We start from the raw sequence: 133,295 nt of genomic DNA on the forward strand, positions 1-133,295 counted from the left end.
CTCCAATTGAAATGAGTTCTGAGTTTCAAATCAGTCTGGAGAGTATGTCATGCAGAGGGGGCAGCAGTTCAGTTCAGTCCTGACATGAGGAACAAGCAGATGAACAATGTCACTAGAGCACAAGGCATAAAGGCTTTGTTCTTTGAGGAGAGTAGATAAATATAAGCCAAGAAGAGCCTTGTAAATAAAAGTTAGCCAGTGAGTGTACCTGTGAGCACTCAGAGAAGGCCAGCCAGATTTGGCGGGAGTGACAGTGACTTCCCCTTGCTAGAAAGTGGCACAGTCCCAGCACTGCTGCCTAAGAGCGATCTCTTGAGGTGGAGGATTTTTCCCCACCCGAGTCCCCAGAAGAAGGCTGTTAAGTGGTAGTGGACCGTGGTGGTCCTCAGCACTACCTGTTTGGGCCGTTGGCTCCAGCACCGGCATTACAAAAGCCAGAGCTAGAGCCAAGGCAGTGCAGGTGCAGGAGAGGATAGGAGTGGTTTCTGAATGATAAAGTTGGTTAGAGGGGGTAACATTCTACCTTTTATATAAAGTTTTTGCGTCACATAAACTACGCCTTTTCAGAAAAGATTTTTCAAAGCAGATGTCCATTTGAACCAATTAAAAATCATAACATGCAGATTTGTATCAGTTTGGTGTAAATTTCAGAAATAACGCCAGCACTGATGTGTTTTATCATAGTTCAGTAAGATACTTCACTGTACAGCTGAAAAAAAATGTTTAAGTGGTCATTACTTCTTAGTTATACCTTGAATGCAAAATGTATTCAATTACGTTTTGTTCACATAGTATCTGCTGAGCAAGGAGTAGGTTGTAGTGCTGTTTTTCCAGACTTCAGGGTCACCATTTCCAGGTGGGCAATAATTCAGATACAAAAGCATACTAAAAGTATTCAACTGTGACAAGCAGTTTGTTATTCCATGTGAAAATGTTATATGGCCAACCAATCATGTTGAGGCAGAACTTCTTAAACATTGGATAACATTTTAGACAAGTAGAGATCATAAGGATCAGATGATTTCAATAGTGATACCCTATATAGTGATACAAATTTTTGCAAAGTGAAACAGCGGAAAACAACACTTGCACTTAAGACACATTATAATCAAATGAATTTTAAAATGAACCAAATCATTCATAGAAGAAAAGACACCATTTTTAAGAAAAAACTTCCAGGTTTTATTGACTATTGTGGCTGTATACCATTGTAATTGCCTGACATGTGATGTAAAAGAGAAAGAGAAAGACAGAAGAGTGAAAGAGAGAGACTGAGCAAATAGGAACAGCCAATCACACAGGAAAGTCAGACTTTTCTTATCTGTGATTCTTTGGTTTGCCCAAGCAAAACCTACCAATGACAATGAGAAACATGACAAATTAAACAATTATGTAAAGGAAGGTAAATTTCAGTTTAACACACTAAGGCAACATGTAAGTGGCATCTAAAAACAATTTACAACACAATGAGAGGAAACTGTAGATGCCAAATCTGAAACTAATTGTATTTGAAAACCAGTAAACAACAGATCAGTTAACAACAGAGTTTAATGAGTTAGAATTCAGTGGAAAAACAGCAGAAAGTAGAGCAGAGTATGAGTTATTGGCGTCAGTTAGCTGTTGTCTTTTTGGTGACTTGAGTGTAGATATTGTAATGGGAGGCTCCCAGCATCATGCAGATCAGCAGAGTGGCAGACAGGGGCATCTGATTGATCAGCCAGCTTTCAGCAAAGAAACATGTTGCAATTTTACTGGCTGGGCTTGTCCTAAAACCCACCTGGACGAGGTTCAGTGATTGACATCTAGTGTTTGTTTTTTTCAAACAGGCGTAAATGAATCAGTAGGAAGGAGGGATGAGTTTTTTCTCTTATCTCCATCCTCAACTCCTCCCTTCCTTTCCTCTGTACTCCATCACATAGTGCCCATCACTATGGCCACCCCTGCCCACCAGTGTGGGGGTGGGGGTTAGCCAAAGTTATGAATGGCCAACCTAAACATGTCATTGGTGCACACCCATGCATCGTTAATGTTCTTCAGGATGAAACTCTGATGGAAACCAATTATGGGGTCATCATCCGCCTGCAAACACAAAAAAACGCAACGGATCAGGAAAAGAGTGTCTTGATTTTATTTCTTCTGTTAAACAGTTGGGTTAAGTATATTAAATGTAGCCAAAGCTGGCCGAACCAGTTAAATGTTCCTGTGCAAAAACAAAGATGACTGAATAATGTTAGTTATCTTGGCTTTGTGACATGACCCCTGACAGCTTTCCATAGTACATAAACAATGTAACTGGAGAAATCTTTAGATAAAATTAGGCATTTACATGTGAACTCAGATTTTTCTGTAGGCTGTTTCTATCCAATTCAGGAAGTGAAAAAATAAAGTAAAAACCTGGAAATTGAGACCAGGGCTTACAATTTCAGCATGTGGGAAAAAAAGTGCTTTCATGTGCACTCAAAATTTCTTGGGGATGAGCTGAGTGCAAGACTGCAAACAGCCTGTTTTTAATTCTGAATTATCCTTAAAAAAATCCTACCAAACACCAAGTAATTTTTCATTTTACAGTCAGTGAGTCATGTAACAATGCAACTCTAAAGCAACTCTAAATATTCATTTTAAAAAACAGACTTTATACAATCTCCATGCATTTAATGAAATGGAACCACTCTTCTGATACCATGCAAAGGTAAAGTTACAAGTAGCACAGTCAGATATAGAAACATTAAAAGGATACATGTTCTGTGCCTCTTGTGTCTCTGAGGTGTCAGAAGGATTACATAAAATGGTATTTTTTTGTGCGTCAGCCCTGAGAAGTTTCATCATCCAGAACACTTTTTTTTATCATATAACCATGCACCAAATATATTAAAACAGTACTAAAAGAGTAATAAGATTAAGATAAAGCACCAAAAATTATTTAAGCCAAATGGCCCTTAAGGAATAACATCTTTATGCATTTGTTTCCACAAATAAATGCACTATTACTTACTTTAAGCTGTCCTACAACCATACTCAAGATGCAGCTGTCTGGAGTCGGCTGGTGGTCCTGCGCTGTTATGCTATGCGCTATTTTTGAGAAGGGGAGACTCTGGTACATAAACACATTGAGGGGAAAAACACAACATTAATATAAAGCAGATTTCTTATAGATTGAAAGAAATAAAAATTTAAAACACATATGCCATTTATAATTTATAAATAAAAATGACATCACCATTACATCTCATGTATTTTCATTTAAAACTGCATATGTTGTCTATCACAAGGTTGAACAAAACTGACACAAAAGCATTAGTCCAGAAAGGTCTGTTATCACCGTCTGAACAGTTCAGAACTAGTTTCTTACTAATTCAGTGACAGGAGAGGGTGGATGGAGGAAAGCCCTTTTTATGTTGCGAGTCTGTAGCAGATGCTCAATAAAGCTCCTCTGTCACATTGCCCTTGTACTCTTACTTTAATGCTGTTGTGTCATTGTGTGGTTTTACATTGTGCTATGGCATTGCCGGGGCATAGGAGTTTCACACAGTTTGAAGTTAATGTTACGCAGTTTGAAGTTAATGTTACTTTTAAGAATGTTCCTTCGTAACCATTCTCAAAGTCAATCAAATCTAAATTTTAATTCAACTGATGAGTAAAGTCTAAAGGTAAAAAGATGTTTTCTTACAATCTGACAAGTAGACTAGTTGGGATTTAAATTTTATAAAGTGACAGGAAAATTCATTGCAGGAACATCCATACTACTAACTAGTACTGCCATTGTGATTCTCATACGAGCAACCAGCCAGCTGTTACTTCAGTATATAGCAATAACCAACTACAGAAACTCACAACAAGTTTTTCAACAATCGCTTTTTTCCCTTGGAACTGCTGTCCTTCCCATGTAAGGCATGATGCATCAATCTGTGGAGCACAAGGGACAGAGATAAGCGAAACCAATATGACATTAGCTTTTCTCACTTCTAGCATTTCCTGATTGAGAGTTGTACAACAAGAATAAAAGCCAGAAGTATAGTCTTGGAAAAAGAATATGCAAAGGGATGGCTATTATGTCATTAATTCATGACAAAAGCTTGTATGTTACAGTTTCAGTTGAAAAACAACAATAATCCTAAATCTTCCCCACTAAAAAGTCGCTTCTTAACAAATGGTGTCACCAGAATGTTCAGCTTAATGATGTATTTGCAATGGCAGATCTTAGAAATTCAGTATCATGTAGGGCAGTGGTTCTCATCATTTTTCAGCGATGTAACTCCTGTGAAAAGTTTTTTCAGCCAAGTACCCCTTAAACAGCGCAATACTTTTCTGGTTGAAAAGGAAGACATTACACAGTGCTGCGACAGCCGTCTTATTTATCAAACTCTGTAACTGATAAACACTTTCAAATTTCAAATATTTTATTTCAAACATTTTTTAATGTTAAACACGCAAGACTAAATTCATGGCAAATCTTCTCATCACTAAATGTGGGTATTCAAACTAATGTAGTGAAAAAAAAGTGACTGGACAGGAACAGAACCATTTAAAACCAGGCGCAATACATTGCTCAGCTGCATTGGTCTCTCAAACTATTTTCTGTCTCATAGAACTAAATTAGAAGAACTTAAAACCTGCAAAAATTAACTTAATTTTAAAAAGACAGCTTAGTGCCTCTTCTTGGGTTCATAATAAAGATCTCTTCTCAAACTGAAATCATGAACTTAGTTGCAAACATTTCTTCACAAAAAAATAAATCATTATCCTATTCATGAACGGAGTGATTGTGAATACAGTGATTGACAGGCATGTGCCAGTGTGGGCAAACCATCCTGCCATGGGGGAGACTCAGGGGGTTTTAGGGCAATTAAATTTAATAGCTTACAAAATATAAAATCTAGTTTATCCACTTAAGGTCCTTGCACACCAGAGGCAACTGAAATATTTATTTTTCAAACCTGTAGCAGGTCAATACAAGCTTCCACACCAGCACAAAATTACGGCAGATATTTGTTCAAACCGTGGTTGATTTTTTTCCAAGTTTCGCTCCGATAAGCACACTTGTGGTCAATCAAAACACTCGCTGCTGTCAAGTTTTAAGGCAGACAGAGGAGCAAAAACATCCTCCCAAACACCAACATGATCTTGCTTTTCATATCTGTCTGTAGTCAGTGCTTGTGTTTTTTCCTTACGTGGTAAGAGTGGGGAATGGGTAGCCCAACGTGTCCATGTGAACATAAATGCGCTACTGCTGGAGCAGTTCACAAACTAATGGAACTTTAGTCCAATTAAATTTCTAATAACACAGTCTCAACTGACCTCAGCAATGGCTAATAAATGCTCCAGACCAGTCAGCTCACTGAAATGACTCCTATGACCAGTCTGTCACACAAACAGGTGAGCCAATTGGTGCGCTGTGGGTGGAAGTTAACTCCTCTACAGCAAACCTTAGCAATGCCCTCATTATTATTATTGATAATATTTAACATAAAATGAATGAAAAGTCGGTCCATTCTCTTAGCAAACTTGGCCGGCACAGTGAAACAAAATGGCACTGACCTCCTGGCTGTGTGTCAAAGTGCCGTGACGCATGGACTGGAGGAGAGAGGGAGAAACCTCCTTTTGTCTTCCGCTCCCATATTGTCAATGTTTATCAGAGGACAGGAGAAAATACACCGCAGACATTCGCCGCGCAAATGTTTTGTTGCAATGTGCATAATATAGTCTCAAACTCATGTTGTTCCTGATGTGCATAGAAAGGTGCTATTTTTCAAATAGTCTACATACAGTGGCTTGCAAAAACACAGGTACATCTCAAAAAATTAGAGTATCGTGTAAAAGTTCAATATTTTTGGTCACTCTTTTCTGAAAGTGAAACCCATATATTATATAGACTTGTTACACAAAGAGTGAAGAACTTCAAGCCTTTATTTCTTGAAATGTTGATGATTATGGCTTACAGATATGAAAACCCAAAATTCAGTCTCAAGAAATTAGAATATTACATAAGACCAATTAAAAAAGGGATCATTTAAATAGAAATGTCAGGCTTCTGAAAAGTATGTTCATTTCTATGCCTTCAATACTTGGTTGGGCCTCCTTTTGCATGAATTACTGCATCAATGCAGCATTGCATGGAGGCAATCAGCCTGTGGCACTGCTCAGGTGTAATGGAAGCCCAGGTTGCTTTGATAGCGGCCTTCAGGTCATCTGCATTGTTGGGTCTGCTGTCTCTCACCTTCCTCTTAACAATACCCCATAGATTCTCTATGGGTTTCAGGTCAGCCCAGTTTGCTGGCCAATCAAGCACAGTAACACCATGGTCATTGAGCCAGCTTTTGGTACCTTTGGCAGTGTGGGCAGGTGCCAAGTCCTGCTGGAAAATGAAATCAGCATCTCCATGGTGCTTGTCAGCAGAAGGAAAAGTGCTCTAAAATGTCCTGGTAGATGGCTGCGTTGACTGTGGACTTCAGAAAACACCAACACCAACACCAGCAGATGCCATGGCAGCCCAAATCATCACTGACTGTGGAAACTTCAAACTGGACTCCAAGCAACGTGGATTCTGTGCCTCTCCACTCTTCCTCCAGACTTGGGGACCTTGATTCCAAATGACATGCAAAATGTACTTTCATCTGAAAAAAGGACTTTAGACCACTGAGCTACAGTCCAGTTGTTTTTCTCCACAGCCCAGGTAAGACGCTTCTGACCTTGTCTCTGGTTCAGGAGTGGCTTGACACAAGGAATACCACATTTGTAGCCCGTGTCTATTGGTCTGTGCCCCAGTCCAGCCTCAGTCCACTCCTTGTCAAGCTCCCCCAAATTCTTGAATGGATTTTGCTTGACAATCATCTCAAGGCTGTGGTTCTCCTGTATGCTGGTGCACCTTTTCCTACCACACTTTTTCCCTCCACTCAACTTTCCATGAATATGCTTGGATACAGCACTCTGTGAACAACCAGCTTCTTTATCAATGACCTTTTGTGGCTTACCCTCTTTGTGGAGGGTGTCAGTGACTGTCTTCTGGACATCTGTCAAGTCTGCAGTCTTCCCCATGATTGTGTAGCCTACTGACCCAGACTGAGAGACCATTTAAAGGCTCAGGAAACCTTTGCAGGGGTTTGGAGCTCATTAGCTGATTAGGGAGTGACACCATGACTTTCCAATATTGAACTTTTTCACAATATTCTAATTTTTTGAAACACAGAATTTTGGGTTTTCATATCTGTAAGCCATAATCATCAACATTTCCAGAAATAAAGGCTTGAAATACTTCACTCTATGTGTAACAAGTCTATATAATATATGGGTTTCACTTTCAGAAAAGAGTGACCAAAAATATTGAACTTTTACATGATATTCTAATTTTTTGAGATGTACCTGTATTCAAACCCCTTGAACTTTTCCACATTTCTTCACATTACAACCACAAACGTAAATATATTTTATTGGGATTTCATGTGATAGATAAACCTAAAGTGTCATATAATTGTGAAGTAAAAGGAAAATTATACATGGCTTTCAGCATTTTTAACAAATAAAAATCTGAAAACTGTGGTGTGCAAAAGCATTCAGTCCCCTGGAGTAAATACTTTGTAGAGCCACCTTGCTGCAGTTACAGCAGCAAATCTTTTGGGGTAGGTCTCAACCAACTTTGCACATCTAGAGACTCATTCCTCTTTGCAAAATAGCTCGAGCTCAGTCAGATTTGATGGAGGGCATCTGTGAACAGCAATTTTAAAGTCTCACCACAGATTCTCAATGGGTTTTAGGTCTGCATTATGACTGGGCCATTCTAACATATGAAAGTGCTTCAATCTAAACCATTCCATTGTAGCTCTGGCTGTATGTTTAGGGTCGTTGTCCTGCTGAAAGGTGAACTTCCATCCTAGTCTCAAGTCTTTTGCTGATACTAACAGGTTTTCCTCTAACATTGCCCTGTATTTGGCTCCATCTATCTTGCCATCAACTCTGACCAGCTTCCCTATCCCAACTGAAGAAAAGCATCCCTGCAGCATGATGCTGCCACCCCCATGTTTCACAGTGGGGATGGTGTGTTCAGGGTGATGTGCAGTGTTAGTTTCTGCCACTCATTGCGCCTTGCATTTAGGCCAAAATGTTCAATTTTGGTCTCATCCGACCAAAGCACCCTTTTCCACCTTTGGTGTGTCCCCCACAAGGGGGTTTGCAAACTGCAAATAAGACTCCTTATGGCTGTTTTTCAACAATGACTTTCTTCCTGCTACTCTTCCATAAAGGCCAGATTTGTGAAATGCACAAACAATAGTTGTCCTGTGGACAGGTTCTCCCACCTGAGTTACCATGGGCCGCTTTGTTGCTTCTCTAATCATTGCTGTCCTTGCCCCGCCTGTAAGTTTAGGTGGACGGACATTTCTCCGTAGGTTGGTAGTTTTGCCATGCTCTTTTTTGTTTTGTATGATGGATTGAACAGTGCTCTGTGAGATGTTCAAAGCTTGGGATATTTTTTTTTTTTCAGACCTAACTCTGCTTTAAACTTCTCCACAACTTTATCCCTGACCTGTCTGGTGTGTTCCTTGGTCTTCATGGTGCTGTTTGTTCACTGATGTTCTCTAACATATGTCTGAGGCCTCCACAGAACAGCTGTATTTATACTGAGATTAGATTACACACAGGTGGACTCTATTTACTAATTAGTTGACTTCTGAAGGCAATTGGTTGCACTGGATTTTATTCATGGGTATCAGACTCCAGGGGGCTGAGTACTTTTGCACACCACATTTTTCAGATTTTCATTTGTAAAAAATGCTGAAAGCCATGTATAATTTTCCTTCCACTTCACAATTATGTGGCACTGTGTGTTCGTCTATCACACAAAATCCCAATAAAATATATTACGTTTGTAGTTGTAATCTGAAGAAATTTGGAAAAATTCAAGGGGTTTGAATACTTTTGCAAGCCACTGTTTATTATAAAATCTCATGTACCCCCTGGAGTGCCTTCATGTACACCCATCTGAGAACTACTGATGCAGGGAACCAACACAGATTGCTAAATAAACACTGCCTGCAGTACTGCCGATGCTGCGCCAACCCGCCTGTCAATCTCATGCTCCCTTTTACCCTGACTCGTGAACACAACACCAATGCATAGAGATGGCCATGCAATAATACTAGAAAAACTGTTGTACAGAACAACACATACAAAAAAACACTCTCTAAAAACAAACTGAAAACTTGAAGTTTTTCTCCCAATGATTGATGACGCTGTATGTCAGGGGAAAGCCCTGACATACCATATGAAAGGAATGAAATTAGTATCACCAGATAATAGCTCAAAAAAATCAATTATCAGTATTAAGGATACATGAATATTTCTTTCAATATTTACAGCTGATACACTGACTTTATTTATCAACAGATACATATCACAGAATGAATAGGCCTCCCTTGGCTGGAGTTTGTTTTTTTTCCCATCTTCATTCCTAAAATTCTTAAGTGTGATCAAAGGGCTGAAGTTTTAGGTCTGAACTATTTTTAGTTTAATTTCTAAACTTGCAAATAGTGTGTTTTTTGTGTGTTTTGTGTTGTATTATTTCAAGTACTTCAGTTTCACTGCAAAATATAAGCCCCATAAAAAAGGGCTGCACTTATATGTTATGCTCTACACAACCAAGTGTCTGTCAGCAGGTTGTTACAGGAGTCTTAGTGTCTTTTATAAAGGCATGTGGAGTAAACACGGGTAAACCCGCTAACAATAGGCAAGTGACTCCTTTCCCATTGCAAGTAGACCCGGGTCTGATCGCCAGCAGACAAGTTGCATGGCTGTTTTTTTTTCCTCTGGTGTGTCAAGCTGATGTCATCACGTTGCTTTTCTAGCTCAGTCTTTCTATAACAAAGACATCTGCTGAGAATAATTAATGTTCTACTGACATATTCAGCTCCTACAGCCTTGAATTTCTCATGGATTATCCAGTAAAGCGCAGCACTTCCTACTTAGAGCGCAGCCAAATAAAGTGAAGGAGAACCTGTTCTAAATAATATTTCAATTTCAAATTTCACATCTATCTGCTTCTTGGAAATATTAGGCAAACATCGATCTTTTTAATGATTAAAACAGAAACTTCAGCCTGCCAAACTCCAGTCTCCTCCATCAGCTGTCATCCAGCTTAACAGCTGATGGAGTAGACGGCAGAGTTTTCACAATGAGATTTAAGGGGGAAAACTAAAAAAAGAATATATAGTCATTTCCAAGGAGCAGACATATGATAAGGGGAAATAGAAACAACCTCTCAGAAAAATCTCTCATTCTCCAGCTGCTTTTTTAAGCAGGAAGCGCTACACTTCCTGTGATAATCCATGAGAAATCCAAGGCTGTAGAAGCCTGACTTGTTAAAGAAAAAATTAAAGCTTTAGCAGATATCTTCATTATGACAAGAGTGAGCCAGAAAAGCATTTTTGTGTTTATATGTTCCGTTAAACTGCGCTGCAGTGTTGGAAACCTCTGCCTTTACTCCTCTCTCGTCCAGCAGCAGCGCGCATCAGGCTTTAATGTGCAGCTGACGGGTGAAGGTTCTGTGTAATAACAAACAAAAAAGAGGATCGATGTGATCATTTCCAAGAGGCAAATAATGCAATAAATAAATAAATGAAAGGTTAATAGATTATGTCGTTTGAAAAGGATCTATCTTTCCAGCTGCACACAGACAGGACGCACAGCGCTTTATGAGCTAATCCATGAGATTTTAACAGGCTGAATGAGCTAAATCTGTCCTTGGGGGAAAAAAAATATTCTCAGCGGATATGTTCATTATGACATGGGCATTTTTGTGTTTATATGCGCTGTTAAACTGCGCTGCCATGCTGTGAAACTTCTGCCTTTAAACTCCTGCCTCCTCAGGCTTAAACGCACAGCTGACAGAATAAAGTTTCTGTGCAACAACAACAACAACAACAACAACATCCCGTGTTCACCCAGGTGTGACGTTCCCATTGGAGCCGATCGGAGGCGAACCGATAAAAACCCGTGTCCATTGCAGGGTCAGTCGATCCGGGTCTGAATGCCGATTAGAGCCTTTCCCACTGCCGACAGGAGCCGATTGTTAGGGGGTTTAAACGGGTTTTTCAGCCAGTGGGAAAGGGGTATTACAAATACATTTTACATTAAATGTAAATGTATTCCAAAGAAATTAATGCTTTTAATTAAAAAACCTATATTTGAAAGCAACTACATTATCTTTTCTGGTGTAGAGTAAAATTCAATGCCTGCTTCAATAACAGACGGTCACAATTAAAGACACAGCTCAGTTCTAGTACAGCAGAGGCTTGAGGTCCATTACAAGAGAAAAAATTCTGTATACCTCAGTATCGGCTAAACTGAGTTTGGAAATCTTGTCATATTGGATATCAGCAAAACTTCAATGCTATGCATCTCCAATTGACACTTCTCTGATATGAGGAGGAAGTGGGGCGATTTAGTCAGTGAGCATGACCACATAACTCTTCTCAGAATTGAATAAGCAGGTGACAGGGATTCAAGCTACCAGTTTTCTCTGACAAATCCTACATTCAGTTACTTTTAGTGTTCCACCACTGTGGCTGGCAGTTTAAGCAAATATCAAAACCTGCATTGGTGGATGCCGAATTTCCAACCCTGGCTTACGAATATGCATGCATACAACAATCAGTTTCATCCCACTGTTGTCCAGGTGTTGTCTCACTCAACAGTGGACATTTTTTTGTCCTAGGCACATTTTGCATTGTCCCTGAAACATCAGGATGTCTTTAGTGCTTTAGAGAAATATATGAAGAACAATCTGAAACGGTCTAAATGGTGAGTGCTGCACAGCAAACCATCATTATGTTAATACCAACCAATGTTTTTTGTTGTGTTTGTTAGCTTGCTTGCCTGTAACTTGGACAGGTCGGGAACAAATGATGAAATTTTGGTTTGGTAGAGGCAACGATCATGACTGAGCCTTCTTTCTGGAGCAAGCCATAGGTATTTTAACAAAGTAACTCAATGCACTGTAACTTAAAAAATCTAGTACAAACAGGCTTTTCTTGCTTGATATAATTTATTGAATATCCATAGAGGGATCAGTAGGATTAGTAGCAGTAGTAGCAGTTATTTTAGAAAATCATTCCTTAGCATTCCACTTATCAAACAGTTCTTTATCATTAGACATTTTGTGCGTAAGCACACTTGGAAGTAGTTGTTCGTTACAGTCAAAGATACTGAGAATAAATGTGAAAAGTCATCCCTATTTTACACATTAATATCTTTTTCACTTACATATATTGATCCAAGTTGTGTTCTGTCGGTGTCAAACATATGATAGTAGTGCGACACAAAGCTGGATCCTATGTGTTCCCACACCGGCTGGTCCACCATCCTGACTCACCCTGCAAGAAACCAAGGGAGAAAAAGAAAAAGATCAACGTAAGAAAGTAATACACTTGTGAAAATTGAAATTACACAGAAAAACAAAGACAAATTCCAGCAAAAGTCAGACTTGTTGAATGCTCCTTATTCATTACAATAAAGCCAATGGGGTTGGTCTGCCAAAAAAGGATAAAAATGGAGTGATTACACTATAGCCTCAAGTCCAGAAACCTCAACCCAAGTGAACATAAGACAATTAGTGTTTGTATGAAGTTAGAAAAATCTACTTGTATTATTTTGCCCAAAGGTGGACTTTTGAAATGAATGCAACACCTGTACCAACTGTGTTTCAATTGAACACGATTTTTTAATTTCTCCAAGTCTGACTAACACACCAAGATAATACAGTGGGAGATCAATTTAGCCTTGCTTGTATACTAGGGTTGCATTATTCACTGTAAAAATAAAAATTATACAACCTCAGTCCATACATGTAAGAAATCTAATTTCCTTGTCAGTGTTTTCCCTACCAATTTATTAGGGGGGCAGGACGCCCCCCTTGAAGGTCCGAGTTGATTTTATTTAACTGTATTTCTATATAGCACCAGATCACAACAGAGGTCATTTAAGGATGCCTTTCCTATAGAGCAGTGGTAGGCAACTGGCAGCCCATGGGCCAAAATTGGCCCGCCGCCAATAATACCTGGCCCACCAGATGGCATTGATTAAAAAACTGATTTGAAATATATATATTTGCTATCACAAAAACAACAATTCCACACAGATTTCATAACATTAATTCAAAAGTCGAGACAAAATATGATAAAATAAAATAAAGCAGCATCTGCTTGACTTCAGATACACACTGGCTTGAGGTAGGAATTTAATTGGCACATGTGTGCCCTGAGAAAAAGGAGAAAAAAAAGAAAATTCACTCTCTGTGTGCCACTGTAACAGACAAAGTGCAAAATCTGTTTCACTGAATTAAAACAAGTAACAAACTTGGCTGAAAGATCAGATAAATACATAACAGCCTGTAGAAAATTCATTGGTTCTAAATAAATAACTTCATTAAATTATCTTTTTGTACAAGATATAATAGTATAGATGAAGAAAAAAGTATTTCTTAGTAGGAAAGACAGGTTTTGCCTGATGATTTTGGCCCACCATTGAGTTGGTCAGAAAAAAATTTGGCCGAGGCCAAACTTAGTTGCCGACCCCTGCTATAGAGCAAGCAGGTCTCCACCTTGTCCCTTTATTTAACAAACTAAATAACCTCATGTTATGTTAAGAGTTCCCCATGTAAATGGTTTATCCACTAAGTATGCACCATATGAACCGACATCTCGCCTCTTTTATGTCCCAGATAGTCAAACAAACGCTGAATTTTGGCGTGAGATTGCAGCAACTGTGCACAATTTATTTAATTCTTGCAACAGGTCTGACATTTGTAATTCAGGAAATCCTGCAATCCCCGTATATTATGCTGCAAACTGACAAACTGGTGGGAAACATGGTTAAAATTATTGACAGTTGGGCTCATGTCCGCACCAACTCCCTCCTGATCTTCTGACCACAGCAGGCAGAAATACACAAGGCCCTTCACTGGTGTGACGGGTCAGGTGTGTCTTGAATATCAGAGGGGATCAGTTCCTATACAGACTATGACTGAGTGGCCCATCCACGGGTCACCTGACAATCTTTTGATCATTTTAAAATTCCTTCATCCGGACTCAATAAATTGGTGGACGATCCCTTCTGTCTTTTTATTCCTCGCATGCATGTTTCTCATTGCCCCTGATGCTATTGCCGGTATTCATGATCGTTATTTACACTCTCAAATAAACCTCTATATATACATATACATATATATATACACATATATATATATACATATACATATATATACATATATACATATATATACATACATATATACATATACATATATATACATACATATACATATATATACATACATATATACATATACATACATATACATATATATACATATACATATACATATATACATATACATATATACATATATATACATACATATACACATATATATACATATACATATATACATATATATACATACATATACATATATATATACATACACAGATATACATATATATACATACATATACATATATACACATATACATATATACATATATATACATACATATACATATATATATACATATATATATACATATATATGTACATACATATATATACATATATATATATATATATATATACACTAGTATATAGATAGTATATAGTATACAGTGTATATACATATATATGTATACAGTGCTTAACAAATTTATTAGACCACCTGTCATATTTGTCTCAAAGACCATCCAGCATCATGAAGTGTTTTAATGTGGATGCTTTCATTTTCAGTGAGCTCTCCACATTTTACAAATTTGAACAGGAATGAGGAATTTCAAACTGAATTTACCAAAATTTGAGCCAGCTCACTGGGCTTCTCTGAGAAGTCAGAAATTAATCAAGCATAACATTCAACCACTGAAACTCATTTTTCTGTTCAGGAATGCAAGTAAATAACTATAATTTGACGTATTCATCAAGAAATAGTAATGTGCTTTACTATTTTTTCAGTTTTTTTGTAAATCAGTAAATTTGAAAATTCATGGATAACAATAATAATTATATTTTAGAATTAAAATTATCATTTTGGTTAAAGAGCTTCTACATATTGGTGTATTAACCATTGCAGAAATATAAAAAATGATTTTGGTAATTACCAATGCTGTTAATTTAGGGCAGCTGTGGCATAAACCTTACTTTAGGTGGTGGTCTAATAAATTTGTTAAGCACTGTACATATATAACATTTCCCTACACAACAAAAACAGGTAACTAATGAGTGTGTTTCTCAATGATTTATTTATTTTCACCCTTCGAAAGCTTAGGGCTCTTAAACATAAAGAAGGCATGGTCCCACTCACAATGTCATGACGGTAGATACTGTTGTGCAGCGCAGAGTAAGACGTGTTTCGTCTCTTTATTAAATGCCAACATCAGATTGACTAAATTCCCGTGATCGACCAAATTCTTGACAACCATCAATCATCGATTAATTGTTCCTATCCCTAGTAGGAGTATTGACAAATGATCACACAGGCATAGAGACAACAGGAGGAGATGGAGACATGCAATGTGTGTGGATAATAGTGATGAGAGAGAAAATAAGTAGATAAATTCAGTGGGGGACACACAAGTTTCATTAATATTGGAGCACATTTACCAGAAGACATAATCTTACCTATTATAAATATGCTATATGTTACAATAAACTGTTTCTTAAATAATCATTTGGCTATTTATTTTTTAAATCTTTCAGATGTCAGACTCATTTGCATGTTGGGAGGCCTTTTCGGCAGCATGGGTAAACTTCACACTTAATATTGGTCTGTGATACAATCCCAAAGTACTCCTGATGTGGCAGGTAGGCAAAAAAGTTTAGAAAGAAAGAAAGAGACAGATAATGAGTAGGGGATTATTTCAGTTTTCTGTCTTCTATATAGACGGCATAAACAGTCCATCACCATATTTTTAGTAATCAAACACTGGGTCAGCAGAGGCACATGTAAACAAGCACTAGTTTATGTAGCAGAAATAAAACTGCAGGTTTTATAGGAAAGAAAAAAAACCTCCAAAAATAGAGTTTGGCATAGTGGCCGACAAGCACTGATGATAGATTTTCATTTTATTATGTACTGTTTCTGTTTTTGAAATGGTGTACCATTAGTTTTAGTTGAACAGTCTTACTATTTATCACTTGGAAAAAAATAATCATGGTTAGTTAATCCTTAACACTCCACAACACCGTGTGTTTATGTCCTTAGGCTCAAAATGGGGCCTGTACCTCATTTTTGGTGCATCCTGCATAGAATGAAAACAACGTGACACCTTGCGCACCATGATTAGCCCATGGCTTAGGCTATACAACATTAGTTTTACCAGAAGGACACAGCAGTAAACTTTGTATACACCAACGCATCATGGGACATTAGCACCCCCGCCACCTGCCAAATGTGGGTAATTTTTAGCAGCATATTCATTACCTTAAAAAACATTAAATTGAGAATCTCTCCTTCGGAAGTATCTATACAATAGAAAGGGTTGTTTTAAGCAATTCCAAAGTAAATGCAGTAAATTATAAAATAAGTTCATTCCCTTTTATATCCCATTAAAAAGCAACAGTGCAGCTTATGTTCATGGCTTGGAATTTACATGTTTCAGCACACCATAATTCTCAGGGAGAAGCTAAGATCTCTTAACAGTCACAATTCCCTTTGCAGTTGAATAATTTCTGTCACTTAGGACAGAAGTGGCTGGTATGGAGAGGCATGCTTTTGCTAGAGGAGAAAGCAGTGTTTTCTTTCCACCACTAGAGTGGACAGCTCCACTTCACAACACTGCTACATCATTGATTAACTTTTGCTGAGGAGTTACATTAATCACACCTTCAGTGACACAACGCACTTGTCTGAAAGGTTCTATTTAAGTGGTTTCTTGATACACAACAAATTGGGCAGTAATCAGGCCTGCAAAGGCCAGTAAAGTTGAACTCAGCTTTCCTAGAACTGTGGTTAATCACAGTTAACTCATGATTTAACAAGGGGGCAATTACTTTTTCACATAGGGCCAGATAGGTTTAGATTTTTTCCCTTAACAAATCAACTCATCAGTTAGAAAGCGCATTTTGCATTTACTTGGGTTGCCTATGTAAGATATTAAATTTGGTTTGATGATCCAAAACATTTAATTTTTATAAATCTGCATAAAAAAACAGGAATCAGAAAGGGGGCAAATACTTTTTCACAGCACTGTATTGTCATAGCATTTTAGGCAAAAAAAAGAGATATAAACAAATAATGGAGTGACTGAGGCAGAGAGACAAATTTCTTAACAGCACAGTCTAGATTTGGTGAGGAAGCTAAATGGTTTTGAATAAAGTTGATGCCTTTTACGGACAAACTTCAAAATAAATGTTATCAATAGAAACAAAAATATAGAACGCTTATGTTAAGAAAAGGGTAATTTTGTAAGGTAAGTTTAGCTTAGGTAAAGAGGTCAAATTTTGTTAATGGACATTACTTGACTACAAATGAATGATAATACTCTGAGACTACTAGAATTCAAAACTTCGTTTTTTCGTCAGCTTGTCGCCAGAAAGCCTGCTTATGCTGAACTTGCTGTGTGTTGAGGGAAGAGAGGTAAAGAGAGAAATACATCTTGTCCCCTCTAAATCTTGGCATTTAGTGTCTGTACGTTCTCATACTTTGCATTTAAGATTTTTTTTTAAACAACAGAGTAGTTTTCTGATTGTTATTCTTGCACAAAACACTGTATCAAAATACACAAAATATTGCTTTTTAGTTTAAAAGCTATTGCAAGTATCTTAATCAGTTCTCTTACAAATTCCCATCTGGTAAAATTAACAAAATATGAAATCTTTTCAGGTAGATGAAACCTCAGTGAGCAGAACTTTCAACTGAGCATATGATGTGTTCAACTGAATCTAAAATAACCACAACATCTTTATTTTAACTGATTTATTTACCTATTTATTTATCTATCTATCTATATGGGGGGGGGGTGTCAATGACAGCCAACATATGCAACTCTTGCCATAATATTAAAAAGCAATCAAGGGTGCTTTTTGGTTCACCATCATTTCTAGATTAAAAAAACGAACAGTGAAGAAATTTTAAACCCAGAAAGAAGCTGAGCTAAAGTTAGTAGCAGTAACCCCTCCTCTCGTGTTGTGTTTACTCAGAGCCTCACACTCACTGATAATCAATCTTGCCTGTCTTTTTTTCAGTAGTTCTAATAGCTTGAGGGGAAAAAAATTGAAAAAAGTTACACAAGATGGACATTTTTAGTGCACTGAATAGCATAGAGGCAAAAAAGTGTTACAGAGTTTAATGAATGAATACATATTCTATCTTGCCTCCAAAACTGGACCAGTGTGCGTCTTCTCAAATCTTACTTTGTAAAAATACTGATCAATATTGTAAGCTATAGTGTGACTGATTTTAGGTATGCTTAAATATAGCCATGATTATAAACTTCTTACTAAACGTCATGAAAGCCGACCAAGATTTAAACTATGGCAAAACAACCCAAGGTCGGACTTACCATCGAGTGGACATTACTGCCATGCTGGGAAAAAAAAACTGTAAGGTTATACAGTTAGAACGGCTTAGACGTGCTATGTTCATCACGCCGTCTCACCACTTGATGACACTGACAGCACAAGTCATGTGGTTCTACATAACGATACACTGTTGTTACTGGTAACCCGAAAGCCCTGAAACAGGCCTACGCTTCGACGGTTAAGTAGAAATGACAACACACCACTATAAACACCGCTGAGACACTTTTATGTTGATTAGACTCTCGGGCATATAATACGAGGTCGGTCGTAGAAAAAGTCAGTTATATACTAACATTTAGGATGATAAATGAAAGGCTCATGTGTAGCTAGTTATCGTAAGCTAGCTAGCAGACACTAGCGTTTGAGCTGTCTTGTTTGCTAACATTGATAGCCTGTGATTGTAATACATTTCGTATACCTCCGAGCTAGCTAATGTTAGGCGTCAGATAAATTATATTTTCATGTGTTACCCAACTGGCAGGCGACGCTTGCCTTTGCGCCGGTAGCTAAAAATATCCCATCTACTCCAAACGTGAAGCTTCCGGGGCCCGCGCACATAGTTCTAGAGCCCTGGAGCAGCTACCCTGTACAGGCGCGCCCAATGTTAGCCTTCAACTGGAGAGGGGTAGGCAGTTACAGTGTTTATGTCCATATATTAGTTTCCAGTGCCGTATTAAATCAGTACTTACAGTTTTACAACACGTGTTCATTGACTATTGTCAACGAGACTTCCCTAAAAATTAGTAATATGGTCTTACCTCTTACCAACGCCGAGGTCGGCTGTACGATCGCAGTGTGTCTGCTATTTTTCGAAGGCACGCACTCAACGCAGTACGCGACCCGATGGATTGTGGGGATTGTAGTCGTTATGAGCAAAACTCTATTTTTGTTATGCTTAACATTATTTAAAGTCACACAAATTGTCAAATCGAGCTGTTATGGCGTTTGCTACAGTTTTCTTGGGTAGAGAATATAGGAAGTCAAAATTCAATTCTAACATCAGTTTCTGAAGAACCTTTTGGCCCATGTTATTTTATGATAATAGCCTGCCGGTATAAGGAAATAGATTTACTTTTATCCCTCAGGATTTGCTAAATCTTTATTTAGGCTCAAGTAGGCAAGAATGAGCTATGGGCCCTTTTTGCTATACCAGAGAAAGCTCTTCAACAGTGTGGGAGTTTTCTTAACAAGCTAAAGATGATGCCAAAAATGCAAATTCAAGATGTGCCTACAGTTTGTCATACCACTTACCAACAAGATCTACCACTTAGAACAGATAAGCAGATGCAAGCGACAGGGCATGTTTTATATCATTATAAAGTAATCAACATGCAGGTTTGATGAGTGAGATAAAGGAAGGATCATGTTCTATCATGCAAATTGCAAGTCAAGAAGACAGTGTAAATCATGGGTGCACAGTATTATTGGAAGGATATCAGTATCAGCAGATTTTAACTGATAAAGGTAATTATAGGAATTGAAAGATTGAACATTTCTATCAGAAGTTACGGATGTGCATTTCAACAAAAAATACTATTCAAAAGTTACAAGCTAGTCCAAAGAGATGGACTGGGATGTAAGCGTGACTCAAACATTTAACAGAAATTGCCTGTAATAGGTTAACAGGTATACCATTAACCTTGCAAAGCAGATGGATACGCATGTTTCCTTGTTTCTCACTGGCGAATCCATCTTGCAAAGCTCTCGTCTGAACCGCTTGGGCCCGGTTAGAAAGTGACAGGACCAATCAGCAATGAGGGGCAGTACTTTCAGGCACAGCAAAGTCCTGACGTAAACAAGCAGCAAGAGGCCGGTGCAATTATAGCGGGCGAGCTTAGCTTGGATGCTGCTAAAGCGCCAGTTTTATCAGAACTTGACAACAATTCTTCATCAAAAGAAGAACAAAGAACAGCAGTGTGTTGTTTTCTTTTCAAAAACGACAAAAGCCGAGTACTTATATGTCTATAGTTTCCATGTTTCGCGTTATTCCTCTGTAGCTGCACACATGCAGCTCGATAGCTGCTACATCACGTGTTATTTTGCTCTTATTGGCTCATAGAGATGTGACAGACAGAACGTTCATCCAATCACACTGTGTTTTTTTCCATCCATCTGGCATGTCAGGTTAGTATGCCATTGCTTGGTGTTAATTCAAATTTATTAAATTATGTTTTATTCAACAACACAACGTTTAATAGATCAGTAAAATAGATCTCTTTCTGAGTTAAGAAAAGTAAAATGATTTTCTGAGTTCAGTTGTGTTATTGGACCAAACTGTTTTCTTTTTTTGTTTAATGGCAGTTAGCAAACAGCTTGCAGTAATACCACAGTCACTATCTAGGAGGAGGAGTACTGCATTAAAACCATGCAAATATAATAATGGAAAAATATACTTTAAAATAAGGATAAAAGACGCATGAAAGCTTCAACTTCTGAAGAAAAAAAAAGATGAGTAACAAACACATTTACCATCCCCCACTTCACCTTATAAGACAAATAATAAATCTATTGAGTCTAAATACTGATTTATGCTTCTGCGTCGCATCCACAGCATAGCTGCGCGTTGCCCTCTGCGTCGACGCGCACCGCCAAAAAATTCTAACTATGCGTTGCGGTGACGCAGACCGCAAGGGCTGTGATTGGTCCAGTCAAAACGTCATCCAGGTCCCTCAGTGGGCGAACCAGTGGGGTAAATTCACCCGTTCTCAACCTCGACTGGTTTAGTGGTTGTACAGACCACCTCCGCAAACGTCTTCCCTGTCGCCTGAGCTTCAAAATTTGCAACAAAAGAATTTATTCGCCAATATTGATTAGCTCCTACTCTAAACACACCCACTCCACCTCAGTCGCCATGACCAGAAGATAAACAAGGATTCGGATGTGAAACTACACACACACACACACACACACACACACACACACACAGCCACACCCCCTAGCGGCATGGCGGTGAATTGCAGAGCGATTCGTTCCCTCTACGCAGAACTTCGAATGGTCAGCGACGCAGAAGCATAAATCAGGCTTCAGGCTGCACCTTGTACATATCAGTATCAGCAAAGATGGATTAGGAAATATGGGATATGCAAATGTTGCCAAAAACCAAATTTTCACACAATTATGTGGTTTATCTCTTACTTTGCGAGTGAGAATATGGATCAATGAGTGAAAATGCATTTGAAAGTTAGTCAACTATAGGGAGCATCTGTGTAATGAAATTTGACTGTACATCCATTGTCAGGTACACCCCTAGTAACCATTTTTTTGAAATCAAATAATGCCAGGGGTGAAAAGTAACTAATTAAATTTACTCAAACTACTGTAATTAGCTGTTTTTCTATGTACTTGAACTTTTTTGAGTATGTTTGGAAATAAGTAGCCTAACTTTACTTCTGCTTAAGTAAGTGTTAACCAGTCTAACTGTACTTTTACTTGAGAACAATACTTGCCTACCTTTTTCCACCTCTATTGACTTTATACTAGCAAACAGCAAAGGAAGATCCCACATCACATTTCAAAACAGCTGTTGTACACAGCAAAAACTGGAGTGAACTCTGAGTGAAGTTATCAACTGAGTTAGGGTTAGAGTTGGCCTTCTGCTTTGTTCTTGCCAAAAGAGACCCACCTAGACACAGATTTTCAAGAGTTACCACAGCTCTGTCATGTCTGTAAAATATTCAGTACTTCAAACATATAGTTTAACTATATGTAGTGTGGTCAAACACAAGCAATTTTAAATCATTAAATTTAACACTACAGGGGTTAAATTAACAGTCCATTTTGCTGTGGAATTTACTTTACTACAGAGGGGTGACTCTGCCTGAACAACCTGGTTGGAGATCTTTTCTCCTGTTGTCTTTACCAATAAATACAAATCATGTTTCACAGTACAACTCCCCAGTAGTTACTCAGTACTTCAAGTAAAATTTAAGTTGAATGTTTTTTACTTTTACTTTAGTAGTTTTAAAGACCAGTACTTTTACTTTAGTACATTTTACCAAAGTAACTATACTTTAATTTGAGAGCAACAGTTGTGTTCTTTTTCCACCACAAAATAATACCCCTAGTAGCCCCTTGCATTACTGAGCACTCCCAATCTTGTTCATAGCAACTTGAGATGGGAAGTCTAAATCATCTTTACACTTTGTCTTGCCAGTTTGTATGTAAGACAAATGTTTTACGTCATACATAGTTTTAAATTTTATGATTCAAAAGCAAAATTCAATCGGATCTTTATTCTTCCATCATCATTCTTCTCTTGCACACAGCTTCAGGCACAATATGATTATATAAATGCACAAAACATAGCAGTTATTTCAATAGGGTTAAATGTGTAATTGCAGCAATTAATTATTCTTAAGGAATTATTTTGGCTTACTTGCCATAAGAATTTCACATTTTACAATTCTTTAGGCTAGCAAGCCCACCTACCTTCTTACTGACCAATCAAAATAATTAATCATGTAGTATTTGATAAGTTTTTCAGAACTGTCCAGAAAATTAAGAGTGAACAAAACACCAGATTCGGAACGCTTTTGTTAATATCTGTAAAAACAATACAATTCAATTATTCAGTATTTATTCAACAAGAGAACTGTTCACAATACCTCTTATATGCAATTAAATGATTTCTCAGAAGGAAAGTTAAAGTCTAACAGTGGCTCCAGGTGCAAGTTAAGGATCAGCTCACATGAACTGCATAACACCAAAACCAGCCTGAAAAGACACAGATAGACTGCTGGTTTGCAGAGGGGTGTCAAGTCTCTTAGAGAAGATGTCATTGCTGTCTGGTTTGCTCTCAGTTGAGGCCATCAGCCTGTCTATTTTCTTGGTTGTACTCCGTGGGTTTCCCTTCCTCAGTTCCAACCTATATACACAAAAAAGGCAAAAAAAAAAAAAAGAAAGAAAGAAAGAAACAAAAAAAACAGACATCCAAAGGATTCATATAACTCAGGATAGCGGATATTGTAGGTTATACAGATTTCAATATTTCATAAAAATGGCTGGCCTTTAATAAATGTATAGTTCAATGTGATTAGTGATAAATTTACCTAAATTTACCATAAACACATGAAACATCTTCTGTCTGGTGATCCTATGCCAGTTTATAGAGTGACAGTTCAGTGATGCGTCAAAAAGAAGGGCTGTTGTGGTTTTTGAGGTTTGCCTTGTAAATTTAAAATATACTTCATCTACCCTTGAGTCAGCACTGACACTTTTGGAAATTTTGAGATATTGCATTCACAAGCAAGGTATGAACATGAAGCCCCATGACCTTTACCTATGACCTATGACCTCCAAATCTAAACAGTTCATCACTGAGTCAGAGTGGACATTAATGGAGAGTCTGGAGAAGATTTCTCAAAGCAGTCTTGAGATATCACATTCAAAAGTGACGAATGAATATGATGCCCAAATGACATTGACCTTCTCAAGTCAGGATGTCCATTTGTTCCAAGTTTAAAGAAAATAACTCATATTACTCTTGAGACATCATTCCACAAAAATAGTCTGAACAAACATACACACATATGGACACACATACAGACTAAAATACAACCCTTAAACATAAGGACAGCAACCAGCATGTAAATATCTCAAATTACAACATATTTTAAATTGTTTAAAGTATTCAAAAACCTACTTCTAATGGTGGTATGGCCCAAGACAAAATCTCAACTCATCATTCAGTTTGGTATATAAACAGAACAATATTGCATTGCGTAATTGTAGTTGCTGGAAAACTTTTTTGTTTTTTACCATAGGACAAAAATATACCAGTAACCATTCCAGGTCTAGTAAAGGCTTCTAAAACTGTTCCCAGGCTGCAGCATCATACTGAACAGGCTAACCTAAAAGTGGTGTTGACCCTCTCATACATACTCTTGTTAAGACAACAAATAAGTGTGGTTCAATAAATTTTCCCTCAAATGTGTTGCTCTACCCTCCCTACCTACAAAGCACCTGTCTATATCTTTTAAGGATTATTTTTTGGATTATTTTATCTTTGCTTGAAAATTAATCAGCCACACAAATGAACTGCCAAATGCTTTCACATAATCACATTAGTCAAAATATTTGGAGGCACCACTTCATAACCTCTTATCACAACTTTTAGCTCATGATTATTTTGAGCACTCTGAAGTACCTGCACACGGATGGGGTCTTGTACTCCATTCTTTATTTTGCCTCTTGTGTGGAGCTCTAGCAGAGTGTCATACTCACTCTTCAGTTGATCAAAGTCGCCCTGGAGCGTCTTCAGCTGGACAATCACAAAAGACACAAGAAAGTGTTGAAAGCTGGTAAGGTTTGGAATCGGTAAATCTAAGTACCTAAACATGCTTGTTGGTTCTACGCAATATGTGTCTTTATATGCTACCTGCAGGAGGGTCTGTGTGTGTGTTTGAGTCAGGGTGTCCCACTTGCATCTTGGCACCATATCCCAATGATCCATCTTCATTTTGACCAGCTCCTCCTGGGCTTTGGTCAGGTCTTTCCGACACATCTTCAGTGTGAGCTGAAGCTCCAAAGTGTCTTTATTCTCTTCTTCAAAATAACAATCCAAAACATGCACATCTTAGCATTCTTGTAATACAAAAGAACAGCTACACCTCATACATTTAAAATTCATCATAAAGGATAGGCCATGGCTTGTGTTTTGAGATACAGGACCATTTATTTTCTTGTCGAAATTTAGATGACAGGATTTATCCCTTTCATGTTTGTACAGTAAATATGAAGCAGGATCAGTCCTTGGACCAGGTCAATGACTTAAGCCCACAAAAACAACAGTAAAATTTCCCAGTGCATTATTTTGTCAGAATTTCAGATTTTAGACGGATTAAATAAAGTATTTAAGAATGTGAATTAGAGAGCCTAGCAGGTGCTGGTTGATGTTTTGTTTTACCCAATCAAGCTGTTATATCTTAGACGAGAAGGCATTAAGTTAAAAAACCTTGACTCAATAATAAAACTGTGTAATTTTCAGCATTTTACTACTGACTGTTTGAATAATCCTCTAGTGGTTTAGTACCTGTATTAATTTCTGCAGGATCCTCCTTCTTTACAGAGTCTCCTGTTAGATCATTGAGCTGCCACATCAGCAGCTTACGAGCATCACGCTCCTCTCTGTACTGCAGATATTGGTTGGAGACTTCAGCCTGCAGTTGGTCCACCTTGAGAGGAATAAAAGAGGGGGTTATGTGAGAAAACATTGCATAATTCTAATCCAGTCCGTGCTATCACAACAGAGGCTCAAACTAAATTCTAAGAATAATTAGGGAGTATCAAATGTTTTTTATTTCTTATAAACATTAAAATTTATACACAGGTAGATATTTCAAACATTTTTGAACACTTTGAAATACCACTCTCTGCATAGCTTTTTCTTTAGCCCTCATAGCCTCAAGATCCTTTTGCAGTTGCTGATTCTCCCGTTTTAAGGCTCCAATCACTGCTTGCTCTTCTTCCAAGCGATCTTGAATCTTCCTATCACATTCTTCTGTTACCAGCCTCAGGCGGGACTGCAGTGGTTCCAGTTTTTGGATTTGATCCTGCTGACACTCTAAACAGATTAATGCATTCAAATTATCAACTTTAAAAGAATAAATCCAAAACTGAAGGTTTTGATTATTAATTTGCTGCAGGTGTCTTTTACTAGCACTACAGTTTTTACTTTTGACAGAGTACTTGTTTCTAAAGGTAACATTTTTTAAGCACAAAAGTTTCTGATTTTGACTACAGTAAATTCTCAGAAAACTCTAAACTTTTAGATTAAACATCAAGCTTATTTTTGCCAATTTTAAGCATCATCCTTTAAATTCTACGCTTTCATAAAAAATGTATTAAAATGTGGACTTAAAGAAACATGGAATTGTAAGGATTGGTCTGAGTATTTGTTTTACTGTCCGGCAAGGAACTTCACTTATAATAGAGGATGCATCCTAGTTCTAACTAATTTTATGATCAAACTCATGGCATGTCAACATTTAAAAAATAAGAAAAAAAAAAAACCAAATGAGATGGGCATTTTTATATTAATTTAATAATGTTGCTTACGGTAAATTAGAAGCGTAGATTAGAGCTTTTGAATAAAGCTAATTTTCAGCCTCAGAAATGAGAATTATGGCTTCAGTCCCACAGAACTTTTGAATAAATAATTATTCTCTTTAACATGCATGCATGCATGCATGCATTCTAACTTACTAAATCATAGCACCCTGAAGAATTCTGTTCTATTTTCCGAAAGGGAAACTTTTCTTTACCATATCTTAAAAAATCTCTTTTGGCAACGAACTGATGAGGGGTTAGCTTTGTCACCTCCCAGCAAAGATTCGCAAACCCACAGCCAGACAGGGGTCTTTATGTGGAGTTTACATGTTGTTGCATGAATGGGCCCTCTACAGGTACTCTGGTTTACACCATGACCCAAAGACATGCTAGTTAGGTAAGCTGCTTGCTCTACATAGTCTCCAAGTGTGTTGTCTATATGTCATCCCGAACATTTTATCAGCAATGTTATTAGTCTGTGATCTGTTCAGGCATCAGATTCTTTTTCACTTCAAGTATTAAACAAATCTATTAATATTTCACAATGTCTTTTATCCCATGTTGAAGGCTGATCTATGACTTTTGTTCAGGTAGTGCAGCAATAGAAGGAAGGTGTTTTATGCAATAAACAAAATTAGATAAATGTTTTGGTCTAATTATCATATTATAGTATCAGTATTTGTATTTCCTTCCATTTTGAGGCATTAACAGTGAGATCAGCCCCTACCGCCTATACTGCAGCCAACCACAGGGAAGCGATTTAGAAATAGCACCATATTTCTGGGGGTTGCCATGTTGTCAATCAGTGGGACTGACACCACTTTTCTGTGTCCTGATTGGTAAAAAAAAAAACATGCAGGGAACAGGTCTTTTCTTTTAAAGCTCAGGTATAGAAAATTGCACTCTCCGAAAGCATAAAGGGGAAAGTAGACAAAAAACCTGAGGACTTAATCATGACGAGTTTGTTGAGTTATGTTTATTATGCCGACAGGTTGATTTCAGTAAAAATGGGTCAAGCGAGAGTCATTCCTGATGAAAATTGTTCAATATTGATCATTTTTGGGGTTGATTTCATAGCTAGGGATATTAAGACAAAAGATGCCCTAAAACCATATGTTTTCTGTATTTGATAGTCTTTTGGGGGCTAGCTGGGAAGCTTTAGGGGGCTTGATATGGCCCAGCTGCAGTTGATGATCACTGATCTATTGTTTATCTACTGGGGTGAATAAAAAAGGGAAGATGAGCGCTTTCTTTTTGGGTAAATTTTACCCATGTGGTAAAAATGGGTACAAATGAACTTTGAAAAAAAATAGTTTCATGCAAACATTTTGTATAACATCAATTGCAACAAAACAAACTTTTAGGGAATTTCAGTGACTGAGAAAACTCATAAATACAAAGTTAAGAAAAAAAAATAAGACAGAAAAATAATCAGGCAGACTTATTACAGGAGTCACTAACCTAAAGTGTTTTCATATTCCTTTTTGATTGCAGACAAAAGGGATTGGTAGGTTTTGAACTCTTTAATCAAATGTCCAAAGATGTTGCGGTAGACCTGCAGGAAAGCAAAGGATATGTGAGTATGGTCTCTTTGACAAGAAATCTGGAAATGGTGTGTCTATAAAACAATAACAGCACCTGTAATTTTAGTTCTTGAAATTTTGGCTGGTGAAAGCTGATAGTTTGTAGTTCATTGTTCAAATAACTTTCCAACTGAATTAGGAGTAGTGGCTTTCTCTCTGAGCTAACATAAATGTAACTAGTATCCATCCAGGACAACTAAAGGGATGATCAAAAAAATAGACACACAAACATAAATACACAACTTTGGCTTTGCTGTGACAATATAAAAGGCAGAGAAAAGTGATTGTACATTTGATATGTAGGCTGTTAGTGTCAGCCAGGTTTCATGAATCTTATTTACGTCACCTTTTTTGCTGCAAGCTGTACAGACTGAGCCTCAGCATTTTCCACATCTTTCTCTTCCTCTGATGATTGGACACAGTAAGTTTGTGTACTAAAGCCAGCAGTAAGACCAAAAATTTAAAACATGCTAAATTAGTAAGCACATAGGCTAATAAAGTTATTGGGATTATTATTATCAAAATTATAATCTTTGCCATTTTAACAATTATAATACAATGCTATATAAAAAAGTTAGTTAGAATGATTAAAACTTATAGAGGCTTACACCATCAGGCCAACAGAGATCTTTACAGAATTTTAGCTGAATGATATGCCAGTGATCACTTACCTCTTTTTCTGTGGATGTGTTTGGGGTGGAAATTTAATTTCGCTGTCTAGAGACATTTCTGAGTGTTAAATAGCGTGCCAACTGTTACCATGACAACCTCTTTATTATTGTCTTGTGCGAAACAGTTTTTGCTGTTTAGCTCAAGATTGCCTTCAGCTCTGAGGCAACACTGATCACAGCATTGTAATTGGGTTTCCCTGGTAACGAGGGTGGAGCATGCGGAAAGACCAACTTAGTAGGCCGCGACGTGCCTGTCTTTATTTCAAATTGTAGCTATAAGATGGAACTTTTATACAAGACAACATGAAGATAGTTTTTTAAAGAGGATTTAGTGTGTAAACCATTAACCCTGACCACTTTCAGTATCAAACATGAAAGTGAATAAATAAGTAAACCAGTAGGCCTAGATAAGCTACTTCAGACGCAAACCTGTCTTTTTAACTGTGGACATAAGAGTAAGCCATAGGCACTACAGGGATAAGACATTAAGTTGTGCTTTAGAGGCAGTTTTTCAAAAGTAGTAACCTCCTGTAAGAAAAGTGTTTTTGTCGTTTTGGAAAAATGCTTTCAGTGTTTGCAATTATTTGGATCTAGTTTGTACTTTATAAAGGATCTTTGCTTCTTTCCCTATATCACTTTAACAAAATATACTAGATATACTGCATTTTCTAGCTCCCATTTCAATGGAAACGCTTAAACATGATAACCAAGGGAGGGTTGTGTAGGCATTTCTAGACATGGTATCAAAAACTCAAGCACGCACGTGAACTACAGTACCCAAAAGGCACTGCTCTAGCCTACAGTGCATTCTGCTGCTTATCCGGGGATGTCACACCACTGCTATTTTCTCCCCTCAGTCCCTCTCACTCTCAGCCTACAGCTCCAACGGACTGACACGGGGCTTTGGACACAAAGAAAGGAATAATAAGATATCCAACTAAAGCCAAAAATGGCAGAGCTTGGAGCGGGAAGCCTGCCATTAGTGGATCCTGCTTTTAATTACCAGGAGCACGAGCTGAACGAGCGGCTGAAACGGCTCTACCCGGCTGTGAACGAGGAAGAGACCCCTTTACCCCGATCCTGGAGCCCCAAGGATAAATACAGCTACATTGGGCTGTCACAGAACAACCTGCGGGTCCATTACAAAGGTTAGAGAGCTACCTTAGCCCCATCAGTGTGAACATCTTTAGTCGCAGCTGCAGATGGTCTCAGCTCGTATCTGTCACCGTGCTTTTGCGAGGGGTTCTATGTCTCCCTTGCGCACACAGTACTCACACACAGTATGCGATTATGTTGATTGTGTATGCGAGTGTGCACTCCTGGTAAATCTAGTCTGAGCTGCCTCTCCTGTCCTGTAACCTTGCTTTGTTTTGAGCAAAGGAATGCCCAGATGGGTGACAGTGAACTCGCTAACCCCGGCAGTTGGTCTTATTACCATCATACCTAAATTCACCTTCAACATCACATCCTCTCCTTTGTTTATTTACTATTTGTGGTGTTTCTCGTTTGCATTTACCTTATCTGTCGTTATCCAAGGCCTGTACATTGGACTACAATTGCCAACAATAACGACATATAGACTCTATTTTGACAACATGCCCGCTGAACGCATTCAACACTCAAAAGCTAGCTTACAGTAAGCTATCTTTTGAGCAAATACACCACTTAGCTTTGTGCTATCAAGCTAACATTAGCTAACGAAGCTATTCCTTTGACTGACGTTGTATGAACACCGGAGGATAAGGTAGCTACAAGATGGATACTGGTCAAACTTGTTATTAACGTATTATAATGTAGCACTGAGGCTAATTCTTCCATTGTACCGTTTTCTACCAATATATGCCAGAAAAATAGAGTTAAATGTCACTGCTTTTATCTCGCGCTTTCCAGGGTTAGTATTTTTTATGGTATATCTGGGATACTGTCATTTTTCCAGCCTGAAAGCAACCGGCCCAGACAGTTGTGCCTCAAACTCCACAGTCTCATGAACATCGTCAAACAGGCAGCTCGTTTTCAACAGCTGCTGATGGGGAAAGGCCTTTGCGCATTACATTAGGCCAAATTCACCGATCATGAAATAAATCATCACCAACCGCAGACACTGGCAGTTTCAAGATAACATAAACATTTTACGTCTGAAGATGGTCGCAATCAATGTGATAGCCACAACCTGATAATATGGCCTTCGTTCATGCTTATTTTATGCATCCAGATCCTAAATCAAAAGAAGGTGACATCTATGGGAAGTTCTGTTTTCAATCTTTTGCCTCAATGTTTTTCGTCAGGCAGCACGTCAGGGCAGCCCCTCAGTGGCAAGTTAGTCCTGTATCTCAGTCTCCACAGAGGCATCGCAAGGCCAAACTGAGCTCTGTTGGCTGTTCACATCAGCTAAATATGCACAAGATGAGAGGATGCTGGTAGGTTGTTAAAACCATTTTGAAAAGCTCACTTTGCACACACACAGTTGTGTTTCTGGCTGCCACCTTTTCATATTAGGGGAGTCAATTATTTGTGAAGATCAAGATGGCAAGACAGAAAAATAAAGGAGTATCCTTGATTAATCAAAGTTTAAATGAATATTTTGCCATATTTTACGTATAGTTAGATAATTTAAGGCTACTGTCAATTAGACATGTGGATGCTCAGAATGCATCAATGAATTGTAATTAATGTGTTTTCTTACATTAAGTTTTAGTGTTTTTCATTCTAAACAATCCTCCCACTTGTGATAAACTACAAATACTTGTTACAGCTGTGAAATAATGTCAAAATGATATGCTGGCCTATGTATAGCTTAAGATAGGGTGAATTTCTGTTTGGGTTATGTTTGACATTGAGCATTTCTCTCTGGAAGTGCAGAGATATAGTAACACTGCATAATTGTTCAGGAATGACATATAAATAGGTCGTTTCTGTAGTGTGTAGGATCATTTCTCCCTTTTGAATGTTCTAGCTACTGCTTGGTTCCCTTACCCTTGTGGTTTAAATGCTATTTTGACCGGTGTGCCAATTCTCTCATTCAGCCCTTGCAGTGTCAACCTAATCCTTTTTAGCACAGACTTAGATAAAAGTACCAATTTTCAAAATAAAAATAAACATTAATTAAACAAATATAAACACAGTTATTGGAATATCCATACGAATGTAAGATCTGTAGTCATTTAAATGTAATTCATTTATTTTTACAAAAACTACAGCAATGTTAATATGTATACCCTTTTGTGCACAGTGGACGCAAATGTCTGATAGGTTTGTGACTGAAAGTTATAGACATTTCTAAACTTTAAACTGCAAATGGTAATGACTTTCGGAGGACTGAAATTGAATATTAGTTCATTTGTTAAACAAAGACGGAATACCTCAATTGATTGGACACTACAGATAAAGATTGGCTACTGATGGTCAATGTTGTCACTGGGGTAAAAATCAGCATATACCAATGTTTAGCCGATGCATTGATGCATCCCTACTGTTATAGATTGAATAAGTTAAATCTCTACCAATAAATAAGGTGTAAAACATAACCATTGTGATGAGATGGTATATCAGTGAAAAACAGAGATGGAGCCAATACCACACTTGGAAAGCACAAGTAACTTATGCTGCTGTGACCACCTGATGCAGACTATGTCCAACTTGCTAAGATGCAAACATGTGTTAATGAAAATGTGTGTCAAAACAAGGCACAGTAACTCTTGTTCCATCTGATATACTTTCAACAGCAAACCTACCCAAGCATTGTTGTTGCACAGACAGAAAAAGCTAGCAGAATGACATTATCTTAAATAATCTGATGTACAGTCCTGGAGTGAAAGAAGAGTAATTGACATCCTTCAATTCTTTCTTCTTACACTTTGTTGTAGTTTGACAATGTGTGCTTAAAAAAAACCAAATGGATTAGGTGACAGAGTTTGAAACGGTCTGTCATCAGTAGGAAAGTGCTTGACAAAGTGCCAAGGATGAGGACAAAGCTTTAGTTGAATGTTATATCTGCATATAAAAGTAGCTCATAGAGCCAATGTGGCCCATACTTCCAGAACTGACCCTCCAGGACACCATGCAAAGACTGTTTTAACCCTCAGAAGCATAGTTGAAAGTACTTCTAGAGGTTAAGCAAGTCTGTTTCATTCCTCCTTAGTAAGTAAAGCAACAGTTTTTCAACCTTTTTACCAAAGACACGCCTGAGATCAAGCTAAATTCTCAAGGCAAACCATATTCATATCTGAAAAAAATAACCTCTCTAAAACATGTAACTGTAGCTTAAGTTGTTATATAGTTGTAGTAATAACTAGGGTTGTCCCGATCGGCACTTTTGGCCTCCGATCCTGATCCGATTCTTTTGTATTGAATATCTGCCAATACCGAGTCCCGATCCGATTTCATAATTACTTAGATTAGAGTTTCAATTGTTTTTGTTTACAAAAAATAACTGAAGTAAACAGAATAACTACTAGATGTCTCAAATTTATTCCATTTAACTTAGTACAGCCGACATTGTTGTAAAAAACAAAATCACATTTCTACTCAAAATGGTGTATTAGCTCTGTTTCACTTTAATACAATTGCAATAAAGTTGCATATTAACTTGACTGTATTAGTCACAACAAAAACTGAAGTCAAAACAGTGTAACTTGAATAGGATCAAAAACATATGAATCATACAGATTCAAAACAACAATTCCTATTCAAATGTAGCAGCTTTAATCTGAGATATAAACCAAAACACTAGCATTGCAATAAAACCCAAATATCAAATACAAGGCACTCTTGTTATTACAGTGCCATTTCTAAAGTGCAACTGGAGCTGCCACATTACATTTTCCTCCCTCATGTTTATTTCTTTACCCACTATTACTTTAAAATTAAGTGTAGCTTCTTGTTTAGGAACACCAGCATTCCCGATGGCCTGCTTTACATGCTCTGCTGTGTGAGACCCACTAAACTGGCGTGCATGAAATACTGCACACTTTAACTCAAAGGTCGAGGACTGTTCAGTGAGACTCAGCAGTGACATGGGGCAAACATCAGAGCTCTAATTGTCTGTAGTAAAGCTAACGGCGGCGAAGTTGCTTTTTAAATTCTCTAGTATACTGTCACATACTTTGTTGTACAGCTCCGGTAAGGCAGTGTCAGTAATGTAATGTCGAGACAGCAGGGCATAGCATGGGCCTAAAAGCTCAAGAAGACGACAAAAATCCAAATTCTCCACCACGGAGATGGGATGGTTGTTCAAAGCAAAGAATTCAACCACTTTTTCTGTTATCTTTTTTGCCTTATCACTCTCTCGAGGGTACTTGTCTGTTCTCTTAAAGTCCAGAAGTTGTTGTTTTGGTGAAGCTGCCTGTTGCTATAGCGAAGTCAACATTTTCCGCTGTATGTTTAGTTCGGAGAGGATGGATCGAATTTGTAGTGTTCACTGCTGCTACCACCTCTTGAAAGATGCTGCAAGTGGCCACTGGACTGTTTTCACTCTCATGTTTGAAGTTTTTTCACACTGCTGACATTTTAAACACAGGAATGCTAATGTTGCTACTGCTGCTTTGTTGTGTTACTGATGTGTTTTATCCCTGACGTAAATTGTGCTCTGTTTACAACAGCTGATGTAAATGATCAGCTGGGCCGATCGGATCAAATTGCCAATCTCCAATCAATTTAAATGCTTTTATCGGCCCCGATCCAATACATACGATGGAGATCGGGACACCCATGGTAATAACGTATGGTTATACAAATTCCCATGACTTGCCTGTGCCATGTCACACTGTATTTGAGAACCACTGAAGTAGAGCCCTTTCTTATCAGAATATCTTGTCAAAATTTAGGGCAGCAGCTAAGAGCTTTGGCTGTTCAGTTTTAAATGACCTCACACTCAAACAGGTATATTCAGCTACCATGCTTATTAGACTCTTGGCCTAGCTCTGATGGGAATTAAATAGAACTACTACTAGACCTCATGCTCTTCTAAGGCCAAGCTCACACAAGAGGAGTTTTTTGTCTGATTTATGGCTACTGACAGTTAGAGGTGGGGCATTTATTTCAGACAGTCTTTTCTGGAAATGTGAGGACTTCTGCAATCCCTTTAGCTATCTGATCAGCAAGAAGTCTAACCAAAACCTCACCAATAACTTCAAAATTGTTTGAAAGTCACACTCAGTGTGGTGTACAGCTGCATATCTGTAAGATCATTTAGAATTATTTTATGAAAATTGACTCCACCTGTCAACAGTTCTGTGTGTAAGACCCTACATTAGGTTATCTGCTATCTCCATCAGCTTTTATTTGCATCAGTTTCTTGCACCTTGCAGCACTTCAGCCAAAAGTAACATTTCTGTTTTTTTTCCAAGATATTTTTTGAGTTCTTAGTTCTTTTGTTTTACTATAATATCAAATGAAAATGTATGCTAATGGTCCATGAGCATGCAGCACCTTTGAAGTATGTTTCCTTTTAATTCAATTGGAGCCTTGTTTTCATAGTTTTGGCCATTTAGCATTTTTAAAATAAAAATCTCTCTTAAGCACTGTAAATCAACTAAGAAAGAAATGGTGGAACCCCTGAATTGCAAGTTCTAACCTATACTAAAATAACCTCAGTTAATACCATTTGCAAGAGTTTGATTTGGATGGCAGTGACTTTGTAAGTATCAGAAAAACCCAAACAATACCCAACCCTACTTGTATAGTGCTTTTCTATAGTTCTGACTACTCAAAGCGCTTTTACACCATAGGCCACCCCTACCCATTCACACCCCTTTCACCTGACTCACTCCACATTCACACACTGATGGCAAAGGTTCCAGTAGAGAACTGGCCATCAGATCAGCTAATCCCATTCAAAAGCATCCATAACTATTTACACACCACAGATGAAGTAATGGGAGAAAATTGAGTTTAAATGTCTCACCTAAGACACATCTACAAATGACTGCAGTAGCTGAGGATCAAACCCAAAACCTTCTGACTGCAAGACGACTGATTCTACCCACTGACCCACTGTCGCCCATAATGTTGTGATGGCAGCAGTGTTTTTTGAATTGCCTCCATTTGCCACAGCTTAGAGATTTAGAAAACATCCATAGATACAGATGTCATATTTTCCACAGAAGTGTCTTTTAAGTTTTGGGGATCTGTGTAAAAAATGTAATTTCTGGTAACAAGACCGATCAGCACCACCAAATCCAACTCTTCCATCTACAACATTTCACATTTATTTTTTGATATAACATTTAAGAAAAGTTTATTCTGCAGTTACAGTTTTTTTCTTTGATAAAGTTTTCTCAGTACTATTTAATAGCTGACATCTTTACATATATGTCATGTTTAGGGGCTCTGGTGTGGTGGATGATCATATTGATTTTTACGTAGATACGCATGTAGCTGTTGGCACCCTTCTGTTAATTAAAAAAAAAAAAACCTCAGTGGTCACTGAAATAACTCAGAAGGGACAAAAGTGACAATAGATAAACATTTCTTGAAAATTAACTAATGAAAATCAGACTTTGCTTTTGGATTGTGGTTCAACAGAATTATTTAAAAAAAAAAAAAAAAAAAAAAAAAAAAAATGAAACGGGCCTGGACAAAAATGATGGGACCTTTAATTTTATATTTTGCCGCACTACACTTTTAGGCAATCTTTGCAATCAAGTGGTTTTTGTAGCTCTCAGTGAGATTTCTACACTTGTCGACAGGCAATTTGTCCCACTCCTCATGAGCAAGCTGCTCCAGCTGTCTCAGGTATGAAGGGTGCCTTCTCCAGACTGCATGTTTCAGCTCCTTCCACAGATTTTTGATATGATTTAGATCAGGGCTCATAGAAGGACACTTCAGAAATAATCCAATGTTTTGTTCTTAGCCATTCTTGCGTGTTTTTAGCTGTGTTTTGGGTTATTATCCTGTTGGAGGACCCATGGATTGTGACTGAGACCAAACTTTCTGACACATGGCACATTTCAGCACATTTTGCTCCAAAATGCCTCAATAGTCTTTAGATTTCATTGTACTCTGCACAAATTAAAGACACCCTGTGCCAGATGCAGCAAAGCAGCCCAGAACTTAACCCAGCCTCCTCCATGTTTCACAGTAGGTACAATGTTCTTTTCTCTGTATGCTTCATTTTTGCGTCTGTGAACACAGAGCTGATGTGACTTTCTAAAAAGCTCCAGTTTTGTCTCATCTGTCCAAAGGATATTCTGCCAGAAGCTTTGTGGCTTGTCAATATGCATTTTGGCAAAAAACAGTCTCTCTTTGCTTTCAACAGTAGAGTCTTCATCGGTGATCTTCCATTAAGTCCACTTTGGCTCAAATAGCAATGGCTGGTGCGTTCTTACACTGATGTACCTTGACCTACTAATCTCTTTGGAAGTTGTTCTTGGCTCTTTGGTTACCATTTGTATTATCCATCTCTTCAATTTGTCACCAATTTTCCTCTTATGGCCATGTCCAGGGAGTTTGACTACAGTGGACCTTAACTTCTGAATAACATGTGCAACTGTAGTCACAGGAACATCAGGCTGCTTGGGGATGGTCTTTTAGCTTTTACCTTTAGCATGCTTGTCTATAATTTTCTTTCTAATCTCTGGGGACAACTCTCTCTTATTAGCTTTGTGGTCCATGTTCAGTGTGGTACACACTATGATAGCATAATTGCTAACTACAGGACCCACCTCAGTTTAACATGTCCCTATGGTCAAATTATTTTCAATCTTTTCTACGGGTACCATCTTTTTTTTGTCCAGGTCACTTCCATTAGTTTGATTTTTTGAACGATTCTGTCGAACCAGTGTCTGATTTTCATTTGTTAATTTCCAGTGCATTTTTATTTTCTCACTTTTGTCAGTTTTAAGTTATTTCAGTAACCATAGAGGGCTTTTTTTCTTAAACAGAAGAGTGCCAACAATTTTGTCAGAGTGTGTATATGCACATAACTGAAACACCTTAGACAAGAAACCATTTAAACTGGCAATTGTAAAGACCCTGATGGCCTACTGACTGCATGTTTTCACATAGAGCAGCTATTAATAGACACCATGAATGTTGCTGCAACTATTAGACCAGACAGCCACACAACACACACACACACTCTTGCATAGGTATGTTATGTACATGAGTAAACGTGCTGTAATATTGCCAGTTTCTAAAGTTAACATTTTGTAGAATTTGTATTATTGATGTATCTAGTTGATAAATTATACTTAACTGTCTTAACTTGACAAATATCTCTAAGCCTTGTTATCCCCATATGGTCATTTTATGTCTGATTACAGTGTTGCTCAATATTACTGAAGCATTTATACCACATGTGCTACGTAGTGCAGTTTTATGGACAAACACATCTTGGCCTATGCATCCTTGGAAGATAAAATGAAATAAAATACAATACAAGTATAATTATCATATCAGAAACCTCTTTAAAACACTCTGCAGTATGGACTGTTTTATATGTATTAAAAAGGCTCAAGTGGTCTTAAGTCATCTGCACATTTACACATTTTTTCATTATACTACATGACCTGTGTGTTCCCAGCTGTCTATATATGAGTAGCTGAAGCTTCCCTACTCTGTCTCTCTGTTACATGCTACAGCCTCAAGGTGTCTGCTGACAGCCAGCTGCTTGGTTTAAGGTTACAGCCTATCTACATTTCACACACATACAAACACACACAGCCTTAATGACTCAGTTACAGTAGGTGAACTCAGTCAATGGTGTGATTCTATGTCACAGAAAGAAATGAACATTTACTGTAGAACTGTTATACAACACATCTCACTCTCTCATGAACTGAGGAACTGCATAAGCAAGTGGTCATCTGAATATAGAACAACACCATACTGACCATTGTGCCTCAGTCTAATTGGTCCACACACAATAGGAGTGTGTGACCCTGTTGATTCATCTTAACCCCACACTGTATCAGTCTATTATATTTACATATTGAGACAGAAATTCCTCATAGAAAAGGAAACCTTTACTTTGGTAAAGTATTACTCCTTTATGAGCGTGTCAATACAAGACTGAACACTAGTTGTCATTATATGGTCCATTGTATCAACTCAGGCAGCTAGATGTGACTTTCTGGATTATACTCTTGGAAATTAGATAAGAAAAAGAGGAGCTTGTTCATTAAATACAACCTAGGTAAAAGTAGATTTAAAAGTGAGGGCTCATTAGAGGAAAGTAGAACTTGCTACTGCAGTGTCACATGACTGACAAGTGACTCTGCACTATGCATTGCAATGCTTTGGCTTAGACCCACCAGGCTCTTGTCAGCTGTCAGACTGTGCTTTCATAGCTCATCCTTTACTTGTGGATCAGACTAAACCTTAAACTGGTATTCACACTCAGATGAGAAAGTTTTGGTCAGATCTGTGTAAACATACTTTACCAACAGTTTGACTCAGGTTTGAGTTTTGTTTATTGTTTATCAGTGTGGGCAGCAGTAGTTCAGTCTGCAAGGACTTGGTTGGGAACCAGTTAAGGTCCCACTCAGATCAAGTCTAAAAATTGGCTTGGTGGCTGGAGAGGTACCTCTTCACTTCATGAGTACTGCCAAGGTGCCCACAAGCAAGGCATACCATATCAGAATTCCTAATATTAGTTTCTACTGTACTGTCTTGATTCAAAAACTCCCTAAAATTGACATTTCAGATGAACTATCTTTTGTCTGAGGTAAATTTTCACCAACAGTCTGAACATTACAAACATCCTGCTGTCATTTTTTCCATTCATCTTCACCTTCTGAAGCAGCGGGGGTTGGAACAGTCCTGGCAAATCAGGTATGCTGCTAACACTGGTTGCAAATATTAGCAGTGCTAGCTCACAACATTGGAAAATGAAGGGCTGTATCAAACACACTGACATACTGCCTGTACTGTGGAGCTGAACATCTAGCCTATCCTTTTTTCACTGAAGAAAAGTGTTTAGACACTGAGGATTCTATAATCCCAAGGAGAGGAAGCCTCACCCGACTTGTATGCAAAGTCTGCCAAATTAAAGTTAAATACTTCAGGACCAGTCGAATGCCTTTTCATAGTACACACCAGACTGGAGTAGATCCTATAATAGGTGCCCATTCATAACCAATAGAGAATGTATTGTGAATCAGGAATCAGTTCAAAGAAAAGCAGTTTTTTAATTGAATTATGACCCCCTTGAATCAAAATCTAATTGTAACATTGAAAGACTCCATCCATCCTGAGATGTCCTTCAGATCCCATCCTTGAGAATCACAAACATATTCGGTGACAAGGGACGGCCCTGGTAGATTGCAACATGCACTGGAAACATGTCCCTGTGTGTTTGTGTTTAAGCCAGCATGTGTGGGATGTCAAAGGATAACTCAATACACAGAATTAGACAAACAGGCAGCTTAAGAAAATGGCATCAAGTTTGCAGGAGGTGGATATTTCTTTAACCTGAAAGGTGTTTTTTTTAATACCAGTTTAACAAGTTTTTTGCAGCATAAATGTTATGCTTTATACATTGTGCAAACATTCAAGATTAATTTGTTTTCTAGAATAGTTTGCAAATATCCTGCTTTTCATGTTTTTGTATGTTTGTCTTGTTAAAAGTGAGAAAGACTTAAAGTCATCATTCCATTCATTACAACAATTCATATCAAAATAATCGCAACTAGGTATTTTGAAAAATTGTTCAGCCTTAGTCAAATGTGCCAAATACTGCGTTGGTTGTAATATAGGCTGATTTAGTGCTTGGTTGGTGAGAAAAACACAAGATAAGGAACTTAAAAATCATCACATATTTAATCACAATAGCAATATTGAGGGGGTGGGGGGTCACAATTGGATTATTTCATGAAGTTGTTCACAGTTGTTGTTGGCACATTTTTCATGTAGACCTGCGTTTCTCCACTTGCAGGCCATGGAAAAAACCACAAGGACGCAGCATCAGTGAGAGCCACACACCCTATCCCTGCTGCCTGTGGGATCTACTACTTTGAAGTCAAGATTGTCAGCAAAGGTCGAGATGGGTAAGCATATAGAACTTCATTCAGTCTTTTTTTAGCGTGTGTCCTGTGGTGCTCTGGTCACTGTTAAAGAAGTTACACCCATAAGTTATGGATTACTATGCCGAGCTGTTTTCTGGAAATATTATTAAAGAATCCAAGGCTATAAAGAACAAAGCAATGACCAAACATAGCTGTTTAAATATTGATGGAAAGAGAATTTACAGTATTCACTTGAAAAGATGCCAATTTTTAGTGAAACTGTTTCATTCTGGGTTTTATTATTGCATGTTTGAGAGAGTAGGGGACTTCTGAAAGGTGCCACGTGAAAAAATCTTATAAACAAAACAAAATGGAAAAGATAATGATAATTGTATATGATGATAACAGTAAAATAAGCCCTGGTTGTTCCTGTGCAACTCACTCAGATGACCCCTAGCAGTGCAGTGTACTTCAAAACGAGAATGATGTGTCAAAAAGGTATATTGAATCCAAAGCTTGAGATTCCAGTTTCACAGGCTTTCTTCTTCTTTTTTTCTCCACTACAAAACATTTAGGTTTTTGGTGTAACGCCTCAAGAGGTTAAAGTCTGACTTAGAGCTGACATTCATGACACTATTGTCTGAGTTGTAATAAATGTGATAATCTCTTAAATTTTTATGCAATGTTACCCTCAAAGTAAAATGTCAATGTTTCTACTGTCGTCGCATTTACCTTAATGTGCTTACTGTACACCCCTGCTGATCTGTGACCATGGCAGAAAATATAGTTGTGTTTTCAACATTTGCAAGAGAAACAATATTTATGCTTTTTGTTACTCTGTTTCCCCGACCCCCTATGCTTACGGTAGGTAAAGTAATCTAGCAACTTACTCTAATCATATTAGCATGGCTAAAGGGAAAGCAATGCTCCTCCTGCTCTTATTTCACCGAGGGAAAAGTTGGAAATTTTTGAATATGTTCTGGTGGGCTAGCATTTTTTTTATGTCATCAGCAAGTTCTAAAGTGAGCCAAGACAATGCCAGATGCATTAGATGGACAGAACTGTTGATAGAAAGTCTTTTTTCTGAGCTTTAATAGACTCAAATACATGAAAAGGATGCAGGGCAACTGTTCATCCTGTGTGACAGACTTATGATGTCACTGCTGGCTCCTCAGCCTCATATCTGAAAGGAGATCAAAGACAGCATGTCCAAAGTCACTTCCTGTTGACAACATGGAAAATAATATCAAAAGCTGGAGATGATTATTTTTTTAATTCAACCAGTGAAAGGAAAAATTAAGAGTTAATACTCCTGACTGATACATTTGAAGTGTGGTAAAGACTTTTGTGAGAGAGACTCATTATAGCTTATATATTCTCTATTGTTGTTTGCAGGTATATGGGAATTGGCCTGTCTGCCCAGGGAGTCAACATGAACAGACTGCCTGGTAAGTGAAGTGATGAAGTGACCATGACATACACTGCAGGGAGATAAATGAATAAACATAGAGACATTTTTTGATGGATCAATGCCTCACTTAATTTAAGGATGTTCCAGTGGATGGCTGGATGTCAAGTTAATCAGCAAAAGGGGTGTGGACAACAGGATGGAGTCTGTAGTTGAAACAATCAGCTAGATGGGGTGAATTAAGGATTCCCAGTGTTACTTAACAGAGTGTATGGCAAGTACTTAATCAATCAGTGAATCAGAGCAACATCAAACAATGACACCAGCTTGCTGGGCATAAATCAGCCAGTGCTTTTGCAAGCAAAGATAACAACAGTTTTTGCAGTGCTTTCTTCTTTTGTTTCATTTTGTTTACACACAGGACAGTCTGTGTAGTGCAATTAAGCAGGTCTGGAGTGGCTAGCCAAAACCTTGACTGTGAACTTTACTAATTACTTTTTGGCCTTAGTTCCAGCCCTTCAACCCCAGTGTCTCAGAGTACAGTCATGCATTGACAGCCATGTAGCCAGTTTTAGTGTCTATATAATGGAAAAAGGATGTTTTTCTTTCAGTTATATAAATAGAGAAATACAGGCATTTTATTTTTACTTGCATAGATGTTTTTGGTGAAGAAATAAAGGGAGGAGATGCCATGTGTGCAGTTATTACTTACCAGAGCTAACTGCAGATGAAAAAAGCATTTGCAAATGGAACAGAAACAGAGCTGTCAGTCTCTCAGCCCTTAATTCCATCAAAAACTCACTTGGAATGTATCAGAAAATACACGTATATTAAATTGAAGGAGGTGTTCAGTTGTGCATCCCGTTGGGTTAGGACCACACTTAGTGGCCACACGGCATCATCTTGCAAATGCAAGCCCATCTTTGTAATACTTCCTCCTAATGTAAGGAACATACTGTGCTGGACTTAAACCTTAGACCAGGTTTTATGTGATTTAAGGCCCAGTCATTTTTTGCATCCTCAATTTAGGAATTTGTCAGCTATGCACCTGACCTCACCGTATTTTAAAAACACTCATGGAAGCTAATGGGAGAGCAAGTTCATTTGTCATTTAAACAGTCTCTGGGTGTAAAACTGACAACTACATCAGGAAAAAATAGGAAAAGCATCTGTGCTGTTGCTAAGGTGCTTTGCACCAGGCGTGTGATTGGTCCTTTAAGAATAAAGGCAGGAGAAGATGAGGATGTGTAGCATTGCTATAGTAACTGGATGTAGATACAATTTAAACAGTTGACAGGTGTAACAAGAACTTGTCAGGGCATGCCACAGTGCAGCACTGACAGGCGATGTTAACTTGGGCATTTCATGTCAGAACATACAAGGCTTTCTTAAGATCAACATTGCTTTCTGTTAGTAATGCAGGAATGCTTAAAGAGTAATAGGTATTCATGGGCCTAAGTCCATAAAATTAACTGAATGTACAGTAAACTTTTCTGTATATAGAAAAACTTTGTGAATTGGTTTGGGACATATCAAAATTTGTCATCTAAAGCACCATCATTTACCATCATCACCATTTAGAATTCAAAGAAATTCAGCCTACTTATATGAACTCTGAATTTTTAATCAATATATTCAGTGTGTATTTATATAGTGCTAATTCATAACAAGTATCTCAAGACAATTTACAAGACTGTTCTCTTTATTAATTTATTTACAGTGACCCTACATTAATCCTTTATGAGCACAGCACTTAGCAACATTTAGCATAGTTACAGTAGCAAGGAAAAACTTCTTCTTCTTTTATTGTATTGCTACAGCGCACAAAAAAAAGATGGGTTTAGGTGCTTAGAGAGATACAGACAAAAAATCAAACAAAGCAACCTTATGAGTGAGATGGATTTATGTCTGCTCTGACCATAAATCCATCTTAAACTTAATTTCTTCTATATGTCTACAATGCCAGTAATAAAGGTAACATTATAAGTAGAAATTACACTTGTAGCCATGAATGATAATGGACTGAACATTCATTCATTAGCATTAACAACTACAATGATAGTGAAACTGAGAGGACTGCTATTGATAATTGTAGCAGCTGAAGTTAAGCAGCTCTTAGATTTACTTTAACATTTATGATTATGAAGATAGATGTGAGGCTGATACTGACACATTTGTATCTTTGAGGGTCCACAGGAGCTGGCCATCAATTCCCATTATAATGATAAATGTTTTTTTTTTTTTGTTTGTTTGTTTTTTGTTTTTTTGCAGGAACACACACATGTAAACTGTTGATTCTAATATTAACATTAGTAACAATAATGACAATAAAAAGTGGAGGTTATTCTAGTTAATTAAGTTAAGAAGTTCTACCATGCGCTTTAACATTGAAAACATTGATAACTAGAAAAGCACTCAGAGAGCACAGACCTCCACCATTAGCCCTATCTCCCAATTGTACAGAATCCTTTAAAAAATTCCTGGATCCAGACGGTGATCCGGATCAGTCCCAAAATCTAATCAGTTCTTCCTTATGCCATTTCTGACATTTCCTGAAAATTTCATCAAAATCTGTCCACAACTTTTTGAGTTATGTTGCTGACAAACAAACAAACAAACCCACCCGATCACATAACCTCCTTGGGGGAGGTAATAAATGTAAGGCAAGTATTAATAGTTATAGTAGTGGAGTGGGTCAACAGCAGCAGACAGTCCATACCAGCAGTCCAGAGGAACAAATGAGACATGGGAACCCAGGAGCTCCCAGGAAGATGAAATGTTAGTGACTTAACTGGTACATAAGGATTTACGGTTCATTGGACTAGCTGTGAATGCATACATAGAGAGAGATGGATAAGCTCAGTGTGCCATGACCTTCAGCAGTCAAAACATAGAACAGCATTTCTAGGGGCTGGTCCAAGCCTGAGAAACCCCTAATGATGAGCTTTATCAAATAAGAAAGTTTTAAGCCTGAAAGGTAGAGAGGATGTCTGCCTTCTGGACCCTGACAGATAGAGTATTCCAAAGGACAGGGGCCTGATAACTGGAAAATCTACCTCCCATACTACTTCTGAAGACTGAATGTACCACAAGCAGGCCTGCATTTTGGGAGCGTAATGTTCTAGAGGGGTCATAGGACACTATGAGCCCTTCAAGAGAAGTACGTTTCTGTCCATTAAGAGCTTTGAAAGGGAAATGAATTTTAAATTCAGTTCTAGATTTTATAGAGCAAGTGCAAAGCTAAAAAAGGAGTAAAGCAGGATAATTTTCAACTCCCTACAATATTTGTATCAAATGACAAGGGCAGAGAGCCAACAGTAGATCGTCTGCTACTTTAGCTGTCTACGTGCTGTGGTGGGCTCTAAATCCTTACTTAAAGTCCTTAAAGAAAGTTAAAGTTTGGAGAAAGTCACAAAATTTAAAAGTCACTACTTTCTCTGGGATCTTTGTGAAAAAGAGAAGGTTACATATAGGTCTATAGTTAGTTAAGGTGCCTGAATAAAAAGTAGGCTTCATATGGAGAGGCTTAAGTATTGCTATTTAAAAAGATTGCAGTTCATATCCTGTCAATAAAGGCATGTTTATCATGTCTAGTAAAGATATGTAAGTTAAAAGAGAGACTTGGGAGGCTTTGGGTCTTAAAGTCAGGTTGATGATTTAGAGAGAGAGCTGAAGTTCATGAAGGTCATCTGGGGGAAACATTCTAGGTAAATATCAGGTCTGCTTTAACAAAGTTTGAGAATGAATCAGCTTCAGGTAAGGACAGGAGGTTACTGATATGTCTCTAATTTAGGATTTTATCATTAAGCAAGCAGAGGTGATAATAAAACATGGTTATGGCTCTTTTTGACCTGTTTGGAGGTTTTGCTTTTTCCCTGTTTTTACCATTGCAAATGAAAACAAATAGGTTACTGATAGATGATCACGTCAATTATTTGATTATGTTTCCTTTAAGGATGTGTACCTTTCGTATTTGAACCGGTACGGTACCGATTCCCGGTACCTGTGAACCGATACCGGCCGAACGATACCCATTTTCGCTACTTTTGAGTGTGAATAATATGCAATAATAAATGTTATATAACCTCAAAACTTCTGAATTTTCAATATCAAAACACTGTCAAATATGAGTGATTAAAAAAAGTGTTTTTAAAAAACTACTCCAACATGGAAAACCTAAACTACTATAACTACCCTGTGTTTTTTCACTATATTGCACAAATGTAAACCCAGCCCATTACCTCCTATTCCTCTAATGTCCCCTCTTCGGAAAATGTGCGTTGGGGTCCATGGAGGGAGAATAAGTTTTAAACAAATGAACAATAGAGTATGGAGTTAAAATAACTAACTAAATAAATAAAAGGTATAAAATTTTTCAAGTATTACAAATGAAAGTAAATAAACTACTTCCTCTACCACGAACTACATGTACTGCAAATCTTCCTCCCTCATGCAGCTCTTTTTCCAACAACATTAAAAACTGTCATCTTGCCCTGGTAAGAGCAGAGTCTGCTCCTCACTCATCAATCAATCAATCATGTTTCCGTCCACTCAGAAGTATAAACGTCACACACAGGGTCCGTTACGTTATATTTGTACACTGCAGAGAGTTAACAGAAAGTGGCAAATTGATTAATTCTGCGATGAAATAAGCAGCGAGGGCGAGTCTGTGGCTCTGTCACTCCTTCAAAATCACTCTGAATCCATCCTGACAGAGCGCTTTATACGGCGCCAGCTGCGCCAAATTAGAGAGATGGAGAGCAACTTTAAGGACGCAGTCACACTGCCTTAACGTGCCTTAATCCAGTGTCTGTTAGGTGACTGAGCAAAAAAACGTATCCCTCTATCTAGTATATTTCCATGGTTGATATCCACATGATACACGAACAAATCACGGTGTTCAAAGTGAGGATTCACTATAAGATAGCGAGAGGGAAGGAGGTGAACGAGCAGGAAACAGCGGGAGCCGATCAGCCATGCTTGTTTTGTTGATTCAGTTAACTGCTACGTCATTACTCACGTGCGTGCAATGCTGCGTTGGTGTCCAGCATGGAGAACTGACTACTCTTTCACTCTCTTGCAGTCACAAGGATGCGTTTAGGTACCAAAACATGGTACCGTTTGATTTTACGTGAATCGGTACTCGGTAGTATCGACATTATTCAGTTAGTGCCTATAAAAGTACAGAATTTGGTACCCATCCCTAGTTGCCTTGATCTCTGTCTGAAAAAAACATGGAAAACCTTGGAACCCTCTTAGTAAATACAAAGTGGTTATCTTACATTGAATAAAGTTTTTTGCCTGTGTTTCACATCACAACCACACAATCTTAATGTCTGGAATTAAAGCCTCCTCTGAATACAAAGAGCAACTGGATAAGCCCTCCAAAGAGGATAGAATTTCTCATTCTGGTATCATAACATTCTATTGAGACCAAAATGAGACATAAATGTGACAATATCTTTCCATCGTTGGTTTCATATCTTTTTCAGTTCTGTCTTGTAAAAATTGTCTTTTGTCTGAGTTTTTGTTCCTAGGGGTTCCTTAAGAGCAACAAATTGGATGCAAAAAAGTTAAATGAGACAAAAATATTTTTGACACAAAACTAAAATGAAAAAGAGTTTTTTAGTTATGGGATCTTAGAAAAGTAAGCATCAGATATTCATCAGTTCAATTGAGTTATTTTACTCCGTGTCACTGAAGAAGTGAATTTAAGGTTAATATGGTGCAATCTAATGTTATGCATTTTTAGCGTCAAGACAGGATTCCTTTTTCAGTATTAACATTGGGGATCGATTATGTACAACAGCCATGTTCACAGAACATGATGGAAAAGAAAGATTTGTAAGAGTCTTGTTTCTGTGGCCTAAGTACTGAAAAAGTTAGTTTTTTCTGATACAAGTGCTGTTAGTAGAGCATGTAGCAAACTGACCATTGTACATGCAGCTTTTGTGTCATCTTCTTGTTATGTAACAGTGCAGCTATTGTGACAAGTATTGCAACATGAACGCAAGAGACACTTAAGCTGTTTAGTAAGTGGGCTTTTAGAGCAAGTTTAACCTTCACCAGGTTCCAGGTTAACTTGCTGGTTAGCTCTGAAGCTCTTTTAAACTCTGTAACCTTTTTAGGGCTACGCTTGCAATGGATGTATAACCAATCAGATTGCACAGAAATTATCTAAACAACACAGAATGTGCAATTTGTTAATGAAGTGCTTTCAAAATAGAAACAGTCATGATTCTAAGTGCCTCTCTCCCTTTCTCTTCCTTCTTCTTTGTTTAATTTAAATATACCTTAAAACACATGAGGTTCCTCCTTCCAGCTGGGTTAGATTTAGGCCTCAAAAGTACACTGCTGTGTTGAGGAAATAGGTTTGTGTCAAGGCTCTAAACAAGTACCTGTTCAAGTGATTTGCATACATATGTTGTGTTAAATATTTGAATCCATGTGTTGTCAGTGTTAACATTAAGGTCAAATGAGGACTGAACCAATTTTATTGTAAAGGGAGAGGGTTTGTTTGTGTTAGAGGAGGACAGACTTTTAGTGTACCACATTGATACAAATGATAATTATTTATTGGTATATCCCTCAAAGCAGTGGTTCCCAGCCTGAGGTGTGGGACCCCCTGGGGAAAGATCGGCGAAGAACGGCGAAGATCGTAGATTATCACATAATAAACAAAATAATGATGAAACACTAAATGAACAGTCAGTGGTGTTTTGGGGGGGTAGGGTGGTGGCGTATGCAGGGCTTTATCAATTAAACAGTTAAAGGGATGCTGATTTTGGCAACAATACATTTACAATTTTTGTGTGTGTGGGGGGGGGCACTCCAAGATAAAAATGGTTGGGCACTACGGCCTTAAATAATTAAGACTGGTCTTTATCCTGTAAATCTACTTCAGTTAAAGTAAAAAGTAAGTCATTTAAAATATTCTTGAAGTACTCGGTACTAGTAGTTACTTTTGATACCCAAGGGGTTTTCACAGTGAACAAAAGTAGGTTAAACCTAGTATAAGGCTGGCCACAACTATCTGGGATGCCTGTTGAAAAGCGCGACTGAACTGTGTGTTCTGGCAGAGTGAATCTTTTTTTTGGAGGGGTGTAATTGTGCTGTCCCTTATGTCTGTGGGTTGAGAATTGAAGGATCCCAGAAGAGTAAAACATAAAGCTCTGTCAGCAGGACACAGCAAACCTGACACATCAGATCAACTCATTACATGAATATATTTGACAATCATCTGGAAAAGCTCCCACAGAAAACATTCGGGAAGGGCAGGACTTCTCAGAAAATCTTTAGAAGGTGATTGGAGGAACATTCTGTCTGTCACATGCATGACGGGCCAATCAGAGCAGAGCTCAGAGACTGAGCATTGAACAGCAGGCCTTGTATATGTACAGCCACTCGCAACAACTAACCCTTTCCCCAAAACTATTACATACTTATGCTGAAGCAGGTCCGCAGAATAGCGAACACACCTTTTGTGTTGCAGAAAGCTTTGAGTGTTGCTCTCTGCCCTTGTTTTAAGAAAGAAATGTCCAGTTCTGACTAAAGAGCAGCGGTAGCTAAGTCCAAGCACTAGCAGCCATTTTATACAAGAATTCAAACAACAAGTTACACTTTCCCCCTTAACTATCACACAGTCATGCCAAATCATGTTGGCAGAATAGCGAAAACATCTTTTCCAACATGAAAAGCTTTTAGGGTTGTTTTAACTCTTTATGTCATACATAGACATGGTCCAGTTCGAGTAAAAAGGATGTAATCCTAAAGATATATGTGAGGTATTTCCAGTAGTGGAGGCAGCCATTAGAGGGCTTTCAGTACAACTAAACCCCGCCAGTTGTGCAACTCTGTATGTATTGCTCTGTTTACCACAGTGGAGGCAGCCATTTCCGACGGATTTCAGTACAACTAAACCACACTGTATGGTAGGACTCTGAAAGTAGCATCACTCAGTCAGTTAGTCAGTCACTCAGATACATACAGACCCATCAGCAGTCAGCTGAAAGTGATCTTTCTTTAACGTGCAATTACAACAAGAGAATATGGATCTCCAACCAGGTCTAACTGCTGGCCATTTTCTTGTTGGCATAAAAGCTTGGACTTTGTTTTGGCTTTTAGTGTCTATATTTTATTCAGTTCTTGATGCTTTTTAAAATGTAGTAAAGTACAATACTTCCCTTAAAATTGACTTAAGTGAAAGTAGTGACTTTAAAAAGTACTCAAAAAGTACAAGTGCACCCAAAAATCTACTCAATTACGGTAATAAGAGTGAATGTAATTAGTTACTTCCCACCCCTCTTAAGCAGTAGTAGTCATCTTAATCTAAAGTGTGTTACAGACTAAGGGTCAACCGATGTTGATTATTCAGGGCCAATAACCAATGCCGATTGTTAGTAATGAATGTAACTGATAACTGATATTTTGAACAAAAATGTATTTGTTGTGGCAAAAGTGAAACTGCATATCAAAAGATGAAGATAAGTAAACAATTTAGCACTAGCTCTGCCTTATTTAGTGCCTTATTTAATAGCCTTATTTCATTGGTTAAAGATAACCCATGCTGAATTACAGTCATCTACTTGTCTGGTGAATGTGTTTATCAGAGGGAATTAAACTGTATTCTGTCATTGTGTCAACTGTCAGGTCTAAGATGACAAAAGTAATACCACTAAAACAAATCAGCAAACAAGACTTATATAGTATTGCCGTATAGAAAAATATCATCAATGCTGTGCACTTATTTTCTCTACATCTCAAGAAAATGTCAGTGCAGACACTGATATACAGTTCATTTTGTTATCTTATGCTAAATGTTGAAGATTTTTAAGATTAGGAAAACAGAGATATGGCTTTGCCGTCTTCAACTTTTCTGCTCTAATAGTTCTTCTTTTTGTTTGTGTTTATATTATTCTTCAATGCCTCCAAGCGCCTGTCTACACTTAGCAAACACACACACTCTAGCACATACAATGGTATTCATGAATGGTTCAGAAATCTCTGATGACATAAGAGGAAGTGTAGTAGCCATATAGCTGCCTAGAGCCTGAATAAAGCCTTTGCCTCTCCTAACCAATCAGACCACTCCCCCTGTTCTGCCTGGGGGCTCCAGCTCTGTCTGGGACCATCTGACCCGCTTATTGACTAGTCAAGATCTGTCCTGTGGCCGAGGTTTGTGGAATGCTGTGGACACCAGGGCAGCCAATTCAGCAGACTGTAGTTCAGCACACACTCTCACAGATCCATACACAAACATCATTCATTCTCCCCTCTTCTTGATTCACATGTGTCGAATGTCACACAAAGGGTGGAAGAGCATGGAAGAGCGTGTGTGATGAATGTTTTTTGTTTTTTTTTTTTCCAGATCTGCTCACACATTAGCTATGAAAATATTTTCAGTCACTAGGTTTGCACTACAGATGGTCTATGGCCCTGGTAGACAGATTACTGTTGATTGCCTTAACTCTGACTGACTCACTGTGTTTGTGTGCCAGTGTGTGTTTGTCCCGAACTCCATGGATTTATCTGTGTGCGTCCTGGACTGACTGATTGTCTCTTAGTGTTCTTGTTTGTGTTTCTCCCCCCCTGGCCTGTGTATCTTTGTGGGTCTGTGAACATTTTTCTGTCTATCAACACATATACGTAGTTGCATGAAACCTCTTATGCCAAGGAAATCCTTTCATTTTCTTTTGAAAACCTTTAAAAACTCTTCGTCATGCAGATTTCCTTTGCATGCTTAATTGAAAACCATTTTATCTCTGTTTATCCAAAGAATCCTTGACATATTGCTTAAATGATCTGACTGCTTTTATCAAGATTCTATCAAAGGACTAGAGCCCGACCAATTGATCAGCGGGCCGATTAATGGGGCACATTATAGCGTATCAAAGGCTTATCAACATCGGCCAATATGTAGCCAATATATTAACTTTTTTGCTGCGCAGGGATTCTGTCCCTCTGCTCCTGTTGCTCTGCTCCTGTGTGTCCCTGCTGAACTCAGCCCGAGTGCCTGGCCCCTCCCCCTCACACACAAGCCTCAGCTGCAGCAGAGAAGAGGACTAAGACCAGAGAAATGGCGAGACAAACTGAATTTTTTTTTTTTACTCTATGGTAAGCTGTGACTTTATAAAACAATATAACACAACACTTTAGTGCCCCATGACAACAATGTCCTCGCAGAAACACGCTGTTAGGGCACGTCAAGGAGAGTATGCTAGTTTTTGACTTAAGTTTTAGAGAGCGTATTACAGCATTTCAAAGTTGTCTAAGTTGAATCTTTGTGAGATAAACAATGATAAATGCAACTGTTAATTCACGTCCACCATTATCTAATAAAAGACTATTCTACAGCATTTTAATGTCGTCCAAGTTGCATCTTTGTGAGAGAAACAAAGACATATGCAATTGTTAATTGTTGCATATATCGGATATCTGCTTTTTTTTAGCCCCTAGTATCGGTATCGGCATTGGCCCCAAAAATCCCATATCGGTCGGGCTCTACAAAGGACCCAAGGAAAAATTCAGTTCAAGACCTTTTACTTTAAGGGGTTATGTTGTGTGTATTTTTGTGTGTACTATTACAGGTTGTGACCAATCTCCAAGAGAATTATTCAACTCAGAAGTTGTATGGGCCCACTAACACAGCAACTACAGTTTATTGGACCTGTGGTGTGGCAGAAGTAGTGAAATGTTTTGGATATAAATGAGTGAAGAGATTTCCATTAAAGGGATGATGGATTGAATGGGGGGGGTGTAATTATATACTGTACATAGCCGCTAAATGTCACCAATTGGTTTGGTGATATTTTTAAGTCTTGCATTTGGGTTGTCTCCATTTGGTCAAAAATCCTCTTAGGCACAAGCGAAGTTTGGTTCAGGGGTTCGGCTCTCCCTGTGTGCTCTCCCTCAGTGTACTACTTCTTTCTTTGTCCCATCACTAGAAAACACTTTTTGTTCCCTGTGGTAGAGACCAAAGAGGATTTCAGTAGAAAAAAGGGAGGGTTAGAAAAGTGACAAACTAGGAACCCAGACAACAGTTATTCTTGCTGCTGGTCAGTGTCAAGAGACAGTGAATATCACACCAAACCAAGGGGGCATATATTTGCAAATTCTAGGGTAATGTTGCTTTAATAGTACAATGTCTTCTGCTGACCTCTGTGTCTGATCCTGCTGTGGAGGCCTGCCCATTTCATTAGCATGTTGGAGCAGCGAGCCTGGCTTTAGAGGCAATATCCCTGTCAGCAGATTAATCTAATACCTCACCACAAACACATACACACGTATACTAACACACACAGATACATATATATATATGTGTGTATATTTATTCAGACAAACATGTGGAAAGACAGAACAGCACAATGTGAAGTCAAAGCAGAAACTCCAATACACATGTCACGAACACAAAAACAAACACATTTGGTAAAGTTTAATATGTTATTACATGCTCACAGATACACATTTTCAAGTACGCATCTAATATGTCAGCTCACTGACGACCTACTTTCACTAACCCCGCTTTGCTTTTTGGCAATGAAGAGACTTGCTGTAATTGAAGAGACATTGACGGAGTGGGACAAGCTCAGTACTGTCAGGTTGAGGTCCCTTTCAGCAGAGTCCGTTCAACAAGTCAATGCATGCATAACTATTTTTCTAATTAAACTTGTGGCATAACAAGACTTTCTCCAAATAACAGAAAATGAACCTTAGAAGTTTGTGAATGAAGTCATCTTGCTGTTGAGAAACAAATCAGAATCCAGCCTTGTTGCCTTGCCTGAGGCTCAGAGGTAAAACAGTCCACTTTGGTGCTTCTATCTCCAGGTCCTCCAGCCTGCATATGAAAGTGTCTTCAAACTGGGTGGCTGGCATGTATGATAAAGCTCTTTGTGTGGTCAGAAAACCACTAGAAAAAAAGTGCATTACATGTACCATCTTGAAAAACAGTCATTTGTAATGTGTTGCTCCATTCTGTCTTTTTTATGGAGACATCAGGTGGATGTTCAGATCACTGAAGCAAAGGGAGTTTGTCTTGTTTTCTCCATTCAGATAAATGGGTCATAATTTGTCTCAGATATAGCCATATATAGTCATGTTGATCAGTAAGGGTACAATGTCAAAGGCAAGGTACTTCTTTTAAATTAAAGGCTGGATGGGCCTCATTTGAACCACGGGGTGTACTCTTTAAGGTTATCTGGTTCCGACTGTGTTGACTCTATGGCGTTATCATTTCATGATTGCCAGCACTGTTTGCTGGTGGTACCTGCTATACACAAAGTTTGTTTATGTGATTTCTTATTACTCTGTTCATTTTGGTTAAAGTGTGACCCCATAAAGGTTTAGTGCAATAGAACTGAGGACATGGTTTTTAGATATTTCTTAGCTTTTGATGTGTTGCTAACAAGAGACTGAAGAGTTACTCAGAGTGTAAATGTTTAAGGGGTTTTATGGTTCCTGCTGCAAAATTCTAAAATAGTAAATTTACTCTAAATGTAAACACTTACATTTTATATATATATTTATATGTCTATATAATGGTGAAGAATTTAACAATAATTCCAAACAAATTTCTTGTGCTATTTTTCTTTCTTGCTGAGATTTTGGTGCCACTCTTCTTATATCCATAAGACATGGTGTCACAGCAATGAATTGGTTAGCAAGACAACTTAAACTAAGAGAGGCAAAAAATAAGCCAATTTATTCTAGACAATGTCAATAGTCCTATAGTGAAAGCAAAGGAAACCAAGCAAAGGCTTTAACTCATCCTTTCCAGAAAACATGCTGAGTAAAGATAAGGAAATAATGGACTTTTGAAATAGATAATTACAAAATAGAGCAGTGCACTAAGGTGTATTTTGACTCTGCAGTTGTAGTAAGCCAAAAGCCTGCCTGACTCAGTAACCCACAGCTACAAACACTTGAATTGGTATCTAAGGGAATAAGAGAAAGAATAAGCAAATCATGACACTCCCTTCCCCCCTGTACTCTCCTGGTTTAGCCTCTTGCTGCTGTTCCTGTTGGCAGTGACTCACCAGTTTTTTTTAGATGGATGAGATCCCTCTGCTGGTTTTCCACAGCACTGCACTACTTGAAAAGTCTGAAAGAGTGAATGTGAGTCTTGCGATGGCCTACAGGCAGTGGTTGTCAGATTGGAAAATCTGAGCAGTAGAAGCTAATAACTGTCTCCCCTCCTTTAGCAGCACTTCTGTTAAAAGTGACCAAGGGCAAGGCACTTGACCTTAAATGCTCCTTTATTCAGTCCATTCTGCACAGCACCTACTAGGTATGCAGTACAAGATTCATAAAGGAATAGTGAGATGCAGTTAACTGCTGCTCAACCTTTTCTATGGGTTGATGGCAATGAAACATTTGACATAAGGCTTAAGTTTAAAGTAACAACTTACTCGTATCTTTGTTTTAGGATGGGACAAGCACTCATATGGTTACCACGGAGATGATGGACACTCCTTCTGCTCCTCTGGGACGGGCCAACCATACGGCCCAACATTCACTACGGGGGATGTTATTGGTTGCTGTGTAAACCTCATCAACAACACCTGCTTTTACACCAAAAATGGAATCAGTTTGGGTCGGTGAACTTTACACGTATTGTGTTCAAAAGTAACTTATCATATGGTGTAGCAGTTAATAGTTTTATTTATAACGTGAAAACCTCATAGTGTACTTACCTGTGTGTTATTTTTTCCTCAGGTGTAGCATTCACAGACCTGCCAGTAAGTATCACAATTTGCAACAATTTTCATGATATGCAAGCTAATGCACCCTGTTTCTCTTGGATGTTGTGGAAATTATATATAACTGAATGTTAACCATGTAGATCTAGTTGCAGCTAATGTCTTCTTTTGGGTTAGAGGTGGACCTTTTATGGTCCTGCAGACAAAGTTACTGGAACATTCCCTGCAAGAAAACAAAACCAAAACAAACAAAACCTGTCCACTTCACTTTAGCAATTTCACTAGCAAATAAAAATTATCTTATTACCTTTTAGTTTTCAACTCTTTTGTTCTTTTTTGCATTTTCAGAAAGACTTACTAAACTCTATGGTCTAAAACCAGTCCAATATCGTGTCTTTACAAGCTCTTACCTCACACTTTGATAACCAAAGCCTACAGAAATGGAGAACCAAATGCCACATAAATAATACATATATGACTATAATGAAAAGGTTTATATCCCCAAAAAAACTAAATAAAAAACAGCACAATTCTTCTGTCTAAAGACTATGAAGCTTTAATACTAAAATATGTTGATACCACTAGAGCCTGACTGATTGATCGGCGGGCAAATTAATCAGGCTGATTATAATGTATCACAGATTAATCAACATCAGCCAATATGTAGTCGATATATTAACCCTTAGAGCTCACGCAGCACGAATCAGTGAAAGCTCTCCGTTGTGCCTTTCTAATCATGTCTTCAGAGCATTCGTGGCTCTTACAGAACAGTGAGCCCGGAACTTGGCTGACTTTCTGGAGTCTCTGAGGACAGTGTTGTCCTTTCAACAAAACGTGACACAGTTTATAAAAATGTTGATAACTTTTGAACCATAAGTCATAGACACTTACTGTTTTTTCCTCTGAAAGCTGACCATTGTGCCATTTGTTTGCTATCATCGATATCTCTGTAGCTCTAAAGGATGCCGTTGTAGCAAGCCCGGAACTTTGGTGACTTTTCAGGGTCTTTGGAGATTAAATCCACAGCGTTACATCCGATAATAAGCGTCTTTTTATCCATTTTTAATCCATTTTCGATCATGTACTTTGACTTTTTTCAGTGAGCAGCCATATTCGTTGACATGCAAAGCATTTGCGGGAGTTGTAGTTGACCAGTCTCTACTGCTTAGGAGTAGAGACGCAGGGGTAGAGAATAAACAATTATAAATGCAACTGTTAATTCATATTTCCACAATTATCTAATAAAAGACTATTATACAGCATTTTAACATTGTCTTAGTTGCATTTTTGTGAACTTAACAAAGATAATATAAATATAAGAGTTTGTTTTCATGTACAGTATATTTCTGTGTATATCAATGTTCTTATTTCATATATCGGCCGATATAACGGTTATTGGCCAATATATCGGCCGATATATCAGATATTGTTTTTAGCCCCTAAGATCGGTATCAGCATCGGCCCCAAAAATCCCATATCCGTCAGGCTCTAGATACCACATTTATATACCTTTTAGTGTTATCACTCAAAACAATACAGTAACTAACTTATCTTTTCTTTTTTTAATATCTTCCAGCCAAATTTGTATCCCACAGTTGGGCTGCAAACTCCAGGTGAGATTGTGGATGCTAACTTCGGTCAGCAGCCATTTGTCTTTGACATCGAGGACTACATGAGTGAATGGAGGGCCAAAATCCACAGCATGATTGCTCGCTTCCCCATAGGAGAGAGGCTGGGGGAGTGGCAGACCGTCCTGCAAAAGTAAGATTCAGTCCCTGCAACTCTTTAGATATTCACACACAAATGTTAAGAATGTGGTCCACGTCAGATCACATAAAAAACATGTTATGCACAGCAGTTTTAATATGGAATTTATGATGTGTCTACAAATGCAAATCTCCAATGACCTTTTCTGAATGTGTCTTACTTCCTCAAGGTCTATGCAGTTAGCATAATATGTATTTGTTTTAAATCCTGTTAATAAAAAAACAAACAGAAAGAGAGGAGCGGAGAGCCAAAGTGAATGTGGATAAAAGTGTTGATGTGATAAAAAAAAAAAAAAACTTTCTAGATGAGAGATGAAACATTTTTAAACACTTCAACTTAGTCTAAGTCTCTTTGAGATCAAGCTCTACTTCCCAAGACCTTGATGACTGAGAAGCTTCACAGACATGTTGTTTAAACCTCATAGTTCTAAAGCCTATTAAAATGTTACCAGGTCACTCCACACTGCTGTTGTTTAGTGTGTATAGACTACACTGCATGCTTTATTCTAAGAGTGTAAAACAGACAAAAGATCTTTTCAGTATTTAACTTTCCATGTTTACATTGAAGGCTGTGGTCCTCTGGATATTTATTGACAAAGTAAATGTACAATATCACAAGTTATTCTTCAGGTTATTTAATGTTTAAACTATCTTGTCATGTTTAATCTTCTTCCAAGCCGTAGCTCTCTTGCATATTAATAAGATTGTTCTCCAGGATTGTCCTATATTTTACCACATTCATGTTACCCCCTACCTTTACAAGCTTTTCAGGGCCAGCTGCTGAGAAGAATCCCCACCATTATTGCTGCCACCATCATGCTTCACTGTGGTGATCGTGTGTTTGTGGTGATGTGCAGTCTTGGTGTCAGCCAAAAATGGCGTCTTGACTGGTGACCAAAAAGCACCATTTTGGTCTCAACAGACCAAAAAACTTTCTCCCCTATGGAGTCTCCCACATGTCTTTTGGCGAACTCTTGTCAAGAATTAATTTGAGTTTTCCTCAACAGTGGCTTTCTCTTTGCTATCCTCCCATAAAGCTTTAAAGTAGTGTAGAACCTGGGCAACAATTGTTGCATGCAGAGTCTCTCCCATCCCAGCTACTAAAACATATAACTCCTTCAGAGGAGCTCTAGGTGTCTTGGTGGCCTCTCTCACTAGGTCCCTTCTTGCACAGTCACTCAGATTGTGAGGACGCCCTGATACAGCCGGATATACATGTGCCATTATATTTCCATTTTTTAATGATGGATTATACTGAACTCTGGGGTATGTTCAGTGCCTTGAAATTTTTATGTAACTCTCCCCTGACTTATACTTTTCAATAACCTTTTCTCTGAAATGCTTGGAGTGTTCTTTTGTCTTCATGGTGTAATAGTTGCCAGGAATACTGATTTACCAGTGACTGGACCTTCCAGATACGAGTGTGTTTGTACTGCAATCACTTGAGACACATTCACTCCACTCAGGGGATCCCTATTTCACTAGTTATGAGTCTACTAGTACCAGTTGGCTTGACTTCTGTTGCATTAGGTCAGTCAACTTAAAGGTGCTGAATACTTGTAATTTTTATTTTACATGAAAGGTTTTTATTTAATTAACATTACTCTGTATGAATCTGTTTTCACTTTAACATTTTAGATGTTTTATTTGTTTTGTTTATTTTTGTTAAATAAAGCCAAATTGTATTGATTCTGACTGATTTGTAAAAATCAATAAAAGGGGGAAACTTCCATGGGGAAGACATTTTTATAGGCACTGTATATCATTATTTAAATGTAGTTTAGACCTAAAACTTTAGTCCTTAAAACACACACAAAAAAACACTTTAAAGTACTGGTTCTCAACTGGTGGTCACAAAGCTGTCTCTAGTGAGTCGTGAATGTGTGCCTTGGGAAAAAAAATGTGTGGCAAAAAGTCTATGTTGTATGGACAACATCCATACTTTTCAATTTACTAAGTTTTCCTGTGATAATGAGTAAATTGTGGTTCTTTTTGCAGGATTTCAACTTATTTATCTCCTTTTCTTGGGTTACCAAAACTGGTTTTCCCAAGATAATGATGTTCTTGAAATTACCAAAATTTTCCTGCAATTTTGGGAAAATTAAAGAAAATATAATGTAAGCATGTGTGCCCTTCTGGAACAATGTGCATTTCAAATACTTTTATGTCTTGTGTCTTCGTGTAGTTGTGACTGCTGCATCCAAGGTCCAACATGCAACATGTGTCACTGAGTAAATTGAAGGTTTTAAGTTTTAAATTTGTGTCACAACTTCTCACGAGGAGGTGGTGGGTCCTGATGCCCAACCAGCTGAGAATCATTGCTTTAAAGTCTAAGGAATGCTGATGAATAAATAACACAAAAAAGACTTAAGCTGATGTAGGTCTGTTGGTCTGGCCTAAAACTCCTTAAGCTTATTTGTTCGCACAGCCAATATTTACGACCGTTGTAGGCAGGCATGCTTCATTATGCAGGCATCTTTGGCCTTCATGTGGTTGTAATGCTCTCTCCTACTGATATGTTTTGTCTTTGAGTGTGTGTAGTTTTTTCTGCGTCCTGTCTGTGCATTGTTTATCTTAACAAATAGATTAAAAATGAATTGCAAACTTTTCTCTCTAGTATGGTGTCTAGCTACTTGGTGCATCATGGATACTGTGCCACTGCAACAGCCTTTGCCAGAGCCACAGAAACCATGATACAAGAAGACCAGACATCTATAAAGAACCGGCAGAGTAAGTAAACAAAACAATCACAAGCTACTATTTAATTTAAATTTGTCAAATCCTTCACATATTTTCTTGAGTTCTACTAGTTGTCCTATGCATGCACTGAAAATATCTGGCACTTGTACACAACCCTGCTCTGTAACTGGGAAAACCTAAATGTGGAGCTGCTTAAGCAATACCACAGTGACCATCAGCAATTTAACCCCCTTTCTATTTTGCAGTGTTAGTTACAGCTGCTGTGCATGCGCTGAAAAGCTGTCTCTTTCTCTCTGCATGTTAATCTTGTTGCAGGAGATGTAGCAACATATTTGATCATTTTCAACCTTGTTAACATGAGTTTTATCACTTTCTGTTGAGTTGTTCATTCTAGCCTTACATGACAATATTTGTCACTTACAGTGTTTTCTGATGAGTTTATCCTTGCAGTCCTTCACCAAGAAACACAATATCAACAGTTAACACCCAGAAATTTACTCCCTCTTTTAATCATCACCAAAACTTATTTCAGTTTTGATCTAAGCACTTTTACTTTTATTTAATAGGAATACAGAAGCTGGTGCTGGCAGGACGGGTGGGTGAAGCCATAGAAGCAACTCAGCAGCTTTATCCCGGCCTGTTAGAACACAACCCCAACCTACTATTCATGTTGAAGTAAGTCGTTAAGTTTTAAAAAGATTATTCTGAAATACAGCACAAAATGCTGTTGCAATATATTATCCTTTAAGCTTGATTTCGCTTTGGTAAAGCAGCTCTAAATGGGAAGTCTAGTTATAGGTAATGTGTGATGCCTGTTCCTGAAAGCTTAGTTTTAAAGTAAATACCTGCTAAGCTTTACACTTGTGCTTTGCTTTTTAGGTGTCGTCAGTTTGTGGAGATGGTGAACGGTACAGATAGTGAGGTTTGCTGTTTGCTTGACCATCGCTCACCCAAATCCCAGGACAGTTACCCTGGCTCACCCAGTCTCAGCCCCCGCCACGGAACCAGCATCACACACCTGCACACTGGAGGTACACAGGCTCACCTCTACTATGTGTTGGCTGTGCTGCAACACGTTGACAGCAAGTTATAAAAGATGGAAATGCCTCAAATGGTTATCTATAATAATGTTTTCCTTAGTTACTGCGAAAATTGAGAAGAAGTGTATTTTTCCTTTTATTCCCCTAAACCCTCTCCCAGGAGCAGATAGCCCGACATGCAGTAATGGGGTGACTCCCTCAAACAAATCAAAGAGTCACAGCGGTGCCGGCAGCAGCAGCATCAAATACCCTAGCGTCTCCTCCTCTGCATCCTCATCAACCTCTTCTTCTCCTTCCTCTGTCAACTATTCTGAGTCCAACTCCTCTGACTCAACAAAGAGCCAACCTCACAGTGCCAACAGCACCCAGGAAACAAGGTGGGAAGTCATATCAGTGTCTTTTGAATCAGATAAGACCTGGTGTGCTAATTAAGGGGTTAACTCTAAAGCAAATAAATATGTTTGTAAGGTATCAGTAACCATGTCAGATGTACAGATTAAAAGGAAGCAGTACATATGTTGAAGTTAGGATATGTAGTAGTTAGGCTTAGTTTTATCATTATAATTCTTAAAAGTGCAGCATGAGTCATTAGCAGTAAATTATTCCAAGAAATATCTGGAGAACTAATTATGTAATCCCTGCAATATTATTGTTAACCTAGGGAACCATCTTAACTCTATTGCGTTTTGTATTTCTATAAAGCTTTATTTAGAAGTCTTTCTGAGTTGCATAAATGAATATATTTTATGTTTAGTTTATTTTAGCTGACTTTTACAAGAAGTTATGATGTCCTACAGAGATGTTTGAACCGTAGTAATGTGGCATCAGAGACTTCTGACTGTGCTGTTTTCCCCCTGCTGCTCTCACTGGCTTTAAATGAGTGAGGCACCACTGAGAAAAGATGACAGCATATTTTTCAGTTTGTCTGTGACAGTTTAAGTGTTACAGTATTTGTTAAAGTTGGCTGCTACTGTCTATCAACGCTTAACTGTGAACCTCCGTACAACTCCCAAATGAGTCATCTTTTGTATCACTAAATTTACAATTGTGTGTGTGTGTATTTGTGTCTAGTGACAGTGAGATGGAGATTGAAGCAGAGCACTATACCAATGGGGTTGTCGAGGGTTCCTCAGCACGGATCATGAATGGCACATACAAACATGAAGAGATTCTTCAACCAGATGACAACAGCATTGGCAATGGGGTCTCAGGTGCTCACATTCATAAACACATACCCACACATAAACATTGTTCTCAAATTAACTTGCTTCCAGTCACCAACACTCAGAAAGGTTATGCTTTTTATACCTTATGTCAATTAAGGTTTGGTGGAAATACAGTAATACCATAATAATAATAGGTTGTTAAGACTAGCCACAGTATCCCTTTGATTACCATAATAAAAACATCTGCTGCGCAGTTTTTGAATGGTTTTACATCTTAAGAGTTTGTGTCCTTTTCCAGCAGCAGCAGCACTGCCTGTGTTTGAGGAAACTATAAAAATGGTGGCAGAACTCTTTTGAATGATGTACAGTGCTCCAAACCTATCTGGTCCAATGTGAAAAGTATGGTCCAATGTGAGTTAAGTTTTACTAGCCACACACAGGTCTGTTTACTGCCAGAGCAGTCGAATCAAGAAATTGATTAACAGAACATGTCCGACAAAGTGAAGTAGGCTTAAAGATCTCCAAAAACAACACATTATGCTGGGATCTAAAGATACTTGAGAACAGATGTGAAATAGAGTCACTAACATCCATCTGTCTGGAAAGGCAACTCTGGAAAGAACTATAGGCCACAATTCCTCAACAGCGATGTGAAAAGACTCATATTACTTGCTTGCAGTTTTTGCCGCAAAAGGAGGCGCAACCATCATTTCAAAAACTGCATTTTGTATTTACTTTGGTTATCTTGGTTAAATATTGATATTTGTTTGATGATCTGAAACATATAAGGTACATATGCAAAAAGAAAGAAATAAGGAAGGGGGCATATTCTTTTTCACAGCACTGTAGGCCTAATTTGTCCAATAATAACCAGTAAAAAAAAAACAACACACTTAGACATGTTCATATTTGCATATCAAGTGATGGCACTGTATCATATGAAGTAAAACCGTAATAGGCACTGCCCATTGTGTTGTGATCTACAGTTATTTATGATTTAAAAACACTTCAACTTTTGCTTTTTTCTTTTATTTTGTATTATCCTTTAAGGATTTTATCTGTGTAGTTTAACTGTTTAGGCATGTGTCCATTTCTTTCTGACAGAGGAAGGCTGGAGTAATAGTAGACAGCTTTGTGGAGGGAACCAGGCAGCCACAGAAAGGATGATCCAGTTTGGACGGGAGCTGCAGGCACTTAATGAACAACTGTGCCGCGAGTATGGCAAGAATGCTACACACAAGAAGATGTTACAGGTATTGTCTCACTTTTGATTCTAGCAGCTGCACTGCAACAGATTAGGAAAGATCTCAAAACTTATTAGGAGATATTTTATGTTTGAATCAGTTAAAACCTCAGTCAAAGTATGTCATGCAAGCAGTAGAAATGTGAGTTATGCATAGTTTAGAAATATTCAAAGCAAAAAGAGCCCAACATTTCTCACAACCATTGGTTTGTCTGTTGTATTTGTCCTTTGATTCTAGCGTCCTGAGAATAATAGAGTCACTGTGAAAACAATAAGACCTGGATCTAGGACAGGTTCTGTTTTGTCTGTAGTTGTTTCTGTGTAGTTTTAAAAACTGCAATGCTGGCAGTACATAAAACCTCCATCACAACTAAAAAGCCAATGTCCTTCTAAACTAAAATATTCCTGAAAAGATTGATGACATCAGTTTTCTATTTTGATTGTACTTCATAGTTTTGACCACCAGGGGTCAGAAAGATTCCACATCACACAAAAACAGCAACATCATTACACCATCAGAGACAATGTTTTGGCCATTCAAATAAAGACTGTCTTTTTTCTTGTCATATTTTGGAATCAGGTCCATAAATAATTTGCCAGCCCCCAGTTGTTTTGCATGGTATATGAAACAAGTGGGGCTCAACATTTCTTACTTATAACCTTTTAGGAGGTTGAAATTAGAAATAAAACAGCCAAAGTTGGTCTAAGAACTGTTAGAGATTTTATCTGATGTATTTACCTGTGGTATTTTTTGTAAGCTCAATATTTTGTTAGCATTTCATGTTTTTCATAAGAAAAGTACCAAAAACTTTAATTTTGTTAGTGTGGATGTCAACTTGTCTGACTCAACTTCACTTACAATTTCATTTGAACTGTCAAATAAGTTCATGCTAAAATGGCTAGACACATATTTTGTGATAACAATTGTTGAGGAGAGGCCCATCATATAACCATGGTGCTATATTGTAATGTCATGTTTTCTACTGATCAGTTTTTTGGTTGTATGACTTTATTTAGAGTGGGTAGACTGTCACGTTGAAATCCATCCTTAAAGCTGCACATTGTGTTCCCTGCTTTGTTTTCATTATGTTGCTCTTTTGTGTTTTCGTCCATCTGTAGGATGCATTCAGCCTGCTAGCATACTCAGACCCATGGAACTGCCCAGTGGGCCAGCAGTTAGACCCTACACAGAGAGAATCCCTCTGCTCCGCACTCAATAGTGCCATATTGGGTAAAGTGCAAACACATTCTTTGCGTTATGCAGATATTCAGTGCTTAACAAATTTATTAGACCACCTGTCATATTTGTCACAGAAACCATCCAGCATCATGAAGTGCTTTAAAGCAGACTCTTTCATTTTCATTGAGCTCTCCGCATTTTACAGTTTTGAACAAGAATGAGGAATTTCAAACTGAATTCACCTTTTTATACCCAAATTTGAGCCACCTCACTGGGCTTCTCTGAGAAGTCAGAAATTAATCAAGCATAGCATTCAACCACTAAAACTCATTTTTCTGTTCAGGAATGCAAGTAAATAACTATAATTTGACATATTCATCAAGGAATAATAATGTGCTTTACTATTTTTCAGTTTTTTTTGTAAATCAGTAAATTTGAAAATTCATGGATAACAATAATGATTATATTTTTTCATTAAAAATATCATTTGGGTTAAAGAGCTTCTACATATTGGTGTATTAACCACTGCAGAAACATAAAAAAATGATTTTGGTAATTACCAGTGCTGTTAATGTAGGGCAGCTGTGGCATAAACCTTACTTTGGGTGGTGGTCTAATAAATTTGTTAAACACTGTATATAAGCAAAAGCTTCTTTTATTCATTATAAAATAGGACGGCCAAAGCCATGTAGAAAAAAGTGTAGCAGTCTCACTCAAACATCAAAAATGCAATGCATGTGGCAAGTTATCATTGTCCGAGGTTCAGAAAGAGTCTTCCTATATTTCATATTTAGCCTTATACAAACTATCAGGTAATATATTTCAGAATAGATGCAAGATGTTGTTTGATATTCTTTACAATAACTGATCTGAAACTGACTCTGTGATAAGACCAAGACATAGGCTAATTATGAAAAAAATGCATGCATGATATGAAATAAATAAATATTCTGAGTGGATGTTATGACATTTACTGCAGATAACTGCAGGCAGAAGCACATTTCTTTAGGATATGATATCTATTTTATTGCAGTGACCAAACTGCAAATTTAAGAAGAGCAACTGAGGCCAAGGACACATCCTTGTTTTAGAAAAAAACACATACTTTTTTGATTGTCAGTTTAATTTATTCAGTACAGCTCATCTGTTGCTTTCATGCCTGATTCCATGTTTTTCTTCCAGAGTCTCAAAATCTGCCTAAGCAGCCTCCGCTGATGTTAGCACTCGGCCAGGCCACAGAGTGTGTTCAGCTTATGGCCCGGGTCCGGTCTGGTTCCTGCTCCTTCGCCAGAGTGGACAACTTTTTGCACTAGCCCAGGTCCAGGTATATAATAATCACAAGCACTACTTGTCAATCAGGTCCCTCCTCAGACTATACAGCTGTGCTCATGGTTGCTTTAGGTTAGAGGGAACCATACAAATTACACAGGTGCTTTACAAAATTTTTAGACTTGCTGACTGATAAAATACATCGTAGTCGCAGACCTTTTCAATTCAATGCTCTACCCATGGGTTATTCCATCTTCTTACTTCACATGTGGACTAAAGGTTTCTATATAAACATGAAGTTAAATTTCATTTCAAACTGTTACTCTCTGAGTCAGCCTTAAAGAAACCTTAGAGGTATTTCTCTTGAATAGATTTTGTAGCAATATGCCAAGGTAATTACGGTATTTTAAGGTCAGCTTGAAGCTTAAAACAAACAAAGCTATTTGTTTGGATAAATATTAATCAGCTGTCATCTTCTGATGCATGTATTGTATTGTATTGTATCCAGTATTGTATTACTGTGTATGAACATACAGATAGAAGCTTGTATAACAACCTTACATCTGTGTTTGAAATAGTTATTGTCTCATGTAGAGACGGGTGTTGCTTTCAAGAAAGACATTGTTTTTCAGGTGCACGGTGTAAACAACACACATAATAATAATAATGCTGAGGGTTATATTAATAATGCTGTCTTTTTTTCCTGTATTTTATTAGCGTTACATGATAATTCAGTCAGTATCCAAACTAGGGCTGAGCATTTTATACTAACTCATGGTCTGAAGTGTGTCATGTTGCTACTCCAGTGGTGTTTGATGAATAGCAAAACCCTAGGTTTTCTTGTTTTTAGGACTATTTTAAAAATAAACAGTCTGTCTGATATTTCCATTATCAGTCAGAAACTGTGCACTGTGCATGCAGAGTATGTGTGTCAGCATGAAGAACATTCAGGCTACAGGTGATGCTGCTGCTGATACAGATACACCGGCATGATGCTCCAGGCAGATAGCTGCAGAATTGAAGTGGTTGATGTTTCTACAGTACTAGAGTAACTAACAATTTTGTTCATAAAGTTTGTGAAGAAATGTGTTGCTCCACCTTCTCAACTTTTCCCATCTCCTGCTCTGTGTGTGTATGTGTGTGTGTGTGTTTATGTGTGTGTGACAGAGCCGCTGTCAGAGGGGGATGACCCAGTCAATGGTGTTTGAAATCCCAAAATGACCTGAAGACCCCAAATAAGAAGAAATTAATTGTTTTGATATAAAATCAAATAAATGTACATATCCCAAACAGTATAAACAGTGTAGATAATGGATAGATGCACAAATGTACATAAAAAAGTGCTGCATTCATCTATCTTGTCAACAAACACAATATTTATCCCAGAAAGTGATAACATAGTGCAAAACAAGTTTTTCCCCCTCTTTGCAATCTTTCAGCCCTAATCCTAGCCATTTCCCCTTTATCATTTATATATTTTAATTCAGAAAATAACACTCAGGTTGAAGGATAAACATAATAGCCTTCCTTAATAATAACTTAGTATCATCTCTTTTGGGTTTATTATCAATGATGATAGAATAAATGGGTTGTATTGGAAAAACAATAACCCATACACAAATCTGAAATACAAAACAGTATTTGCTGGAAATAAACGTTTGATTAGTGCTAGATTAATGCAACATTCCTTCATTACCTTTCTTAAATAACTGCCTTTCTGTCCACAGGTTAAGGTTAAGTAGCACTGAGAGAAGCCTTGTCCAGCAGGTAGGTGTCACGATGACGGCAGAAACCGCAGGAGTGTGATTGGTGGGTTTGGCTGTCGGTCAAACCAAGCGGCACAAACAGAAGCAGAGAAGACGGAAAAGAAGAAAGCTTCCTTTTAATTTAGTATTATCAAATAAATAAATGTGTGACACTATTTAAAGATAATTATTATTCTGTTTATCTAGCCATTTTTATAGTTCTTTTTTGTCAGTTTGTTGTGGCCATCCTGGACAAAGCAAATTGTAATTTCCCTTTTTATTTTGCTATTGTTTTCATGGGTGGATTTTGATTCCCTACGTTCAGTATTTTATTCATTGTTATTTTCATCATATCACAGACCACAACACCCACATCTGGTTACCATGGTCACCACAAAAACTGAAGGTAAACGTACTTACCTGATAACTCGATCTTAACTCATATTCATGAAGATGAGAAAACAAGAGCCCAGCAGTCTTTACTCCTGTTACTGTTTGGAGCAGTGCATCATTCTGGTCATGGCTTGTGCTTTATTTGTTAAAACACTAATATTACTCAGAATCATGTTTGGCAAAAGTTGATCCCCAAATTGTTCTCATGGGCTGAAGGTAAGGAACCTCTGTATGTTTAAAGAATGTAAAATATTTGGAGTCAACAGGCTAACAGCTAAAGAACAAGACATACCCTGGAAGAATGGTTACCTTTATAAAATAGGTAATTGGCTTGTTTCTGCGAGAGGGAATTTTTCCAGTAAACAGAACTGGAATTTTACTGTCAGATAATCACCCAATCAGTGGTGTAGTCAAAAGTGGCAGGGCTCAAGCATAGCTGCACCTACAACACCTGCTCACACAACACAAAACCATGCCAGTATGGAGAAAATCATTCTCATAGGCTGACTAAAAAGCACGCAATGTAAAATGCTCAAAGTCTAGTCACTCCTGGGCATGCCATGACAGTTGGCGTTTCCTTTTGTCACAACATTCACAATCTTCTCTGTGCCCAAATACAGATAGCATGTCACTTGTCATAAAGAAAGGAGTTTTTAAAGGGGCAAATAGTGACATTAAATCGCAGTCTTGCTCTCACTGTTGAATGTTGATCCCAAACCAGGTTGTGGAAACCAGTGTATGTGTATGAGGGAAAGGACTTTTGTTCAAACTTTGACTTGCACCTGTTTGTCTTACAGTTACAAACTTGCCCAAGTCCTACTCTATTATTAAAGAGATGGATGTAGAAACAAAGCTTTTCGGTTTGTAGAGTCACTCGGTCAAAACTAGAAAAGCAGTATCTTTTATTTTTTTAAGGTTTGCTGCCGGCCATTGTGAGATTTACAAAAGAACCACATTGATCTTGTTGAGGAGATATCAATTTAAAGTCATACAGCTTTAGAAAATACCTGTTCAGCCCCAAATAGCATGAAAACACAATGGAGTTTCTTCTGTGAATCCTCCTTTCTGTTTGCTACTGTGTATGGAGCCTGCAAGTTTTTAATATTGTGTTAATTAGCCAGAGTGATGAATGGGTACAGAAAACGTATAAAGGAATACAGTGAAATATATAATTGAGCCAATACATTGTGAAATAATTGAATTTGAACAATGGTCTATTTGAAATGCCTCTTCTGCAACTGTATTTGCACTGTGGTTACAAAGATTCTCTGCTTCCTCCCCTTTCAGTCAAGTTTTAGCAGCTTGTATTTGTAGACTCAGCAATTGTAACATCCCTTTTTTCCAGTTTCAATAGTTCCTCTGAGCCAGTAGGCTACTTACTAGCTAAGTTTAGATTGTAGTTGCTTATTATCACACTGCTCTTTATAAAAACACACATTTTGTTTTTGTCATCAGCTTTAGGCTTTCAGTATTTCTTGGTTGCTACTCTTGACTCTTGATTTATATTTCACATTTGGGGTTTGAGTGAAAAGACAGTGTTGACAACATAATGTAAAGGCAGTCAGTTTATCCGGATTGTAGCTGCATTTTTACTGCATTAAAACATACACTTTTTATCATGTCTGTAGCCAAAAGGAGTTGACCTGGGATGAATTTCATTAACTTACAATCAAATTGACTAAATTATTTCACAATTTATTAGCTCTTTTATACATAGTTATTTATACTTAACGGAACTGTTTATTCCTAATGGACTAGTCGGCTCCTTCTACAGTAATTTTGACATTTATTCCAACACTGTCATTTTGTGTGTTCTTCACTGCAGAAAAGGGGAAATCAGATGGTTTATGGCAAAACTGTAAATCAGATGCAATTGTACCATACCTCCATGTTCATCAGTGATTGCCTCTCAGTCTAAGTTCCAGCTCTCAGTCTATCTGAAATATTTCATTTTTTTTAACACCAGACCTATTGTCTACCAAATAGCACTGACTGAATGTTGTTTGATTAGTGGCAAGGTGTCACTCCAGCTGCTTTGTTGTGACCAAGGAATGGCTTGTGGATCTACCTTGATACCTTGATGTGCATATTACCATTTTTGAGATTTAAGTCTACAGTAAAGAAATATGGAAATGATATAATACTGGAGATGTGTGAATGCAATGTGAGATTTACTACAGGGTATGTGGTCAAACTTTTACCAAGCTGTTTTTATAAAGACCTTCTGGTATAATAGGAACTATTCTAATAACCACACATACCGCACACATTTGCAACTTCTGCTTCTACAAATGTAAAGGACTTCTGTTACACACACTTACTGTTAAAGAACAACCTTTGTTGTATACCAGTAGGAAACAAGTCTCCCAGCTGTCCTTTGTGTTTGAGCCTGGGCTGCGTCTCAGTGCTGTTATTGCACACCCTTCAACTAAATCCCTTCATAGACATAACCACTGATGTGATCAGTGATTGTTTTGACAAAAAGGAGGACGTGAACAGTTTGGAATTGGGCCGAAGGCCTCTAAAGCCACATGGACTTCCTTTGGAGAGGCTGAAGGAAAGGATTTAAGCGTCACAGACAATTGACCTCTATCATAATTTTTATTTCATATTTTGAATTTTGAGTTTTAGCAAACAAAAACTTAAAAAAATTGTGAATTGAGTTACCCTCTACTTAGCATGACTTTTAAAACCTTTAAAAAAAAATAAAAAAGGAAAAAATGTTATTGAAAAAATACCTATGTACTGGAAACATGTTAAAAAAAAAAAAAGAAATATTGTATTCTGTTTAATTTTGACAGAATTATTTTTATTAAAATACATCCATAAGCATATGCTTGCCCTCTTGTTTTGGTGTGTTTTTCTCTTTTTTTATGCCCATTTTACCTCCAGCTGTGAAAGGGTCTGATTTTAGGCTTTTAACTGCTCTGTAAATGATGCAGCTCGGCATCCAAAAACAAGATGAATAAAGAAATACATGAGTTGGAAAAAAAAAAGTCCAATGATGTCAAAAACTGCCATGAAATGTCTCTAAAGGAGAGAGAAGATTAAAAGCCTAACTTAAAAAATTGGTGTCCTGTTTGAACTTTTGAATTAGGAAACTAAGTTTACTCTACAGCATGACTGTAAACTGAAAATAACTAACTAAATAAATAAATCAGTTAAATGAACCATCAGTGTTACAGCAAACTGAATAAAGTAAAACATAGAAGGGTAGGTGAACTGTCACGCTTAATGATTTTTACTGACTACAGTGTATTAGCTACTTTATTTTATGGCATATAAAGAGACTTTGACATTTTAAATACATCTAAGGACCGTGAAGAGTGCTTCTGGGTCATTTAGTCCACATAGAGGAAAGGAGTAAGAAACTAGGTGTCTCAGAACATTTGCTCTTTCATGGGTTGCACTTTAGTATTATTCAATCAGAGACTGATATTAAAACCTGCCATTAACCAAAGGCAAGATAAATGTTGGCTGTGGAAGATTTCAGGCCATTCACCACCATGATGGACCTTGAAGGAGCTATTATATAAAAAAATGGTCATCTTGGCTGGTCAAGGATCAGTATTATATGATTCATATCTCCTGTTAATGACATTTGTCACCACTGTTACAGCCTTTACAAAGATAAAATATAAGGCAGATATACAATGTAAACTGTGTTTGGTGGAAATGCTCAGTGACCTCTCTGTGGCAGGGGCAAAAAAAAAGAAACTTTTCTTTGAGAAAATGCAGTTTAATGAGTGGTTGAAAGGTCTGTGGTATCCATCAGTGCTTGTGGCTTTATTATTTTACTGTATATACTTATATACAGTGCTTAACAAATTTATTAGACCACCACCCAAAGTAAGGTTTATGCCACAGCTGCCCTACATTAACAGCATTGGTAATTACCAAAATCATTTTTATGTTTCTGCAATGGTTAATACACCAATATGTAGAAGCTCTTTAACCCAAATGATATTTTTAATGCTAAAATATAATTATTATTTTTATCCATGAATTTTCAAATCTACTAATTTCCAAAAAAACTGAAAAAATAGTAAAGCACATTATTATCCCTTGATGAATATGTCAAATTATAGTTATTTACTTGCATTCCTGAACAGACAAAAATGAGTTTTAGTGGTTGAATGCTATCTTGATTAATTTCAGACTTCTCAGAGAAGCCCAGTTAGCCGGCTCAAATTTGGGTATTAAAAAGGTGAATTCAGTTTGAAATTCCTCATTCCTGTTCAAAATGGTAAAACGTGGAGAGCTCACTGAATATGAAAGCGTCCGCATTAAAGCACTTCATGATGCTAAATTTGTTAAGCACTGTATATATATATATATATATATATATATATATATATATATATATATGTATATATAAATTTGTTTTTTCTTTTTTTTTAAATTGAAGTGACCCTCCAACATGTTATTGTAATGTACTTTGCTCTGCTAGCAGATGGCAGAAGAAGGTTGGGGAGTTACTTTAAATATAAAAAGAGGTCACATATATTTATATAACCATATATATACATGTATAAAGATACAGTGGTGTTTTTGATTTTAGACACAAGTCCTAGACCTTTTGTGCAAAAGCGAATTTGGTAAATCAAGCTTAGTGAAATTACACATTTTTCCAGATTGTATTTTATATCTCAGTGATTAAAGCATAAACATGAAATCAATGCTGCTACAGAAGAGAGGAGAGAGAGAAACCATTATCTATTATATTCTGTGATATTCTTGTGTACAGTCACTGTTTATCTAAAAAGAAGTTGTTTGTGTTTTAAATGTAGACTATAAATTGATACCAGTACATCACTAAAATGCTTAGTGAGTTGAATGGGAAATTTTCTTTTGCCAGTGGCATGACGCTCATATTTTTGTGTCCAAATCTATTATTTCCTTTTTAGAAGAAGTGTTTAGTTCATGGCACATATAAATTCATTTTTTCAATACTGCTTTGTTTGAGTATATTTCCAATACGTTTGAATATTATAATTAACTTCATATTTCAAACCCTAAAAATGTCAGGTGGCGCGGCCATTCAAGTAAATTAACAGATTACTGCCACAGTTAGAAATGGCATTTTAATTGTGAGAAATGTACTAAAATGTATAATTTTAAAGTTAGTAACATCATCAAAATACTTTTGTCCTTGTATTTGCATGTTCTTAAATGTCAGGGTGGTGCAGCTGTAATTCTGAGACTTTTATTATAAAAGTGTCTAAAAGTGGTAAAAACAGTCTGTAGCATAATTTCTAATTTATTTAACTCTAGCTGACACTCAAAGCCAAGTGAAATGGTTAATAGATTCTTTTCAATTAAAGATAAAACCTCTTCTTTTAACCACCAGTGGGCAGGTACACTTTCCATGTCAGGTGTTACAACCAATGTGAAACTGCTAAAAATGTATTGTATGATAAATCTTTTGCTTTATAAGAAATACTATTTACTTAAAGCTCCTATAATATTTACTTTACTTTTAACAGGGTAAAAAAAAGATATATATGTTTTTTAATGAAAATAATTACAATTTTGCCTAGGTGACTGTGTCCATGTTTAATGTTAGATGGTAAGACCAAGGTAAAACTGCATAAAACTTCATTTCATTTGAAAAAAAGTGTGTCCACTTTCTGACTAGAACTAAAGTAATGGTTCGTGTCAAAGTATTGACCTGTTTTATTTGAAAGTAGTTGCAAATGTCAGGTGGCACAACCGCAAATGAATGAAGCCCTATATGACACCGACCTGTAAACAAAGTAATGTGCACCCAGAAAATGTCCAAGATGATCACCAGCATCTGTTGTTTCACCAGGTCCCCCTATATGGGAAAGTTTATTTTTGCATCACTGTCATCTCAGTCCATTGTAGTTAAAGCAGGGGCAAATAAGTAATCTAGTGACACTGAGAAGCAACAAAGTGTTTGCGAGGATAACAGCAGGATGTATGATTGGGTCAACTTTACTATATCACTTTTAGGAGAGGAGTTGTCATTCAAGATGTCTAGCAAACCCATGTCCATTTTTGTATAACTTGAAGAGCATGGTCTATTATTAAACTAACTTAGTACTACTGTTACTGTAGACATCACAACAGGGGTCTACTGCCACAAAAAGTAGTAATCTAACCTAAAACTCAATGCTTCCTTTACTTCTAATGAAGAGCTTATCTTGGTCAAATATATGTTTAACAAAGGTAGGTTGTTTTCATCCCTACTGTATGTCTTGTAAAACTTTAATTAAAATTGGTTTCTCAACAAGATTTCTACTTGAGACGATAGGTTTCAGTGGTTAGTTATCCTCACACTGAGAAGGTTCTTAGTTTGAAGCCACACTTTGAGTCCATTATGATAATTAGTCATTCTAAAATTGCCTCTAGGTGTGAATTTGAGTGTGAGTGTGAATCGTTGTAGGTCTGTACATCAGCCCAGTGACTGACTGGCTACTTGTCAAAAGTATACCCCGCCTCCTGCCTAATGATAGCAGGGATCAACTACATTTTATCTTGAGATCTATGACAATAATTTGCTGTTTGATTTGGAAGAACAGAATTGTCTAATATGGACATTTTGCTGCCCATCAGTCTGCATGGTTGACTTATGGAGGCAAATTATAAGGATTCAACTGGGTTTGGTGTCTTCTCTGCTTATCCTTTCTTGGGGCACCAGTGTTCATTTTGACAGCTATTTTTCTTTTTAGTCTGAGTCTTCAGATTAAATACCTTTAAGTTTTAGTCACATCTTAGACATCTCTACCCTTTATAATCTTAGTCTAGTTTTTGTTGATAAAAACTCAAAAACATTTTAGTCCAGTTTTAGTCAATCAAAATATTTTCAGTCCTTTTCTTTTAGTACAGGTGCCTAAATGTGGTACCAAATCATGTGTTCTGTGCACCCTGCAAACCTGGTTTTTCTGCCCTCTCGAGCTGAGAGACAGGCGAGCTACAGACATGTTGTGTTTTCACAGAATTACCCACAACAGAGAAATATCATGGATTCTGAATGTCAACAAGCTTTTTTATTCATAATTTTACTTGACAAAATTATCACTGTAGGACAAAAGTTTATTGTGTTTACTTAAAAAAAAGTATATGGTATGATTGTGATACTGTCAATTGGCTGAAAGCTGTAACTTAAAAACATTTGCAGTTTTTCCTCATTTGGTTTTCTATTCAAAATCCTTGTATTGTTTATCAAGGCATGCTGTAGTAACCAGTTGGTTTTTATTTGTTACTTTATACATCTAAAATATGAGCAGCCTAAACCATCTCTCTAATGATTTGATTATTTTATAAAACTGTACTTCATAGAAAAGGCACTACCAGTATTCAGTTTTAAAACAACTTGATTTTAAATTAAAAGCTGAAACAAATTAGAACAAGCTAATAAATGTAGTTGATTGGGTATTGGGATATCACTGACAGTGTTGATTGCGTATTCTGAATAATAGGCTACACTGGTGAAGACTGGATGTTGAAAGGTTAAAAACAAGCAATAATGAAATGCATAAGCAGTGATTTTATCACTTCACTGGACACCCCCTCATTTCCCATGTTCACACTCCTACCTCTGGTCATGGGACACAGAACCACAGGCTGGTCACTCAGCAGTTGACAGTTCAACCACATGGTGGAAAATTTCACTTGGAGCATTGTTAAAATCCCTTTGTTGTGCAGAGGGAGAGTGGAGCCTGTAATTACGCACAAGGTAAAGGTGGTTGGCCGCCTCTTGCTGATATGGTGGCCAATGAATTTCTGACTTACACTCCCCTCCAAAAGTACTGGAACGGCGAGGCCATTTCCTTTATTTTCACTCTAGACCAAAAACATTTGGGTTTGACATCAAAAGATAAATATGAGACAAGAGATCAACTTTTCAGCTTTTATTTCCAGGTATTTAAATCTGGATCTGATACACAACTTAGAAGATAGCATTATTTGTAGTTGAACACCACGTTTTAAGTGACCAGAAGTACTGGAATAGATGGACTTAAAACAAATTAAAGTGAATAAGACTTAATATTTAGTTGCCAATCCTTTTCTTGCAATAACTGCATCAAACCTAATTGCATTCTTCTGTTGTGATGTTTTTCCAGGCATTCACCACAGCCTCTTTCAATTATTGCTTGTTTTTGGGGGGTTACTCCCTTCAGTTTCCTCTTTAGCAAGGTCAAATGAATGCTCCATAGCAGGGGTAATCAACTAAAATTCAAAAAGGTCCAGTCAGCACAAATGTAATAAACCAAAGATCTGGTACACACTTGTCTTTTCGTCTCCTCTCTTTGTCTTTCTTTCTTTCTTTCTTTCTTTCTTTCTTTCTTCTTTCTCTCCTTTTTTCTTTCTTTCTTTTCTTTTCCTTTCCTTTCTCTTCTCTTTCTGTCTTCCTCCTGTCTGTCCCTTTTATGAATACAGCGGTTCAATGTTTACCACCTGAAATGCAGACAGTTCATTGGCAGAGTAGCGTCACATGAGATGGCTTAACTCGAATGCAGTTGGTCTGTGCATTTCCTGATCTGCAAAACCAGTACCATAAATCCTAGAATAGCTGCACGGGTTAAAAAAGGAGCACCCTGTCAAATTTAAAGTTCCCTTTAAGTCTAATGATTGTAGGTCTGGGTCCAGGTCCGTATCAGATGGCATCTGGGTCCAGACATGGACTGCGGTCCGCCAATTAGTGACCCCTGCTCTATAGGGGTAAAGTCTGGAGATTGACTTTGCCAGTCTACAACCTTCCACTTCTTGCCCCTGATGAACTCCTTTGTTGTTTTGCCAGTTTGTTTTGGGTAATTATCTTGCTGCATGATGAAGGATCTCCCAATCAGTTTGGTTGCATCTTTCTTTAAATTGACAAAATGTTTATGTAGACTTCTGAGTTAATTTAGCTGCTGCCATCATGTGTTACATCATCAATGAAGATTAATGAGCCTGTCCCAGAAGATTCCATGCAAGCCCAAGCCATGACACTACCTCCACTGTGTTTGTGTTTGAGCTTGTGTAGACATTCAGTACTATTTATTGTGTAAAAAATCAATGTAATAGGGTACACCTGGCCAACAAAACACACCTGTCAGTCACATGTTCCAATACTTTTGCTCACATAAAAAAATGGGTGGGTTCAAACAAAAGGTGCAATCTTCTAAATCATGTATCAGATCCAGAAATACCTGGAAATAAAAGCTGACATGCTGATCTCTTGTCTCATATTCATCTTTTGATGTCAAACCCCAATTTTTTCAGTCTACAGCAGAAATAAAGGAGATGGCCTCACCGTTCCAGTACTTTTGGAGGGGAGTGTATATTACAATCTCAAGACTGTGAGACCTCTGGCCTTCAGAATTGGGTAGTTGTGTTAAGTGTGGTTGAGTAGTTAAATAGTTTCCATAGCAACCCCTTACAGCGTTCTCAGAATGGGATTGTTTGGGTGTAAATAACAATAACGCCCACTCCTTTTCCAATTGCATATTCATCGTCACATCCAAGTCATTAGAGGCATGTTATATGACTCTACCCATCCATCTACCAATCCATCCATCTATTTTTTTATCCTTCCAGCCGTCTGTCCCTTTTGGCTTGACTTAATAGTAATTACTTTGAGGCCAGTCGAAGGATGCAGACCCTGCCTGCTCGCAGCTAGATTGTAATGGGTTCATAAGCGCTGCTGATTGAATTGATTGCCACAGTTGGAGTCTGGCTGACATGTACAATGGGGTGGAATATGCAGAGAGCAGAGCATTAATCAGCTCACACAAATGGGCTACAATCTTTCATTTTATTTCAGGTACAGTTGAAAATGTATACAGTACAGGTTAAATGCAAGAGATGGAGGAAAATAAAAAGACATTTTTTTTAAATCACATTGGCAGATGTGTTGCAGTCCTGTAGCATAAGCAACGTAATGCAACAGTACCAGAGCATTTGCTATTTGGAAAGGACAGTGTTGTATTTATTCTCTATAAAAAGTAAACATACAAAAACAAATACACAACAAAAGCAGCTTCAGTATGCAGGTAATTGATTGACAGAACTTACCTTTACCAGAACAGAGCCCCCCTGCAAAGACCTTCACCCAGGAGACGCCCAGGATTAGAGTTCACTGTGATTCCAAAAATTGGTGTGAACCACCCATGGCATTTTCCCTATATTATATATATTTTGTCTAAATCAAACCAACACAGCACAGCTTTAATCCTGCTAGAGAGGCAGAAAATATACCCGATCATTTGGATCTTTATGACAGGCAACAGTGCTGCTGATCTGAATGAGATTCAAAAGGGATTTAGCATTTTAATTTGATGACCTGGGAATGAAATGTATTGTTACCTCAGGTGTTGCTAAATCAACCTAAAGTATGAGGAATGGCAATTAAAAAATGAGACTAATGAAGTAATACAATTTTATTGAATATAAAAATTTTTCAATGTCTTTTTCCTTCAGTATAATACCCTTCTGCATCAACACACCACTGTACAGTATCTGGGTCTTCCACTGATCAAAGCAGTGCAGCAGATCTTCTTCAGACAGTTGTCTCAGAACCTCTACCATTCATTTCTTAACTTCTAACACAGACAGATTTGATCTTAGAAAAAGGAAAAAGTCACATGGTGCTACATTAGCTGAATAGGGAGGATGATCAAGCACTGGGATTTTTTTTTTTGGGCCACAACTGCTTTACTCAGAGCACAGTGTGAGCCGGCGCATTGATAAAGACTTGATGAAGAAAGAAACCATTTTTCCATAACTGTGGTCTCTTTCTTCTGACTTTTCTCTGAGTTTTTCTAGAACCTGTTTGTAATAGCACTGATTTACCATTGACCCACTCCTCATAAACTATACCCTTAATGTCAAAGAAACAATCACCATGGCCTTGAAGTTGGACTTGCTTTGTCATGCTTTCTTCATCCTGGGTGATGATGGTGTTTTCCAAAGTATTAACTGCCGTTTTGTCTCAGGGTCTTGTCAGAAGATCCAAGTTTCATCGCATGTAATCACTCCTTCTAAAAATTTGGTTTTCTTTCAATTTGTTCCAAAAATGTCTCCACAAATTTTCTTGTATTTTTCCTTTTGATCAGGAGTCAGAAGTTTTGGGACAACTTTGGTACTCACTTTTGTCATGTTCAAATTTTCATGCAAAATTTGCTGAACTGTTCCTTTATTAATGGAGCCTATTTCTGCAGTCATTCTTATATTGAGTCACTGATCATTTCGAACGATTTGTTAAATTGTTTAGATGTTTTTTCAGAAGTTTTTGATTTGTACGGGTGCCCAGAACGTTCATCATCTTGGACATCTTCTCTGCCTTCACTAAAACTTCTGTGCCATTTATTGTACAAAAAGCTCTGGCTGCTGTTTGATTCATTTTCACCCAAAACTTCAAGTTAATGCATTGCTCAACTTTCAAGTTAATCCTTTTCCAACGCCTGAGAAAAAAACATGTTCACTTCAATTAGAGGCAGTAAACTAAAGACATCACTGATTGTAAACTTATAGCAGTTGTGCACGAATACATAACCTTTAATACATAACACTCAGTGTGACTTTAAACCACATGGTTTTATTCTAATAAGCACAGTCTCATTATTTAATAGCCATACCTCATATGTGAAACCTGGAGTGATTTTATTTTTTTTACTTTCTGAGAGAAGCATCATCAGAACAACTGATTCTCTATCAGCGTACCTGTTTGAACGAAGGTTAGTGGAGATCCAATGAAACTAACAGAGTTGCAGAAGCTGCATGGACACTGGAGGTCAAAACACACAAATAAAACAGGAAGAGTTGCAGATGTGTGACTCACTGAGGTAGACTGTGACTTGTTGTCAAGAGAGTGAATGTACAACAACAAAATCACTAGTCTTCCACAACACTTCACACTGGTCTGAGAGATTGCTGACGATCTGATGCAGTCATCATGGTAAACAGATCAGGTCTGACATTAATATTGAGGATTACTTTGTTAGAATGAACAGATAAATAAAGACCAGGACAGGAGTTAAAGGGCTTGTGGAAACTGGTGTCTAAGGCAAATCAAAAACACATTAAATGTAAAGACTCTTTAATCTGAGGAGAGAAAGTTGTGAGGGCTTTGAGGATAATAATGTTAATCTAAATGAATAAATCTGTGGACGTGTGCTCATGAACAACATGGAGGGTCACAGAGGCTCTTTGAATTTGTATGTGTTGCTGCAAACAGAAGAAAAATGAGAAAAAAAAAACACTCAGCAAGAGAGACAAAGAAATCTTGGTGAATTCATCCAGGAGTGGACCCCTGCTGTTGATAATAAAGCACTGATAAATATACAGCACTCACACAAACACACATGTATTTGATTTCAGTGTGGATCTCAGTTTGCTGTAAGCTAGGCTGGAGTGTGGAAAGCCACAGAGAGAGAGAAAGAGAAAGCTACCTACTTGTGACAGAGCGGCTGTTTTATTAACAGAAGAGTAAAAGGACACAGGTTTAATCTCCTGGTATTGGTTCTCTAAAGCTCTGCCAATAAAGTTGGATCTCTCCAGGATAAAGAGGAGTAGAGTGGAACTGGAGAGGTAGAGAGCAGAAAAGATATGAGGAAGGGAAGGAAACTGTAGTTAAAGGCAAAGTAGTAAAGAGCATGAAAGGAAAAGGAAACTGCAAGAAAAATATAAAGAAAAGAGAAAACATTAGCATCTAGAAGAGAAGAAACTAAGGGGAAATGAGAGAATGAGAGGAGAGAAAATGACAGCAAAATGAAATGACAGGAAGATTGAAAATATTGAAAAGATGAGGGGAAGAGAAGGGGAAAAAGTGATTTGAGAATTAGGCATTGAAATATCTGCTGTATTATTCTGCTGCTGTTGCCATGTCAAACATCACAGCAGTTTTTGTGGAGGCAGGTTGTGTTGTGAATGACAAATATCCTGTAAATGAATGATAATGTCTTGTTTAGCTGAAGCCCGCCTACATTGTTTCTGCTCCATCCTATTTCCTGTTAATATCATTGGCTTTAGCCGTGCTGACCTCTCCGCTCTTCTTCTGTTTCTATTAATCTTTAATGGTTGGTAAACGGCCGCACGCCACACACTGACCACCGTGGCTCTCTCACCTCATTACTGACCTGGAGGAGAAAAGGGAACAACAAAATTACTGATTTGTCTGCAATGTAGGCTATTCATTTTGGAGACTTTCCTTGCCTTTTTTAAGTTTCCTCATAGATTCATAAATGTGCTCTTTCACTGGCTTATGATAGCTGTCTTCAGCTCATGGTTCTACTGTGACTGTAGAGGAAAGCAGAGTAAAAACACACACTACCTGTAAGACAAACACACAGGTGCCCTAGCTGATCTCAACAAAGGTCTATGACGCCGTGACATTTGGAAGTAGATGAAATGACCTGCAGGGTCAGGGAGTGTTGCGCTCCATGTTTTACTGCTCGGTATAAGAGCTCTTAAGACCTAAAAGGAACAACACACATCCACACACACACAGCTGTCTCAGCTATCTCTAAAACTTCAATACCTTTCTATTAGCCCTGATCTCTGGTCGATCGGCTGCAGAGCCTTTCAACTTCTAGTTGGGGCTGAGGCACTACAGGACCCCATCACTAAAATCACCAGAGCCCATTAAGGCGCTGGACCCCTGGCCATTGGGTCGTCTGAAATTTTATTTTATACAGCTGGGAAAAACTTGAAATCCCTGAGAGGCCTCCTCATTTTGAGATAATTAAGAAGTAAATTCTGACATACAGGATGATTGTCCAGAATCAAAGAACTGGAGAATTGATTTTTGTGGTTTGCATTATCACATATAATGCAGACTGCTGAGGGCTTAGAATAGACAAAAACAAAGCTGGTGTTACACAAGCTTAAAAGCATGTGATTACTGAAAAATTGTAGCTTTCAACAGGAACAGCAGAGTTTTGAGAGGAAAAAGTTCTAGATCCTCCACTTTTACTTAAATTGATTTTCATATCCTGGATGCTAACTAGTTAAACTTCGGTGTTACTACGTCTCACTTCCTCAGATTGGTTGTCATTCTGAAAATTTGCAACACATCTTATGGAGTTCCTTGCTCTCTTTTTAACTGGCTCTCATTGCCTATGTCTGTTTTTAACCACTTTTCCTCCTACAGTCAACAAATCAAGTACAAGACAAAACCTCAATGGAATCCCACAGGCCTAGCATTGTGGTCAAAAGGTGGTGTCATGCTCCATGTACATCTGAGCTGCTTGTCTCTAAAATCAAGTTTTGAAGGTTTGTAGTTTAGGCTTTAAGGTATGTCAGAAATACAGTGAGACAGAATAACAGCTCTTTTTCTTTGCACATTTGATAAACAGAAGAAAATCTAGATGTCAGGTTTCTGAGGTGTGTGAGATGCAGGCTGTGGCTCTATTGCATTACGATGTTTGGTTTTTAAATTTGATGCCTGCTGCAGGTCCAAGCCTAAGATGTTGACAGCTGGCATTATAATTTTGTTCTCATCTGTATGCAGGGGCTCATACTGCAAGACAACACACATAAAGCTCAAATAAGTGTTATCTTTTTATTTTATAATTTACTTTATGGAATGCCAAAGATTAATTGCTGATACCAAGATAAGAATTGAAGTTTTAAAAAAGTAAAAGTACTATAGTAGGTCTGTTAAAAATCAGTAACAGGAGGACTGTATGAGAGTGATGGGCTGGGGAGCAGAAGACCCTCCCTGAAGACTTGTTGTTTAGGCTTTTCTTTGATTTTGACAGTCTAGTGCTCCCCAATATAAACATCAGGACAGAACTGGTACTACATAACATGTACTAAATGACTCTCAGGAATTGTACAGATTAACCAATATGTAAAATATTGGTAAAAATATATGTAAAAACATATTGTGCACAAAGAAAAGGTTTGCATGTGTGCAAGAAAGGACATTTGAAGGAAATTTAAGTGTCTGTAAATGGAAGCTTATGTTTGTAACTTTAGGCTAACATTTGTGGATAGGAACTTTGTGTGTCTGTAACTTAGATTCTATAAAATAGTCAAGATGAAATTGTTCAGGCACAAATTTAAGGACACAAATACAAACAGTTTTTCAGCCACATTTTTTTACACATGTGCAAATATGAACTGAGAGCACAAAAAATAATTTTACAACTACAAATCTGTTTTTTTAACATTCACAAATTATTTTTTGCAACTGCAGGTTTGTTTCACTGAAGCACAAAATTTTTCTGCAATTACAAATATTGTTTTGCATATGTGCAAACCTTAACTTTGTGCACAATATGTTTTTACAAATCCAATATCTTTTTATAAGTTCCAAATATTCATGACCCTTATTTGATCCCATACCCAATGACTTAATGACTATAGTTTAGTTATTTCCTTTTTAATAAGGGTGTGTTAAATTCAACAAAAACACTGGAAGAGAATATGACCAAAAAAGCCTAAGTCCTCTGACACTATTTAATTTCCGACACCTTAACTGTTCTTTTACAGCGGCTGCAGCTTGCAATAGAAATCTTTATCATCTCTTGGTGAACTTGTACAGCCTCCACATTGCACTTTACAATGCTCTCATCAGAGGCTGCTGTCAGCACAAACAATACACAGAATGACAGCTGCCTCGGCTTGCCAGCACTGCCACCAAGTTTAAGTTACAGGAGTCATTGATTCTCTATGGGGTGCTGGCTGCCTGGGTTGGCGCAGACAATGCTGGAGCCACAATGTGGCTGCATTGTCTCGGTCACAGCGCTGAGCTGGAGAGTGACAGTGTACAGTGGGCTATGAGTTCATTAGACAAACACCATTTCCCCTTCTCTCTCTCTCTGTGTTCCCTAGTTCATTCCTCCTCTCATTCTCTCTCCCTCTGCTAGACGAGTTTTGCCCTTCTCAGTACTCATTAACGTCCAGTATGAGCCACTGAGTTACAGGTATTAGGCAGGGAACATTGGTGATTGCCACATGAGGACAAGCTGCATGGTTAAACCCATGAACCCACCCACATCTCTCACACACAAACGCAGAGAGAGAATGACACATTGGGAATTAGCTTCACTTCCAGTCTGCTTCTAATTTTCAAATTAAAAACGCATATTAAGAAATAATGGGCTCTCCATAGTTCACATAACTTAGTGGCTCTAGTTATCTCTGTCTGGCTCTGTCTCTCTGTCTTTTGGAGATCTTAGGTCACTACATATGTAGGGGAAAAGCTTGGGGGCTGAAGGTTTGGAACTATTATTCTCCCAGCCCTGCTTATACAATTATAGGTAGCCGGGTTGCTGAATAGTTCTGTGTCATTAGAGCATACTAAATTATGCTCTTCACTTTGGGAGGAAGGTCCTTTCACTCAGAGTCAAAGAGAAATAACAGTGAGAAGACAGTCGTGCTCACTAGGAGGCTGACAGTGTTCAAGGATGACATGCTTTCATTTCTGCTTTGGTAATGTTCTGTATTGGTATAATGTTCAATTAGGTTGTCAAGGTCAGTTAGTGAAATGTAATTCTTACACAGAACCAGAGAGGAAAAAATACATTTTTCTTCATATTCCATTAGATCTAATGTGAAATAATTTCCCTTATCACATTTGGGAATATATGGTAATCAAATCATTAACTATTTTTAATGATGATTATTTTAAATAGGGTAAGATTTTATGCTTGTGATGTGTAAGTCCACCTCCACTTCATACGGACAATGCTGTTCATGTGGTGATAATACAGGGGGGACTGAGTGTCGAGGATATGACGGAGGACAAGTAACACGTATACCTGAATATATAGACAAATCTACAACTGCATCAAAGAAGATGGCATTCTTACTGTTTCATGGAAGAGCATCATAAGTTATCGAGAATATTGCTGGGTTGTCGTGTTGGATTACAGTACTCTACAGGTGCTGTTGTTCCTATGAGCTCTCATCCTATGTATTATATATCAACCGTGAATTCAGACTGCCACCCCTGCCATATAACACCAGAAATGAATGGATGTTCCTCTTCTCAAGAGTTGGCAAGGCCGTTTCAATTTTAAATGTTAAATTCTATTCTTAATCATTTCTAGTGAAATCAAGGGCAGTCATTTGATGTTGTCCTGCAAAAAGTCTCAACGATAGAAGATCAGAGTTGACTCAGTGACAGAGGGCATTCTGTCTGCACACTGTCGGCACAGTGTTAACGCTAGCTTTTATATTAAATAATAAAAGGAAAGATTGGCTGCAGAGAATCATAAACTGAAATGTCACAAAGCCAAGCGTGGTAGAAAGAAAAGCTTTGATGCTGTGCAGAAGGATCCTCAGTAACACACACACATCCTACACTAAAAAAAAAACTTTAAAAAATATATTTTTAAGTTCCTCTGCTTGTCTTTGGTTGAAAGTTCTATGATGCTTCAGATTTCACCCTCATAATCAGTGCAACAGATAAAAAGGAGTTCAATACCACATGATCCATATACCTAATAATCTTTGTCTTTCCACTACGTTTTCTTTTCCTCTTTACATCAACTTTCCTCACACTGCAAGACTGAAAAGTTAAAGGTTAAAAAATGAAGTTGTGTTCACGTAAAAATCTCAGAATAATTATTTCAACTCTATTTTTCTGAGTTGGTAAAAACATTTACAGTTTCAGTAAACAGTACTCAATCGTTCTAATTATCTTTGCCATTGTACTCAAATTATTTGACAATCATCCCTTAATCTGCAGAGTTTTCCCAGAATGCCTTTGGGTATTAGACACTTTTGCACCATGAGTGAAGTTGCTGACTCAGTTACACAAGTCCAGCCTGTGGGGAGCATCCACATGAACGTATGAAGGATGATGCACTAAACATGATGGAGGAGGACTTCCTTAGTCCTTTTGTCACTTTCATTGGCCTACCTTGGCATAAATGCTCAAAATTAAAGTGATAGAAATAAGGAGAATTACAGTGGATGAAGAACATGTATCTTAACAAAAAACATTTAAACATGTTGTCTTCAGTTGGACATACAGAATTTTTAAGTGTAGGAAAGTTTCTACGGTGAAGTTTAACTGAAAAAAGTTAACCTAACATAAATGTGCAAGCAAAATTGAGTTGATATAACCTAACTAATTATCTGCTATGAAACAAATACTGGTTTTCAGTTACATTTTTATGTAATCAGTTACTTCTAATGCTTTGAGTTCTTTAAACTCATCAAGGAGGAGTGTAAATCATTTATTTTAACCTGAGTCTAATTGAAAATCTATTTCCACTGCTTAAAAATATCAACATAATCAATTTCACAACATATTTTGAGTATATTTAACTTGACTTGTTTGATTTTTACACTGCTCTTTCCTTTTATTTTTTCTTGCCTTTTATTTAATTTCCTTGTCTTTCATTCCCTACCATCTTCTGACTCTCTATTCTGCTTTTTTCCTTAATTTTCTTATCCTGTTTTTTTTTTTTCACTTATCTTTGTGGTGTCTTCCCTCCCTGCACACACACCTGATCCAACCCCTCCTTCTCCTTTCCTTTCACAGCTCATCCATAGTTCCTCCCTCCCTCTCTCCCTCCACCTGCTCATATTGATTCTGTGTTAGTGAGTTTGGAGCTGCAGGAGCTTGTAGGAGTGATAATGGCCAGTGAGTGGAAGTGAGCAAAGCCGGACATGGCTACTTCCTGCACAGCATGGTGGTCATGGCATCACCTGGGTCACTTGGCCTACACCGACACCAACACTGCCCCCATTTCTACCCTCTGCCCCTCTCCAATCCTCCTCCCCAAGCTTTTTCTTTTTTCCACTTCTGGTTTTGCTCTCTGTGCAGACAGGAAGATGACAGACCATCAAGGGTCGCTGTAGGCTGATCATTAGCAGTGCCCTGTGGTTGACTTCAATTAGCCTGAAGAGACACTGAGCTGCAGCTGAGAACAGTGAGAACATACAGTCGGAGGACTTCACAGCTTCCTGATTAAGTTCAGTTCTGACAAAATGAGGATACAAAAGTGGATGTAAATCAGTTAATTTATTTAAAATGTTGCTTGTGATTGTTAAAAAAATGAAAGGACGGTAATTTAAGATTTACTTCATTAGGCTAAATGTTATTATTCAGATGCTGAACATAAAAGACAAAAATTAACTGCTTTTCAGTTACATAATGACTAAAGGTTATGAAGGATTTTAAGAACCTCCGTTTTGATGTTTTATAGCTGCAAATACTCCTGATTGGCCTGACAGGCTCTTTCTACATATTTTGACCGGCATTATTCTAAAAAGTGAGTCCTTAAATGTCACTAAGCCTGCTGACAGTTGATGAGGAGGAGGGGGAATATGTGTAGAACGGTAAAACTGCAAGACAGAGAAATGGAGACAAATAAAATCAGAAAGAAATTCTGGAAGTAAGTGACAACAATGAGCACTAATGCAAATCCGCTGTAAAAATCTAGATAATCATCAACGGTGAGAGCAGATGATGATTGTCATGATGTGTGTCTGTGTGTGTGGACAGGAGGGGGGTCAATTATGTACAACTCCCCCTTCTCAAGCTACATTCTCCTCTCTCTGTATACCCCCTATGGCGGCCCTGATGGGACCCAACCTTTCATTTGCTCATTGCAGTAATTGGTGTATGTGAGGGGGAGGTACATGTGTTCTGCTCCCCCTCTGCGTCTGTCAGAGAATTAGAAAATGGAATTCTCTGAAGAGCAGAGTGTGTCTGCTTTCCTCATCCAAGATGACACATTTTCATTATTCACTCAGTGACAGAACAGATCTCTCTGTCCTCTGGCTACAAGCATACATTATGGTAAGCAATTCGGAAGATAATTCATATAGTGCTTAATTTGCAAAAGTACATTTAGACCAATAAATGTTAATTTAAAAGCCTGAGCAATTAAGCTTTTTTTTCTTGCTGGGTCATTCTCAACAGAGATGACAATAATGAATGAAAAAGTCTCTTTAAATTTGAAAACAGCATTCAAATTGGATCACAAATTAATTGGCCCTGATAAATTAAATTAGGTTAAAAGGAAATCAAGTTGTCCCTCAAGTATCATCAATTCAAGCCACAGTTTGCTTGTTATAATAAATCTCTTTATTACCAAGTCGCATTTTGAAAGTATGGACATTTACTACTTTAAGTTATCGTAATAAGAATACCAAAAAAATAGAGTTGTGGAAGAAAACTGCTTGAAAAATTAGGCTTTTGAGTTGAGTTTCTACATGTAAAATAAGTGAATGTAAAAATATTATACATATTGATACATGTTTTACCCTTTGGCAGCCAATTTAAGAGTAAATGAGAATCACCAGCAACAGTTGGAGATTGATTTTACTGAAGAGGAGCACAAGGAGGACAGCCGGACTACTGACCCCTCACAGAGGGAGCATCATGTACAGAGCAGTGTGAGATGAGCTGGCTGCAGGTGGAGAAGGAGCCTGAGATGTGGGGGCCCATGACAGGGGGGCTGGGGGCTAGAAGAGCAGCAGGTGGAGAGGTGAGGGGAGCTCTAGAGAGGTTATTTGGTTATTTGGGAAAAGACTGCAAGTGGAAAGAACGGATGAAGCCAGGGGGGAGTGCGATACCTTGTAGTGGGGAAAAGGTGAAGGAAACGGTGTAAGAGAGAGGCGCGAGAAATGGTGGAAAGACTGAGACAGGGAAAGGTGCTATATTGGGATTAAAGCCACATTGAGCTACATGGAAACAGTGAAAGGAAGACAGAGAAGGGAGGAAAGCAGTGCAGAGAAAAGAAAATGGGGAAATATTTTATTAAAGGATTACATTTTTTCTAACTGTGCTTGAGAGCTCCATGTGCATATTCATGTATTAGAATATCGCTACAATCTTATTGAATACTAATCAGGTAAAAACAAAATTAGATGATTGTAGGTGTAAGTGTATGAGTGCACTGCAGGCACACAACTCCAATCCTGTATACGTGGAGTGTTTGTGGTGGAAGGAACTCACATGTCAATATGGATCTATGTGGATGTGTGTGGACAGAACAGCTGACTGAACAAGACCGAGTATTGTCAATATTAATTATCTTGTAAATATTATCAGCCAAGGGAAAAACCTTGACTGGGAAACACACAAACACACAAGGGAGATGCTTTTAGCCTTCAACGTGTCCTATAAGAGACATATTGTAGGCTAAAATGATACATAGGGAAGAGGAGATTTTTAAGAGGGGTTAAATAGACAAGGTGTAGAGAAAAGAAAGTGGGTGAAGCGTAGAAAACCACAATTCCATTTGAATGTGTTAACAGTGGTTACATGCATTATAACCGGCAGGATGCCACAAGAGGAGCCAAAGTAAAAGTGGGCACAAAAGGATAGAAAGATGGGGCAGGAGGATGAATAGAAGAACTGGTGCTGCATGCTGAGGCACGGGGAGGTCAGTGGAGAAGGAAGAAGCCGTGTATAACAGGAAGACGACCTGAGGTGAAGGGGTGATGGTGGCATTGCTCCTGACACACACTTTCAAAAAGTATAGTAAGGTGTTACAGAGGGAGAGAAATGATGAGGGGGCAGGTTAGAGGATTGATGCACAGGCAGGGTCTACAAGTGAAAGAACTCTCACTGAGTTTACAAATTGACACAGTCCTTTCTTTTCTGGTTCCCTGGCAAGGCCTTGAGCACTTTTCTCTGGTCTTTAAATGTCTCCCTTCTTTTCACTTCAATTCACTTCTTTCTCCATACTGATAACCTTTTTTAATCCCATGCTAAAATTTGGCAACAGCCTTTGGAAACTGTTAACATCTAAAGCTTCAAGAGGAACTAGAAATGTATGGAGTACCACGTTAAAAAGACTTTAAAGGGTTTTCCATAGAGAGCCCCTAATTCACTTGGCTGTGGGAACAATAGTTTGATTTTCACTCTAGATTCATGTCTGTCATCAAGCAAATTCATCTTGAGAAGCTCCAATCTCTAACTTTCAGGGGCTTGGACCCAATAAAACTACATTTTTTTTTTTAAATTAAAAAAAAAACATACACCCTTACAACAACTAAATAATACTGTTTTTATCATGGGCTGTCAGTACAACACACACAGACCACACCACTGTCTAGACTGGAACATCAGGACATTTTTGTGTTCCTGCTGGTTTTCTTTGCCTGCAACAAGCACCTGTGAGTGGTGTGCAACAAAGGTTCCTAGCAACAGTTGTCGAGGAGAGAAATCGTCAGGATGCACACCTGTTTGATCTGCTGGGACCCTCTGTGATAAGTGGCCTCCGTTACCATGGTGACCTGGATATGGGATGGGGTCCATGTGGTGCTACTGAATGGCCTTGGATTATAATTATACATATATATGAAGACACATAAGGACACAGACCAGGAAAAACCCTTAGGAAACACAAATCAAGCTTTGAATGTACACTGAACATGCCTAGACAAAACACACTGAAACTTAACTGCACACATGCACTCTGAGCAGCAAGATTCAAAATTCACAAAGTCCCATAGCCAATTTAACTAGTATGTAACGAGGCAGCAGATCACCTCAGAGCACCACTTTCACTCCTGCATGCAGACACGTAAAAGATTAACTCATGGAGAAATGGAGAAAAGCAGTCAGCAATCAACAGCAATAGATCCACACACATAGACCAACTCACAACAGTCCATACACAGAAATAACACAATGCAGTGTGAAGGGAAAACGAGGCGGCAGATGGTCGACATGCCTGTCGACTGTTGCTCACAGTGTGCAGGTGGACGAGGAAGCGTTTTGCCACAGGGTGATCTCTCGTGGACCTAGGAGTGAAAAATGTGAATCATTAACAACAGTAGTCATTCATATCAAAATAGACATTAAATTTTGCACATGGGGATACATAATCTTCTGCACTGTTGGATTCTGTATAGGCTGAAAGGCTTGACAGAGGTGAGACTATTCCAGTGTAATCAACAAAAATGCTGAGATGCTCTACAGTCCTGCCTGATGTACTGCAGTATTAACATTTACCTCTTAAGGAACATGGCTGTTTTTCTTTTTTTGTTTTCTTGTAATTTCTGTAAAAATGTAGAAACTGAAATGTAAATGAAACAGTAATGGGTGGTGTTTGTATATAAATACTTCCTCTTTAAATTTAAATGCTGCATAGGCTGTACAGCTGTAACACATCTGTAAAACCCTCTGTACAGGAATAACTAAAGCTGTTCTGGAAAACAATTGATTCAAGAAGCATATGTCCCTAGAGCTGTTATGTATTCACAATGTAAGAAAATTAGTCCCCAAAGTGTTTCTCAGTCTGTCCCTGACTAACAAAGCTAATCATCAGATCTCTAATTATATTTTCCCTCACATTGCCATTCTGAAAAAAACTGATTTGTCTATGCACAATAATTTTAAATTTCATTTTCCAATAGATGAATGCATCGATACTATTTATCTGCTTGCACCTTTTCTCTAGAGATAAGTTTCATGAAAAAAATGAAAACACCTGGCCAAAACAAAAAAGCCAGCTTTTGACTTCAGTCATACCTTTTAACTATTTTAAACAAAGTAATGGCTGTGCATTACTTTATTTTAAATAAAGTAATGCACAGCCATTACTTTATCACAGGTTCCCTGTGTTTGATGCAGATTCTGACTGTCCCATTTTCATGCATGATGTTTTATTTGCATTAATTTGTATTTTCCTTACAACTAACAGTCCTTTGTCAGTGCAATTGAAATGAACCCTTTCTTATTATTGTGCAGAGGGGTGAGCCTGACAGCTCAGATGTTGTAGTCTGTCAGAGAACAGACAGAAAGACAGCCTCATCCTTTATTCTACAAACAAATGAAGACTCACAATCTGCATGAGAACTGAACAACAATGTTTTAAAAGACTCTGTGTTTTACATAATTTTCTTTCAAATGGCAAATTAAAAACAATGAACATGATCTGGACCATCAGCCAACATTACTTTTTTGGTTACAGCTAAAGATGAAATATCAGACTAAATGTGGAGAACTATCAATGCAGCTTTTCACTCATAGCCTTCTTCAACAGGATCAACAGTTATCCATTCTTTTTGCAGTAAAGGATCATTTTTAAGTTCACTTTATGTATCACTAATAGTTTGATGATTTTAAAAGAAATAAATATCCATAATTTTCAAGAGCATAGTGACATGACAGGCTTCACGTAGCAGATATGGTGGTGCAGTAAAAGATACATGAAGTTCAGTTGAAATTGCAGTTAGATGATCAATTCACAAATCATGGCATGCCTGTTGCTTCAGGAACCCTCTCCCTCCCCACCAAAAATAATTTTCCCTTCCTCTAGAACCCTCAAGTAACCACCATCAGCCATCACCTCCTCCTCCCCCATTCCTGTCTTCTGTAGAGAAAGAAAAGGCCACATCACACAATAGATTTAGTCAAAGCAGAGGGAGGGGGAGGGAAACAGCAGAGGGTGATGAAAAAATGAAGGAGTTAAAGGTGAAAGAAAAAAGAGATCAAGAAAAGGTCCATATATATTTAGTATTTATGAAACTGACTTAAATCTTGATATACTGTGTGATATTTCAAACCACAATCTACACACAAGATATTCCATTAATTATTTAAATTTTAAAGAAAATATTAGTTTTCTATTTTTCATCTTACTTAGCATCCATCAGCCCTTTTAAAACCACTTCTTCCATTTATGCTTGATGGGGGTCTCGAGCTGATCCTCGCTGTCATTGAGTGAGAGGCGGAGTACACGCTACACTGCTTGTCAGTCAATCACAGAGGCTGACATGTAGATACAAACACACATGCCTTACACTCACACCTACAAGCAATTCATAGTGACTAATTAAACCAAGCCTGTCTTTGGACTCAGAAGGCCTAAGTACCCTAAAAGAACCAATCACATTCACAGAAAAACATGCAAAATCCACACACACACATTTCTGACCAGCGTTTGAACTGGGAGCTGTTCACAGCAGTGCAATCCTCTCCTGTAAGATCGAGTCCACCTCATATATTCTGTTTCCTCAAACATTTTCAGATGATTTTTTTTTTTTCATTAAAAACACATTTATCATCACAGGGACATTACAATAGCTATAGTGGATGAGCAGGTTTGTGTGGTTATGAGGAGGAAAATAAGAATTGCCTACAGAGCCCAAATATTGAAATTCCACAGGTTTATGGTGCTCTGGAAATTTACTCAGCTCGCTACTGTTTGGTTCATATATTTGACATTTGATGTCTTCACAGATCCTTTAAATCCTATTACTTAGCTAGAGGAAAATACTAGAAAATATTTCAAAGATCATGCATTCAAACTATAAGATCAGATAAGATGTCTTGCCTAGAGACTATGCTTTATAGACCACAGGAGACTTTCAGGGTAAAAGCTGAGGCTTAGCAGCAGCTCTGTATCAAGGTCTTTTTAAATCCAGGATCTGGTGGTTCTGTCACTATCTGGTAGATTTTAAGGACATAAAAATTCAAGAAAGATTTCAATTAGAGTAAAACTTTTAAAGGACAATTATAGAAAACCACAATTTGACTTTTATTAATTTTTTTACAGTTTTTGTGTATGCACACTAGCATTTATTAATTTAATAACAATTTCATAAGAAATAATAAATGGAAAAAAAATTAAAAATTAGGACCCCATCTTACAATTATAAAGAAAAAAGAGCTAGATGAAAAGGTAAAATTTTTACAAGGTTAAGATTAGAGTACACTATATGCCCCCCACCCAGGTTAAACTTAGATAACACAAATAAATTAATAAACAAACAAGTTTAAAAAAAAATGCTAGTTTGACAGACCCAAGTTAAAATAGGAAAATGGCCGTATGTTTTAAATAAAAAAATAAATCATAATTTAAACAACAAAAGTGGCAAATGCTTTTTAAATAAGTGTCATATCTATCAATTCCTCATTACCCCCCAGTTTTTGTATCTGATATTTTTCTCTTTTAGAAATCACCCAGTAACCCTAAAAAACAGCATTGATACGAAACACTGCCCAGTGTGTCATTCTTGTCACACATAGCAAAGCAGTAGTAACAGCAAGGAAACTCTGTTTTCCAGGCAGAATTGAATAAGAGCACACAAGGCCACTGCAGAGGAAAACAGACACTATGTTTTCACAGTTACACAAAGAGACTTTCTGAAGTCAGACTGAAAGAGATCTAAACGTATTAAAGCTTTACCGTGAGCGCAGATCATTGATGCATGGCAGAACTGATGCAATGTCAGTTACTTTTGCTGAAGGAAAGGGAAGAGGCAATCAGAACAGAGATGTAGACAGAGGCCAGGCAGCAAACGGAGGTCAGAGCGGAACAGAGGGTGCAGAAGGAGAATGGGGGGAAGCAGAAGGTGTAGGCAGGAGAGCGGAGGAGTGATGGCAGAGTCTCCCACCAGCACTGTCACAACCACACGCTTGGCTGCTGCTGCCGCTGATTGTGATTGCTGTTCAAACAAGGCCGACAGCTGCCACAAACATCTCCTGCTTATTATGACACAGATGTACACTCACCTGTGGACACGCACTCAAACAGACACATACACACTGATATTACTCAGATGTCACTCTTTGCTGTCCTGCTTTATGGCACCCTGTTATCTTTCTTTCTTATTCTTGCTCTCTGATAGGACTGTTGCCACCATGATTGCCCTCTGCTCCTTGTAACATATGACAGCTCACTCACTCATCAAAGCAAGATGTTCCTCATCATGATGGAATATCTGAGTTTTCTGTCTTCTCTTCTTGACAATCTCCACCCTCTTGTGTTTTGATTTTGATGATTTTCATGTTTATCCATTCACTAAAGAATTACCTTGAGTCTCATTATACCTATCAGATCTTAGAAATGCACGTTTTTCTTCTGTTCATCCAAATGGGAAAAAAATCACCCAATATTTAATGGCTTAAAAGCAAATCAACACATAGCCTTTCCCTTAATGCTTGACAACTCTAAGCACTTTTACATTGCAGGTCACACTTCCACATTTAAACCCATTCACTCCGTATTCAACCACTGATGACGAAGGCTGCTGAAGTGTCTTGCCCAAGGACACATTGACATTTGACACAGAAGCTAGGGAATGAACCCACAACCTTCTGGTTGAGACACTACCAACCTTACCTACTGAGCTGCAATGCCCCTATTTAAAAAAGGACAAGACTCACACTGCAGCATAAGCCCATCCCCACCTATATGTACTGCATCTGCAAAATAAAAGGAAATTAATAATAACAACTGCTTTATCTTAAACAAACTACTCGCTCTCCTGCACTGAGGGAGCTTATGTTACAATTTGAAATTAAACGCTGCTATCTGCAATTGTGGGAAAAAGCCTGCAGTTTCTAGACAATCTGCTAAAGCTGATAATGACTCAGGGCAAAAGGGATTAGTTATGCATTCACATCACATTCTCTCAGTAGTATATATAATTCTCCACAGATAGCAACAATCTCCACATCACCACAGATTCACAGAGGGGCTCTGTTTTCCTGCTGTTTTCCCTCTGGTGCTGTTTCTGTGGCATCCTCTCTCCTCCTTTCCCTCACACACACACACACACACACCGACGCACACCCACACACTCCTGCACACACACACACACCTCCATAGCAGTTGCACATTATGGAGTGGTAACCAGGCAGCATCTAATTGCAATAATTGGAAGAATGTACTGAGCGGCCTGTTTGAACACCTGTTAGCACTGAATTTCTCTCATGGCTACAGATTGCATGTGCTATTTCACATTTGGTGCGTTCATGTGTATGTGTTTGTGTGTACATGTGGGTGTATCCATGTGTAAACTTGGATCACATACCATCCTCCACTCCACCCTCCACCATCATTAGCTATGCTCATGTAATGTGCGTGTTTTGAGGGGGGTATGTAAATAGAAAATTCTGGCTGCTCCTCATATTCCATTTTGACACCTCAGAACCTGCCAGAAGGAGTCTTCCTGTTGTTGACACATCCCGAAGATATTGACCCAGAATAATTGGGACTGAGACAAAAAAATGAATAATGTGTGTGATTCATCTTGGCCTTTATACCATGTTATGCTGTGACCACAAGCCCTCATATTCTTTTGAGAGACTTTTTCAACTTATTTTATCAGCTATAAGACAAAAGCTGCCTGTTCTGAAATGTCAAACAAAACAGTAATTCGTTGATCCAAGTTTATGTGTGATCTTGCTTTGCTGTGTGTCTGGGCTTTGGCCGGCTTCTCTACCTTCCTGCTCTTCATGTCCTGGGGGCTCAGAGGAGCTGTCCACCGCTGCGGTGCTGAAATCTCTACACTGCGTGTTACACGCATTCGCCACCACCATTCAAAACATTTGTGTCAAGGACAGAGTTCCACACAAGAAATAAACGATCAAGTGGGAAATTATGTGCAGTTTTAATTGCCTATGTAGGCGCATTTTCACCAAAGCAGCGATTATTTCTTTGAACACTGAAATGGCATTTGGCGAGTCACTTCCTGTCCCTTGTTCCCGCTTTCATGTGTCCAAACAGCAGGAAACCAGTCAGATATTGATTCACTCTGAGGGTTCAGCATTGAGCTGTTGTCATTTGACCCCAGGAAGCTCTAACAGGCTGCGGGACAGGACACGCTAGTGATCCAGCTAGGAACCTGGTACAAGTATCCTTGGTTTTCAACGCTTTTTTTTTTTTTTTTTTTTTTTTTTTTTTTTTTTAACACAAGCTATCCATTATTATAAATTAACAGATGAACGAAGCCAACAGGCACCAAAAACGACTCGGCTTCATACCAGACGTTCGGAGGGGTTGCTGCCATGTTTGTTACACTAAAGTGTTCTTTGTGTTGTTGTAAAGATAGTTGGACTCACTAACCTGTTGATGTCTCGCAGGTCAGACGGCATCTCACACGCAGCGTCCTCATCACATCTGAACATCTGAACCCTGAGAGACAAAACAGACAGTAAGGAAATGGTGTGATATCTTTAGTTCTCTTTTATTAGAGCCATTCAAAAATGCTTTCATTACAGTTTGTCACTGAAAATGTCCCCGCTGGCTGTTTCTTATCTCTGCTGGCCGATGCGATCTCAGCGTGTTTCTTCGCTTCTCTCTCTCCTTTTAACTCCGTCCTCCTCGAGATGTGTTTTTTTTCTGTAAAATGCGGGATGCCATGAGCCATGAGCCTCACCTGGTCTCTGTCAGTCCGGCTCCGCTGGTGCCGCTGTTGATGGAGAGACACGCGTCTCTTTGGAGGACGAGTCCGAGCCTCTGGTGTGCTGATGCCTACTCCTTTAAAACCCATCAGTGGTCCAATAGGAGGTCTGTTAGCAAGATTGGGGGGAAGGGGGGGTGCTGACGTCATTTCACTATAATTTTCTTAACGTGAAAGGCAAAATAAGATGCAATTCACTTAATAAACCCATCAGTTTCAGGTGACAAAGCACGGCGATTCTATGTTAATGATATTGTCAATGCCAAAAAGAAAGACAGAGATATGAGAACAAATTGAGCTCCAGTAGTTATAAATGTGACCTATAGTACATACAGGTTTGATCCACATTCATGGATGTTGCATGTCTACATTTTAAAAGGCTTTTACTATAACCAACACATTATTTACTAAGACATCCACTGAAGTATTGTATTGTATGGAGTTAACGCGACTCAAATTAACAACTGATTATCATGTATTATTATATTAAACCACGAAAGAGTACATGTATTGTTCAAGTGTAATGTGTTCAAATGTTACTGTGAATGTAATGCATCTGTAAAGTTTTTGTCTACATTTGTAAGTGTTCAAATATAGACATCATTTTGTACCAAATGATTTCTGACATTTACTAGAAATCTTCATGTTCTTCTGCCTCCTCATGTTGATAAGAGTTGTACCTAGATCCAGGCATACCTGTCACTTTAGCTTTGAAATACTGGACTCAGAAAAAGTGTATAATGACACAAAAATATAAATAAAATAATATTTCCATTTTGTTAAACAGGTTAGAAAATAAACACTTCAGAAATTAAGCATCTAATTTTTGTTTTTATTTCAGCCAAGTGCACAACTGCTGCACTGTTAACATTTTCACTGTAAAATAACAGTATCAGCTGGTAGCAATATAATGGTAACCATTATGTTACTGTAAAATGAACAGGTTATTACTGTCACTAACATTTACAGCATTGTTCTGTCAATGAAAAAACAATATCAGCTGTTTTTATTAGTTTAACTGTATCTTACTGTTCACTGATTTGTTTAAAATTACATATATCACTTTTTTTTTCTTTGAAGTATTTTATAGTTGACTGATTTGTCATAAACACCACTTTTTATGTTAGTTCTTGTTTGTTGGTCTACATATATTTATTAAATCTATATTTTTCACCCTAGTTAATTCACAGCAGTCTATAATTTTGATTACTCACAGTGCAAAGCTCTCCTCATACTTAAAAAAGATTGCCAACCTACCATGAACAACTCTGGCAAAGTGGTGTGTCCTCTGGCAACCATGGAGCAAAGAGACAGCACAACAGTCTACACACTGAACTAAAAGTCTGCACTCTGTCCCTAGTGGTTTTGTTTCCCCAGCAAATGAGTTAAATAAGTTTAGATCTTGTGAAAACAACCTAAATATACTCAATACCATGAAAAAACTAAGTAAAATAAAATACATCTGTCTGCTTAGATTGTAAATTATAGACCTAATCTCACAGTTTTACCAGGGACACCAGTGCAAAACCCTAAAAACAGCTCTGTGACCCACTTTTGAGTCCTGACCTACCAGCTGAGAACTGCTGTATAGACCATACCCCAAAAAAGTCAGGGAGTAACCAACTAAAGCTGGCGACACACTACACAACTTTAACGGTTTTTACAGATTTTGAAAAGGCTAGGAGTACATACACACAGACTGGGTTCAGCAGGTTTGTGTATGAGCACTGAGAGACTGGGGATCACACACTTAACCACCACACCTGATGAGAGATCACATGATTTGTCAAACCAACTAAAGCACACTGAATGCATCAAACTCTCAGGAGGGTGACAGTTTAAAGGGTAAACAAACATACTATGTTGTGGCTATAATGCATCAATTTGTTGTTTGCCAACCGCCATTGAAATTTCAAGAAGAGGAGGAGGAAGAGGAAGAGGAAGAAGTAAACAAATATTTTTATTTTTGAAATCCCCAATACTTCCCGTCGTCTTTGGACTCTATTTCCTGTCTCCCACCCTCTCTTTTTTATTGGCTGTTGGCAACACGTGTCTGCAGCTGGGTCAGTAATCAGTTCATACGACCTGATTGAAGCCAGATTCAGCTAAGAAAATTCAAACATGATTGACTGACTGTGACTGAGTGTGTTGGGTCTGTTCCCCTCTCACACTTGCAGATTTGCATTTTCACCTCTCACACACTAACAGCTTTTTGTACTGTAGGTAAAAGCTGGCAAAAAATCTTGTAGTGTGTCCTCAGCTTTGGTGGATATGTAAGCTTATGGTGCAGAGTGTCTAATATCAAAACTACAATAATTCACCAGAAACAAGAGCAAAAGACCCCCAGATGTGATCACAGTTCAATAGGCAACATCTAAACACATCTAAACACACATAAAGACATCTAAAACATTTGCACTAGGGCATGATGGGAAAAATCCCCCCCAGATTTGAAATGACAGTGGGCAGAGCTTAGATGAATTGACTTTCAATGACTCTAAAGACTCTCTACATGCTGTTTAAATTCTGATATAAATTTACAGCATTTTTTACAGTGTATGCCACTATTGCGTGTGTGTGCGTGCGATTATGCAAAGCTCAGATACGTTTAGATTTGGTTATAATGGAATCACTAGAAATGTAGTTTTGCATGTTTTATGGTGAAATGTTACTTCATTAATGTGCAAACATTTTTGGATCTGCAGTGTTTGTAGACCTATTAGAAAGTAAATGACACATTTCCAAACAAACTTAAGGAGACTGATTTGTTGCTGTGGGCAAAACAGACAGAATTTGACTATAGGTTTAAGTCAACGTTAAGGCACCAACGTTAATTTTGTCAACTAAAACTATGGCAAAAAATGTCAGTCAATAACCTTTTTCCCATGAGAAAAATGAGACTAAAAATAGATCTTTGATGGCTAAATCTCTGATGAAAATTATGTTTAGTTTCTGTCAAGGAGACTAAAGTGAGACTAAAATGTCAGTTAGTTCTTTTTGGACATTCAAAATCCATTGTATATCTCCACTGGGGTAAATCCCTTTAAACACAACGTATCTGTAGCTTTTCTGCCCCTGTTATTAATAGCTACATTTGTTTGAAAGTTGGTTTTCCTACAAAACAGTCAGAATTCACCCTGCTCATTAGGAAAACTTACGAAAAAGTGAGAGATGGCTTTTCCCAGCTGATGGCTGTTAGTAATCAGCAGGGCTGAAAGGCTACATATGAAGGAGGTCGGATGCTCAGCTTAGTTGGCTGTGGGAAACAAGAGAGTCAACGCCTTCGGTTGAGTTTTTTTAGGTTTGGAAATAATGTTGGTTTTTGAGTGCTTGATTGTGTAACTGTGAGGGATCAAGTGACCTGCCACCTTGTAGAAATCCACAGCCCATTTTTGTATTCGACTCCTTTGTTCTTGTTCATGTTCTTTGTGTAGATTTTGTTCGTTTCCCCAACTGCCACCTTTGCGAGAAATCTGGTGATTTCTGGGGGAAAACATTAACACCTCTCAAAATTGTTTATTTATTTATTTATTTAATTACTTGTCTTATGATGTTATATTCAAAATTGTAGTAAAAAAAACAAATTCCCACTCTAAAAGCGTAGAATAAGAACATTTAAAAAAAATATATTGTTACATGTGTTTTTATTACACAGACTGCATTAATTTAACTGTTCAGGTATCGAAAGCCTGATAAATGTGATGTTCTGAAATGAGAAGGCATGCACATAAATTAAAGCTGTTACAATACATATATGTTGCTTTGACCCCTTTTTGGTTCTGTCTTTTCCTTTATTGTTGTAGCTAAAGCCAACTGAAATACTGAAAAATGATGTTAAATATATCAAATAAACTCTCGTCACTCAGCAGATGACAAATATGCATAATCTGTCACTGTGTCTACCAGGCCAGCGACAGCAGAGAGGCCAGAAAAGAAGTGTGTTTTATAGACACAAATAAGCAATTTGTACGCTATTGTATGCTGTGTGCATCATTGTACTGTCTAATTTTTTTTTTAACTTGGGAAGCATTGTGGGAAATGTAATTGTGTTGTCAAGTGCTTTTTTTCTCCTGTTGTTGATTTCTGTGGGTTTTGTGCTCTTTTGAGCAGCTATTGAAATTGGTCTGCAAATACACGCAAATGCTCACACACACACACACAAAGGCACATAATCACATAGGCAGTTTATCAAGGGTTGTTTTTCTCGTTTGGGGGGTTAACTTTAGATCTAAGAGTGTTTGTCTTTGTATGGATCTGGGACAGGTCTGGGCCTTTTGATATCAGAGTCAAATAGCCTGACAAAGGCCATAAATAATAGAGGTGACCGCTATACCATCCTGCCAGCTTACTACAGACACAGCCAACTACCATTGAGTCCTCTGGCCTGTTTTTGTCTGGGTGGACGGTGATTCTTTCAGCCTTTCATTAATTGTCTAAAAATAATGCTAAACAAAGTTTTACAATAAGACTGCAAAAAGTAATTACATCAAACAGAGGGGTACTATTTTTAAAGTCAGATATGCAATGGCCATTTTTAATAAACATTACATGAAAGTATTTCAATCTGATTATATTCATCTGACTGAAGATATACACTTATTAACTTTGCGAGGTGCAGCTGGGGGAAAAACCATCAGTGGCACTAATATTTGTCAAATACCCTGCATAGAGCTAGTCGCCCAGCTTCCAAACATGAGAGGCGAGCAAATAAAAAACAATAATAATGTTAATAACAACGATATGAATGAAGACCAAATGGACCAAGAAACAGACAAGACATTGAAAAAGACATTGTTACAATACAAAGAAATAAAGGCAAATAAAAAAGGGATGACAGCAATGAAAGAGGTAAAGTAAGAATAAACAATAAAGGATACGGGAACAATATAAAGGGAAAAAGCCATAAAAAGAGATAAAAGCAATGAAATTAATACAGTGATAAAAGACTCAAAAGAGATGCAATAAAAAACATTTAAAAATCATAAAATTAATTAAAGATAAAAAAAATATGAAGCTGTTATGAGCTACAAAATAAAAATATTAACTGAAGGAATAAAGGGCAATTATTATATTAAATATACAAAAAACATTGATAAAGATAAAGCACTTAAGAACATAAAAGCAATATTTTAACAGATAAAATGAAAAAAGAAAGAAAACTTTAAAGACTTAAAAGGCAATAAAAAATATTTAAACAAGATAGAAGCATCAATAAACAACTGTTTATCACTGATTTATAAAGAATAAGAAAATTATAAAGGCAGATAAAACAGATAAGAATAATATTTTTATAAGATAGTACTGTTAAAAGTATGTTATTATCATCATAACTACAATAATTATCTCAAATCCTGAAGTGTATTTAAAAACTGATCAGTTTGCATTACTAGTGTCTCCTTAATACATCTTTCTATTCACTGCTTTTGCTCCTGCCAGTACAACAGTGATCATTTTACATTGCTGTTCTTGCTCTGTTATCACATTAAAGGTGTGCTGCTGTGGACCTGCTTGTCTACAAATGCTTCATTTATTAACATCATCCTTTCTTCTATTATTATTTCCATCCCTCTAAAAAAAAGTCAAAACTCCTCGAATTTTTGTTGAAACTGATTACACACAGTTTTTAGTGGAAACGGACATTTTAGAAATCTTTACTTGTGTGTTTATGTTGGTTTAACTTGACTTTCAAATGTTAAACTACATGGTGAAAACTTTTCTACACTTAAAAACAACATGTTTACGTACCTTTTCGTAAAGCTATGTTGTTTTCATTCACTACAATTTCCCTTATTCCTCTATATACTTTAAACCTGAATATTATTGCCAACCAAGCTGGTCCAATTTATAGGACCACAAATGACGATAAGTGAAAAGTGCAAACTGAACCCAGTGGTCCTCTTCCATCATGTTCAGTATACCATCCATTGTATAGCATTGTTAGTCTCTACAGGCGGGAGTTCTGTCATTCAGTCAGTAACTTCATTTGGGGTGCAAAAGTTTCTAATGCCCAAAAGTATTCTGGGAACAGTGACAAAAATACCTAGAATCATTGAGTATCGCTTACTTAAAACTACAAATATGTTCAGCAGCTCAGGAGATAGAGCTGAAGTAGCTTCTTTCGATTTATGCGTTAAAACAACTTATTTTGTTTGACAACCTTCAACTGTTCAGTCTTACAGTGTAGAAAAATTAAACTACATCTAAGAGCAATACTGTTCACTGCTTTATCTATATATAAGAGTTCTCTATTTCATTATTATTCAAACTGCTAAAACTAACACTCCATTGTTTTGCTTTGTGTTTTTTTTTCCTATCACCTTTTTTTTCTATCAATCATAGGTGTTACTGCTTACTTTTCACATATTTCTACCATCATTAATAAAGTGATAGGAATTTCCCACAAAATGGGAGATAAGTTCATGACCGCCACTGCCATAACCTTGCAAAGCAGATGGATTTGCCCGTTTCCGTGTTTCTTACTGGCAAATCATTCTTGCAACGCTCCCATCTGAACCATTTGGGCCTGGTTAGAAAGTGACAGGACCAATCAGTGACGAGGGGCAGTACTTTCGGGCACAGCAGAGTCGTGATGTATGCAAGCAGCAACAAAAGGCCAGTGCAATTATGATGGAAGACATTAGCGTGGATGCTGCTAAAGTGTAAGTTTTATCAGAACTTGAAATTTCTTTGATAAAAGAAGAACTGAGAACACCATTGAGTTGTTTTCTTTTCAAAAAAGGCAAAAGTCGTGTACTGACAGTAGTACCTCTTTAGGGAGTTTAGCCTAGCCAGTAGGGGCGCAGCTTATTAGCGGCTATGTCACGTGTTTTGTTGCTCTGATTGGCCCATAAAGATGTGACAAACAGAACACGCAACCAATGTACCACTGTAATGGGGATAAACTCTACTATTTCTGTGCTCATGGTGATTAATACTGGTCATTTTTATAATAGATTATAATCTTTATTTTAATATTAATGATTATGAGAGGACAGTCTGGACCTGCCCTGTCCTAAAGACCCTGTAAGGTGAAATCCATAATGTGTGTCTTAACAAAGTGGGTATGTTGGGATATGGTTGCTGTAAACATGTGAAAACACTGAGATCTATGTGTGACTGAGTTCTGGATTGAGACCATCAAAAAGTTTTTCACCTCTTTCCTGGCTTGGTTTAATCTGGGCGGGGCAAATATGTGGACTCATGATGTCATGACCCCGCCCCTCTAACACTAGGATATAAAATCACAGAGCAGTTCATCTCAGTCCAGTCTATTGTTAGCTGATGTCACTGCCTTTATTGAAAGTTAACAGTCACTTAAATACTGCTTTTTTGTTCATTGTGAGGCTAATTTTTCAAATCTATCAGCCACAGTGGCCTATGGATCATTTAAAACATCATAACAGAGATTTGAGCCAGAAAACAGACTTTGTCTCTTTTCCTGAGTCAAGGGACAGACTAATGGTGTAAGAGCTTTCCCCCATTCAGATTGTAACATTTTTAAAACCTGAGAGGATCATATTTCTCATGAGTGGGTGTGGCTTCATCTCATTCAACAGACACGCCCACACCATCCTGGAGCAGATTTTACTTCCTCATTTTTCATGATTTTGAAGCTTAATTTTATAAACTTAGAGATGTTTTATTTGACTACAATTTGACCTGAGGGTTCTCAACACAGTGGCCTGTCACACAACAAACCTAAATACAGATTTATTTTCACTTTACAGGGTCTTTAAGTGCCTTAAGATAACTGAAGTTATATATTGGCACTGTATAAACATTGATTGATTGATTGATCATTTGATTGACTGATTGATTGATTGATAAAATAAAAAAGAAATGCAAGCCATAAAAGAGGATGATAAAAATAAATTAGGGAAATACACTAAATCAACGTGGTGAAATCCAAAATTCATAGTAAAGCTTGAGATAAAGGCATTAAGACAGGATTTTTCACCTCTGGTCACATATACCTGTCTTTTTTGAACGATGGATCAGTACATTCAATTGTGAAAGAAATAAAAGAGCTTCTCTTCTGTGCTTGTTTAATACTATCCATGTCTTCCCATAATTTGTCTCTGTGACCCTCGGTCTCCTCAGGTGGATAATCTGAGTGTGCTTAAGACTCCACAGACACTTAAGACAAGACTAATTATACTTTAAGTACCCTCATTTAACCTTACTTCATCTCTAGATCTAAACTTAACCCTGATTCATGCAGCAGCCCACACAACTGCTCTCATTGTTTCTACAACTGTGTATGTGTGCAGCCTCCTAACAAATAGACTAACACACACAAGAATAAATCCACACGAAAGATTGCAAATGTCCTCATGTCTTTAATCAGCAGTGGAGCCCCACCCTGGCAGATAAGCGTCTTGTTACATGACTGTAAAGAGCAGCGAGGAAGGCAGAGTCACCTCAGCAGATGGCCCTATTAGTGTAGGGTAAACCAGCAGCCAGAGCAGCCGTGTTTGGCTTAACTGCCGATAAGTAATTCATTGTGTTCACTGAGAAGGAACATCTGCCGACCCCTCGGCCATGGACACACACACACACACACCCACACACACACCCCAACACACCCCCACACACAGTTGTGCATAGATACAGCAATAAACATACTTACATGAGTATTCGGTCACATGCACAAATTCAGGTACACATACACGCAAAACACACACTTTTCAAGCTCATTGGCAGTGCAGGTGGCAGGAGGACAAGGAGAGGTCTTTGTTCCATCTGACTTGCTTCGATCAGATAACCACCGCTGGTCTTAGTTAACACTCACTAAGAACTCATTGACCTGCTAACATGCAGGCAGGTCTGACAGGAGGCAGAGGAGAAAGGCAGAAAGACAAGCTACAGCACAATCATTTGTGTTGACAAAGGACATTATCATGGATCCAAACAACAAACCTTAACATATCCAAAGAGGTTAAAGACCGTATCAACCACAAAAACATGGCTTTTAACAAACATGTCCGGGTGGGGTTAAAAACAGTGCAAAGTGAACTCAATAATGCTAATGGATGCAAGGTGGAAACACAACATTATGGAACAGCATTTTTTTCTCAATGGATTAAAGACTAAAAAGTTCTGGGACTTAATGAAAGCAGCTACTACCATGACTAAACAAAAAGCATTATAACAGATGATGAACGGAAAAAAGCGAATGAACTCAATGACTTGTTCTGAGATTTGACACGAAGGGCTTTTCTTTGTAATGTGCTTATATTTTACAATCTTCCACAACTACTGATTCTTGCACTAGGTTAATAGTTGATCCTTTGAAAATCAAATCACTTTTCAGTGGGGTTTGCACAAAAGAAATCTGCTGGCCCAGGCAGCATATTTTGCTCTTCTTTTAAAGACGTTCACAGATGAACTCACACCAGCTTGGTACCCTGTCTCCCAGCAGTCTGTAGATCCATACACAGTCCCTTCCCTCTGGAAAAAATCGACTGTTATTCCTGTTGCAAAGAAACCCTGCCTATCTGTAAACAATGGTTTTAGACCTGTGGCTTTAACTGGGGTTGTAATGAAATAAAATGAAATATATTGTGTCAATCTGAGATAAACTCTGACCTGAATCCCTTTCAGTTTGCTTACAGGCAAGGGTGAGGTACAGATGATGCCGTTAATGCAATCACCTGCCTAACTCGAAGCCTCGAAGACACCTTCAAGACCAAAAGGTTTGTTCATGTCTTTTATTTATCGATTTTAGTTCTGCTCTTAACACTAGCCTCATTTACTGATCCAAAAAACAAATTCAACTGTCAGCAAATCCTTTTATTATGAAGTGGTTTTATTCTCTTTAAACAAACAGAATTCAGTATGTACAGGTCAATAACACCATCTCTGACTCAAAAACCATCGGCACAGGTGTGGCTCAGGGCTGTGTTAGTTCACCTGTTGTTTTTTATTTTTACTTTTTATACCAATGATTGCACCAGCAGCTTCCATGGGAATTATGTTTCTAAATTTTCTGATGACTGCAATCCTCAGCCTCCTGTACAAGGACAAAGACCTTGCACCGTATTTTAACGTGTTACAGTCTCTTGTTCAGTTGTGTGATAATAACTGTGTAGTCATAAATGTAAAGGAAACAGAGGAGAGGGTGCTGGACCCTCGTTCAGTGAGTGATCATACCTCACTGCTAATCAATTATTACAAAATCAACCAGGTCTGCTCTTAGAGGTATCTAGGCATTTCCTTAGGTCATTGGTTCTCAACTGGTGGGTTGCGGAGCAGTTTTCAGTGGGTTGTGGATATGTGTCTGGAACAAAAATGGTGGCGAAGTCAATGAAGAACATGCAACCATACCATTTATTTTACTCTGTTTTATTGTGATAATGGGTTAATTTATGTTTCATCAATATTTCAACTTATTTCTCCTTTTCTTGCCATAAAAGAACAGCTTTTACCATGTTAATGAAGTAGCTTTTATTAGGATCTGTGGAAAATTGGCTGTTCCTCTCATAAATAATTTTCCATCCAAGCTCTTAAGTCCAACATTTTAATTTATTTAAAAGTGAATTGTTGAAATGTTTTGGAGAATTGGGTCGTGATTTGTCATCAAAGATATTGGTGGGTCCTGAGGCTAGACCAGTTGAGAACCACTGACTTAGATAACCTGTGTAGCTGGGAAACACGTTACTAATTTGTATTCTTGTTTACAGCAAAAGCTGTATGTTTTATGCCGACTCGGTGTGTTTGGTGTTCATCACAAAATGCAAATGTTGGGTTATGTGGTTGGGTCTTGTATTGATATGTGCAACTCTGTACACAAGGTCATTGTTGCTGCTTGTTCTACATCATCATCTTGCAGCTATATGTAAGCAACACTTAAAGTCCAAGACAAATTTCCCTAAGGGGAAAACAAATCATATCATATCGCTTTGTATCGTATTGTTTCATATTGTATCATATTGTTTTGTATCGTATCAGGTCGTGTTTTTCATAGTGTATCGTTTCTTTATCAAAAATAGAAGGCGACAGGTGAATGTAGGATGTAATCAGGGAGTAAGGACAGTTCAGTTTGTCTGGGAAGGAGAGAAGATAGGAGGCAGGTTTTTAGGTAGGCATCAATCAGGCCAGTTAGAAGGCACTAAAAATTGGGAGATGCAGGTAGATTTAGGAGGGAAACTTGTGCCGAGGGAGATAGTTTGCACCAATCTGAGGCCTCACATAGTGCTATGGTCTTCCAGTCAGCGTGTAGTTTATTTTATAGAGCTGACGGTTCTGTGGGAGGATTCTATGAAAGGAAGAAGCTGAGACATGCAGATTTAGGAGCAAAAGCTGAACAGCGAGGATGGAAATTTAGGACTCATCCAGTAGAAGTGGGATGTAGAGGGTTTATAGCATATGATAGGTAAGATGATGTCTCCGTGCTGGCATGGTGGGTGGTGAGAGCTGGCACGGAGGGGTGTGGCTCTGGGACACTGAAGATCACTGCTCGGACCTCTGGAGGTGTCGTGGTACTAACTGGACGAAAAACTGACGAAGGAGGGTTCCCACTTGACAACCCTGGTGAAGTGCGGGTTTCTCACTACCCATCAGTCTGCACGGTTGACTTGTGGAGGCAAATAGTAATGGATTAGGGATTTCTTCACTGAAAGCTGATCCTCTTTATAGGGCACAAGTATCTTGTGTTTTATTCAGAATCTTATCATATCCTATCATATCTTATTTTTTCAGATTGTATTGTCTCATATCAAAACGTATCATGTTTTGTATCGTATTGTTTTGTATTGTGTTGCTTCGTATCATATTGTATTGTAAAAGCTGAAAAAAAATCCAAAGACTGAATGAATGAAAAGACAGTACAGTTTGTTTTCACTTTTGATCTTTATTCAGTAATGTTTGGTCACTTTCAAGTGATTCCGTCTTGGTCTGTAAATATATTCAACAGTATGTGCTACTATAATAAAACCATTTTGAAGGTATTCCAAACATCACCTTGAATTGCATACGTTTAATCATTATTACTGATTACACCTGCATCAGACAAGTCTTCTTAGAAGAGGCATTCAGAACACCAAATGGGAAATTTATAGACTACCTTTCATTTAAGTTGTTGAGACTTTTCTACTATGACTCAGATGTAAAGAGTAAGATGGTAAATTAAAAAGCAAAGCCAACAATGGTGGTGATTTTTAGATTTATCTTTAGTCAACAAATACAATATTACTCTCAAAAACACCTGCATGCCCTCTGTGCTCCAGGACAGGAACCCTGTAACACATCCTAAGCAGCTACTCTGAGTGAAGGGCGCTACCGCCAGAGACACAACCAGGATCTCAAGACCAACACTGCAGTATTAATTTTGACAGCTATTTCTAATTCTAGTCTCAGTCAGATGATATAGATCTTTTTATGTCGGTATGAATGACTTGACATTTTTCAAGGTTTTTAGAAAGTGTTCTTTTGGAAAGTTGAAAAAGTTGAAAATATGTTGACTTTCTGCAGCATAACAGGGAAAATGCTCTGATTTTTTAAAAATAATGTGGAGTTTTCATGTGAATAGCTTTTGCAATAATGATGCACATTTTAGCCACATTGGCAAAGTGTATGTTGGTGAGCAATCTGAGTATTTAAATACTAAGTTTTGCAGTGGAGCTCTTAAGCTAGAGCTAGAGGTAAGGCAACAGCTAGTGTCATGTAAGGCAAGGAAATCAGATGGAGGGTAAAATATTGTATACAGAAACATCTGCAGCTCTACTGGTTTTCAGAGTTAACGATACGACATGACAGAGTTACTTTATAATACCATTTCCAAATACTGCCAGGGACTGATAGACATGTTCTTAAAGGATGGTTGTTTCCTTCAGCAAGCACTCTGGCAAAAGAATAATAACAGAAAAGTGGCCATCACTCTGCTTTTCAGCTCACACTCTAAAACGGCAGAAATTACAGGCCTGCTTCAACTCTAGCAGTTGAAACTCAGCTGTAATGTGTACAGATGCTCAGTCTCCTACCAAGGCCATTCGCTCCTGACTGAATTGGGAAGTGGAAGGGTTTTGAGGCAAGTTTAGGTGACCCCTTTTTAAGCTCTTCTTTTGAGCAGGGTCTATTTCTCTTTGCGTCTCTGACTTCTCATCTTGTACCACCAACCTGAGTGAGAGGAAAGCTTGACACTGAAAAGACATATTTATTCTGTTCATGCTCGATAATAATGTCCCAGTGTTTCTACACTCTAACAGTGACAGACACATTCAACACTGATATGTGTTTAAATGCTAAAACCTGGTATAAATTAAAAATCCACAACAGAAAAAATGGAATAAAACAGGAAATTCAATGTAATTGTTATGATTAAAAAAGGATTGATTTTTCTTAGATGCAGATAAGTACAATAGAGTATGTGTATGACAGAGTGATTGGTATAGAGAGTAAAATCAGGTAGCATGAAAACCATCTATGTGTGGTGATGTCATTGGTGTACAGGTCAGAAACACCACAAATGGTGACAGGGATTTGACATGATCTGCTGTACTGTGCACAAGTGACTAATGTAAGTTCATAAAATTTGATCTGTCAAGGGGAAGGAAAAGAGAACAACATTTGCACGGTGCTTATTTCACTGCTGGTAACATGGCTGGTAATGTGTGACTCAGCTAATAGAAAATGGCTTTACTGATATAGGCTACTCACCAGGAACTGAAGTTCAGGGTATATTCTTCATGTAGGACATCATGACAGGCAAAATTGAGTATAACTGAGTCATAAACAATTAAATCAATATTTTGTGCATCAGAAAAACATACCCTATGAGAGACGTGTTTACATAATTTGATCAATTACAAAGAGAGCCCATACACAGTTTTGTGAGCGGATTAAAGAAGCTGACAGCAAAATGTGAATTCAGGGATGAAGAGGATGATTTCAAATGATTGACAAGTGCATTTCCATCACAATGCCCAGATGGCTGCTGCTTGAGAAGGACTAAATAAGGGACATCCTCCGTGGTTTAGAATCAAAGCCTATGCAGTTGCAGAAAAAGAGTGTGTCCTTGAGTGTCCACTCTAGACTACGTAGGAAAGCAACAGAAGTCACATACACCCCCTCCAAAGTCTCTTTTTCCTACTAATTGACTTTTACTGCTGTGGTATCTCTCTGATAAAGGAATTAAAAACAAAAACAAAAAAATCTTAAAAATAGTTAATGAACAGTGTGGACAGGTGCAAAAGAATGATTGTGCCGTAGACCAACTAAAATCTGGTCCAAAAGTCTTAAGTTCCTTGAGAACCACTGCTGTAAATAACAGTGTGTTCCTGATATTTAGAGGTTGCATTATAAATACATGTACAAGTTTACAGCACACACAGGTTAAACCTTCTCTACAGTGCATTCTCAAACACATTCAGATTGGGTTTATAATGGAACAGAGGGCTGTGAGACTGACGCCTACTTCTCCACACACTGTAAAAAGTAAAAGCCATTATTACTTAAAATTCTTTGGTATTTTTGACTTCAAGTTGTTGAAAAAGTTCTGACAACTTAATATTTTAAGTTTATGTCACCTCAACTAACAGAAAGTTTTTGACCCAGGAAAAATGAGTCAAGTTAAATTGAAAATTCCAGTTAAAAGAACTAAGAAACCAATCACTTCAGGTCGTTTGTTGATTGTGTTAACATGTTGAATGTGAATCCCTAACCAATCAGTCGCAGCTGTCAGCCATTTAGTTTTCAGATCATCTTGCAGGAGCGGTATAGGCGGTGTTGTTGTGGTGGTGGAATCTTCACAAGGTAAGTCATGGCTTTAACTATGTCAAACATGGAATTTATTAACTGGACATTACTTTCTGATTTGATAACTCACAAAAACAAACAGCCAGCTTAAATTCATACTTCTTTAACACCATTCATTTTCTGACCAAACGCTGAATTATAATGTCAACTGATGAAAATATCTATTATTCTTTAATATGGATTCAATACTTTTTATTTCTCTTCATCCTGACCTGTTCATAGTCTCATTCATGTTTGAATGGTTCATAATCTAAAGTCTGTGGTTTGCTGTATGCATATGAATAACTATTTCACTTTTCTTTATTAATAAGACTGTTTTCAAGATCAATATTGGTTAATGTAAAACAGACTGTAACTCAGCTGACTGCCTTTACTTATGTCTCTTCCAGTTGTATGTTTTTAATGCAGAAGAAAAATCAAATGTAGAAAAAAGGCTCTAGGGATCACTATAGAGAATCGATTCATTAAATTTAATATAAATTATCTAACCACGTCACAACTCTGCCATGCCCAAAAGCAGTGCCCCTTGACACTGATTGGTCCTGTCACTTTCTAACCGGGCCCAAACTGTTCAGACGGGAGCTCTGCAAATGGATTCACCAGTGAGAAACACGGAAACGGGCGTATCCATCTGCTTTGCAAGGTTATACATTCTGAGGACAGCATGGCAAAGGATATAAATGTTGCAACCCCTTAATAAAAGAAGATGATGAGCTCCTTGACTTATCAGTCATCCTGGAGGTTCAGATAGTCCTGCATGGCCCTGAGGGAATATTCAGAGCTATTACAATGGGTCTGCAGTATGCTCTCAACATCGACTACCCCAAGGAACTGCGTTTGAACACTGGTGGTGACCACTTCTCTGTATGGATTCATGGACTGAGAAACTATGTAGTCTCTACACTTAGTCAAGGCAGATGAATTGTGGTGAACTCAGGCTCTGCATATCCAGAACTGACACTAGAGCTCCCTGTACCCTGCCGGTCTCATTTGATTCATAAGGCTTTCAGTAAAGTTCTTGAGACGTTTTCAACAGATGGACTATTATGAAAGTCATCTAGTATTTGGCCTTGTTCTGTAGGTATGGCATTTAAATAGGTTTTTATTCAAGGGCCTTTCAGGAGTATTTTTCAGTGTTAGTTTTATGAAAATTGTCAGAATATTTTGGCCTTGTCCATTAAGAGTAACTAGTGACCATTGCTTTGTGATGGAAGTTGAAAGTAAAAGACAGCGCTTGTCAAATAAGATCAGCTGCTGCATGTCCCATCATTAAAAATGTGTTCTTTATTTTTGCATATTTAGTTTGAAAGCTTCTTAGCCATAATCTACTGTAGCACAGTAATGTTGGCAACATGTTTACATACAGACAGTTGTTTGATATACTGACTTATGGTTGATTTAATTTTAAAGAAGTGAAATTAATTTGATGTCTTTGATGGTAATCTTTAGAGATGACTGTTTTTAATTTATCCTGCACTGTAAGACCAAGCAGTTGAAGGTTGTTAAAAAATGAGTTGTGTTAGCTTAAAAATCCAAAATAGCCTTTTCAGTTCTTTTTTTCTCATTTGATTGAACACATTTTTAGTTTGAAGTAAACAATAGTGTATTTGACAATCTGAAGATTTTTCCCAGAATGCCTTTGGGCATTAGAAACTTGCACCATGAGTGAAGTCACAGACTCAGCAGGAAAAGTCCTGCCTGTAGAGATAGAGAAAAAATATTTCAAAATGGATGGGACCATGAGCTTACTGAAAAGAAGACTTCCTGGTACAAAGTGCATCCTAGACTTCTGGCCACTTGTAGTCCCTTATGTCAGTCTACCTCGAGTGGCATTAATGATCAAGTTTAAAGAGGGGGTATTATACTTTTCTGATTTTTAGAACATAAATATAAAGTCAGAATGTTGGGTGTCCATACTCCACGTATGCAAACTGATGAGGTCATCGCAATAGGATCTCCTGACTGGTTCGTGGTTCGTCCGTGCTACCAGCAAAGTGTAACAGACCACCCCCACAAGGCCTTTTAGCCATTAAGCCATTGAAACACAGTAATTAACACTTACCAAACAGATATGTCCTGCTCTAGCCTTGCTGCTGCTGGTTTTCTTCCCCACATTTCTCGAAACTATCAGGGTCAGACTCCAGGTCTAACACGTACGGATGTATATCAAAATTCGCCCATTCAATTCAATTTATTCAAAGTTCTCAACTACTAACATAACAATAGCCCCACTGGAGGGGGTGGGCACAAAACATTGAGTCCTGCCGCTGGCCAGCCTCCGGAAGATCAGCCAATAGGAGGAAAGCAGGTCCATGGAGCAGGGGGTGTAAAAGAGACAGCACCTAAATGAAGCATTTCAGACAGAGGTTAAAATAAGGGTTTTTTCAGGGTGCAAGTGTGAGAAACTTGAGGAGTTTTTTGAGCTGTAAACCATGTAATACTACTATGTGGGTATCATAGAGATGGTGTAAAGCCTTTAAAAAAGGCATAATACCCCCACTTTAAAGTCTGTGATAGAAATAAAGGGAAATTACAGTGATAGAGGGCAATGTAGCTTTATAAGAAGTAGTTATGCACGTTGTTTAGAGTTTGATTCAGATTTGTGTTGGAAAGTTTCCATAGTGGAGTTTAAAAGGCAAGTTAACCCGACATAAATGTACAAGAAATGAGTAATGAGTCAAGTCAATTAATAAATCTTAGTACAGCTGATGGGATGTCAAGTTAATTTTCCTTGAAATGTTGATTGTAACACAACCTAATACAACTAAAAGTAATACATAGAGTTCATCTAACAAATGCTGAACTTGCTAAAATCTACCTTAACATTAAACTGTTGTGCCCCTCATGTAGAGACCACTGAGCAGATTTAATGCACATGTTTAGGTTGTGCCCAAAATGTCCAACCTCTGCTTAAGTATTCTGAAACCCTATAGTGAGATGTTTGAAATTCTAAGGAAGAGGATTAGGGCCACCGAAAAAAAAATTTTTGAGGTGCAAATTTTATTTTATTTTTTTACTTGTGAAAAAAAAAGTCAGAATTCTGAGTTTATAATGGCCACTGTCCAATCCTAGGTTAGCAACTGTAACTATGCACGGGAGGCCTGACAAGCTTTCAGCAGACGCTAGTGTACCGGAAGAAGTGAGTTAACACAGATTACACATTAGCAGACTATGACAATGACTGTTAAAAGTCATTATTTCATCTATCTGTATGTTAGTTGTTTAAACAAACATAATGAAAAACACTACCAGCTGTTTCTTATATGCATAAAATCCGTTACAACTTACACACTGATACGTTTAACACACAAACATCAGCACTTAGCTTCACATTAGCCCATTACCTACTAACACATAACAGCCAAATAATACCCTCCAGAGTCAACGCCAACAGACTATTACAACAAATAGCTAACCAGCAGTCAGTTCTCATCAGACACCATATTAAAACTCAGAATTTCAATGAAACTGGCCTTACCATCTTATTCTTCATAAGCTGAAGAACTCAACTGCAGCTGCTGTTCACCTAAAACTATCAAATCCAACCATGGTGGTTTATGTGGAGAAGAGAAGGATAAATGTCCACTGTGCATACATCGGTAGTGTCCACCGGACGATGGATCACCTGAAGCAGAAGTTCGTCCCATGGCTGCTGCTTTGTATTTATGTTACTAATCTGTCTGCAGTCCTACAGGTTTTAGCTTCATTTTATCCACCATCAATGATTACATCAAAATCCAACCATATTGTCATTTCCCTCTATAGCTGTCAGTAGTGCTAGCTTATGTGCTAGGTATTTAGCCTAATGCTAACGTAGCTGCTCACAATCCATCGACAAATGATATATTTTAAAAGTAACTGTCAAAAGAGTGCTGTGAACGTTTCTGTCCTTCCTAATGTTTTCGAACACTTTTCACTACAAATTCGATTGTGTTTTCTTCAGAATGCCCCCTACTGACAGTGGAAAACTTGGTAACTTTTTTCCACTTTGGTTGACGACACACTCTGTGTAAGCCAGTTTGTCCTAAATTGGTGTGTTCTGGTGAGCTGTAAACATGCCCACAGTATCATAAATGTACACTTTCAGTAGTGAGAGCAAAGGGTTCAGTGTCTTGCCAAAGGACAACCGGAGGTGAGAATTGAATCCCAGTCTTTCCCAGTCTGAGGGGCATCCAGCTCTTCCACTGTTCCACAGTCACCTTTGATTAACTACACATTAATACACTGATAACAGAGGCTGCTGCTGTTATCCAAATGTCATACTGATTTATTCACACAGATATGCATACACTGATGTTTTAGTAGCAATTTGCAGTCCAGTTGTTTACTCAAGGAGACTGTGCTCTGGGTGTGCCAGGCTTCGCCATGCCTACTCCATGAATATCTCTCTATAATTTATTGAAGCCAGATTGGAGAAAGAGAGAAATGTTGCTGATAGCTTGCTTCTCTCTGTCAATCACATCTGCTGGTCCACCACTCCCACAACAATCCAGCAAATGAGAATTTGCCGAGCTGAGGATACTGCAGCAACTTGCCTTCCATTATGCATTTACGATCACTGTAATTTCTCAGAATAAAGCAGAAATCATCCACAGTCAAAAGGGACATGAAAAGTTCATGCTGAAAAAGGACTGGAAAGTTACAGTGTTAAAATGTCTTATTATTCTTTGAAATTAGGATCGAAAAGTTAAAAGCTTTTGTTAAATGCCAAACCCAGCTATCTCAGTATAAACAGAAGGAAGAAATGGTAAAATAATGTATTGCTTTTATTGAATAACCTTTTCTAAATGCTTTTTATATAGGAGTTTTATCAAGTCCATGAATTTGCTTTGTGCTTTCCTTTCAAATGTCCTTTAATCCAAATGTTCTGTTGTGTGTCATTAAAATAAAGACAGAAATTCAAGACATTGTACTTTGCTCAACCCCATAACTTATGACAGGGTGCCAGAGACAGCATTAATCCTTTTTGTGTGCATTTTTAGTACATACATTTTTAGTACATATGACTTGATGTTGTAGAAAGTCACTGCCCACCCGGGTTGTCTTTTTACTAATTAAATGGTTGATTGGAGAGGAACGATTTCAGGGTTTTGAATAACTCATTATTAGAGAAGGATGATAGAGCCAGTGGTACGCAGCTAAGAGCAACATTTTTTGTGCTATTTTCACCTGGAGAAAGAGAGGAGATGACACTGCCCCCCTTAGAAAGTGAAAAGCATACAAGGAAGAGAAATGATCTAAAATGAGCACCTTGTTTTTTGGCTAAAAGCTGAAGCAAGGGTCCTGTGTAGTGTGTAGTTTACTGGTTATTATTTTAACAACAGAAAAGCAAGAATAGGGTACAGCAATGTTTCTATTTAGAAATTCTTCTCTGTGTTATTGCTGTTGCACATTTTCAGGCGTGTACAACACATTCATGCACACATTGTGGGTAACTAAATCAACACAAAAATACAAGTTCTGCCGACACATCAGTGCTTATGTACACAAAGTTTACCCAAAGACTCACACAACCATATTTTGACACACAAGTTACATCAAGCTTGGCTGGAAAAAAGAAAATGCCATTAGATTTCAAAGTGGATAATTTCCCATTTCTCTATTAATTTGTTCTTTTTTTTCAAACTGGCCTTTTCTGCACACTACACGTGCTTTTATGGAAAATTACAACATTTAAAGGAGACTCTCTGGTCAGGGATAATTGCACAGAGAACCATTAGCAGTCTTCCAAGACTAATGTTCTATGGGCATTCTATTTTTTATATAATACTTCTCTAAGTCAGTATGAACATGTCTCGGGGAAAAAATAAAATCAAACCCAACTAAACTTAAAACAAAAAGTAAAGCAATTTGTGTTTGGTACATTATTTCTTTGTTGTAACAATGCGTCTTGGTAATACATCTTATTCCACTGGAAAGTCGGTTTATTACCCTTTTAAATGATGACACATTTGTAAGGATCATGCATTTGTGGGATGAGCAGCAGAGCTGAATATGTGGATTGCGCCTATGAAAAATGTGCCAAATCTTCTCTGCCAATGCCAAACAGCTGATTTTGCTGTTGTTATTGACTCTTGTTTTGAGCTTCTGGTACCCCTAGGTGCTGCCAATCAGGTGCCTGATTGGCAGCACCTGTGAGCATGGGCCCTGCTACAGTGGTCAGTAGATGTCTGCTTCAAGAATCAGCATGCCACGTTTGACTGATCTGGATAGGGCCCGTCGGTTGGGCAATTTCAAGCTGGTGTTCCGCAAAACCAAGTTGCGGCATTGTTTGGAGTGAACTCTAGTACCATCTCCAAACTGAAGGCCAAGTTCCATGTAACGGGGAATGTCAGAGACAGGCCGCGAAGTGGGCATCCCAAGCAGACAACACTCCAAGAATACTGTTTTTTCACCCTGTCAGCAAGAACTCTATCCTCCAAGATGACAACACTTGCCCGCACAGAGCGGGGTTTATCAGAGACTATCTCCAGAATTTGGGAGTGGAGAGGATGGAATGTCCTGCCAGCAGTCCTGACCTCAACCCCACTGAACACTTGTGGGATCAGCTTGGGTGTGCTGTTCATGCCAGAGTGACCAACAGAACCACGTTGGCTAATTTGTGACAAATGCTGGTTGAAGAATGGGATGCCATCCCACAGCAGTGTGCGACCAGGCTGGTGACCAGCATGAGGAGGAGGAGCCAGGCTGTTGTGGCTGTGTAAGTTGTTAAATTGTCAATATGTCTTGTTTCTTCAAACTCCAATAATCCAATTCACCAAACAAGAGTCAATGGCAGAATCAGCTGTTTGGCATTGGCAGAGAAGATTTGGCAACATTTTTCATAGGCGCAACCCACATACTCAGCTCTGCTGCTCATCCCACGGATGCATGATCCTTACAGATGGGTCATCATTTAAAAGGGTAATAAACAGTCTTTCCAATGGTATAAGATTTTTTTTTTTTACCAAGAAGCACTGTTACAACAAAGAAATAATGTACCAAACACAAATTGCCTCACTATTTGTTTTAAGTTTATATGTCTTTTTAAATTTGGAGTAAAAAGCTAGTCACCTTTAGTCAACTTTTTTACCTGTTAAAAACAAATCTATTTAGATAGACTAAATAAACAAAGGTAGGCTGTTGATATAGTGGGATTTTTTTTTGTCCTACTGACAAAATACGTAGCTGAAAACAATTATGACCATGTTAAAAGTTTGTGAAATAACTTTTCCTCCCCGCCTGCTAACTCTATTGACACCTCAAAATCAGCAGGTGTGCTTCTTGTTCATGTGCAGCACTGTTAAAGTTATCTCACAAATACAGTCCAAGAGCCATTACAAACGTTTTGGCAGCTTTTTCATCAACAGCTCCTAACACAATACCACAAGCTGCAATGACGTCTTTCGCCTATTGGAGATTTAGTGGCGCTGATTAAAAAGCGGTGATCTTCTTCAGTCGGCTGTCTTCTTCTGTGGTTCTTCTTCTGCGGTTTCCTCTACGACTCACAAACATAGCGGCTTCTTCTCTGAGATTCCTCACTCAACAACGTATTTATACGGCTGTAGGTTGTAACACATGATGTTAGTTACTGAAACACTCTATTGAAATGTACCTGCACGATTTTGTCCCCTCTCCGCTTTCTAAAATACAAGTAAGCGGCCGGTAGCTAGCGTTAACAGTGAGTTGTCGTGCTCGTCAGCCAAACTTAGTACCTCTTGCTAACGTTTCACTAACTATCCAGCTGATCTCGGAGTACCGGTAAGGCTTCTCCTAAAGGCACTGACGAGCTCTCAAATGCATCAAGGGAGTGCGTGCTTACTGTGTCGGATGTTTAATGATAGTGTTAGCGGTGACTGCTCCTTCTTGTCTGTCTGGATGCGCTAATATCGCACGTCAGAAGTCTTCTCAGTGGCGTTAAACCAGAGTCCCCGTCCTCTCAACCACGTTATGGTATTTATTGTCCTATCTGTTTTTTCTTTGCTTTTTAAACACACACAACCATAACAGCCAATCGACGTATTCAAACCGAGATCAGAAAGCCTTGTTTTGTCAATTTGGCTTTAAGTGAATTTATCCGCTCTATGGGGTTTTGATTTAACGTGTGCATATGTATTTTAAAACACGTATGATGAAGTATTCTTGAAGATTTATTCACGGACTAAGGTCTTAAAATCAAAACATTACCTCTTATTTTCTCTCAGATGTCTAGACAGACTTGTATTTCTTCTCAATCCATCATTTTACCAAAGTGCAGGAACAAACTGAAATTGCTTTATCATGCTCTTTCTTGTAGAGGTCTGGTTATTTTACATACATAAGCAAGACTTATGAGTAAAACCTATTTGGAAATGGTTTGTTCATCATTTGGATTTAATATTGTGTTTTAATAAGCATGAGTTTCCTTGCAAAGTCAGATATTTATCGTTAGATTCTTTGTCTCAGCTGCCAAAAAAGCTCAACACTTTGAAGTGTCAAGGAAAAGAGACTCGCACGTCATTGCTTTATTTATACTGCAGATATGTTTTACTATTATACTTTACAGCATTAAGTCTGTAAGATGTTGAATCTGTTGCTCACAATTGGAATGGATTACCTTTACATCAAGTAATTGATTTGTCAACTTGTAAGCTAAAAATAAAAATGTTCTCTAATATTAGAACTGACATCTGCTTTTAACTCTCTCTTCCCTCAGATTATCCCCTTACAGCTCTCCACTTGTGATGTAGTCATCCCAGTGTTTTAGACCATTTCTTAAACCCAGCAATGGATGACGACACCAAAACGTTGAAGCCAAGACGAATCCAAAATCAAAATGTGGTCCACCGCCTAGAGAGGCGAAGAGTATGTTCAGGGCGACCTGGAGCTCATTGGTACAGAGTACGTTGCTTCCATCAGAACCTTTTCCCCAATTTCACTGTGGTCAATGTGGAAAAGCCCCCCTGCTTTCTGAGAAAGTTCTCTCCAGATGGACGCTGCTTCATTGCCTTCTCCTCTGATCAGACATCTCTGGAGGTAATGAGAGAAGGGAGATTTGTTTAAATAAGTGTTTGTTGCTTTATTGTCCTCTAATCCTAATATTCCTTCTTAAGATATATGAATATCAAGGCTGCCAGGCTGCTCAGGACCTTTTGAGAGGCCAAGAAGGAGAGACTCTGCTAACAGCCAATGACCAGCGCTCACTAAATATCAGAGGCCGCCTCTTTGAGCGCTTCTTCTCTTTGCTCCATGTTACTAATGTGGCTTCAAATGGAGAACATCTAAACCGAGAGTGCAGCCTTTTCACAGATGACTGTCGCTATGTCATTGTTGGATCAGCTGTGTATGTCCCAGAGGAGCCACCGCCTTACTTCTTTGAGGTACTGACACCACAAAACCTGCTATCAATGAAACACATAAATTATTTACTCCTATTCCTTATTCTGTCTCCCACCAGGTGTATCGAAATAATGAGTCTGTTACTCCCAACCCCCGGTCACCTTTAGAAGATTACTCCCTCCACATCATCGACCTCCACACCGGCAGGCTTTGTGACACCAGGTCTTTTAAGTGTGACAAGATCATCCTGTCCCACAACCAGGGCCTCTATCTGTACAGGAACATCCTGGCTGTGTTATCAGTGCAGCAGCAGACCATTCATGTTTTCCAGGTGACTCTTATACCTTAAAATCTTCATTTATATTATAAGAATCTGAGAATTTTAACTTAAAAGTGTGTTGTACCACTGATGGCACACCAGTGAACTGTTCAACTTGTTGATAAATCAGAGCAGTGCGGAGTCAGTACCTGTGCCAGCAATGAAAGTACTCTAAGCAGGAGGGCATTATTATGGTATCTAAAATGGATGGTAAGGTCAAGCAGATTTTCTTGTACAGCAAAGCAGAGTTTTCTGTTGTGGTGAAATGGGTTGTCAATTTTTGATGTCAAACACATACTTAGTTCACTTGTTGCCAACAAATGCCACAATACAAAGAATAAATGGCTGAACATAAATATAAACTCTGTTACTACACCTGCTGAATATTTAATTGTGAAACAACAGTGACCTAAATTTAATGTGTTTAGCTTTTAAAAAAGAAATGGGGTGTAGTAACAGTGCAGAACCTTGTCATTTTTTAAAAAGAAAATCACTATGACCTATAATTATGTGGTGATTATTGTGACTAGATAACTTTAGGTGGAAAAGTGGGAAAAGATTAAAACAGTGTCTTTTTCCTATCCATTTGAAAGGTCACTGCAGAGGGAACGTTTCTAGATGTGAGGACTATTGGGCGGTTTTGTTATGAGGACGACCTGCTAACTCTTTCAGCAGTTTACACTGAAGCTCAGGCTGAGAGTCAGTCAGGCTTCCCTCGCCTGTACACTGACAAAACCATCAACTCCCTGAAGCACAGGCTTCTGGTCTACCTCTGGAGAAGGGCTGAGCAGGACGGCAGTGCCACTGCCAAGAGGAGGTACACAACATTTTTTGGCTTTTTATTTTCTATTTATAAATAACTATTTTTAAGTGTTGATTTACTTCAGGGCTTGAATTTTCAATCAGGAATGTAGGTGTTTATTTCCCACCAGTCTATGTCTCCTTGCTTATTGTAACTAAAATTGTTAAATTGGGTCACATAACCAACATTTTTACAACTATGTATACGACCCAACCAGAGCACACCCATAAACTTCTTAGGTTTTTTTTTCCATTACCAAGAAATAGGTTTTAGTTTGGAAAGCCAACAGACCCAAAAGGCAAATAAAGATGGCCAATGATGTTTGTGGCCAGCACAAAAAGGTTGTGTTGTAATCTGAGCTAATGGAAGTTCAAAACAACCTCTACTATAACAAAATCTTTGATTTAGTTATAGTAGAGGTTGATTTAGTTGATCACTGTAGGTAATGTCTCTTCTGTAGATACTGTGAGACATTCTTTTTCTTACAAAATATTAAGGCTTCAAAAATCCCATTTTATTATGTTCACTTTTTATTCCATCAACACACAAATAATGCTGAGCAAGTGATTTGACTTCTAAAGTTTGTTGTAGCAAATTCCTCAACAAAGTGCATGAAGGGTTGAAGGGTGATCTGATGTATTCATTAGTTCCATTGTCACCAAATTTGATGATTGACTACTTAATTTTAATGGCCAAATACTACTTCCATAGTAGAAAGTAATACGATAAACATTTTTTTGTTTCACTGTCTTTGTAAAACATCATCAGCATTAAACACAAAGCTGGGCTTTGTGTTTTATGCTAATTAACAATTATAAAGATCCTGACCACATGTCCTTGCAATGAAATCAGTTCCCCCTTAAACTGTTGCATGGTTTCTTAGAAAAAAAAATTACAGTTCTGAGAACAGATTGATTTCTTACTCCCTTTCTCTTGTTCCAAGAAATAAGAAAATTTGTTGTTCTTAAGAATGCACCCTATCTCCTACAGTCCACATGTTTAAGTGTCCTTGGGCATGAAACTGAACCCCAAATTGCTCCTGGTGGCATAGTCTTGTTTCTTAGAATTTGTAAATAAGTAGGCACCTTATTAATCAGTCTCAATAGCAGACAATAGCAGTCCCTTGTGTCAGTGTGTGAATGGAGAGATTTCACATGTTAACTGTAACTGGTCATAAGACTGGAGAGGCACTTTGTAAGTACAGTCCACTTACCATTAACCCCTTTTTTCAATGGATCGCTGCATGTCCAGAAATTAATGGCTTAATGCTGTGTTGTGTCCAAGGTGTGTCTGCTTGAATCTATTCTTGTATACCCAGAAAAACGCACGACTTTCACTCTTGGAGCATTGGGAACAAACACCTTGATATAATTTACTTTATTAACATAAACACACCTACACACACACCCACACACCCACACCCACACACACACACACACACACACACACACACGGCAACATAGCAAGATTGCATACATGTGACATCTTCACTTTGCACCTGCTCCAGGCATCACCAATAAGCAACTGCTCAATCCAGCACTTACACTTTGTATGTATGTATGACTTTGACGAATAAAATTCAGTAAATCTATTTTCCCACCCTACTGTTGTCATCAAACTAAAGACTAATTTAGGGCTAAACTTGATGGTTTGATGGTATTGAAATGAAGCTAGATAAATTAAGTATCTGTAGAATTTACACAGCTGTTGGTTTTGTCCTTAGATTCTTCCAATTTTTTGATCAGCTGAGAAGGTTGAGAATGTGGAAGATGCAGCTGTTGGATGAGCATCACCTTTTCATTAAGTATACCAGTGAAGATGTGGTCACACTCAGAGTTACTGACCCCTCACAGGTAGGAAAATACAGTATATAATACATTGAGATTCCTGTCTGTGCTATCTTTCTTGCTTTTCCATGCATCTCTCCTGTGTATTGTTTCAGAAGATGTGTGAAAGTGATGTTGAATTCCCTTTCAAGGTCTCCAAGAACACCATTCTCTTACTGTCTCTGTTCAGTCCAAGAATTCAATCCTGGCAAAAATACAAATAGATCAAATTAAAATGTATGTTGTTATCATCGGTGTTGGCTCTTTAGCCGTGTTTCCATCAGGGGGTCTGGTTTGATTCAGTTCGGTTTGGTATGGTTTGGTACACTAAACCACAAAATAGTTAGCGTTTCCACAGACACCCATGCTCTCACTTGGTGGGCAGGGCTGTAAAAGCATGCATGTGAAATCACAGACAGCGCGAGTCAGCCGTTCCAGCTGCAGTTATAGAAAGGATGAGTCACAAAAATCAGTCAGGAATAAGCAGTAAGCAGCTTTATTTCAGTTGAAAGTGCTTTATTAAAAAAATAACTACATCTTTATTACGTTAACCGCTGTCAGTACAGATCCTAAGCTGATGGAATCCGTGTACAGAGACGGTTTGAGTCGTAATGCTACGTTAATATGTGAATCTATCTAGTCTAGAACAGTTTATACGACAAAATATGAAAGTTTAGAGCTGTACTGTGAGAATTCGCCGCATTAAAAATAAAGTGAAAGTTCAGCTGGTGTTAAAATCAAGCTAGATTAAGTCAGAAATCGGGGGGGCGCTGATGTCGTTTTAAAGTAGTCTGCAGCCTGAAGTTTTACGAGCCCATTCAACAACCACAGAGCGATTTTTTTCACTGGTTATCCAACGTAAGAAGTAGATTAATAACTAGTTACAGAAGGGAATGAACTGATCTAAGGCTTCGTATTCACAAAACTTCTGCATTAATTTAGTTTCTCATTCCTCGTGGATGGATCAGGCTGATGTGAGCCTTTGGGCACTGCTTTGTTGTACTGAAAATCATCCAGGTAAATTTCAGGAAACTTGATTTGTGGCCAGATACCAATATCCATAGACTAGGAAACAGTTTGGATCTCCGTCGAGTCCAAATATTTCCCATTTAGGCAGATATTGGTCCAGTTTTCTCCCATTGTCGCCCGTTTCTCACAGCGCATACTTCCGTGTTTGAAGCCCGGAGGCGAGCAGCTGAGCCGCGCGCTGACGTGCAGCCTCATTGTTGTGTGTGTAGCTTCACCTTTTTGGTACAGTTAGGTAAGATTGGCACCCCTACGGAAGGGTGCCGAAAAGTAGGATGGTACAGGTCAGTTTTTGGGACCCTTTCTCTATGGAAACGACAAAAAAAAAAGTGTGCCGTTCCGCACCGTACTGAGCCGGGCCACTCGGTGGAAACAACCTATTTGACTACCTTGCCTTTGTGCTACCAATAAAAATATGGATTCATATCCAAGAAGAAAATTAATATTTCTGTACCTACACACTGATATACTTTAAAGACTCAAGTACAAGAGAACTGACCACTCGTACATATTGATGGATTTATGTACAGCACATTTGTTTCATGGTCTTATACTTTAGTTTGCGTCTTTTGTCTCCAAACCCACCCCTCCTCTTCTCCTACAGCCATCTTTCTTTGTCGTATACAACATGGTTTCTACAGAGGTGCTTGCTGTCTTTGAAAACACTTCGGACCAACTTCTGGAGCTGTTCGAGAATTTCTGTGACCTATTCAGGAATGCTACACTGCACAGCCAGGCTGTCCAGTTTCCCTGCTCTGCTTCGTCCAATAACTATGCACGGCAGGTCCAAAGAAGGTACTGATAAGAAAAATTTCCTCTTTACTTCCAAAATATGATGATTGAATAGATCAGAGTTTTTTGGCAGATATACTTTAGTTAAAAAATGCAAACAAGCTGCTTGAAAGCTGTTTCCTAAATGAAACAATAACCTTGTTTGTAGACAAATGCCGTTATACGACAGTAGAATTCAACAAATTGCAAGTAGGGCAGATCAGCAATAATCTCTTGGAAGAAAAGGAAGGAGCTGTAGAACAAAATCTAGATTGACACCTATTAGGATGGTCAGTGTGGCTGAAGGAGCTATAATTGAATTTTGTAGTTTGACCTGCCAGTAAAGGTTACAAATATCTTGGAACAAGTTGATGAGGGAGGGCCAGCTAAAAAAGGTGGGGATTTAGGAAGATGGAAAAGATGAAGCACAGTTTTGAGTTAACTGGGCATATCAGATTTTTACCAACATGATTAGGTAATGTAAGCCCAGTCAATCTTGTTTTTTGTTTTTTTTAAACCAGAACAAAGTTGGGCGGGGGGGTAAATTTAAAACCACCAACCCACAGCTATATCTAACATGGCTGTATTTGCAAAAAGCGGCATGGAATCAATGTAGTTGTTTGTTTTTTCCAGGTCCAGGCATTGAAGCCTCTAATTAATAATTTGAGCTGTTATATTCATGCAGCAACCACCCATCTTGAGAAAAGCAGGCATTTTGGTAGTGCCCAAAACTATACAAAAAATATGACCGATCAAAATGTCCGGCAGAAAACATGCAAATGACCAGATAAGTAAATACTGAATACTTGCATATTATATTTTGTGTAACCTAGAAGATATGTTGCGAGAATGCATTAATATAAACTTAAAGTTGCCTAATCTTACTACATCTACTGTCCTGCGGTGCTGGGGTTATCTCCTCGGACGGCAAGCACATGGCTAATTATGTATGCGAGATGACGTCAAAGCAAATCTATCTCTCTGCGCGTGCGTATTGCTGGGGACTATGCAGGGAAAGTTTGACCAGAGCTTTCTCGTAAAGCAGAATTTTAATCTAAGTGAGGTTTTTTCTGGTTAACCAAAGGCTTAATATCATCAGTTGTACGGAGGGATTTTGTGTCATCGCTGCGAGTAATGAGGCTGAAACAAAGGGAACTGTATAGCTGAGCATCGTAAACACCAATGCAGCAGCAGAGAGAGAGAGGCCTACGCCGAGCAGAGTTGCAGTGGACTCCGATAAACTGCCTATGACCAATCCTCAGATAAAGTTGGATTGTAGTCAACACAGAATCACATCGTGCAGAACGACATGGACCGCTTGGAGCTTATAACGAAAGCTCTGTCTCTCTTCAACATAGCTGGCTGTCAATGCTTGATGTCATGGATGTCCTGGCTAATTAGCAGTAGCAGCAGTAGTCTTGGATAAGCCGTTAATAAGGGGAGGACTGGACTGGACTATCTGCTGTGGAGCTTTTGTCTTTTCGGGACTAGTCCAAATAAACCAGGATGGTTGGATTTCCAGCTTTAGCAGAGGTTACAGTTATATCATCATGAGGACTGATGTTAGCAACTGATGGTACGACTCATTTTTCATTTGAAATGTAGAGTTCTAACGTAGTGTCCAGTTAAGAGAGCACTTTTGTGATGTGTTTGGATGCTTCATTGTTGTCGGTGGAGGATGGTATTTGGCTGTTGTAAGCTGCAAAGTTATGATAGCGGCCAAAGTGCTAACAGGCTGACGGTGCTGCTGTGAAGCCAACTGTTGTTGTTTATGAGTTTAACGTGGGCGCATATTGTGTATCTGACTGCGTGTGTAAGGAAAAGTGTGCAGCTGTCATTTTGATACTGTAAACCACTTACACAAAAAAATAAGAGATTTATCTAGTTTGCTGCTGTTTATGCAGCAAAATAATGTTAAAGCAAATGTCTGGTAGTCGTTCTAAATGGCCGGAATTCTTGAGGACTGCCGGTCATTTTGAGCGGAGACAAAAAAGTCTAGCTGAAACGCTATTCGACTATTAGTCGACGAAAAGCAAAATCTGACGAATCAGATTCGACTATGAAAATCCTTAGTCAGAGACACCCCTGATTGGTAGGCTTTGTTCTTTGGACCCTCAGATGGCACTGCATTATATCAGACATGATTTTGTGATGGACATCACTACATGGACCCAGGAACTGATCAAAATGTAAATGTCTGTGACCACAGTTCATTGCTGAATTGAAAATGAAAGCTAAAACTCAACCATGCAACAAGAAAAATATGAACACAACAAAGAAGACCCTGAACAACTGAAATCCTGCATTACACCAGAATGGTTAAACATTCCACTTTAAATTACAGAGACTCATCTCATCAGTTCTCAAATGCTTTCTGAGTGTTGTTAAATAAAAAAGGGATTCAGCAGGGTGGTTAACATGACCCTGTCCTGTTTTTTTACATGTTACTGGCATAAAATTTGAGAAGGAGATACAATTTGCCAAAAACAAATAACATCAAAAATTGGATATGTTTTCTTATTGTTTTCAGTGTTTTGCAAATGATCACACCTCTTAGCAGTTGTGGATGCAGAGTATAAACTCGATTGGTTACCACATTAGTCTAATTCAAGAGGAATGACTGTGGTTCAGATGGTGGAGTTGGTCATCCCGCAATTGCATGGGTTCTGTCTATTTATTCAGTTTATTTGCTCTCGCTGCTACACTGGTGGCATGTAAATGTGTATGCCTGCAAATTGGATTAGCCAATAATGATGGCCAGTGTATTTATTTATCTGTTTATCTTTCAGGGACAATACATAAGCATTGCTGCATTTGGTTACAGTGCAAACGATGCAATGTATAAAAGACTTCCAGCCATGGCTAATTTGCAATCCTTGTCGCAGTTTACATTTTAAAGATATGACACAACAGATACAACCGAATAAAATGGACATAAAAGACTAACAATCACAGCAGACATAAATGGACAAACACATGATGCATAAAAAAGCAACAGCAAGGCAGACATGAGCTACGTTCACGCTGCAGGCCTTAATGCTCAATTCTGATCTTTTCTCAAATCTGATTTTTGTTGTTTTGCCTGTTCACACTGCAGTCAACTTCCAAAAGATCAGATTTGTAGCTCATTTAGAACTACTTACAAAAGTGTCCTGAATCTGATTTGAAAAGGTTAAATGTGACTTGCACTGTTCACGCTGTCCATAAAAAATCAGATACGAGCCACATGTGAGCAAAAAAGTTAGATTCAGGTCAGTTTTAACTGCAGTGTGAACATAGCCATAGACATGCAGCCACATACATGAAAGCTAAGAGTAAGGCATACATAAACATGCAGACTAATGACGATGACAATGACTAAAAATAACAATTGAGAGCAATAGGTGAAGTAACTAAGAACAAAGAGAACAAGGAGTCAAATATGGTGAATGATATAAAACAATGATAAGTCTGCCATCAGTGTATAAATGTGGAGTGAACGGGTAGGTGTGACCTGTTATAGTCATGGACGAGAGTATTGGCACCCCTGGAATTTTTCCAGAAAATACACCATTTCTCCCAGAAATTGTTGCAATTACAAATGTTTTGGTATATATGTGTTTATTGCCTTTATGTGCATTGGAGCAACACAGAAAATCAGAAGAAAAAACACAAAATTGACATTATTTTACACAAAACTCAAAAAATGGGCCGGACAAAATTATTGGCACCCTTTTAGAACTGTGGGTAAATCATTTAATTTCAAGCATGTGATGCTCATTCAAACTCACCTGTGGCAGTAACGGGTGCTGGCAATCTAGAAATCACACCTGAAGCCAGTTAGAATGTGTAAAAGTTGACTCAACCTTTGTGTTTTGTGCTTGTGTGTGTCAAACCAAGCATGGAGAAGAGAAAGAAGAGCCCAGAATTGTCTGAGGACTTAGGAAGCAAAATTGTGGAAAAATATGAACAATCTCAAGGTTTCAAGACCATCTTCAGAGATCTTGAGATTCCTTTGTCCACTGTGCGTAATATAATCAAGAAGTTTATAACCCATGGAACTGTGGCTAATCTCCATGGATGTGGACGGAAAAATTGACAAAAGAATGCCACGCAGGATAGTTGGAATGGTGGATAAACATCCTCAGTCAATTTCCACACAAATTCAGGCTGCCCTGCATACTCAGGGTGCAAAAGTGTCAGCTCAGACCATACGTGGTCATCTGAATGAGATTAAGTGCTATGGCAGGAGACCAAAGAGAACCCCACTGCTGACAAAGAGACCAAAAAAGACCAGACTGGAGTTTGCAAAAATGTACCTGAGTAAGCCTCAATCCTTCTGGGAGAACATTTTGTGGACAGATGAGACTATGGTAGAGCTTTTTGGAAAAGCACGTCATTCTACTGTTTACAGAAAATGGAATGAGACCTACAAAGAAAAGAACACAAGTACCTACAGTCAAACATGGTGGAGGTTCAAGGATGTTTTGGGGTTATTTTGTTGCCTCTGGCACTGGGCGCTTTGACTGTGTGCAAGGAATCATGAAATCTGGAGACTATCAAAGAACTTTGGGCCGCAATGTAGGGCCTAGTGTCAGAAAGCTGGGTCTGAATCAGAGGTCAAGGGTGTTCCAGCAGGCCAATGACCCCAATCATACCTCAAAAAGCACCAAGAAATGATTGGAGACAAAGCTGTAGAATTCTGAAGTGGCCAGCAATGAGTCTGGATCTAAATCCCATTGAACACCTATAGAGAGATCTTAAAACTGCTGTTGCAAGTAGCACCCTTCAAATCTGAGAGATCTGGAGCAGTTTGCAAAAGAAGAGTGGTCCAAAATTCCAGTTCAGAGGTGTAAGGAGCTTGTTGATGGTTATAGGAAGTGATTGGTTTCAGTTATTATTTTCCAAGGTGTCCAACCAAATATTTAGTTGTGGGTGCCAATAATTTTGTCCAGCCCATGTTTTGAGTTTTGTGTAAAATAATGTCAATTTTGTGTTTTTTCTTCTGATTTTCTGTGTTGCTCCATTGCACATATAGGCAATAAACACATGTATACCAAAAACATTTGTAATTGCAACAATTTCTGGGAGAAATGGTGTATTTTCTGGAAAAATTCCAGGGGTACCAATACTTTCGTCCATGACTGTATGTAAAAGCGCTTTAGTAGTCGGACATCTAGAAAAGCTCAAGTCCATTTACCATTGAATATTTATAGATCAAAGTGCACTTTTTACGGAAGGCCTGGCGTCCACGGTTATAGTCCTGAAAGAGACTGCTAATTCAGTGATGAACATATTTATTGCCCTGATACAGCTCTGTTTCTGTGCCTCAGATTCAAGGACACTATAGTAAATGCCAAATATGGCGGGCATACCGAGGCAGTGCGGCGACTTCTAGGTCAGCTTCCTATAAGTGCCCAGTCTTATAGCAGCAGTCCGTACCTCGATCTCTCCCTCTTCAGCTATGATGACAAGTGGGTGTCAGTAATGGAGAGACCAAAGACCTGCGGTGACCACCCCATCAGGTACAGCCTCTAGTCAACATGAATGAGCTGTATTTCTAGTGAAGAAAACAGAATCACATTGTCAGTGTTCATATTGTAACTAAGATTACATACATGATTATTAATTAAGCTGAAAGCGTGGGTTAAGGATTTTTAGTAGGCTATGTTTTTTTTATTGTCACAGTAGTACTAGAATCAAATTATTGTTTGTCATTTTCCAAGAAAATGTCTGTCATCTCCACATTACACATATTTGTGTTATTCAGTCAACAAATTACATTTTAGAACTGGAAGTTGGGATGGGTACCTTATTAATGGTAATTTATGTAAATATAACAAATTGGCTTATTATAGCATTGATTATTTGTTACAACTTTATAGTTACACTAACAACATTTGACTTTTTAACTGATGAAAGTTGCAGTTTTGCTTATTCAATATTAGATTTTTTTTTTTCATTAATTAGCTGAAACTTTACTCTTCCAGTCAGTCTCAGAGAAAAACATTGATGAGCATTCAGTAACCAAAAGAGTGGAATGAATGAAAACTTAAGTTAAACTATTTCCTGTCTCTCTCTGTCACCCCACAAGGTTTTATGCTCGGGACTCTGGCTTGTTGAAGTTTAAGATTCAGGCAGGCCTGTTGGGACGGCCAGTAAATCATGCTGTGCGCCGCCTGGTTGCCTTTACTTTCCACCCTTTTGAACCTTTTGCCATCTCTGTACAGCGCACCAATGCAGAGTACGTGGTCAACTTCCACATGAGACATGTATGTGCATGAGGAGTTGCTGAATATGAACTGACTGAACACTTTAATGGACACAAGATGGAGGACTGTTGGACATCTGTAAGCAACTATGAGTAACAATTCAAAAAACAAGTGAAGAGTTTGTGCTGTTAGTCTTCCTCTCCTGTTCTAAAGAGATCACAAATCTTCTTTCATTTTCCTTGTTGTGGAAAACGAGGGTCTTGTAATTTTTCCCGCTTCAGACACAGTTCCCCAGCCCCACCCTCCAGCAAGAAGAGAGGATAGCTGTTCTACCTTCACCCCTCTTATATAAAACCAAAGGTGATGTCTTACCATGCTCTGAAAGATGCACATTTAATTGTTTATCTAGTTGGTTTATGGTCAGCTGCCCATCTAAATGTCTTTTACGTGCATGGAAATGGAAATCATTTTTTATGTGTTTTTACACTATTTTTACCACTAATATTGCTTGTATATATTTTATGCCAATAAAATGTCCAAATACCAATCTTTGTTTTTTGCCATATTTTAAGTAGAGTAGGGAGTTGTAAGTAAAAGGGATCCTTTTGAATCATACAGTACTATTGCTGTGGTTGAGATTACCTGTAAATATTGGCTAGTCCATTTTTCCTCTCTACAAGTATGTGAAAGAGGTTGTGCATGGCAATTCTTTGTCCAATCAAGAAGCTGGGTCTATAAAGCTCTATAAAACACTTTCATTCCCTTTTTATTTTATCTAAATAAATAATGCTCATTTGTCCATTATCACAGCCTTTCCCAAACTTCAGTACACTGCGGCCCAATTTGAGACCTG

General features: G+C 38.0%; 4 protein-coding genes across 7 annotated transcripts; 2 read left to right on the forward strand and 2 right to left on the reverse strand.

Moving 5' to 3' along the window:
* Positions 1-1,158: 1,158 nt before the first annotated feature.
* Positions 1,159-19,381, reverse strand: nutf2 (nuclear transport factor 2). The gene is made up of 5 exons (XM_041795269.1): positions 19,308-19,381; positions 12,250-12,359; positions 3,832-3,903; positions 2,993-3,091; positions 1,159-2,079 (listed from the first exon to the last, which is right to left on the reverse strand). Exons 2-5 carry the CDS (start codon positions 12,346-12,348, stop codon positions 1,966-1,968), a joined length of 384 nt encoding a protein of 127 aa, XP_041651203.1. The 5' UTR covers positions 12,349-12,359; positions 19,308-19,381; the 3' UTR covers positions 1,159-1,965.
* Positions 19,382-23,123: 3,742 nt separating this feature from the next.
* Positions 23,124-28,993, reverse strand: tsnaxip1 (translin-associated factor X interacting protein 1). 2 transcript variants are annotated; one of them, XM_041796528.1, is made up of 9 exons: positions 28,850-28,993; positions 28,525-28,612; positions 28,234-28,374; positions 28,057-28,150; positions 25,914-26,110; positions 25,580-25,721; positions 24,926-25,092; positions 24,695-24,808; positions 23,124-23,413 (listed from the first exon to the last, which is right to left on the reverse strand). In XM_041796528.1, the coding sequence occupies exons 1-9, from the start codon at positions 28,903-28,905 to the stop codon at positions 23,345-23,347; spliced, it is 1,068 nt and encodes a 355-aa protein (XP_041652462.1). In that variant the 5' UTR covers positions 28,906-28,993; the 3' UTR covers positions 23,124-23,344. The 2 variants fall into 2 exon arrangements, with proteins under 2 accessions (XP_041652462.1, XP_041652464.1); XM_041796530.1 differs by having other exon boundaries at positions 23,317-23,413; positions 24,772-24,808.
* Positions 28,994-29,676: 683 nt separating this feature from the next.
* Positions 29,677-71,348, forward strand: ranbp10 (RAN binding protein 10). Its single transcript, XM_041795817.1, has 15 exons — positions 29,677-29,997; positions 40,722-40,833; positions 42,187-42,239; positions 55,620-55,787; positions 55,910-55,932; positions 57,470-57,654; positions 60,277-60,389; positions 60,926-61,034; positions 61,239-61,390; positions 61,560-61,776; positions 62,471-62,610; positions 63,670-63,818; positions 64,928-65,039; positions 66,171-66,312; positions 67,985-71,348. The coding sequence occupies exons 1-14, from the start codon at positions 29,799-29,801 to the stop codon at positions 66,299-66,301; spliced, it is 1,863 nt and encodes a 620-aa protein (XP_041651751.1). The 5' UTR covers positions 29,677-29,798; the 3' UTR covers positions 66,302-66,312; positions 67,985-71,348.
* A 48,311-nt stretch (positions 71,349-119,659) lies between these two features.
* Positions 119,660-132,989, forward strand: det1 (DET1 partner of COP1 E3 ubiquitin ligase). 3 transcript variants are annotated; one of them, XM_041796329.1, is made up of 9 exons: positions 119,660-119,753; positions 120,885-121,204; positions 121,282-121,548; positions 121,626-121,838; positions 122,420-122,643; positions 124,352-124,481; positions 126,085-126,275; positions 131,564-131,755; positions 132,325-132,989. In XM_041796329.1, the coding sequence occupies exons 2-9, from the start codon at positions 120,956-120,958 to the stop codon at positions 132,512-132,514; spliced, it is 1,656 nt and encodes a 551-aa protein (XP_041652263.1). In that variant the 5' UTR covers positions 119,660-119,753; positions 120,885-120,955; the 3' UTR covers positions 132,515-132,989. The 3 variants fall into 3 exon arrangements, with proteins under 3 accessions (XP_041652263.1, XP_041652262.1, XP_041652264.1); XM_041796328.1 differs by having other exon boundaries at positions 119,663-120,142; XM_041796330.1 differs by having other exon boundaries at positions 119,663-119,950.
* The last annotated feature ends 306 nt before the right edge of the window (positions 132,990-133,295 follow it).

This window comes from Cheilinus undulatus, linkage group 9, assembly GCF_018320785.1.
Source record: "Cheilinus undulatus linkage group 9, ASM1832078v1, whole genome shotgun sequence".
In the NCBI taxonomy this organism is placed as follows: domain Eukaryota; kingdom Metazoa; phylum Chordata; class Actinopteri; order Labriformes; family Labridae; genus Cheilinus; species Cheilinus undulatus.

What these genes read in the sequence shown, in the direction of transcription:
- nutf2 (XM_041795269.1), bottom strand. Translation starts at nt 12,348, where the DNA reads ATGGTGGACCAGCCGGTGTGGGAACACATAGGATCCAGCTTTGTGTCG. An exon ending in CACAACTTGGATCAATATAT is followed by an intron (nt 3,904 to 12,249) that starts GTAAGTGAAAAA and finishes TGTGCTCCACAG; the next exon opens with ATTGATGCATCATGCCTTAC. An exon ending in TGGTTGTAGGACAGCTTAAA is followed by an intron (nt 2,080 to 2,992) that starts GTAAGTAATAGT and finishes TTGTGTTTGCAG; the next exon opens with GCGGATGATGACCCCATAAT.
- tsnaxip1 (XM_041796528.1), bottom strand. Translation starts at nt 28,905, where the DNA reads ATGTCTCTAGACAGCGAAATTAAATTTCCACCCCAAACACATCCACAG. An exon ending in TTCAAGAACTAAAATTACAG is followed by an intron (nt 28,151 to 28,233) that starts GTGCTGTTATTG and finishes GCTTTCCTGCAG; the next exon opens with GTCTACCGCAACATCTTTGG. An exon ending in AAGACCCCATCCGTGTGCAG is followed by an intron (nt 23,414 to 24,694) that starts GTACTTCAGAGT and finishes TTGTGTATATAG; the next exon opens with GTTGGAACTGAGGAAGGGAA.
- ranbp10 (XM_041795817.1), top strand. Translation starts at nt 29,799, where the DNA reads ATGGCAGAGCTTGGAGCGGGAAGCCTGCCATTAGTGGATCCTGCTTTT. An exon ending in TGGCAGACCGTCCTGCAAAA is followed by an intron (nt 57,655 to 60,276) that starts GTAAGATTCAGT and finishes TTTTCTCTCTAG; the next exon opens with TATGGTGTCTAGCTACTTGG. An exon ending in CACACACCTGCACACTGGAG is followed by an intron (nt 61,391 to 61,559) that starts GTACACAGGCTC and finishes ACCCTCTCCCAG; the next exon opens with GAGCAGATAGCCCGACATGC.
- det1 (XM_041796329.1), top strand. Translation starts at nt 120,956, where the DNA reads ATGGATGACGACACCAAAACGTTGAAGCCAAGACGAATCCAAAATCAA. An exon ending in CACCGCCTTACTTCTTTGAG is followed by an intron (nt 121,549 to 121,625) that starts GTACTGACACCA and finishes GTCTCCCACCAG; the next exon opens with GTGTATCGAAATAATGAGTC. An exon ending in AGTGCCACTGCCAAGAGGAG is followed by an intron (nt 122,644 to 124,351) that starts GTACACAACATT and finishes TTTTGTCCTTAG; the next exon opens with ATTCTTCCAATTTTTTGATC.